The sequence below is a fragment of the Miscanthus floridulus genome, chromosome 4 (genome assembly GCF_019320115.1).
Source record: "Miscanthus floridulus cultivar M001 chromosome 4, ASM1932011v1, whole genome shotgun sequence".
Lineage (NCBI taxonomy): Eukaryota > Viridiplantae > Streptophyta > Magnoliopsida > Poales > Poaceae > Miscanthus > Miscanthus floridulus.
In genome coordinates, this window is record NC_089583.1 from 112,928,444 (window position 1) to 113,071,280 (window position 142,837).

The following is a 142,837-nucleotide window of genomic DNA, read 5'->3' on the forward strand; positions in this document are numbered from 1 at the left end:
AGGTTTTTAACGCCTCCATCCACAGGCTCAACTATAAGGTGGAGTAACTTATCATACTGCCCACCATATCCATCAGGGTACGATTGATTCTTTAGCTACTCTTTTCTGCTGAGGTTCACCCGGTATAGAATACTAGGCTACTATGCTATTCTTTTAGGGTATGCCGACCGTAGTACTCTCCCACGGTCAGACCTGACTATCTTAATCTTTAATATCTTAAATTTATCTAATGCTTCTGTTCTTTCTTTGATTGGATAAATATAGCCATAATGGGAGTAATCATCTGTGAATGTTATGAACGAATCATTACCATCCACACTCTTTACAGGAAACTGACCACAAATGTCTGTGTGAATAATCTGTAGAATTCCTACGCTTTGTTTGTCATCTTTTCTTAATTCTTTTACATACTTTCCTTTTATGCATTCTCTGCATTATTCTAAAACTGAGAGCTCTAATGGAGGAAGAATATCATTCTTGACTTGTCTTTCCATTCTCCCCCTCGAAATATGGCCTGAACGACAGTGCCATAATTTTGACAACGCATCGTGAGCTCTCTTAACCATTTCTAGAGTAACTGAAAGTGCATCTAGCCCTTTAGTGGGTTTTGGATGATTGAATGACAACATGATTAAAGAACTAACCCGTTTGCTAAGTGTGGACAGGTAATAGGTTATCTCACAGGTACTTAATGAAAGCCAAAATGATGTGTTGTTGTATAAACAATCTAGTTCAAGCACAAGACAACAATGCAAATGGAATTTATGCAAATGCTTGTTTATTGTGGGATTTCCATATACTATGTGAAAGCAAGCTCGTGAGTATTAGTTAATGAGACATGAGGGATTGCATATGGAATGGTCTCATATTTGAAGCTTGCTAAATTGAAATGAAAAAGATAATAATATATATGAATGAATGATTCAACACAAGATGTGACTTAATGGCTTGAGATGGTGAAGATAGCAAGGAAAGGCTTCGAGGTACTAAGCAAGGGTGAAGGGCAAGCGACGGCTTGGCGGCCGAAGAACCTAGCTAGGGTGAAGAAGAAAGTACTTGCATTTAGTTGAGGTACTAATCAAGCTAAGATGGTCATATTGATGTGAAGGATCAAATCTATATTGGACAAGTTGATTAAAGTGACTTGATGCATTTGGAGTTATTCATATTTGATGAATGGAATCAAGTCACATGCTCAAGATGGCTATACTCAAGTGAAAAGATCAATATTGACATGTTGGCACCCTCACTTGATGAAGATTGAAAGACACGGCATCAATTTAAAGAAGATCAACTCAAAAGGTTTAATTTCGTTTTTCTTTTGATCTTGAGTTAATAGGTATGCCGTACTATTAAGAGGGATGCAAGTTTAGGTGGTCTGAGGAAGATAGAGTGCTCAAGCATAATAATTAAATCAAAAGAGAGATACTCTAGCACTTCATGAGCACATAGAATAATTTTCTTTGACTGTCGATGTCGGAAGTCCCGACGTAAGCCGGAACTCCCGACAATCGGAAGTCATGACTCTTGCCGGAAGTGCTGACTCCCAGTCATAGCCTGCGTGGCGACTGTGGACATCGGAAGTCCCGACGTGAGTCGGAACTCCCGACAGTCGGAAGTCCCGACCCAAGCCGGAAGTCCCGGCATCAATGGTTCTACTGACCTGCTGACTATGCCCGTCGGAAGTCCCGACGTTTGTCGGAAGTTCTGACCATCGGAAGTCCCGACGTTCGTCGGAAGTTCCAACGTTGGCTGTCTCGAGTGGACTTTGACCTCGCATGAACAGTGTTTTCTTCATATGTCGGAAGTCCCGAGATCTGCGTCGGAACTCCCGACGTAGATCTGAACGGTTAGATTTTACCTTGGAGTATATATACCCGTCTCCTCCATTCTAACCGTTGCCCACTCATTTCATTGCAACAAACACTCGACCAAAACAGCCCCCAAGCATTCTAGGCTCGCCACTCTTCTCTCCTTTGCCTCCAACTTCAATTCCTAAAGGGTTTGAGTGATTGGAGAGTGGATTGAGTGAGAAAAACACTTTGAGCAAGCTTGAGCACTTGATTTCTTCGTCAAGCCAGGTTTGATTTGCATTTGTTACTCTTGGGGATTTTCCCCTAGCCGGCGAGGCGTCGCCCAAGAGCTTCCATCTTGTGGAAGAGCCTTGGGAAGTTTGTATTACCCTTGTTTTCTAGTGAAGAAACTCAAGTGACCTTTGTGGTATCCTTGAGTGAGGCAAGGAGGTGGAAGAGACTCCGACCAAAGTGGTCACCTCAACAACGAGGACGTAGGAGCTCCTTTGTGGGGCTACCGAACCTCGGGATAAATTCTTGTCTCCCGCGTGCTTGTTGTTGTTGTGATTTGCTCGAATTTACATGTATTTGGTTATCTTCCTCTCTCTAGCTATTTCTTAGGGTTTGGGCCTCGATCTACGGAGTGGTGGCTTATCAACGTCAAGAGAGTGACCCAACACCTTACCTTACCACTAGGAAGTGGGTTTGTAAGTCATCGGCATCACAAAGTTCATTTTAGCACTTGTAGTTCATTTCCCGTAGGGGTAGGAAGTGCTGACAGTTTGCGTTGGAAGTTCTGACCTAAACTGTCGGGACTTCTGACACGTCGGAAGTTCTGACCCAAACGTCGGGACTTCTGACACGTCGGAAGTTCTGACCCAAACTGTCGGGACTTCCGACATTAACTGACTAGTGCATTTTGATTCAACTCTTTGGTTGCCGCTGTTTGGCTCCCTAAGTTTATCTAGTATCTTTTATACACTTTGTGGCTAACTTGTGAGGGGTTGTATTACTCTGATTTGGAGTTTCCATTTTGGAAACTCCTATTACTAATCATTTCCGCTTTTAAAGGTGTTGATTTTTCAGAAACGCCTATTCACCCCCCCTCTAGGCGACATCCTAGATCCTTTCAATTGGTATCGGAGCGAGGTTCTCACCCAAAGCTTCACCGCCGTGAGAAAAGGATGTCGACGCCTATCAAGTTGGAGCCGATGCTTCTCCAAAATGATGGTTCAAACTTTCTATCTTGGTCAATTCATGTACTCAATGCTTTTAGAGATATTAGTCCTCTTGTTGAGCATATTGTGTTTGCAAGCATACCTCTTCCTATAGTTGATTGGAGCAACTATAAGAATTTATCAAAAGAGGAAGAGATATGCGTGCAACTAAATGCTCAAGCTATTAATATCATTTTGAGTACATTGAGTGCAGAGGTTTAAGATGAGGCAATATTCAATGGACAACCACCTCCGGAGAGTGCTCATCTCATTTGGACCAAACTCATTGAGTTATATGGAAAATCCAAATGCGATGATGCACTTGAGGTCAAGTCAATGGAAAATATGTCCATTATGTCTTCATGCAGCGAAGAAGCCTCACAAGATCTCAAGAGCGCCGAGCCGGAGCAAGAGGTGCAAGCCGAGGTGACTACGTTGTCTGCAAGCGCATGCCGGACGTGTCCGGTATCCCTATCAGACGCGTTCGGTATGGCTGAGGCAGCCGGACAACAGGCAGTCTATGATGATGAGGCTCAAGCCCGGTGGCGGCCAAGTGATGAGTCAACCTCAGTATCTCATGATACTCATCACTTATGTCTCATGGCCAGGAAAAGCAAGAAGAAGGCTAGCAAGAAAGATCAAGCTAAGGAGATAGCACGAGTAGATGATCAAGAAGAGAGTGATATTGAAATTGAAGATAGCTACACTCTTGATCATCTAAGCAACAAAGACAAGCTCATTCTCATGAAGCTAGTTGAGAAGAATGATGAGCTAGAGGAAGAGAATGAGAAACAAGAGCAATCACTTCAAAATCAAGAAAAGTTTCTCATCTCCAAATTGCAAGAGCTAAAGGCCATAAATGAGAGGTATGAAAAATTATCAATTGAGCATGCTTTAGTTACTAACTCCTCTTCTAGTGTTTCACAACTAGAGAAGGAAAACTTTGAGCTCAAGGCAAAATTAGATGAACTCTCAAGCAAATATAATGTGCTACAAGCAAACTATGTTCATCTCAAGTGCTCTCATGAAGAATTAGTAGAATCAAGCATCATGCTTGAGGTGGCTCATGAGGTTGTGATTACAATGGTAAAATCATCTCAACCTCCTACTCACACACTCACTTGTACACAATCTCAATTGAATATTTCTTGTGCTAATGAGTGTGCTTCTCAAGCAAGCCAATCTTCGATTGAGCAAAAATTTATAGAAAACATAGAGCTCAAAGAAGAGGTGAAAAGATTAAAGAAAGATGTGATTCGATTGAAGGGTAAGGATAAAGCACAACCTTCTCAAGATAACCGTGATAACATGATGAAGAAGCTTGAGAAGGGTTCAAACCTTGCTTCCTTCAAAACCCAACAAAGGAATCACATTTCAAGCAAGGCCAACACAACCAAGAGCAAGAAACATGGAAAAAGTATGTGCTATGGTTGTGGATTGTATGGACATGAGTGGGCTACGTGTCCACATAAGAATTGGGCCGACAAGGTTGAAGCCGCCACTCAAAAGGCTTTAATCAAGGAGGCCAAGCAAGTGAAGAGTGATGGACAAAGCGCTTGTCTCATGAGCAAGAAATTGGGGCATCCTACTAAGAAATGCCCAATATATCAAGAGTCAAGAAAGGTAGCCCAAGTTGCAACAAGAAGATGCTATGGATGCAATGAGATGGGCCACAAGGTTGATAGATGTCCATACAAGCAAAACAAGCATAAAGCAAACAAAGGTCGCATATGCTATGCTTGTAAAAGAAAGGGGCATCTAAGCTATGATTGCCCAAATGGTAACATCCCTAAGCCGAACACATTTGTTTATAATAATATGCTTAGAAGACCACAAAAGGAGTTAGCACTAGCAAGGTGATGTGTTCACCACAAACTAGTACTAAGGCCATTTGGGTGCCTAAGCACTTGTTGACTAACCCAAAAGGACCCAACAAGAGTTGGGTACCAAAATGTGCTTAGGTTGATAATGTAGGTACTTGGTGGTGAGATGAAAGCTTCGGGATGGTTGAGCAAGTAAATTGAAAATATTCACTCAATCTATCAATCAATTCTTATCATAATCTTATATATGGTTGACCCGAAGATAAATCAATGACCATATCGTTTACTTCATCTCTACCATTGGTAACAAGTACCTAAAGACCTTATAGGATAGCCACTTTGTGTTTAGTGCTCAATGGCTCACAAATAAGCATATTTGTGAAATAATTAGAAGTGACTAATTAGTTTTATTTAATCATTATCATATTTGCCATGTGATGCTTTTAATGGCTCTCTAGTAGAGCAATGCATTTGTTCAGATGCAGGCATACAAGAAGTACTAGAGCTAAAACGAAGAATCACAAGCAGCGCTTCAATTGTTTCTGTCCTGCGCCTACCAGACATGTCTGGTATGGCCAGGGTAGAAAGGAAAAGTGTTTATGTTCTTCACATGCTGGACGTGTCCGGTATGTCTACCGGACGTGTCTGGTATGGTAGGAGCCAGAGCACTAATTGGGATGCAATTGAGGTTTGATCCATATGATTTCATATATCCTTAATTTGCTCAGAAGCTTGTGATCTATCAAACCTAAGTGGGTTGTGAGTATGTCTCAACGAAATTTAAATATGGCAAATTACTTTGTGTTGGTCAAAATAGAAAATTGACTCCCAAATTCTTAAAAGAATAAAGTGCTTGTTGAAAGTCAGTCAAATTACTTGTGGTACTTATTTAGGGGGAGCTCAGTTTCTATTTTGTACCATTGTGGACTAACAAATTTATCTAGTATTATTTGTAGTCCTTTGGATGAAAATTGATTTCATATATGGTATGATTATTTGACAAGTGAGGTCAACATGATGTTGTCATGCCATGTATTATCTCAGTGGTGATATTGTGGACTAACAAATTTATCTAGTATTATTTGTAGTCCTTTGGATGAAAATTGATTTCATATATGGTATGATTATTTGACAAGTGAGGTCAACATGATGTTGTCATGCCATGTATTATCTCAGTGGTGATATTGTGGGCTCAAGATAAAGGTATGTATTTACATACATGCATTGTAAGTGCATCTAAGGCCCTTTATATGCTAGTGTGTGCATTTGTGTGATATAGGATAGATGTTTTTCAAAATCCCTAACTAGCATGTGTAGGTGGTGTGGTTTTTGAAAATCATGTGGTTTTTGGGTCTTTGTGACCTAGTCATGTCATATTATGATTATTGCTACCCTTGGTTGATTATTTGCCTAATCACATGTGACATGGTTCTCTCAAGTCCATAAAAATCCCTATGTCCGTCTAAAATCTCTCTCAAGTTTTTGAAAATCATAATTTTGCCAAATATTCGAAAAAGAGAAAATCAATTCTTGGCTAATTCATGTCCCCTAAGTGAGAATCCTAAGCCTATTTCAATTGATGCAAATATTATGCCTAGGAAGGTTTGTTATTGTACCTTATTGGTTAGTATTGCAAAAATTCCGCTATTCATACTAATGCTATGCCTAAGTATGTTGCGTCTAACATGAGAGGACCCAAACTAGTTTGGGTACCATCGAAAAGCGGATGATCGTTTGTAGGTACCATGGCATTGGAGACTTGATTCAATGAAATTATTATTGTTCATCTTATGTTGAGTCAAGTATTGAAACCTAGTGCAATTATATCCCAATGCCAAGTCAAAATTGAGTGAAGTCCATATGCTATCAACATACAAGTGTCATATTCAAGTTGTGGGGATTTATTGATATATTTGAGGGCCTGCAAATAAGTGGAGTTAAAGCTTGCAAAGATGATCATAAGCTATCAAGATATATCTCTTGTTGATCAAAGTTTATTTGGGTGCATATGAGTTAATTGAATTGGATATATATGCATATGTTGCTTGCTATGAGATGCTTGAATGGATTAAATGCTTAAGTAATCAAGTTTGAAGTTGGTTTGATTGGATATGTTCATAAGATTTCTTCTAGTAAGTGGTTTGAATGGACATATGCCTTGTGAGAGTATTCAAACAAGTTGATTTCAAGTTTGGTTCAATTTGAAGAAAAATAGCTCAATTATTAAAATCTGTCCAATATTGAAAATCTAAGGTAGCAGTGATCATAGACATGTTTGAGTAACCAAATCTATTTGTATTGGCTTGAAATTTGGTCTACATGCTCTACACTTATGGTATTAGTTGCTGTGCAAACTTCATGAGATTTGGATAAGTGATACTTCGGATTTGGAGTAGATTTTGTCAGCTATAGTGCAGCAGTTTTCAGCATGTAGCAGTGTGGAAAGATGTGAAATCTGGTAGCAAGATAGAAGTCAAAAGAAGCTCAAATTTTTACAGCTACTAGAAGACTTAGTGTGTCACATCTTCACCAAATTTCGTGGTTTTTGGATATGTACTTTGGGAGATATGATTTATTCTTTGAAGAGTACAGAATCTGTCAGGAAAGTGACAATTATTGGATTGATCAAAAGTCACTTAGATTCAAAGGTCCTCAAATTAGAACCATATCTATAAGTGATTGAAGTACCTATGTTTTGGTTTTGGTTTGAGATAGAAGCATGACAAATGATGAGTACAAGACAATTTGTTTGAAGAGTGTATCTGGTACACATTTGGTACTCAAGCTAGAGATCAAGACCAAGATCAAGATGAAGATGAAGTTTAAGTTCTAGTGATAATTGGAGATCTTTTGATAGAAACAAAAGGACTTAAACAAGTAGAAAGAAAAGGACTTAAAGAAGGATTCAAAGTTATTCATCAAATTAAGTCCAACAATATGGATCAATCAAACAAAATCTTTCAAGTGGATCAAGTGATTTCCTTTCAAGTTATTTCAAGTGAGTATCAAGGATGATTCTTTGGACAGAGGTCACTTCGCTCTAGGCTTGGATGGCTAAAATTGAAGTGGTAATCTAAAGGGACATTTGAGGTACTTGGTTGAAGAAAATCAAGAGATTGGTCTAGAAAGCAAGCAACACTCAAAAGAGAACAAGTCATGAAATTTCAAGTGGTATCATGAAATTTCAAGTGGTATTACAAGTGGTGCATCTTTTAGTTCTCTCAAGCAAGCAATGATCAAAGAAGAAGCAAGCCAACCACAACAAGAAGAGTGCACTTGATCATTAGTGATTCTCAATTCATATGGGTGAAGAATAGGAATTCAAAGAATTGGTATCTATTGGTCTTCACTAAGCTTATAAATGGACTTCATGGTGCTATTGGAGAAATGAATTGAAATCTATATGACTATCTTCCTCTCCAATATAGCAAAGGTATCATTGTATTGTGTATGATCATTTTTCATCCCTTATTAGTATGCGGTTAGTGCATATAGTACATGCTTATAGGATCATGCATTACAAATGAAAATTTTTAGATTCATAGACTACCACTATTGCTTGAATGATTATATAATCTAGTGGTTAGTGTATAAGTTTATTCATGAGCTAGTAAACCCATGTACTTGATCTATTTTGAATTGCAAATAAGTGACAAGTACAACCTCTTTAAGATGACAAAGGGGGAGAGGTTAATACAAAGGGAGAGATTAGTACAAAGTTTGAACCTTAAACACCCTTTGTACTTTGTGTGACAGCTTGTAGCCTCTTTGTCCTTAGTATGTCATTGTTGGACCTTTGTGGTGATAGATGACAAAGGGGGAGAGAGACTGATTAAAGCTTCAAGGTAGTCTCATTTGCTTATCTTTGTACCTGAAGATATGTACTGCAGGCTGTCGTTTCTTGTTTTTGAGCTTCATTGATGTATCTTGGATTTGAGATAGATTGTATCATGTGAGAGATGAGACTCACTTATGCTTTATCTAAATATCTCTTGAGATATGATCTTTTTTTTATATATCGGTGGTTTCTGGACTTGAGAAAATGTGTAATGAGTGCTATGTGTGAATTACATGTGTTATATTTATTTTCATAAGGACTATGCATGCTAGAATGAAAATATTTGATGTGATGCCTTTATATTTATTCTTGTGTGATATATCTTGTCATATGCATCACGGTTTAATTTTGTCACACACACATGCACCCCACGGATGCAATGATTTAGGAGGAGTCTCCTGTATGTTCTAGTATGTGCAATTGACATTTGAGGTCATTTTGTGAATTCTAATCATAAGCACATATTAAGGGGGAGCCTCTCATAAATCATTGAACCCAAAAGTTTAAATGTTTATATTATTTTGTAAGCTTTAATCAAGTTGTCATCAATCACCAAAAAGGGGGAGATTGAAAGTGCATCTAGCCCTTTAGTGGGTTTTGGATGATTGAATGACAACGTGATTAAAGAACTAACCCGTTTGCTAAGTGTGGACAGGTAATAGGTTATCTCATAGGTACTTAATGAAAGCCAAAATGATGTGTTGTTGTATAAACAATCTAGTTCAAGCACAAGACAACAATGCAAATGGAATTCATGCAAATGCTTGTTTATTGTGGGATTTCCATATACTATGTGAAAGCAAGCTCGTGAGTATTAGTTAATGAGACATGAGGGATTGCATATGGAATGGTCTCATATTTGAAGCTTGCTAAATTGAAATGAAAAAGATAATAATATATATGAATGAATGATTCAACACAAGATGTGACTTAATGGCTTGAGATGGTGAAGATAGCAAGAAAAGGCTTCGAGGTACTAAGCAAGGGTGAAGGGCAAGCGACGGCTTGGCGGCCGAAGAACCTAGCTAGGGTGAAGAAGAAAGTACTTGCATTTAGTTGAGGTACTAATCAAGCTAAGATGGTCATATTGATGTGAAGGATCAAATCTATATTGGACAAGTTGATTAAAGTGACTTGATGCATTTGGAGTTATTCATATTTGATGAATGGAATCAAGTCACATGCTCAAGATGGCTATGCTCAAGTGAAAAGATCAATATTGACATGTTGGCACCCTCACTTGATGAAGATTGAAAGACACGGCATCAATTTAAAGAAGATCAACTCAAAAGGTTTAATTTCGTTTTTCTTTTGATCTTGAGTTAATAGGTATGCCGTACTATTAAGAGGGATGCAAGTTTAGGTGGTCTGAGGAAGATAGAGTGCTCAAGCATAATAATTAAATCAAAAGAGATACACTCTAGCACTTCACGAGCACATAGAATAATTTTCTTTGACTGTCGGTGTCGAAAGTCCCGACGTAAGCCGGAACTCCCGACAGTCGGAAGTCATGACTCTTGCCGGAAGTGCTGACTCCCAGTCATAGCCTGTGTGGCGACTGTGGACATCGGAAGTCCCGACGTGAGTCGGAACTCCCGACAGTCGGAAGTCCCGACCCAAGCCGGAAGTCCCAGCATCGATGGTTCTACTGACCTGCTGACTATGCCCGTCGGAAGTCCCGACGTTTGTCGGAAGTTCCGACCGTCGGAAGTCCCGACGTTCGTCGGAAGTTCCAACGTTGGCTGTCTCGAGTGGACTTTGACCTCGCATGAACAGTGTTTTCTTCATACGTCGGAAGTCCCGAGATCTGCGTCGGAACTCCCGACGTAGATCTGAACGGTTAGATTTTACCTTGGAGTATATATACCCGTCTCCTCCATTCTAACCGTTGCCCACTCATTTCATTGCAACAAACACTCGGCCAAAACAGCCCCCAAGCATTCTAGGCTCGCCACTCTTCTCTCCTTTGCCTCCAACTTCAATTCCTAAAGGGTTTGAGTGATTGGAGAGTGGATTGAGTGAGAAAAACACTTTGAGCAAGCTTGAGCACTTGATTTCTTCGTCAAGCCGGTTTGATTTGCATTTGTTACTCTTGGGGATTTTCCCCTAGCCGGCGAGGCGTCGCCCAAGAGCTTCCATCTTGTGGAAGAGCCTTGGGAAGTTTGTATTACCCTTGTTTTCTAGTGAAGAAACTCAAGTGACCTTTGTGGTATCCTTGAGTGAGGCAAGGAGGTGGAAGAGACTCCGACCAAAGTGGTCACCTCAACAACGAGGACGTAGGAGCTCCTTTGTGGGGCTGCCGAACCTCAGGATAAATTCTTGTCTCCCGCGTGCTTGTTGTTGTTGTGATTTGCTTGAATTTACATGTATTTGGTTATCTTCCTCTCTCTAGCTATTTCTTAGGGTTTGGGCCTCGATCTACGGAGTGGTGGCTTATCAACGTCAAGAGAGTGACCCAACACCTTACCTTACCACTAGGAAGTGGGTTTGTAAGTCATCGGCATCACAAAGTTCATTTTAGCACTTGTAGTTCATTTCCCGTAGGGGTAGGAAGTGCTGACAGTTTGCGTTGGAAGTTCTGACCTAAACTGTCGGGACTTCTGACACGTCGGAAGTTCTGACCCAAACGTCGGGACTTCTGACACGTCGGAAGTTCTGACCCAAACTGTCGGGACTTCCGACATTAACTGACTAGTGCATTTTGATTCAACTCTTTGGTTGCCGCTGTTTGGCTCCCTAAGTTTATCTAGTATCTTTTATACACTTTGTGGCTAACTTGTGAGGGGTTGTATTACTCTGATTTGGAGTTTCCATTTTGGAAACTCCTATTACTAATCATTTCCGCTTTTAAAGGTGTTGATTTTTCAGAAACGCCTATTCACCCCCCCTCTAGGCGACATCCTAGATCCTTTCAGTAACACTCTGTTACCAGCTGCTTTATCAGCTGAGTAGCATGTCTTTGAAGTGTCAGTGAACTGACTCTTTGTTCTATCGAGGTACTCGGTGACCATGTCACATTCTGGGATTGAGCCCACAATTGTAGGTTTAATCATGTTCTTTATTACAGCTAAACATTTCTTGTTTGCAGTGACCCACTTTCTATGCTCAAAAGCCATAGGATATCTTTTGGGATTCAAAATCCCTTTCTTTAGTTGCCCAAGTGGCTTTATTCTCTTTTTGTCTCCCTCACCGGTGCCACAATCTCAGTGGAACACGGTGAGGTGACTACCCAGTCCACCTTAGACAAGATGAAAACTAGGTCAAAACTTTTCTTAACATAAAAATAACCGCATTTGCATGCCTTGATTCCAACGTTGGTCAAAATCAAAATATACAATTATTCTTATACACTAATTCTACATCACCGTTGGGCAGAAATAGAATTAATGCATAAATTTTTAACTTTCACAACTGTTCTTACACACTAATTCTACATCACCGTTGGGCAGAAGTAGAATTAATGCATAAATCATTAAAATTAACATCTGTTCTTATACACTAATTCTACATCACCGTTGGGCAGAAGTAGAATCAATACATAAATCATTAACATTACGATATTGTTATTAACAACGTTGGTCAGAAAATAACAACATCGTAATTCATGACAAATCTCTTTTTCTCCAATTAAATATCACGTTGGTACAAATTAACTGGAGAATAAACAATTTCTTTGGCTGTGGAAAAACTCTCTTTTCCTTGAATTTTATCCACAGGGAATAATGCTTTTTCTATTTTCTTTAATCCATTAATCAATTTCCAGGAAATAAACATTTACTGGAAAAACTTTCTTTTTCTCTAGTTAAATACCATGTCGGTTCAAAAAACACTGGAGAATATACTTTTTCTTTAGCAGCGGAAAAACATATACTCAATTTCTTGAATTTTACCCACAGGACAAAACTCTTTTCTATTTTTCTTTGAGCTATTTATCCATTTTCCAGGAAATAAAACCTTTACTGGAAAATGAAAAAATGAAAAATATGACTCAAATGTTTCACTGTTCTTTCGGCCCGGCCGCTAAAACAGCCTGGCCCCTCTGCTTTGACGCGAGCACTGTGCCCGGCCCAACTCCTTTGACGCGAGTACTGTAGCTCCCAGGCCGCAACCTGGGCCTGGGCTGCCAAAGCTGCGCGGCCGCGCGCGCCCCCATGGGCCGATCGCTGCCCCGTGCAATCTCGGCCGTCCGATGGAGATCGACGGCTGCGCGTCGATTTCGCGCGAACAAAAACCGCGGCCGCGTCCCCCGACCAGAAACCCTAGGCCATTCGCACTCTCTGCTTCTCTCTCTTCTTTATCTCTCAGCGCCGCTCTCTTCTCTCTCAGCATAACCAGCAGCGACCGAGAGGACACCGAGCGAGCGAGCGGGCGGTTGAGCGACCTTGGCACCGTCGCCGGCCCCTTCGCCGGCGCGCGTGCTCCCCAACGGGTGAGCACGCCGCCGTCGAGCGGCCTGGCCGCGGTGCCCCCTTTGCCGAGCCCGGCGAGCAGCAGCCCCGGTTCGGCCTTTCTTCTCCCGCGCCGGCCAAGGGCCGGTTCGGGTGGGTTTCTTCTCCCTTCCCTTTCTCATTCCCCTATTTCTTTTCGATTTGGTTCTTCTCTCATCCGAACTGATGTGGGGAATAGGGTTAGGGTTAGGGTTCGTGTGCCGACCCTGTTCTTTTCCCCTTCCCCTTTTGGATTTGAATCTTGTTCCTCTTTTCCGAACTGGTCATAGATCTAGGGTTCGGAATCCGACCTGTCATCTTTTCTGTTTTGTCTTTTCTTTCTTTTCTTTTGCTTTCATCCGAACGGGAAACTAGGGTTAGGGTTAGGGTTCCGACCCTTCTTTTCTTCTTTCTTTGGAATTTTCTTTCTTTTCTTTTATTTCTTTTCTCTTTTGGATTTATGGTTCGGCTCTGTTCGTCTTAAGGCCGAAACCTTTCTTTTCCCCTTCCTTTAACCCAATTAGGGTTAGGGTTAGGGAGTGTTCGGTTCTTTTCTGTTCTTGTCGTGCGCCGGTGTAGAACAGCGGTGCGGCCATCTTTCCCCCCGCGCGGTGGCGGTGGATTTTCTTTCTTCTTTTACCCGGTTAGGGTTAGGGGCTTACACAGAGGCAACCCGCTCTGGTACCATTGTTAGGATCGTAGGATTGGTACCTCTGTGTTTAACCCATAGATCCATAGTTAGGCTCCTCGACCTTGCGGAGCTTCACCGCAGCGGCAGCGTGGACGCCGTAACCTGGCTCTTGCAGAGCTTCACCGCAGCGACAGCGTGGACGCCGATGCCGCCCTGGATGCAGCCTCGCAGACGCTAGTGCTCGGCGTGGTGGTGAGGCAGTGGGGCGTCGGAGAACCTGCACAGGCGACGGCAGTGGTGGTGGCGGGCTCATCCCGTCGCTGGCAGCACGCTTTAGAATCGGATTAGGATTTCTCTGTAGGTGGGTGTGGCGGCTCCGGTCAACCTCGTAGTCCGAGCCCTCACCCCCCACCTTCCTTTTATGTGTGCTGTGCGACAAAGGGCCCTCCAACCGAATTAGGGTTGGGCTCCCCCGATCAGGGAGCAGAGAGGCCAATAGGCCGTGGCCCAATAAGTCGTTGGGCCTATTGGTGGAGATCAACTAACACCGGTATATATATGCACAACACTGCTTAATGGAATAAAGACAATCATTTGCATCGCTGGCTTTCTTTCGCTCTCCACGTTTAACACACCTGTCCTGGTGGAGGTGGACTGGACTACTGTGAGTGACGTGGATGGTTGATGTCCAAGTCCAACCAAGGTTGCCCATGTAATATTGTCGCCAAAGATACTTGAGCAGCTGAGCTCTGATCTGTTTAAGTGTGTAGCAAAGGAAGAAGGGCGCTGCCAAGCAGCCATGGCTTCCAATGATGAACAGCAGCCAATACATATTCTCTTCTTCCCGTTTATTGCGCCTGGCCACCTCATACCGGTCGCGGCCATGGCCGCCCTCTTTGCTTCACGTGGCATCAAGTGCACCATACTCACCACTCCCGTAAACGCCACCGTTATCCGCTCGGCCGTTGACGAGGCCAACAACGCCTTCCGCGGCACCGACGCCCTGGCGATCCACATCTCCACCATCCCCTTCCCTGATGTCGGACTCCCGCCGGGCGTCGAGAGCGTTGTAGGCATCTCAGAGGCCGACCTCCACAAGTTGCTGGAAGGAGTCCAGCGGCTCCGCGAGCCCTTGGATCGGTTCCTGGCCGAGCACCACCCCGTCCCCGACGCCGTCGTGGTCGACAGCTTCTACCTGTGGGCCGCGGACGTCGCCGCCGAGCACGGCATCCCACGGCTGTCTTTCCTTGGGAGCAGCCTGTTCGCCCGGGCCTGTAACGAATCCCTGCTCCGCAACAACCCGTTCGCGCTCGCTCCAGATGACCCCGACGCCGTCGTGTCCCTGCCGGAGCTGCCGCACCGCGTCGCGCTGAGGCGCAGCCAAGTGATGGACCCAAGAAAGGATCAGCTGCAGTGGGACTACAACCAGCTCGTGCACGCCGCGGACCGGAGGAGCTACGGCGAGGTGTTCAACAGCTTCGCCGAGCTGGAGCCGGACTACGTCGAGCACTACCGCACGACGCTCGGCCGCCGTGTGTGGCTGGTCGGCCCGGTCGCCCACGCCAACGCCAGCGAGGACGACATGCCGCCCGGGGCGGAAAGGTGCCTGCGGTGGCTCGACGAGAAGCCACGCGGCTCAGTTGTGTACCTCGCATTCGGCACACTAGCCAATTTCTCGGAGGCGGAGCTGCGGGAGGTGGCGCGCGGCCTACAGCTGTCCGGCAAGAATTTTCTGTGGGTCATGAAGAGTGGAGGAGCGGACACGACGGCGGATGCATCGGAATGGATGCCCGAAGGCTTCGCCGAGCTGATTGATGTCGGAGCACGCGGCCTCCTCTTCCGGGGTTGGGCTCCCCAGAGGCTTATCCTCGAGCACTCCGCTGTCGGTGGGTTCGTGACGCACTGTGGATGGAACTCGGTGCTGGAGGCCGTCAGCGCTGGGGTGACGCTGGTGACGTGGCCTCGGTACGCTGACCAGTTCTACAACGAGAAGCTCGTCGTCGAGGTGCTCAAGATGGGGGTCGGTGTCGGTGCCGGCGACTATGCCTCCCACCTTGAGGTCCGCCGCGAGGTGATCAGCGGTGTGAAGATCGCGGAAGCCATTGACGGAGTGATGGGTGGGGACCAAGAGGCCGAGGCGATAAGGAAAAAGGCTATGGAGCTCCGTGGGAAGGCTAGGAGCGCAACAGACAAGGGCGGCACTTCGTATGACGATGTCGGAAAGCTGATCCACGAGTTGATGGCTCGCCGGAGATCTGTCCATTCATGACAAAGAACTTTTATAGTGTTTTTTTTATTGGTATCATTGTAATTTTGTAAGTTAGCAGGAATACCATTATTATTCGTCCATTCAGAACCTTATCATTATAATTCTTATCTAGCTTCGAGCTGTCCGGCTAATGGTTTCTACGACTGTAAGCTGCTTTATTATGAGAGGAAAACAATATTCCATAGCTGATAAGCCAGGCTGATAAGTTCAAGCGAATTTTCTACGTATTTAACAGCATTGGGCCCACCCACAGGTGACACAAGGCCATTGTATTTTCGTATGGATCAAAATACTCTGCTACCTCTCTTTCACTCCCCCCCTCCCCCCCCCCCCCCCCCCTCGCTGACGCATGGGCCCTATAAGTTCAAGTAATATTGTTTTTTTATTGGTATCGTACCATTATTATTCGTCTATTTAAAACTTTGTCATTATAATTCTTATCCAGCTTCGAGCTCGGGTAATGGTTTCTACAACTGTAAGCTGACTGAAGCTGATTTATTATGAGAGAAAAAATATTGTTCTATAACTGATAAGCCAGGCTGATAAGTTCAAACGAATTTTCTACGAATTTAACAGCATTGGGCCCACGCTCAGGTGAAACAAGTCCATTGTATTTTCGTAGGACCAAAATACCCTGCTACTTCTCTTTCACTCCCCCCCTCGCTGACGGAGACGATCAGAATTTTGCCCTTATGGGAAGTGGGCTTCGCCCAAATGCTATCAATTTTGTGGGCTTCGCTGAAACGTCCTTATGAAACGAGTCCAACACGCTATAATGCCATTTTGAGTTTTAAGTCTACTTTAAAAAATTTTCAGCCAAAATTTTAGCCTTCAGTGACCATTTTGCCCCTGAGCTCGTTGAATCGGTGGGGGAAAGCGAGCAGAGAGAGAAGTGCGGGCGGTGGTGCTGCTCGCCGCCGGGCACAGAGAGAGACGGTGGGAGACGGAGAGGGGCTTGAGCGGTGGAGCTGCTCACCGCTGAGTAGAGCACCTGGGCGAGCGGCCGGTCGCTGGACTGGCGCTGGGAGCACGCGGCTCTTGTTGCTCGGCCTTCCACGACGAACAAGCAGGAAGAAACGAAGAACTGGAAATCTAGAACAGGAAACCGACGGCCACAAAATCGACGAAAAACTGGACCAAATCAAAACAAATCGCGACCAAACTTTTCACAGGCCATCACAAGGGAGTTGGTGAGCATACTCTAAGAGATCATCGCCCAATTTCAACCCAAACTCCGAGAAAATTAGATCACGGCCAAGAACACGAAAAACTCCCCAAAAACAAAATTCGTTCAATATCTTCGTGCTCGACTCGATTCAATCAAATTCACTTAAGGGGTAGCATCAACTCATGTCATAGCACGAATCTGAGCAAAAAAGAACGAACTAAATCGGTCTCAAAATGAAGAATCGAAGCAAGAACGGGGGAGGGAAAAACTGAGAAAAAAAAAGCTAAACCCTAGAGGAGGTACGCGTTTCATGGCTCTGTTGTCCGTTGTCCGCCTCAAAGGAGGATAGCTTCCGATTTGTCCTCCGTGTCCTTAGTCCTGGAGCAAAGCGGTGCTCAACACTGTATGGCTGGAGGTACGCGTTTGGGCCCGCATGTCATCGAGTGGATGGATAGAAGCAGCAGGGGTATTTTGGGACATACGAGAGGACACTGGTCTTTAGTCAGCTGCGCTCGGGCCCAAAGCTGTTAAATACGTAGAAAATGGCACGATTAAGCTAGACAAGAATTATAATGACAACATTCCAAATAGGTAAATAGTAATGATATTTCTCTGAACTTACAAAATTTCAATGGTACCCATAAAAAAAACCTTTTATAACAGGACCAACCAAGCCATTGCGGCCAAAGCCAGGCGCCTCCACTGTCCCGACGCTCATCGTCACCATCCACGACACCAGCCATCTTTTTCTACTCGGGTTTTTGACTAGAAGTTGTGTTGGTGTGGTCATCGGTGACTGCCTGACTTGTCGTGAGCTTGGGGTCGGACGGCGACTCATTATTTAGGCCACGTTCAGTAAGAATCATATGTGTAGAGAAGTTTTCCAGCCTAGTACAAATTTGTGAAGCAAAGCATTTGGCTGGAAATAGATCTCAGATAACCGAACGAGGCCTTAAAGGGATAGCAGCATATGTGTAGAGAAGATGAGCAGTTGGAGCCGTGGAGGGAGACCAGACCAGCGGACTGTAAGAATCATTTTGCGCACCAATACTGGAAACGGAGAGCATCTCCTGAGCTACCGACGTGAATATTCGTTTCGGATCTTTAGCTACGCTTGAAAGTAAGGTGTTTTTTTAGAAAGACGGCAAAAGCTTTACAAAATTTTTATTAGACGAGGAAAAAAAAGGGGAATAACAAAGACAAAATAATTACAACTGAATAGGAAAGCTTAGGAAAACAACTAACACGGCACACAGACCGTCCATCCCACTGAAAGCAACTCCCAACAAAGAAAAAGAACCGGAAAAACTACAGAACTCAACAACTAAAAAGCCGACAAGGCACAGAAACAATCATATGCCAACCATAACCGAGACACTAGAAAGGACCTGACTAAAACTACTCAGCTTGTACATTTGATCTGTTTGCCAACTGGTATTGCTCAATGTCCACCCTACGAAGAAAGGCTACTTGTCTTGGTTGCAAAGGTGTGTTCTGAAATGTCCTTCGATTTCGTTCCTTCCATACGTTCCACCATAAATAGATCATGACTCCGTCGAAAACTCTTCTTTGGTTTCGCTCAATTTTAGTGCGGCATCTACGCTAGTGGCTGTGTAATGATCCGTTTGTTGCGACATAATCTAGCATCGATAGTCCAAGCCATTGTTTCAAGAATGACCAAACTTGTTTCGAGAAAACACAATCCTTGCATAGGTGAGTTGGAGTCTCTGGAGCGCTACCACAGAGCTTGATAGTAAGTGATGATGTGGCTTCATCAAATCACATGAAAATCTGGATATCGCTGTGTTGCACCAGAGCTCACTGTGTTGTGCTACCGGAGGAGAGAGGGAGCGCTGGGGACGTCTTCGGGGGCAAGCGGGGCCGCTCCCGAGCGACAGAGGGAGGCGAGGCAAGGCAGAGCAACGCGCCCGCACGACTGGGGCTGGCAGAGGCGGACGACCGAGGGAGACGGAGGCGGAGCGTCGAGGGAGACAGAGTCGGGTGGAGTTCTGTGCGAGTGCGGGAGAAGCAACGAAGGCAACAATAGGATGGGGCCTAGACATGAGCCTCTATAAATGGGGTCTTCGGGGAGGATTTGGGCGTCCAACTAAATTTGGGGCTTAAGTAGGGGCTTTGCTAGAGCATGATTTTTTTTTGTTTATACACTCATATTTAGCTATGGGGATTCAAGTAGACGTCCTGCTGGAGTTGCTCTTAGGTATGGTAGATGAGCTATTTATTGAGCAACTCTCCTGGACACCTAAATCAGGGCCCTACTTTTAATCTGGATATTCCCCTACTTTTGTTGGCCTATATTTTTGCTTTGACTCCAACACGAGCACCCATATTTGGGCTCTTAAATTCATTCCGGCAGACAATGATAAACGGGACCCGCTCATCATTTTCTCTTTCTTCCTTCTACTATCTACAGGGCACCGTGAGCAGGGGGCGCAGCGGCCATGGCCGAGGCCGCTCTCGCGCGACGGAGGGAGGCGGACGGCCTCTCCCACGCGGCGAAGGGAGGGCGAGCTCCCCGCGGTCCTCCTCGTGGTCGCGTGAGCAGGGCGCGAACGCCGCGAGCAAGGGCTGGAACGGCCATGGCCAGGGCCGCTCCTGCGCGGCGGAGGGAGGCGGGGGGGGGGGGGGGGGGGGGGGGGGGGGGAGCACTCAGGAATGGGGTCCTTGGGGGATCCGGGTGCCTACCCAAACCTCGGGTCTCTGGTAGAGGGTCCTGTTGGAGTTATGTTTTTGCCATATTTAGCTACGAGGGGCTCAACTAGAAGGTTCGCTGGAGTTCTTTCATTTTAGAATCCTCTTCCTTTAGGTCAAGCCCAACGCACCAGCGTGGCAGGTGCTTCTGCAGATCCACGTAGGCTTGGATGCTATTTGGAGGAGAGAAGAAGTTAGACTGTGGTTTCGCATAGGGTCAGCTTGACTTGTAGAAGAACCGTTCGCTCCATCTGATAAAAGAACCGAAGCAATTACCAGAGCATATATAGCGATGGAGAAAAAAAGATGTTGGCTTGAAACAAAAGGCAAAGGCGGAGAGGGACCAACGGCTAAAAGTAAAGGACGAAAGCGAGGCGAATGACATGCGAAAGACAACCAGCGTTGTGGGTTTGTCGTCTTGATGTATCCTAGTCTATGTGGAGAGAATCTTTTTACTCAGACCACTACACCTAACAGCCTGCGTTGATCATGCTCTTAGGGACCTGGAGGGAGTGGGAGCTAAGAGCATCAGCAGTGGTGAGTTGATCATGCTCTTAGGGACCTGGGCTATGCACCCTGTTCGTTTATTGGTTTTAACCAGCCCAAACCAGCCAGTCAATCGTATTTTCCACTCACAATAAACCAGTATCAGCCAATCCAAATTAACTTATAAATCAACCAGTGAATAGGCCGATGGGCTTGTTGCCCGGCTGGCTCGAGGGATGCTTTTGCTTTGGTGCGTGCTTTGCCGCGGCTCCGCTTGTCGCACCGACGCTCGCAACTCGACTAGAGGTCCAACTGTCCAAGGCTGCCCCACGTCTCCACCAGTCACCAGACCACCAGCAGGTCAGCTTTATTAGGCGTGATTCAGCTAGCATGTTTGTCTATGCTATCGGGCTATCCCCCACCCCACCCGCAACTCTGCAAGATATTTGCGCCGCGTAGCGTAGGAGTACTCCTGCTCCTACTTCATTGCTTGCAATTCAAACCAGACCAAACGCCCGCTCCAACCCAACCCAATCCCTTTTTTCGCCGCATTTATTATGCGCGCCTGCGCCAACCGCGCTGCGGAAAGCTTCGGGCCACCTCAAAGATGCACAGGCAGCTCAGCCTCTCCGCCAGCCCCAAGCAGCACCAGCAGCAGCAGCCTCCTGACGGCAGCGGCGGCGACGCGGCGCAGGCGATGGCGGTGGCGGAGGACGAGTCGTCGGCCTCGCACTCCAAGGCCAGCAGGGGGGCGAGGGACGAGAGGGCCATCCACCTCATCCCGCTGCTCACCTTCCTCTGCTTCCTCCTGCTCTTCCTCTGCTCCCACGACCCGTCCGCTGCCGGTACGTACGTTCCTCTCCTCCGGTATGTGATGGTATCAATGTGTGGACCGTTTGTCATTTTGCCTTCTGTTGCTGTTTTCTAGACATGTCGAGCTTCTCTGGAGGTGGTGGCGGTGCAAGATCTGGGAACCGGAGGTTAAGGATGTTTTAGACTGCTTTAGCCATTGGAGTATTATCCGATGCGCATGTTGTACTTCACTCCTTATCCAGCAGTAACCATGTATGGGACCAACACTCTGTTCGCTTGATCGTATCAGTCATGCTTATCAGCCAGCCATGATGTAGTGTTTTTCTCTCGTAACAAAACATCATCAACCGGCTTATAAGCTACAGAAACGATAAGCGAACAAGGTGATACAGTATGCCACCACACAAAAAGAGAATGCTGTTGCTTTGCTTTGGTAGTACTCGTCAGCATTTTCCTGATCATTTGAGTTGGATTCTCAAACAAAATACTCCTACAGAGGAATGGATAAAAACACTTCACCGAACACAACATGAAGAGATGGCAAGGGGCCCTGGGCATAAATATGCTGAGCTGAACCATGTGATGTGATGACGCTCGCGCATGGCATAACTAGCCTGTTCGCTTGCTCGTAAACGATCATAAATTTCCAGCCAGGAACAATGTTTTTCTCTCACACCAAACCAGCCAGCAGTAAATAATCCACAATACGATACGGTCTCCCGAACAGGCTTATGCTGTCTGAGTTTTGGAAGGTCCTGCTTGGACTGTGATGGCCCAATAAACCTGGCCTTACCCACACTCCACACGTCAAGCAGTGCATGTCAATGGCATTCCAAAATTCAAAACCAAACAATTCCAGCTGAGACATGGTCTCAACACAAAATGCCTTTGTAGTAAGAGCCAAATGAGCATAAATAAGGACACCACATTCTGTTCTGGAAAGGGCAGACCCAGTGCCAGAGGCTCCCACATGAGTGGGGAAATGGGAAAGGGAAAAACCGAGGCAAGCCTTACCACCGCAAAATCTGCGGAGAGACTGCTTCGAACCCGTGACCCGGTGATTCAGTGAGACAGCTCTCACCACTGCACACCAGGCCTGCCCTTCACATTCTATTCTTTTTGTGTTTCATAAAAAAGGAAAGGACAGCCTCATAACAAAGGTTGAAATAAACAGCTGCGGGAACAGTTATAGCTCTCAGATACTAAGTCTGAGCAAATCCTCACAATGAGAAGGAATTGCACAAGACAACTCGGGTTGCAGCATCATGGAAATCACGTCTGAAGAACAATAAACATTGTTACTACAATCATACCATGTGACTGTTAATACTGGCAGAATGGTAAGTCACACGAGAATAGAAGTGTCTGACGGGCAGTATCATGGCAACAACAGACAGGATACAGGAGAAAGTGCAAACATGAAAAAAATGTTATATATAGACCATGCACCTGTACAAGTAATGATTTATTTTGCACATGCCAGGAAAACATACTAAACAGCATCGCAATATACAGTATTGGATCTGTTATTCCCTAGAAAAATAGGAAATGTAAGTAACCTTAAAGACAGGATTTAGACCAGGGTTCAAAATTTCGGCGAAATTTCGCGAAATTCGGTAATTTCGGTGGTGGCCGAAAGAAAAATCCGAAATTTTGTAATACACTAATACATGTGTTATATAACTTTAGACTCAATTTTTTATTGTTTATATTGCATATTTTTGTATTCAATAGATGTGTAGTCATAAATCATACTAATATTTGTTTAGATTTAAATGTTTTTTTAGAAAAAGCATACTTCATGTGCTAGTCTCTAAAAAAATTTCGCCGAAATTTCGGCCGAATTTCGCGAAATTCGGTAGTTTCGGTGGTGGCCGAAATTTTTGCAATACCGAAATTGAAAAACCTGATTTAGACTCAGTAGTACGGTCAACTCACCGCAAACTGGAACTGCAGCTCTGAGAAGACACAGTGCAGAGTTCACAACTGTGAGAATGTCTAGATCAAAGCATGAATAGATATTTTATGATATTGATACCATCAATCACTGCAAGAAATGATCAATAAGATCAATTGGAAAAAAAAATACCAGGGTTAGAAGTTTTGACGAAGAAATAACTGGAGGAATGTGAATTTCTTGAGTAGAAGCATGATGTACCCATCTTTTACCAAATACTCAAGCAGATAAGACAGCACTTTCTAGACTAGTCCCTACTATGAAATTATTAAAGATAAAGGCATCTACTGCATTGCATCACATGCAGACATGTTTACATGTTTTGAGCAGAGTCAAAACAGAGCACAGCAGACTGTATCCATCCAATACTGAATAATTGGCAAAACAGCACAAGCGTAAGTTTTAAGTGTTGTGTAAAATTAAGCAGTACATAACACCTGTGAAAACTAGGACACAAAATAAGTACCTCAAGTTCCATTTGCTTCTCCCAAGTTGGTCATTACAAAAAGAAGAAAACACACTACCATAGATGTTCATACTCAACAGACCATATTACCTAAAGCTATTTCATGCCAACTCTTCTTCCATATACCATGATGGAAGACAAGCAATAAAAATTGCATGTCATGAAATGTGTATTTTTTATTCACCATCCTCTGGAACACTTCCGAAATCTGTACTTTCTAATAATTTGTACTGATATGTTATGCAGTACAGACAATAAAAATTGCATGCCATGCACTTCCACTCATAAAGAAGGTGAACCTGTCATCCATGGACCATTCAGCAAGACAGAGAGGCTAAACTCTGACTGTAAACTTAAACCCACCTGGTTCCTTCATTAGTGCAGTGCCAGCAGGTACCCAAGCAGAGACAGGTGAAATATTATCTTGCATATACCTGGGATATTGCACTTGCAGATGGCCAAAATATGACAATAGCATAACATTCACAAAAACTTACCTAAAGGTCCAAAACCAGAGTTGTTAACAATTCAGCACGTGCGCTGTGGCTCATCATTTTTTCCAGCAGGTTCATAAAAGTCAAAATACCATTACAGCAGATCAGTGTTGATTATGAACACATACTACAGCAACCAAAGGAGCTGTAAGATTCAGCTCTGAGCTTTTTCATGAGCAAAATTATGGGGCACATCTCAGAAAGACCGCTAGCGGAAATTGATTCCGTGATGCCATAACTTGTGAGGTGGCATCAGGTATCTAAACTTCGAAACTATTTTGGCAGGTCCCTAGACTTAGAACAATCTGCCACTTGAGACAATTTAGTAGTTTGAGGATGAGTTTGTCTCTGCTCTTGTAAACAGAATATTATAACCCAAACGGCAGTCTGCCCGTACAAATGTAAATGATTAATTCATGATCTTCTGTCAGCTGTGCGTTGCTTTTCCACACAAGTCTTGAAGGTCACACCTGAACTCTACAAAAGGTGAGCAGTCACTAAATTTGTCCACACCATAAAAGCCAATATAGCCATGCAGGTGGCAATACCCAAACATAGGGAAAGGTTCAAGACTTCAAGTCGAATCCATCCGTATAGTTCAAATTTCATCTCAAAGCACTCCCAGATAAGTCCACATAAATAAATGAGTTCATATTAAGCACATAGAGTCATAGCATCATATGAAACCTATCAACATAGTATAGCAAAAACATGGCAGAAGCAGAAAATAGCAACTGCAGTGGTCAAATCTTTTCCAGAAATTGGTCGAATCTGTAGAACAGTTTGAATTTAGAAACATCCCAAAACTAACCATGAAACTAAAACGTTTACCATGTCAAGCTCAGGTCTGCATACAATACATAAAGAGAGGATTTGCCATCTGAAGCAAATTTGTCACCTAGAAACGAACAGGAAAACGTATAGTAAGAGAATTACACGACACCATGTGAAACTACGAGCTAAGCTGCTATAGAATACATGGAATCAGGCACACGCAGGAATACACTAAATTAGCGAGCTCTCAAACATGCAGGCACTGCAGCCCAGTGTACCAAACAGTATGTCAAACCATAATTTGCAACTAAAAAATAAAATCAAGAAAGGGATAGAATGGATTCCGAGCCAGTTATGACCGTCCGCAAAAGGATACTTATCAAATTATGATCCAAACCAGTTATGTTAGCCCAGCACATTTGAAATACAGTCGATGGTAGAAATGGCAAAATCTAAACATTAGTGCAAACATCAATGATGTAATGCACATGCATCAGTCATTCGGGTAACCCAAAAGCATGCTATTAATACTAATTCCTGAATGCCACAATTTGCTGAATCCAGCAGAACACCTTCAAAACCACGCATCCCCTGACTCAAATTTAAGAAGACCAGCAGCAGCTTTTCAATGACTAAAGTTGCAGTTCATTCATACTGAAAACTTCTTTCTTTTAATTAGCAAGTACACAGTATATGAATAATAGCTTACTACAACAGACGATACCAAATCTTACAGATAGATTCCTTGTTCCTGTCTATGGGAGGCGGCCACGGTTGAGCAGTCCAAGCGTGTGTCGCGCAGCCTCGACGAGGTCCCGGATGTTGTGGAGCGACCTCTCCTCGGCGCCGAAGATGAAGATGGCCCGGCACTCAGCCTTCTTGGCCAGCCGCGCCGCGTGCCCAAGCGGCAGCTCCGGCGAGTTGAGCGCCCGCAGGATCTGCCGGTACAGCGACAGCACCACCGGCCTGTTCCGCGCCAGATCCTCCGCCGTCGCCCAGATCAGCCCGCTGCCGCCGCCGCCCTTCGCCATTCTTCCGGCGCCGTGGTCACCTCGTCGCACTGCCAACGGTACCGACAGGGGGGGGGGGGGGGGGGGACCTGGGCCCAGGCCAAGATTTCATCTCAGGCGACTGATCCCGCAGGCCCACTCAAGGCCACGAGCTCTTTGCGCCGTCCGATTGCAACAGACGGCTGCGCTTCATTCTCGGAGCAACAAAATCGAGCAGCTGCAGCTGCAGCCGGCACCCTAAGCCCTAGGCCATTTCTTACCCTTCATCACTCCCCCGCTTTTCTCGCGAGCCACAGCAGCCGCCGCCGCAGTGAACGGCGACGCCATGACGAGGGCGCGAGGTGTGGTACCGTAGACAGCTGCTTCTGTACTCATGAACTCTCTGCTTCCTGAGTGTCTCCTCTTTCTTTTCGTCTATGGCTTTTGATGCAAAGCGCCTCTGCTTGAGGACGCCGCCCGTGGTCCAGCAGAGGCTTCATGAGTACAACAGAGAGCAGTTGTCGCCGCGTGTTGCATCAAAAGCCATAGATGACAAGAAAGAGGAGACACCCAGAAACTGAGGTTTACGAGTAGCTTTCTTATTTGGCGTATTGCTGATACCTTCTGTCAATAAATTGTTATCCATGAAAACTAAGAGGTATGTATAATCTGGCTGTTGCTCAACTGTTCACCATGTTATGCTCTAGCATATGAAAAGTGCAAGTTTCCCATGCATGTAGTCAAGCATGTTATATTGAGAATGTGCCTACAGAATGGACACTATTGGAATTTGGAAGTAGTATGAGCTAGCATTGAAATTAGTTGGTAAGTCATATGCTCAAGAATTCTGTTCAATGCCAACAAGATAACAAATTGTGTTGAAGTCAGTAGGTTTTATTTGGCCTATATTCAGTTCCAGGCTTCTTGGTTGATGCTAGCACCAGTAGTTTTGGATTACATGGAGTCTGGATGAAGGCATAGGTGATAGTGAGCTGCCTTTTAGTAGGTTCATTGGTTCGGTCAGTTGGAAATATTTCACCCGATTCACGGCAACAAATCATATAACTTGCCACTGGTTTTGGTTATACATATGCTGAAAATCTCATTAGACTTAAAATGGAGAAGCTGGAGTTGTTAGGTCAGACACCCCTCTTACTCGCGTTTTTACTCTGAGGAGCCAAAGCTCCATAGACCCACCACCTTCTGTATGTTATAGGTGTTAAAGGCCAAACCCGTCTTCAAGCACTGGAAGCATGCTTACTTTTTTAAGAAAGCGATCTTTCAGCATAATTTGAAGACATTTAGTTATTTAATCATCCACCGAATGCTGACATTTTTTTCTTCCTATCTAATAATTGGTATTTATTAGCACCGGCTTTGCTTTGTATATGTGGACATTGACCAGCAGAACTGATCTTGTTAAGTTAAACTGGATTTTTTTTTTGTCCTCTATTCAAAGCATTGCTTCATAATATTACATTCACTGCTTGTATTTTTTTCCTGGCAGATCAACCAAGCTGATTTCGAGTTGGTGAAAGTTATGCAAGAAAAGAAAAGGCTATCAGCCAAAATTGTCTATTCCCCTAGGCTGTATGTTTGTTTGTTTTAAAGTGCTACAGGCATAAAGTTCATTAGGCATTGAATGTGTTGGAATGCATAAGCTAAAAAAACTGAAAGCCATTCATACAAGCAACGCCACAGGTTCTAGAATTACTTTCCATAGTAGAACAGCAAGCCATAGTTTTCCTAACTGTCTTACTCAATGCAACTAGGACTAGCAAATATGCTGCCATCCTTTCAACTGTCGGAATGACTTTATCTCTTCACGGTTCACCATAACTATGGCTGAATTATTCATTCTAACAACAACAACGACAACAAGCCTTTTAGTCCCAAGCTCTTATGGAGATGAAACCCAAAAGAATTATTCATTCTAACAAATCATTGCAATTGTCACAGGTGCTCTATCTAAGATTGCATTCCTTTTAAAAAGTGTTCATTTTCCCCAGAATCATTAGTCACTTCTTTATGTGCTATGAGTGTATTTTTTTTATGTGCATACATTGTCAAATTGCTTGGATCAGAATTATGAGCTTCAATCAGATAATCAACTTGTGCTAGTTTCTGTAATAACTATGGATTTTATTTTCTATAGCAAAGAGGAACCTTGAGGAGAAGAAAGCAGTCCGTGATGAGTTAAAGAACTTAGAGAAGATGGCAAATCAGAAAGTCCAAGAGAAAACCAATACTCTTGAGACGTATACTAAGGTACTCTTTATGATGCGCTCTTCCTGATGCTGATTGGTGCAACAATTTCACACTTGTTGCTATAAATTTCTTGTAAACAATACAGATCATGTGCTCACAAACAGTTTCTTTCTGGTAATCTCGAGTTCCTATTTAGTTCTTCCCACAGCCTCGGATCATTCTTTTCTTACTGCAGCTGATGGGCAATTGCTCAAATGATCAAATCACAAGAACCATTTGACATTTATTATTGTTTCTTGTGAGGCCTGACCTTTCTTATTCCTGTATACTCCATTGATGTAGTTGCATGATAAGCATCTTTATTTTGCTGGTTTCTGAGAAACTAGCGAAGCATCTCTCTAAAATTTCTGCTGTACATGAAAAAGTATGATTAGCAGCAAACTTTCCTGCATGCAAGATTTTTTTCTCTTTGGCTGATTGCACACTTGAGTCAAATTGGTATAACAATGACTGTACAAATATATTATTCATGCTAGAGTGCTGGTGCTAAAGCTTCTGAGAAGGATGTTAAAGCACACAAAGAGAAGATTAGTGATCAAAATTTGGAGATAAAGGCACTTCGCACTAAAGCTGCTGAATGGCAATTTAAAGGTTAGTATCTTAGCATTGCTCAAGTATTATCAAGTCAGTTCTTAGTTCAAATATTATCACCACATTACTGTGCATGAACATCTTGCAATTAGTACTTGAGAACGAGGCCAATCTGAACGCAAAGGAGAAAGAAAATGATCAAAGAGTTGGAGAGAACAATCGGAAGATGACTGCATTGAAATCTGAAGTTGAATCGGAGCACAAGTGCCTTGAGGAGAACAACGACAACAACAACAAAGCCTTTAAGTCCCAAACAAGTTGGGGTAGGCTAGAGTTGAAACCCAGCAGAAGCAATCAAGGTTCAAGCACAAGTGCCTTGAGGAGAAACAAACAAAAATAAAGGAAAAGATTGAAAAAGGAGAAACAAACAAAAATAAAGGAAAAGATTGAAAAAGGTTGTCCTTATCCATGTTCTGCTGTTGAAATTAGAATCATTTTCGAAATTGCACAGCATGAGACATTGCGTTTATTGCTTTACATGTTACCTTTGAATTTGATCCATACGTTCGAGCCTGATTAGTAGCTGTGGGCTCTATAAATCTAGAAGGGAAAACATAGGCTATGCATCTATTACTTCATTTTCAAAGCCTGTACGCTGTTGTCATCTTTTTTATTTATTGTGCGTACCTCTTTCACAATTTCTGACATACTGTCTGCCAATCTGTGAAGAAAGCAGGGTTCTGAATTATGCTCCCAAGCTGATTGGGTTGCTGAAGCTGGAAGTAAGAAATTAGAGGAAAATCCATGAGAAGTAAATCAAGTTTGTGAGGCAGTACGGTCCTAGTAGAAGGCTATTTGATTTCCTAAAAGGATACTAGTCCATAAAGAACATGCCTATTTGATTTCCTAAAAGGAGACTAGTCCATAAAGAACATTGGTTTCCTTGAGGTTGTTTGCTGATTAACAACCTTTTTCTCCAGGCTAACATGTACTTGGATGGCGTCGATCATTCCTTCAAAGAGACTGATGAAGCTGCAGTGGTGTTGAACACTATAGGCCAGAGTGGCGCTTGATGTGTGGAGTGACCATCGGGTAATGGATCGTGGACAAATCGCATAGTAATAATCGTGCTAATGTCCCGCTTTGTGTATATATACCTCCACTGGATCGTGTGTGGTCACTTTTGCTCGTGTGTGGTCACTTTTGCTTCTCGTTTCATGTTGTTGCTCTGATCGTGTGTGGTCAGTCAAACGCCTCTGTATATGCTTTTTGCACCGCTATTTTAATTTAATCAGTACTAAATTAGCAGTGAAAATGGTTATGTTAACCGGTGATGAGGTCTGGATTTGCTTGGTTGCAATTCCAAGTCGTGGAGGACAAATCTAAAACACCACAAGGACTAGTCTCGACGATGGGCAGGCTCAACTTTAGTCACCTTATCGAGCCAGGAGTGCCTAGTTTGCATCTACTGTATTTGTATAAGAGGGTGTTTGATCCAGCTACTAAAATTTAGGAGGTGTGTCAGGAGGATGTTACATGGGGTGTTCGGATACTAATAAAAAAGTAAATTACATAATCTGTTAGTACTCTACGAGACGAAATTTTTAAGTCTAATTAATCCGTCATTAGTATATGTTTACTGTAGCAAAACATTGTCAAATCATGGACTAATTAGGCTTAAAAGATTCGTCTCGTAAAATAGTCGCAAATTATGTAATTAGTTTCGTAATTAGTCTATATTTAATACTTCATGCATGTGGCAAACATTCGATGGGACAGCTACCGCCCCTAAATGGAGGTTAGATTCTGACTTTATTTTTTTAGCTTCGCAAGAATATTTTTATATAATTCTCTAAATTGCACTGGTATCTCTTGCTAGGAATACGTATTTATTTTGTAGGATCTAATTTAATGAAAAAAAATGTTTGGTCAATAAATTAGAAGTCATCACCTCACACTCACACTCACACCATACAGGGCAAAGAAGCTCGATGAATATATGGCGCCCTGTAAGGGGCTGGACTCACCCAGTATTGAACTAAACAGCAAAAAGGAGGCAAAAATTGAAGGGGAAAAAAATCGTTACCACAGCCCTAGACTATGCTCACGATGAACTGAACGTTAAAAAAGTGGCTGAAACACAAAAGCTCACGAAGTCATAATGGATTGAGCGGTAAAATGATGGTAAAAATACAAAAGCTCACGAAGTCACAATTTATTGATCAGCAGAAAAAAAAAGGCAAAATAAAGAAACAGCTACATGAAATGAGGTGCAAAAAAGGGCTAAACTAAAAAAGGGGAAAACCAAAAATAAATTTGCAAAAATATAAGAAAGCAGCTACATGAACTGAGGGGCAAAGGCAAAAAGAAGGCAAATATAAAAATGAAATGAGGTGCAAAAAAAGGCTAAAATAAAAATGTGGGAAGATGCAAAAAAGTTTTTTGCAAAAGTATAGGATTTTTTAACACTTTTTTAAAACTATTTTCAAACCTGCCACTGTTTAATTTTTTTCCCCAAATCTAACACTTTTGGGCGCGCCTATTCGCATGGCGCGGCGAATTCAAGTTGTCGCGCTATGCATGGGGGCGCGACAGGGGTGCCAACGTGGCTACGTCCCGGCCCGCTGGTCGCTGACGTGGCAGGGCCGACGCGCCGTGCATCATGGCACGGCGGTGCCGTGCCACCCATTATGGCGCGGCACCAGCCATGGCACGGCGGTCAAAGCGGCAACAAATGGAATAATGCACTTCTGTTATGTTCTCATATGAGCCAAGTTATTTCGTCGTGTCGGTTTAATGAATAGGTCAACAGGAAGGTTAAGTGCACGAGACAATCAATACACAAGTTCAGCAATACTAACTTGTACACGTCCCAAGTTCATCGCAAGTTCGACAATACCTCTGTTCGACATAAGCTCAGCAAGTCATAACTACGACACAAGTTCATCAATACATAAGTTCAACATTACTCGACATACTACATGTCCCATCAGTATATGGGTGTCCGAATACAAGTGCATCATGTCATCCTAAAGAACTCCTACGACCCAGGAGTATATGGGTACCGCGGACGTCGCTGCCTCTTCGGACGTAAAGGCAGCATGTTAGGGGTGAACCCAACGTCGGTACGATCTCGCTGGCGGTACACTGGGCGGTAGTGCTGAGTGTAACTAGGACCCTGCAGTTACAATATAGGCATCGTTACTTACAATGTTTAAGTAATTGTGACGTATATGGCGAAGGGTTGTTTCAAGTACCTGTTTCGTCGAACTGTGTAGGAAATGGTGCATCACCAAGCTGAGACATCCCAGTCTCATCGTAGTCCTCCTCCTCCTCATCCTCGTCCTCCTCATCCTTGTCCTCCTCAACGTCGTGCTCCACAGGACCCTTGCCTGCATTACCAGGGAGTACGAACATAAGAGGTCCCAGCAGCCATCATGTTGGAGGAACCTGCTCATGTCGGCATAGTGCTCGAGCGTAAGGAACTAGACAGGTCCGGATCATAGGGCATCTCCCATGGAGTATCCACACAGCTGAGCTTCTATGCCAGCTTCTTGCAGCTCCTCCTCACTTTCTGCAAAAAAAGAAAACACAGATGAATGAGTCATGGGAACCATTTAACCACTGCCATGGCTTTGAGAATATAATGTACATCGACGAAGATGTGTAGAATGCCGTGCGGCTCCCCTCTGGTCTCGTGAAGTCGCACGGCTACTTCGTTGGACAGACTTATCAATTGTGTTGCCTGCATACACGATCGAGGTAAGTTCGTATGACTACAATTCATAAGAACACCGACCTACAATTGTATTGAAATTCAAATTTCTTACCACGTATCTCTGTAGCGGGGCTCTCTGAAGTTGTGTCTCCATCCTTGTCACCTCGTCGTATGCATTAGCGATGTCATCCTCGTCTTCGTCCTCATCAATTGGCTTGTTAGTGTAGGGGGTTGCATATGTGTGCGGGTACTCCTATGCAACCATTGGAGGTAGCGGTCGAAGTTGCGTTGGTCGTGCGGCGGTTTCTCGGCGATCAGGACCCTTTGCCTATTCTTCCAGTTGTGGATGTACCCCGCGTGCGTCACGGCCCAATTCTTCTCCTTGTACCTGTTCATTCGATCGTACCTACAAGTTTAACGTAAGTTAGTGGTTGTATGTATGCACATGACTGCTAAATCATTATGCTATAGTCGTCGCACCCGTGCAACTTTCTATTGATTGTGTACAGCGGTGGTGGGCATGGCTGCAATCTTTCAAACTGCCTATACACCCTTATAGGGTAGTGCATCTCGACCATGTGGAAGAAAATTAGTGGCCCGTTAAAAAGCCACTCGTCCGACTCTTCCTCAGTGCGAGGACTCAGGTACCCTCTCTAGCTCGAATCTGGACCAAGGACACCAATTCACCTGAAAGTTAGGTAACTACAGTTAGGTTTTGGAAATAATAAAAAGCAACAACACTGACTAGCAGTATCAAAGTGGTCGTTACCTAGTGTTGTGTTAGGACGTCTAGCGTGTCGAGTACTGCCTGTACCGCCGCTTCGGGTTCCCTCTAACTACCTTCGCTTCTTGCCAGACGTACAGAGCTATCGGTCCTACGTCCACGTGATTCCATGCCTGCATTGAATAGGATAATCTGTCACAAGTGCGGCATCAAGTTTGAGAAAAATAAAAAATCGATGCACTTACAGGTAAAACCGTGAACAACGGGCCTCCCGACTGGCCATCGCTCCCAACACCAAACCTATAGTAGGTGGGAGCAACATCCTAGGTTGGCACCTCCTATACTACGTCGGCAGACAACGAAGAGCTGATGATAGATCCATGCTAGGACCATGTTGTCCCAGCTGTACGCTCCTATATTCTCCCATGGCTGGCTCAGTATGTTGAGGAAGGCCCAGCTGATGGTGTTACCCGACGCGTCGGAGAACAGGAAGGCGCCTAAGAAGTGCCACAGCCACACCCAAGCATATCTCTCGATCTCCTGCTCTAGAGCGTCTGGGTGCAGCCGCGCCCTGAAGTTTTCTGTTATCCACACCGAACTGACACCGGATGTTTTCCTGAAATTTTTGAAGGACAATTACATGAGAGCTGAGGGAACAAAAATAAACATTAAATTAGACAAAGACAATACGCATCATAAAATTTATGTACTACACCCTCCATTTAAATAGCAAAATAATTTGCAGAATATGTAGATCAACGACAGACTTAGACCATAACATATATTTGTGATATAAGAGACCAACCAAAGACTTGCATGTGCTAGTGTCAAAATGGTAAATGTTTGGAACATAGAAATTCTTACTTTGCTCTCTTAGCATCCTCGTCCTCGGGTGGTCTTCTGCCACAGAACTGCTCCACCAAGTTCATCCAGTGATCGTTATCAAGGATCTCAGTCACTGAAAGACCCCTCAACCGTAGACACAGAATCATCTTCATGTCCTGCATTGTGATAGTCATCTCGTCGCAAGAAAGGTGAAAGGTGTGGGTCTCTGGCCTCCACCTGTGGGTTTTTAATTCAATACAATAAGTTTTTTTAATTCAAACAATGAGACAAATCAATGCTTTGTACTTCACCAAACGTGTATCAAATCATACCTATCGATAGCAGCAGTGAGAAGTGCACGGTCGAGGATTGGTAGCCCAGTGTTGAAGACTCGGACGATCTCAAGGAAGCCGGCATGCTATATGTACGGTCGGTATCGCTTGTCCTAGCAGTGCGGCTGGTGCGTGCGTAGTCTAAGAGGTAGCAAGTCCTCCTAAAGCTCCGACAGGTGCTTGGCTCGATGGTCCTCGTCGTAGTGCACCTCAAGAATGGGGTACTGCAGATGACGATCCTTCATCATGGTTCAAATTTCAAATGGATGTGTTAGAACAGACATTAAGAGTACTATACTAACTACACCTATGCCAACTAACTATACTAACTAATCTAATATTAATACTTATACGAACAATTCTAACTAACTATACTAACTAACTACACTAAACACACTAATATTAATACCTATACTTACTATACTAAGTAACTTTACTAACTATACTGCAAAACTATACATAACTTATATTTACTCACTTCACTAAATATCTTTGCTAACTAATTATATAAATCTCTATCCAGTCAAACTAAATTTGAATCCAAACCCTAGCAAAAAAATTGACAGAGATGCAGAAGAGCGTTACCTCGACAAAGATTATGGGTCACCACAATCCACCAATGGAAAGGAGATGACCGGCGGCGACAATAGCCGGTCGGCAGCGACCTACTTCTGGAAGGCGGCGGCAATGGCCGGTCGGCCGGCGGCAATCCCCCCTTCTGGAGGACGACGATGGGTAGTGCAGCAATGTCCTTCACGGCTCGAGACAGTGCGGAGAGATGGAGGGGCGGCGACGAGGACGGGCGGTGCGCGGCAGTGGGAGATGGAAGGGTGGCGGCGACAGTAAGGGAGGCAACGAGACAGGGAGAGATGGAGATGGAGTGAGGGAGGACGGGCACACGACAGCGGCCGCGGCGGGGGCGCGGCGGCCGGGGTCACGGTGGGTGGGTGCGTCGGGCGGGGCGCGTCGGGCGCGGGCGCGCTGGGCGTGGTGTGGCGGCGGCGCGGTGGGCGGGAGACACTGAGACAGAGACAGACAGGAAGGGAACCATGGCTGCCTGTATAAGGGGTCTGCCGCGTCGCGATGCGTGGCGCGGGAGACCCGCCACGCCGTGACGGATGGCGCGTCAGACCTGCCACGTCAGCGGTCGCCGCGGTCGTTGACCGTCCCATGCCGCGCCGCCATGCATGGTGCGACAGCGTGAATTTGCCGCGCCATGCAAACAGGCGCGTCCAAAAGCGTTACTTTTGAAGAAAAAAAAGCAATGTTAGAATTAAAAATAGTTTTAAAAAGTGTTAAAAATAAAAATAAATTCAAAGTATAAGAAAGCAGCTACATGAACTGAGGGGCAAAGGCAAAAAAGAAAGCAAATATAAAAATTATTTGCTTTATTATTTGAAATAATGAGCTAGAAGGAGTGTTTGCATGTTTGGAATGGAGGAACCAAAAATTTCGGTTAGAACTACCACGTGAACGTGAGAAGTGGGGTATGGTAACGACATATTTTTTTCTATTATAACAAACAGGAAAGTAGGCCTTAGACCAATGATCCTAAGCATCTGAACAACAGCAGTACCGAGGAATGACCTAGAGCTCTTTTGTTTATCTCATCTCTGCTCTTTTCGTCTCGGTCTTAGCCCTTGTTTAGTTTCGGCACTATGCAAAAAGAAGATTCTCCGTTACATCAAACTTGCGGTACATGTATGAAATACTAAAAGTAGACGAAATTAAAAACTAATTACACAGTTTGATTTTACTTTACGAGACGAACATTTTGAGTATAATTAGTCAATGGTTGGACAATTATTACCAAATACAAACGAGATGCTACAGTAAAGAATCTGGCACTATGCAAACTTTACCCATCTAAATTCCGGCCAACTAAACACGCCCTTACACGAAATCAGAGCTCAGACTAGAAGTATTTTTTCCTACGTTTTGCCTAGGGGACCGAACCTTCCTTGGAATTGGAACGAGCGTTCCTCCATTCCAAACACTAGCGTCTGGAGCTCATCTGTCTGGCCGTGGAGCTGCAACCAAACGGCCCATGGCGGCATGCCACATTACCGACGTCAACTCCGCGGCGTCATTGGACTTGGACTTCTCCAGCTTGGCTTGGCATGTCAGAATGGCTAAGAAAATTAGCACCTGGACTAACATCATTTCTTGTCAAGAGGATATAACCACCTTTCTTCTCTCAAGATATGATGTAACGCCAGCTAAGTGAAAAAAACAATATACGTGCCTTGTCTGAAAACAGAATAAAAAGAACAAAGGAATATGTTCTATACCCTAATAAGCTCAAGCAAAGTTTTTATTTGCTCCATTTAGCACGGCCGATCAGATGCAGCTTGGAAAAAGAGATCTGCAGCATCGTGCGAGAGATGCAAGTACGCAGCACCCTCATTTACCCTCTGCCACTTCCTTGTCGAAGAAATCGCCCATCAGGTCGTCTTGGCCATTGTACCGCGGCTTGTTAGCTTCATAGCTTGCCCCGCCGCCATAAAACTCTCCCGTGCTGCTGCTGCCACTGTAGCCACCACCAGTCACATTTCCAGCGAAGTTGTTGCCACCAAAACGTCCACCACTAAAGTCGCTACCAAATTCTCCTGAGGTTCCACCACTGGAACTTCCTGTATTGTAGTTGGCTGCACTGTAGTTGCCTGCACCATATGGGTTGGGAGAAGAATTGTACCCACCAGTGTTTCCATCAGAACTGCCAGTGGTATTATACCTTCCACTGCTGCTGTATCCGCTGCTCAAGTTGTTAGCATAACCACCACTGGCAGCTCCATCGCCGTAACCATCATTGCCGGAATATCCACCACCTGAAGCATTGTTGTAGTTGCCACCATAGCCACTGCCAGATCCAACACCGTAACGACCATTCCCAGCATAACCCCCAGAACTATATCCACCACCACCAACCCCAGAACTATATCCACCGCCACCGCCACCGCCATACCCACCAGTAGGATATCCACTGCCACCACCAGAACCGAAACCACCACCTCCGCGTATCCCACCAGCGCGGTCATTGGCATGGTCCACCCTTATACTTCGTCCTTGAAGCTCCTGTATAAGATCAAATAGTTTCAATGCTTTGCAAACAGGCAGATTATTTATGTTTCAGGAAACAAAATGTTTATTAGAGACCAGTATCTACAACTTCGAAGCAAAAATAACTTTCCAAATCACTTGCGGTATGAAAATGAGAAATAGCATTGTCTTTTGCAAATTCCAGGGCGAGGGTCTGTTTCGGGAGAGTTCAAACTCATGTATTCTTGCAGGATCTTGAACTTGTAAGCTAAAACAAATTGGTATAAGACTTTTTTTAGTCTAAATTGGAAACAACACAGCTCACCGAGAAACCCCTAATCTACCTCCAACTCCAGCTCCAAGAATTCTTGGAAAGCAGCTGCTCTCCCAAACAGGCCCAATCATTTTAAGCCAAACTTAAAATCATAGGCATGAATTAACTCTGTAGAAGCAATTCAAGTATTTGAAAAAAACGATTTATCTAATTCCCTGCTTGGAAGACAGCTATTCACGTGCCTGAACCTTGATTGCTTCTACTGGGAATCAACTCTAGCCTACCCCAACTTGTTTGGGACTTAAAGGCTTTGTTGTTGTTGTTGTTGTTGTTGTATCTAATTCGCTGCTCTGGTTTGCAACTCTTTTAGTGCTTCGGTCCACCAACTGGATTGTTGCATCATACACTAAGGACAAAAAACCTAACATTCATTGCAATAATATATTTCAATCCATACTCAAATCCAGCAAAAAGGGTCTGTGACTTTCCTAAGAATATTTTGGTCGAGACCATTATTTGTATATATGCCACCATATCAATCAGTGCTTTCAACAAGGAAAAATAAATAGCCCAACATTTTTCCTGGCTGCAAAATAATGGTTAATGGTTGCTTATTTCTTTGAGTGTTAGCCTAAAATATTTCTCTTAGAGTTTTAGTTTGCATGAAGTGGAGATAAATTGAACAGAGTTTGGACTTGGGAATTGTTCCTATGTAACAAGCGATGTGAAACTTGGTATTCAGACAATCAGTTTGGAATTACCATTGGAAGTGAGACAATTCAAAGATGATATAGAATAAAACAATAGACACAAATGACATACCTTGCCATCCATGGAAGTCATTGCAGCTGAGGCTTCTTCAGTGGATGTATAAGTTATAAAACCAAAGCCCTTTGATCTCCCTGATTCCCGATCAGTTATGATCCGAGCTGAATGCAAACCAAGAATAGAAAAGTGTTAGACACCGATAAAAATGCCCAAGAAAAGAATACAGGTCAAAATAAAATGGAAAAATAACCTTCAAGTACACTCCCATACGCAGAAAAGGCATTCTTCAGAGTCGTTTCATCTGTGGCATATGAAAGTCCTACAAGCAGGTTCATTAGAAACAGAATTAGATACTGAAACAGCATAGAAGAAAAGAAAGAATATCTTATAATAACCAGAAGGTACCATAGGAGAATAAAATCGATCTGAACATACCTCCGACAAAAAGCTTTGAAGACATGCATCTTACTGGCTGAAGCAGTGGAGAGCTAGTGGACACTGAAGTTCTCCTAAGCGCATTTCTGATTCTACTGACAAAAGCCATCCCTCAAATTGCACAGTAGAAGCCAACCACAGGCACTGAAGGAATAACAGACTGTTCAGTGGTCAGACACAAAACTACTATCAACTCAAGAAAGAGAAAAAAACAGATTATTGTGCCTACTCTATGCATCTGTATCAGGGACAACACCACAATTAGGTCTCATTCCAGGACCTCAAGGACAATACCACCACAATTAGGTCTCATTCCAGGACCTAGACACAACTTTAACCCCTCACACACAGAGAGGCACAAAAAGAAATCCATTGATACTACATCGCAATATCTATAGAATTCGCAAAATCTTGAGAATCGCGGAACCTGAACTCAAACCGATGCTCTTACTCATACAGCTAACACGCTATACGGACAGGCAACCAAAACAATCCATACTCCAAGAGCCCTCAACCAAGCACCGAAAATTGAAGGAACCAGGCCCGGAGCGCACGCCTCGAATCAACGCAACTCCGCGGCAGTTACGAAGTTGTTATTACTCTCGCGGCTACGATCCCAAAGACCGGGGCAAGAAATTTGTTACCTGTGCAGTAGGGCCCCGTGATCAATTGCCGTCGCCACCTCAGGCTGTACAGAGCGGCGGCTTCCCAGTCGCCTCCCTAAACCCTACCGGAATGGCCTCCCGGGTTTAAAGTCGGGTCGGGGAAACGAACACCTATCGGTCCGGGCCACATCAGGCCCATGAGCACGATGGAACCAGCTGGATCGGCCCATTATGCACAGTGACCTGTGGCCCAACTCCACACGCGTCTCTTTTTTTTCAAAAAAAAGGAAAAAAGAAAAGAAAAGAAAAGAGCAGCCCGTTCTTCATTTCAATCAAAGCTCTCAAAGGTTAACCGCGATTAGGCAGGTCTGGTTACGTGAGCCAAAAAAAAAAACATCAGTGATCAGGAGCAGAGAAAGATGAACTCCACTGCACTGCACTGCTGGAGCGGATAAATATGCCTTGGGAACCGGAAAGGCGAGGCTTTTGCACCTCCCTCCGTTGGCGCCTACTCCGTACTCTGCTCGCCACCACTTTGGCGTTTCTCTCGTCTTGTTTATTTCAGAGAGGAAGAGGACACACAGCCACAGCCCGATTCGGCCAAGATTTTCCTCCCAACCGCAGTCCGCAGTGCGTCACGAGCAGCAGCGATCTCTTCCTTTGGCTTGGCGGCGGCCTTATCTTACTCGGCCGTCACCAGCGACAAAAACGCGCGACCTAACTCCAAACCGGCCCACGAATCACGATCCGTCTCGTTACGAATTCCAGAGCAACGAATCATGAAGCGTCACGGAAGAAAGCAGAAAGTAGCGAAGGACCGAAGCTCATAGTGCCATGCCACGGTCGAAGAAAACATTAGTACGCGTTTATAGCGTGCAAGCATGCACGAAATCTGAGACTTTGACTCGTGTCCTCTGCTGCCGCAGCGAAGCGAAGGATCAGCGACTGGTTTGGCAGAGGACGCCGGTCTCCGCGCGCCTGCGGTCCGGCGGGCCGTGATCGAGCGGATGGAAGTGGAACGGAGCGAGCCCACCGTTTTTTTCGTCCACAACGGTAGCATAACACGCAACAACCAAAACCAGCAGCAACCAGCAAACTGTTCGCTTGTTCAGAACTTATCAATCAATCAATAATATTTTTCTCTCACAACAAATTAGCACCACGCTTAAAATCAACCAAAAGAACGTGCTGAGAGACGAGCCGGCGGGCGGCGGGGCGGGGCGCTCGCGCACGCGTACGCGTACGCCACCACCCACTAGTGACACGGCCCAACCCACTAGCGCGGGTGGTGGCATCGCGCATGCAGCCGTCCAGTCGCTTTGACCGCGGCCCGGCGGCACGTTGACGGCTGCGGGTCCCGGGCAGCCGACGGGGCGAGCGTCGGGCCAACCGAACGGGGATCCTTTTCTCACCGTCGCGGACGCGACGCTGACAGCGGTCCCCGTGGTCCCGACCTCGGCGCGGACACGAGTCGCTTTCGGAATAACGAACCCCCGCCGCGGAAAGCAACGGGAGGGAGCGGGCCAGCGCGCGGGGGGTGGGGGCGACCGACCGAACGGCACCGGGCGCGAGGCGTACCCGCGTCCCGCCGAGCGCGGGGAGGCCGCGGGATCGGGCACGGACGGCGGGGATGCTGTGGGTGGGGGAGGAGCCGGGTGGGTTTGGGCCCGCGGTGTGAAAGGCGGCACTGGAAAGCAGAGGCCGCCGAGGGTGCGGGACGGGGGTGGTGGATGGATGGATTGGAGCGGGGCGGGGCTGGGCTGGGCGGGGAAAAAGCGAAGCGTGGGGGGCCTTTTCGCCTTCCACACCGCCTTTTCGCGAAATTGCACGCGGACGCGCCGCGCTGGTGCTCTGCCCCCGAGTGTTTTCCACAGTGGGGTTTTGCGGCCGCCCACGTTGTCTTGCTCCTATTCTCAGGAACGACCCTCACCCATGGACCATGGTTCCCTTCCCTACAGCTAAGTTCAGCTAAGCGTCCTGTTCGTTTGTGTTGGTTTGACTTATAAGCCATGGTTGAAAGTACTCTTGGCTGGTTTGGTGTGAGAAAAAAATATTATTCGTTGGCTGACAAGTCATGGCTTATAAGCCAAATACGACCGAGCGAACTGGCTGAAGAAATGCAGGCGTATTAGAGTGAGTGGTAACATATTATTGTCACATGTATATAGTGCTAGTACCTTGGTAGCTGCTTGCATGTGCTTGCTCGCATTTCCAAATCAAGTAATGTGCTGCTACCTTGTCTATCTCTACTATTTTTTTTCTAGCAAAATAATCATTCTAGCAAAGAAGAAACATAACAACAGTTGCATATGTCGTTGAGGTTAATTTCACGAACGAATTAGGAGAGTTTAGGGGCTATTAGCTCCTTGATACACTTGGTAGTTGAGCAAAGTAGGGTCCAATTTTACGCACATCTCTAGTGATCGTGCGACGAAACTAAGGGTCCGTTTGGCATGATTTTGACTCTGTCGGCAGCTTCTGCAGAGAAGATTGAGGACTCCTATCAAACACTATAGGGGGAGGAGTCGTTTTCTAATGGATAGTATATAAGCCGGACCAGTTTTAGACCATCAATCGGTCCGGAGGAACATTTGAGGAAGAACACTGCCAAATGGGTCCTAAGATACATCTATTTTTGCTTTGCAAGAGAATTAAGTACAAATACGTCATAGTATAATGCACACAACGAATAACCTCTTCCACTGCCCCCAAAATCTCCATCAAATAGATTATTTCTCTTTGATGTTATGGTTGCATAGTCATATACCATCTCTTCCTTATCTTCCAACTGACATTTGCATTTTTTTATGACCACATCCCTTATTGACACCTGGGATAGAATTGACTGTTCCATTTCTTTACACTATATTTAAGTACAATATGATCTTCTTTACTATTTGGTCCTTGCCAAATTTATCAAGCCGCTTATCAATTAACACATACGGAGTACGTGATATACTTGACAACTATCTACAATGGTACTAATTTTCTCATTTTAGAGATTATCTATGCACACATCTTTTTTCCTAGGCAACACGGGAGGTATGACAGACATCAACAAACTGGGTATTAGTTAGTTAACACTAGAGCAACTATCAACCGCAAACATTTTATGTTTTAACTTTAAGACAACCTAATTTTAGTTATTCACCATTATCTCCGAATCTTAAAGTGCCTAGTGCCTATAATTGACATGACATTCACTTTTTCACCTACATGCCTCATGTAGAAATTCTAGGAAAATTTTTTCATATCTAACCAATAAGCCCACTTTGTATTATTAGAGACGAAATATGTTATCGGCAATCAGCCTAATAAGCTCACTTTGTGTTACACGTCCCAATGCTATTATAGTGCGTGTAATTTGAGGGTGGCCGGAGGTGTTCGCCGTAAACCCCACTGTGCGGGATGCATCGCAGCCGCTGGGTCACATGCTCCAGCCTCCAAGCTTCCAAACCAAGCAACCCCCACCCCCACCACCTCCATCCGAGGGCGCAAAGCGCAAAACCCCACCCACCCCGAGGTCCCCTCCGCAAAAGATCCACGCGTGCCCCGTCCCTCTCGCCGCCGGCCGCCGCCGCCACACTCTTACTACACTCCACCGCGGGCCAAGCACTCCGCCAGTCCCCCACTGTCCCGCCTCAATGCGACGGCGGCCCCCGCCGCCGCCGCCGCCACCGACTCCGCCCATGGCCGCTCGAACCCTGCTGCTGCTCGTGCTGCTCTTGCTGCTGCTCGGTGACGCCACCTCGGCTTCCGTCAGCGGCGAGCGCGAGGCGTTGTTGAAGTTCAAGGCGGCCGTGACGGCTGACCCGGGCGGGCTGCTGCGGGACTGGGCTCCGGCGTCCAAAGACCACTGCCGCTGGCCGGGCGTGTCGTGCGGCGCGGCCGGGGAGGTGGTCGCGCTCAACGTCACCTCCTCGCCCGGGCGCGCGCTCGCGGGCGCGCTGTCCCCGGCCGTCGCGGCGCTGCGGGAGCTCCGCGTTCTCGCGCTCCCGTCCCACGCGCTCTCGGGCCTGCTCCCGCCCGCGATCTGGACGCTGCGCCGCCTCCGCGTGCTCGACCTCTCCGGCAACCGCCTCCAGGGCGGGATCCCCGCGGTGCTCGCCTGCGTCGCCCTCCAGACGTTGGACCTTGCCTACAACCAGCTCAACGGCTCCGTGCCCGCCGCCCTTGGCGCGCTCCCTGTGCTGCGGCGCCTGTCACTTGCCTCCAACCGCTTCGGTGGCGCCATCCCTGACGAGCTCGGTGGCGCCGGTTGCCGCAATCTGCAGTTCCTCGACGTCTCTGGGAACATGCTCGTCGGTGGCATCCCCCGGAGCCTGGGGAACTGTACCGAGCTGCAGGCGCTGTTACTGTCCTCCAACAATCTGGATGACATCATCCCGCCGGAGATTGGTCACCTCAAGAACCTGCGTGCTTTGGATGTGTCCAGGAACAGTTTGAGTGGGCCTGTGCCAGCGGAGCTTGGTGGTTGCATTCAGCTGTCAGTGCTTGTGTTGTCCAATCCTTATGCGTCGCCTGGTGGTTCTGATTCTTCTGACTACGGTGAGCCTGATGACTTCAACTACTTCCAAGGAGGGATTCCGGATGCTATCGCTACGCTGCCGAAGCTGAGGATGTTGTGGGCGCCAAGGGCCACATTGGAGGGAGAGCTGCCGGGTAATTGGAGTTCTTGCCAGAGCCTGGAGATGATGAATTTGGGGGAGAATCTGTTCTCCGGCGGGATTCCCAAGGGGCTGGTGGAATGTGAGAACATGAAGTTCCTGAATTTGAGCATGAACAAGTTTACAGGTTCAGTTGATCCTTCACTTCCAGTGCCTTGCATGGACGTGTTTGATGTCACTGGAAACCAGCTGTCGGGCTCGATTCCAGTATTTATCTCAAAAAAGAATTGTCTTTCATCCCAGCCTCCATTGGATGATTTGGTGTCAGAGTATTCTTCTTTCTTCACATATCAAGCGCTTGCTGGCTTTATGTCATCCTCATCACCATTGGGTGTGCGTTTGACAAGCTACCATAGTTTTTCCAGGAACAATTTTACTGGTGCAGTTACATCCTTGCCTCTTGCTACTGAAAAGTTGGGGATGCAGGGGTCCTATGCATTCTTGGCTGATGGGAATCATCTTGGTGGTCAGCTTCAGCCTAGTCTATTTAACAAGTGCAACAGCTCAAGGGGCTTCGTCGTGGAAGTCAGTAACAACTTGATAAGTGAAGCTATTCCTGCAGACATTGGCTCGCTGTGCAGTTCTCTCGTTGTTCTTGGTATTGCTGGTAATCAGCTTTCAGGTATGATACCATCAAGTATTGGGGAGTTAAGTTACCTTATCAGCTTGGATTTGAGTAGGAATCGCCTCGGTGGTGTAATTCCTACTTCTGTGAAGAACTTGTCACATTTACAGCGCCTCTCTTTGGCTCAGAACCGTCTGAATGGCACCATTCCAGCCGATATTAATCAGTTGCACGCTCTCAAGGTTTTGGACCTGTCATCCAACCTCCTCACAGGGGTGATCCCTGGTGCCCTTGCTGACTTGAGAAATCTCACTGCTCTACTCCTTAATAACAATAACCTTACTGGGAAGATTCCTTCAGGATTTGCTAACTCAGCATCTCTTACCACGTTTAATGTGTCATTCAACAATTTGTCTGGTCCAGTGCCAACAAATGGTAATACAGTTAGATGTGACAGCGTTATTGGGAATCCTTTACTGCAATCTTGTCATGTGTACACTTTGGCTGTGCCATCAGCTGCTCAGCAGGGTCGAGGCTTGAATTTGAATGACAACAATGATACAGCACCTTCAGACTCGCAAAATGAAGGAGCGAACAATTCATTTAATGCAATTGAGATTGCTTCAATAACTTCTGCAACAGCCATCGTTTCTGTCCTCCTTGCGCTGATCGTGCTCTTCATATACACAAGGAAGTGTGCTCCCCGGATGTCAGCTCGGTCTTCTGGAAGGAGAGAAGTTACATTCTTCCAAGATATTGGTGTCCCAATCACTTATGAGACTGTTGTTCGAGCCACTGGAAGTTTCAATGCAAGCAATTGCATTGGAAGTGGAGGCTTTGGAGCCACTTACAAGGCTGAAATTGCACCTGGAGTGTTGGTAGCTATTAAGAGGCTCTCTGTCGGGAGATTTCAGGGAGCCCAACAGTTTGATGCTGAGATAAAAACCCTAGGGAGATTAAGACATCCAAATCTTGTTACCTTGGTAGGTTACCATCTTGGCGAGTCTGAAATGTTTCTCATATATAACTACTTGTCTGGAGGAAACCTTGAGAGGTTTATACAGGAGAGATCAAAGAGACCGGTAGACTGGAAAATGCTGCACAAGATTGCATTGGACGTTGCCAAAGCACTTGCTTATTTGCATGATACCTGTGTTCCTCGTATCCTTCACCGGGACGTGAAGCCGAGCAATATTTTGTTGGACACTAACAATACTGCTTATCTCTCGGACTTTGGACTGGCAAGACTCTTGGGAAATTCAGAAACACATGCAACCACTGGTGTAGCTGGAACATTTGGATATGTTGCTCCAGAATATGCTATGACTTGTCGTGTTTCAGATAAAGCTGATGTGTATAGCTATGGTGTTGTCCTGATGGAGCTAATCTCAGACAAGAAGGCCTTGGACCCGTCATTTTCTCCTTATGGTAATGGGTTCAACATAGTTGCTTGGGCTTGCATGCTGCTTCGTCAAGGCCGTGCCAGGGAATTCTTTATTGATGGTCTGTGGGATGTTGGCCCACATGACGACTTGATAGAAACATTGCATTTAGCAGTGATGTGCACTGTTGATTCACTCTCTATACGGCCAACTATGAAGCAGGTCGTTCAGCGATTAAAGCAGCTACAGCCTCCAATTCGTGAACATCGATAGAGATGAATAATTTTACATATTCTACATGTAGGAGAAGGTAAAGATAGCTGTGACCTGCGCCCTTGATGATTTTTTTTTTTCTAATCATCTGTTTGACTAGATTTTATCCTGTAGATGGCAGCTTTGTGTAATATAGTTTTCTTCTGAATCTCTCACTAGTCACTAATGTATCTGCTGATAAGAAGTGCAGGTGTAAATTAACTGTCTTAATGCCAAAGATTTCAGTTAAGATTATCTGACTGTATTCTTCTATCATTTCCTTAGCATTTAGTGTATATATATACACCCATGGGCCCATACCTATGTTGCCAGCATGAACTAGGGTGCTCGACGTTGCCATAAGCTCCTGACCTTCCACATGCTGACATATTGCCACAATGTCCCTTGAGAGGTCTTCTACAGTTTTATGGTTTATGTTTCCGAAATCTGAATTATTTACCTGTTGTCTAGGTTCTATTTTGAATTTTTATGTGAAGATCAAAGTTCTCATGAGTAATGATTCTAGCAAGGAGAGAGCATGAATATAGCCAAACAGGGAATCCTGGAAACCTCATTGTTTTTGGCATTGCCATAATCTTACTGCTGCTACTTATTTGCATGGTCATACAAAAGAGTAATAGTTGTTACCCTTAATCTGCTGAACCATCAAATGAAAAGAAAAAACACAGCATCTACCATCTATATGATTTATTTCTGAAGAAGCCGAAGGGTTCTCAGTCTCACTTCCCTTTTCAACGCTGGTATGCATTGCATCTCTTATAGTGTCTACTTAATACTGCTCATTCAGGCATATACGTTAAGTCAGGCTTTCAGTTTGTACTATGTAAATGTCAAATTGTAGACTGTTTCTGTGCCTGCTCATCTGCAACATTTATATACAGAATGCTGTGCAGTGCTTTGCTATGTGTGTGCAACGTGTACAAATTCATTAGTTTGTTGTGCGTGCCTATATGCATTGACCAATGTATACGTTTATTGTCACACACACACTGCACAGGACAATAGTCAATAGGCCGCTGTGGGTATGCACGCTAATCGTGTGAAGATGGGATCACATACTGACATACTGGTCTGTTAGCACGATGAACGACGGATGAGAGTGTTAATTGATACTGTTCCAATCAAGCAATATATGGCCGCCGCCACCACCACAACAACAGCAAAACTTTTAAGTCTCAAACAAGTTGGGATAGGCTAGAGTTAAAACCCAGCCCAAGCAATAAGGTTCAGACACGTGAATAGCTGTTTTCCAAGCACTTGGGTATATTACATCCTTTCAAGTCTCCTTTTATTGCATCTTCCCAAGTCAACTTCGGTCTTTCTCTACCTCTATTCACGTTACTAATTTCACTACGCACCGGTGCCTCTGGAGGTCTCCGTTGGACATATGTCCAAACTATCTCAACCGGTGTTGGACAAGCTTTTCTTGAATTGATGTTACCTCTAATATATCACGTATATGGCCACCGGGAAAAAAAATAAAAGAATTGTCTCTACTCTGAAAACAACTCCAGAACTACGATCTGAATGACTGAATCAAAGAACCCAGCTACCAAGACAGTAACTTTGCTATACTCCAACCTTGCGAGTTGCGAATCACAATCAGTCTTTCTTCTTGGCGGTCCACTCCTGGAACCGGCGGAGGCTCGTCGGGAAGTCGGTGAAGAGGCCATCGACGCCGACGTCGTTGATCCAGTAGTCGTACTCGGCGTAGGGGTCCTGCCGGAAGTTGAAGTGCAGGAACTCGTTCTCGTTGCGGTACGTGTAGGGGTGCACCTGGAGCCCCCGCGCGTGCGCCATGGCGACGAGGTCCGACGGCGTGGCCAGCAGATTGCCCTTGGTCGGCGGCACCACCGTGTCCTTCCACAGCCCGATGCCCACCACGTACCTCTTCATGTAGTCCAAGTACTCGCCAGACGTGATCTCGTCGTACGGCTGGTTGGTGTCCTCGGTCCGCACGGTCACGTCGTCGATGAGGAAGACGAGCGGCGAGTCCGTCAGGGCGGCGACGCGGACCAGCGACGTCGGCGCGAAGGACTGGAGGAAGACCGGCTTGGCGCGCCACGCCGGCGACATGTACTTGCCGCCGTACCCGTACTTCTTGAGCGTCGCGACGAACTTATCCTCGAACTTCTTCCCGTCCGCCCACCGCACCTGCTTGTTCATGAACACGGGGTTCTTCATCTCCGGGTAGATTCCGACCACCCTCTTGGCGTTCAGCGCGATGTCGATGAACTCGTCGAACGTGATGATCGGCGAGACGCCTGCGGCAACGAAATAATCACGTATGTTGCTGTTTGTACAGGTCAAACGAACTAGCTAATATAATATTGGCGCGCCGCCGTCGGGTCTCGCCGGCCGGGACGCCGGATCGACTTGCTCGCCGTTGTGGGAGTTGTCACGGAAGTCCCATCGCTGCTTCGCCCTCAGCGTCTTGAGCTCCGCCAGGGTGAAATCAGCTGCGCAACAGTTAGCTTCGTTTTATCCACTAGCTAGATGGATCGACAATGAGATGGAACTGAAACTACCGATCGACTGAATGCATGCAACGGGCGGCGTACTGTCCACGTACTGATGAAGTATCCGGTGACGTTGGCCCACAGCACCTCGAGGGTGCGCCGGCGGCCGGCGAACTCCAGGTGGTCGGCGACATCGGTGGACGGTGGTGTCGTCAAGAGTGGTGTCGTGGAAGCAGACGAGGTGTCCGTCCTTGGTGGCCTCGATGTCCGCCTCGATGAAGTCGGCGCCCTCGTCAATGGCGCGCACGTACGCCGCTGCCGTCTCCTCGGAGAGCTCCCCGTTGGAGCCCCGGTGCGCGATGTTGAAGGGGCGTGACGTCTGCAGCGGTGCCCTGTCCTCCCACGCGCCGCCATCCCCGACCAGAGGCCGGGCCGCGACGCCGCCCGCGCTCACCGCCATTGCCACCAACACCATACGGAGGGACGCCATATCCGCCGCTGCGATCGCCGGCTTCGGATTGAGGAGGTGGACTGGACCGCCGCGGCGGCTAGCGCTATATGCCTATATAAGGAGATGGCTCGAGGAATATTCTAGTGGGACGCGGGAATTGAGTGATTTATATATGTGTTTCAGAAAAAAAAATATATGGATTTTTTTTTATCTCTCTCCCTCTCTCTTTCTCACCGGTGATCATCGGCGCCGGCGCTGGCGACCGGCGAGCCACTGGAGACCCAGGTGGAGGCCGTAGTCCACGACGTGCAGCCCGCTGCTCCCCGCCACGGTGCGGCAGATGGTCATGTTAGCGAACGCGAAGCCCACCCTCGGGAAGCAGCACGTGGCGTTGAACTACCGGTACGCCCTCAGGAACTCCGGGCCCTGAAGCAAGGTCGTCGTGTCCAGCGCCGCGAGCCACCTGTGCAGCACGCTCCCGTGCCGGCGAGGCGCGCCTCCAGGGCCTCCACGAAGCAGTGCGCCAGGCGCTGTGTGGCGTCCCCCGTCGGCGACGCATTCTGCTTCGGCGGTGGCGGATCTATGATTTATCCTTTTATAGAAAAAAAAATTGTGATCTGTAACATGTGATTTGTGATCTGTGGAGGCTGTAGGTTGGAGATAGAAGAAGGTTGGAGGCTGTTGGATCTTAATCCTATGGTGTAAAAAAATTCATGTGTTGAAACTGTATAAAACACATGGTTGTGTACAGACTCGATTTTTGTTGGAGATTTGACAGCTTCTTCGAAGAGATATTACCATTGCAGAACGGATATTTTTTACAGCTAGCAAAAAACACGATCGTACCAGAAATGTGTTGGTCCGTTAGGATTTTCTTACCTTTGGCAGGGTCGCAAAGGTAGATTGGGCCTAGAGAGTCGTCGAAATAGTTATGGGCTGTACATGTGACGTGGGCCATTTAAATTTGGAAAAAGCCCTCTTGCATCACTCGGCTATCGCCTTAGTCCTCACTTAACTCTCAAAATCATTTAAATTACTTCCTCCATTTTTATTTACATATCACATATCAAGTTAGTTTTGTCCTAAATTAAATATTTACATATTTAATCATCATTTTCAAAAAAATATAGGTTCGTGACGCGAGATTTATATTTTAGATTTACTATGAGAAATACTTCGATAATATATAACTATTTTTGAAAATGATAGTAAAAAAATGGTAATATTAGACTTACGACAAAACTAACATGACATGTAAAAAAGAATAGAGGGAGTACCTTAATGTCCCTGTTAGAAGTTGTTTTCAATGTGGTTTTCAGTTTTTTTTAAGAATAGAGGGAGTTGTCTTAAGTCAAACTTTTTAAACTTTGACCGAATTTCTACAAAAAATCCATAACGATTTATGATATCAAATTAGTATAATTAGATATGTCATAAGATACATTTCCATAATGTGCTCATTTTATATCATATATGTTGTTACTCTTTCCTATAAAGTTTATCAAATTTGTGATAGTTTGACTTGCACAGATTCTAGGAATTGATTTATTTGAGAACGGAGGGAGTACATGCTTATTAAAATTTCAAGAAAATTCTATAGATATAAAGGGACTCTATAAACTTAAATAAAATGTTTAGATTCATGAAAATATATCTATAAGCTTTAAATATATATATTTAGCACTAGGGAAAACAAGAAAATATCAAGAAAAATCTATGGAATTCCTAAAACGTTATATAAATATCTCAGCATATTTTAAGAACTTTATGTAATAAAAACACAAAATGAAACTGACAAGAATGCATTCAACGTTAACGTATGTAGTATTGATGCTGGCTGCATCTCATACTTCTGCTCTGCAGAGTTTTCCAAAAACATGTTAGACGTCGATTAGAATGTTCTATGAACTTTGTAGATACTTTCCCATTTTGATAGAGCTAAATTTAATCAAGGAGAGTTTTGAAGTATATTTTTGTGATTTCTATTTTTTTTTGTTTCTCATGTCTCAATCTCTCTCTAGGATTTCCCCCTAGTTTTAGAAGCTTAGAGTATTTTTTGGTTTTTTTTTAATTATTAGGTGTTAACCATAAGTTTTTCTCTAAACGACGTTTGCATGAGTGTGAAATGCGCTTGTTGCGCTTGTGGTGGTGTGCATATATGTTCATACTTATCCTTGATTCTATTAGAAGAACATGCCGGTTTCAGATTCCTTTTGAAAAAAAGACCATCTGACTGCAGTTATTACTGGCTTCTTGCCAAGCCAAAACATAGACGAGTTCAAAAGATTTGGCATGAATTGGTTTGGTGCCAAAAAATTAGCAATCCTTCTAAAATTTTGGCAAGGCAACATTTTTTCTTTTACCGGTATCAAACCAAGTATTACCCTTGGTTGCCTTACAAAAATATTGGCTTAAAACATTGGTGTACACATATTTTGGGTTGCCTTACAATTGGCATGACAAAATTTGGTGTTCAGCCAAGCAGGCTCTACATACCCATCTCAATGTGCAAACGCACCACAAGAGTTATATAACTTATTACTCAAAATCAATGCCTAAACTAAAAGGCCATATATCCATTAAACTCGAGGTGCAAACATACCTTGATTATATCCTTGTATATCTTTTTTATATATTGGTTGGGCATACTCTACATGTATCCATATCATGCATAGTCCTTTTTATACACTTGTCGACCTTGTAGGATATATATATATATATATATATATATATATATATATATATATATATATATATATATATATATATATATATATATAGGGAGAGACTATTCAGCAGCCGGCTACAAAATAAGTTATTCTGTAGCCACCTTTATTTACCATAATTTTATATACTAATTTACCATAATATCAATACATATTTACAATAGTTGTGTTACTATAACACATGGGAATATTTACCATAACGTTATAGTAAACCACTTAGTAAGGAGTTACTGTAAATCTCGTAAATTAACATAGTAATTATCGTAACTCAAAGTGGCTACAGAATAAGTTATTCTATGGCCAGCTACAGAATAGTAGTTCTATATATATATATATATATATATATATATATATAGGGAGAGGCTATTCAGCAGCCGGCTACAAAATAAGTTATTCTGTAGCCACCTCTATTTACCATAATTTTATATACTAATTTACCATAATGTCAATACATATTTACGATAGTTGGGTTACTATAACACATGGGAATATTTACCATAACGTTATAGTAAACCACTTAGTAAGGAGTTACTATAATCTCATAAATTAACATAGTAATTATCGTAACTCAAAGTGGCTACAGAATAAGTTATTCTGCAGCCAGCTACAGAATAGTAGTTCTATATATATATATATATATATATATATATATATATATATATATATATATATATATATAGGGAGAGGCTATTCAGCAGCCGGCTACAAAATAAGTTATTCTGTAGCCACCTCTATTTACCATAATTTTATATACTAATTTACCATAATGTCAATACATATTTACGATAGTTGGGTTACTATAACACATGGGAATATTTACCATAACGTTATAGTAAACCACTTAGTAAGGAGTTACTGTAAATCTCGTAAATTAACATAGTAATTATCGTAACTCAAAGTGGCTATAGAATAAGTTATTCTGCAGCCAGCTATAGGATAGTAGTTCTATATATATATATATATATATATATATATATATATAGAACTACTATATATACTCTACATGTATCCATATCATGCATAGTCCTTTTTATACACTTGTCGACCTTGTAGGAGTAGGAGTAGTATATATCTTTATTCACATACTCCCTCCGTTCTATATTAACTGTCGTTTTGGGTTTTAGTGCCGTAAGTTTGACTAAATTTGTAGAAAATACATGCAATATTTATATCTCTAAATAAATTTATTATAAAAATAGATTCAAAAATCTATCTAATGATATCAATTGTGTATTATAAATATTAATATATTTTTATATAAAATTAGTTAAAATTATTTCTCGTGAAGCTAGAACGGTAATTATTTTGGAACGAACGGAGCAAGTTTTAGTCACATCTGATGTTCAGATCTGGTTGGCCGCCGTGCGTTGCGTCAATCGCACAACACCGCTGCGGCGCTGCACCAGCAGACAAGCCTGCCGCTGGGAGGGTACCGGGCATCCATGTCCACACCCGCATGTTGCCCGTATCCGTGCGTCCTAAAATTACCCATACCCAAATTAAGTTGATAATCCCCATGGATTATGAATACCCAATGGATAAAAGAGGGAGGTATGAATACCCAATGCATTAAGCCGGCCGATGGATTATGAATGCCCGTATCCGCAGCTAGCATGAGGAAGGGGAGGAGCAGGACCTCGTGCGGCCGGCCATGGGGCCTCGCGCGGCCGGACCTAGGAGCTCGCGCGGCCGAGCTCTCGCCTGCGGCTGGGAGGGCGAGGGAGGGACGCGGGGGCTGGGGAGGGCCCGTGCCGCCGCTTGGGATGGGCAGAGCCTGTGCGTCGCCTGGGATAGGAGAGGCCAGACGCGCCGTCAGGAAGAGCCCGCGCCGTCGCTGGCCATGGAGGCCGCCATCGTGTGCGACTGCGCCCTTCGCGGAAGAAGACGGAGAGAAACTGAGAGCGGGTAAATGAATACTCCCTCCCATAATAATAAAAGCACATTAAAGATATGAAGGCACGCCGAATCGGCGGCCTTTTAGGATGTCCACGTCAGTTTTTTTTTGTTTGGTGCGTTAGATCGAAATTTCACGGCTTAGATGAGACGCGTCTCAACCGATCAGGTGAAGCAAGTGGCCGCATCAAATGAAGTAGGTGACGATGGATTGTCGGCATGCATGGCCGGTGCCTAACACGAACATGCTGCTGGGGCCGTCCTCGCTTTGCACGCATGCATCACTTATCGATTTGTGTGCACCCTGCCCCATCCCGTCCTCGTTTCCGGTTCTCATCCCATATACCCATCCCCATCTCCATTTCTCAGCCGCCTGCGCGGGTGGCAGAGCTCGGCGCGACACGCGCTCCCAAATCCAAACGAGAAAAGGCTCCGCGTCTACCTGTGCCTCGCTGCGGTTTCCCCGAATCCTCTGGCCTCCCGCCGCCGCCATGGACCACGACCACGACCAGGACCCCGACGCATCGCCATCGCCGGCCGCCGGGGAGCGGTGCCCGTGCTGCTGCTCCTCCTCCTCCTCGGCCGTGCCGTGGCGGCGGTCCGTGAAGCGGAAGCTGGGCGCGGAGAAGGGGAAGGAGAGCGGGGAGGCGGGGGACGACGAGGCAGGCCCCGCGGCGCGGGTCGAGGCGGAGGGCGAGTACGCGGCGCTGCAGGAGGCGGTGGCGTCGGCGCAGTCCGCGGCGTCAGCGCTGCGGGCCGAGGTCGAGGAGGAGCGCCTCGCCGCGGCTAGAGCCGCCAGCGAGGCCATGGCCATGATGCTCCGCCTGCAGCGCGAGAAGGCCGAGGTCCAGATGGAGCTCGGCCAGTTCCGCCGCTTCGCCGACGAGAAGATGGCGCTCGACGCCGCCGACATCGACCAGCTCCGCGCTCTGCTCGCGCAGCGCGCGCGCCGCCTGGTGCGCCTCCGCGTGAGGCTTCGCGAGTACAGGCTGCAGTTCCTCCACCTCGGCATCCCGCTTCCCGAGGGCGAGGGCGAGGACCTCGTCGCGCAGAGCGCCACCGTGGAGGAAGAGGACCTCCTCCTGCTCGAGGGCGAGGATGGCTACGTCGATGGCGATGGCGGGTACTACCCTGAGCTCCGCTGCAACGACGGGGAGTACTACTACGAGGACGGGCAGGAGGAAGAGGATGCTGTTGCCCAGCGTTTTTCAGCCACCGAACGGGGCCACTGTCGACGCTGCCGGTGGTGGTGGCTCGGTCGGAGAACTACGGCGTGGCGTCGGCGGCGAGCATGTCTCGGTACGTCTTCCTGATGGCCCATAGCGCCCTGCAGCAGTCGCTCATGGCGGGCCTGTCCTGTCGGACGGGGGCCATGCACCGGAACGCGAGCTCCAGCACCATCTCCAGCGTGCGTTCCACGGCGAGCGTGCGGGCGAGGTGCGGGTCCAGCACAGCGGCGGAGGCGCCGCCGATGAACCTGCCCATGGCCTAGCGGGCGTGCGGGCGAGGTGTGGGTCCAGCACATCGGCGGAGGCGCCGCCGATGAACCTGCCCATGGCCCAGCGCACGGTGAGGCGCTCCTTCATCTCGCGCTTGGTCTCGATGGGGCGGCGCGCCGAGGTGAGCTTCACGAGGAGCACACCGAAGGAGTAGACGTCGCTGCGGTCCGTGAGCTGGCACATCTTGAGGTACTCCAGGTCCAGGTACCCCGCCGTGCCCTTCACCTGGGTGGTGACGTACGTGGACACCCTGAGAGGCCACAGTGCACAACGCCGCGCTGCTCTACTCGGGCTCCTGGGACCGCACCCTCAAGGTCTGGCACATCGCTGACCTCAAGTGCCTCGAGTACATCCGCGCCCACGACGACCCCATCGATGGCCACCGAAGAGATCCAACCGCCACCGAAGCACACAAGCAGCGTCGCCAGGGAGTGAGGGCACACCACTGAATCTCGGGAGCAGAGGCGATGGCGAGGTTGGACCCGTACGAGAACAACGGCGGCACGCCGTCGCCAGCGCCGACTACTGCGTCGTCGCCGCCGACACCCGCCTCTCCGTCGGTTACAACATCCTCTCCCGTGACCACTCCAAGATCACCCAGCTGTATGTTTCTGAGCCTCTCTCTTGCCGTCCGTCCCATGTATGTATTGTTGATTTCAGAGTCCATACAGACTTGGGTCGAATTCGGTAGCTCTGAATTGAGATCCCACTCCCCGGCTTTGGGTTCGGTTAGTACTGTAGGGCCTCGTGTGTGCTTCCAACTATGATTTGTGCCTCCTCTGCCACTGTTTCATTACGGCTGGAAATCAGTTATTCTATTCTAAAATTTAGTGTTCAGTATTCAGTTCGTTGAGAATTTGCAACACTTTAGGCTAAACTTCACTGCTACTAATCTGGTCACAATTTCGAGTGCCTCTGGATATGTTAATGGTCTTCAAAATATTTAACCACAGCTTTGAATTTAATAAGTTGTCAAAATTACCATTAGTCGAATTGCATGTGTTCTAAAGACGGAGCTTATAGTGGTGCTATCATGACCTATAGTATTTTCTGTATGAATATAAAGAAACTCATATAATGGTGCTATCAGGATCTACCGTGTTTTTGAGCTACATTGTGGGAACAGAACAAAATATGGCGCCTAGTCCTAAATGGGATTTGTATTAATAGATGAAAAAAATGATTAGACCAAAACATCTATCATTATAAACAAATTTTAGAAGTAACCATCATATAATATTTGTTTTGGACTGCAGCTTGGTGATTTTAACATTCTCTCGGCAAATTTTCTTCCAAAGTGAACCTGCCTTATTTTTATAGTCACAGAAACGCCTCTCTAATATTGTCACTGAATCAATGTGATGATTTGCTAATGTTCTCTCTGTTTCCTTGCGAACAGGGCAGACAAATGTGTTTTGGCCTCGTCTGGGTTCCAAGGTGATATCAAAGCTTTGCAGAAGGCTCTGGCTACTAAGGAACAAGTAAGTCACTAAGGCTGTTGATTCCTTGAGCTGTTGAACTGGTTGTGAGACCTCCGTTAAGGTTATTGTGTTTTTGCGGTTGACCACATCAACCTTATTATATTGCAATAACGTGATATTCAGATGAATTATATGTTGAGTGTTGACCATGCCATGTGTGCCATTTTTCTCTTAAATTTTAAAACTGAGAGGTCGTGTATCCTAAGAAAGAAAACTCTGTGCTTGAACTTTCCCTGAGAAAAGGCCCACCAGTTCCTAAGAATGGTGCATACGCGGCATACCCTGCGGCTCCGCCACTGTTGCCACGGCTAAGCTTAGTCAAGTCATCAGGTGTAACGAGCCACACTTCTTGTGGCGGAGAATTTGGACTCCACAAAAGTGAAGTGTAACGCGCCACACTTCTTGTGACGAAAACTTTGGACTCCACAATAGTGAAGTTGTGGCTATAAAATAAATCTACAGCATGTGAGACGGTGCTAAGAAAACATGACAGCTGAAGTGGTCAAACAGTTTAAAGAATCAAAGACTAAAGATTGCTCGGCGAGTTTGCCCATGAGCCCATGAACCAAACAAAGTCCATTTAGGGGCTGCAAAACTCTTATCCAATTATTTTGCTTGTAGAAAACGAAGAGAGAACATCCAACCGTTCAACCCAAATGTTAAATGACTACTAGAATTGCTCAAAAAGAGTTGACCACTGCTCCATCCAATCCAAATTAAAGATATGAAGGCACACCGAATCGGCGGCCTTCTAGGGTGTCCACGTACGCACTTTTTATTTAGTGCGTTAGATAGAGATTCCACGGCTCAGATGAGATAGCTGAAGCAACTGCACCCATTAAATAAAGTACGGCTTCCTGCTGATTGTACGTGACACGCAAATGGATGGTGATGCCTAGCAGAGGACAGGAGATTCTCGACATGCATAGTCGGTGCCTAACTCGTGGTGGTCGGTACGCATCCTCGCATGCCGCTAGGGGCCTTGCTTGCATGCATGCAAAAGCTGCCGACCCACGCATGCGAGTACTCGAGTGCATGCTGTTGTGGGGCCTCGCTTGCATTGATGCATGCATGAGCTATCTGTTGTCCGGCACCGCGCCACGTAGCTCCACGACAAAACCACAGACGACGCATCGCACAGCAGGCTTCTGTTTCGTCGTCGACCATCCGTGTCGCCCGCGCTTCGTCAACCAACCCCTGATAGATGGTCCCTGCCGAACGTCCCACCACCCTGCCAGTTGTCCGGCACCGCGGCTTCCTCGCCCCGTTCACACACCCTCCCTCCTCAGAAAACGGTGCACGGCCGTGACGCCTCCCGCTTACACGCGGGGTCAGCCTCCCGTTGCGTCAGTGGTAGCCCACCAGTCGCTGACACTGATCTACCTCCTATATCGGTCGAGCCCGCCGCGCCTGCATCGAACGCGCAAAAGCCTGGCCCTGCCTGGAGCGCTCCCACTAACCCCGCGACGCCTATAGCAGAGAGACACCCCTTCCCATCCCCACCCAAAACCCCAGTTCCCCCAAACCCCGCCGCCCCGAATCCCGTTCCGATCCCGAATGGCTGCAGCCGCATCCGGCAGCGCACCGCCGCCGGACGCCGCCGGCGCACGGAGGGGCCACGGCCGCCCCCGCGGGAGCAAGAGCGGGCGCGGGCGCTCGTGGAGCACGGCCTCGAAGAGGCCTCGGCCGTCGTCACGGTCCCCATCCGGGTCGCCCGACGGGCACCATTCCCCGCGCCCCGCGGTGGCCCTTTCCGCGCCGCTGCCTCCCGACACCGACATCGAGGTCCGCGTCGACGACGACGGGTTCCACGGGTCCTGGTTCGAGGCCAACGTCCTTGACTTCACACCGGCCCGCGGGTATCGCCACCCGGCGCGGTACACCGTCAAGTACGCACACCTCCTCGCCGGCGACGACGAAGGCGTGCTGGCCGAGCCCTTCGCGCCGTCCCACATCCGCCCGCACCCGCCGCCCCCGCCGCCCCCGCCGCGCTTCCAGACCCACTACATCGTCGAGGCGTTCCAGTTCCACAACGAGGGGTGGTGGTCGGGCATCGTCGTGTCCGCCCCCGACCCCGACCCCCCAGCCGGCTCTGGCTCCGGCTCCGGCGCCGCCGGGGTCACCATCGCGCTCCCCATCACCCGCGAGGTCATCGAGTTCGCGCCCGACCCCGACGCAGTATGGTACAGTTGTTGACATCGACCTGAAGGTCCCCCCAAGGCCACCTGGTTATGTTTTTGTTGAGGTAAGATTCATCTGGATGTGTTGAATAACATGGTCATCTTTTCCCCTCAAAAGATTATCGTGTTTTGGTTGATGACTTTGGTCACGAACAGCAAATTTAAGGTGCTTTGCTAATCTTGTAGTTTGAAGATCCTCGTGATGCTGAGGATGCAATTGCTGGGCGGGATGGATACAACTTTGATGGACACCGTCTAAGAGTAAGCTAATCAGTGCTCCGATAAGCTACATGATTGCTCTCTTTCTCTTCAATTTGTTGATCCAATGCCTACTTCTGTGCTCTGGTGGAGGCTGCTCATGGGGGTAGAGGTAATACTTCCTCGTATGATCGTTCAAGTGGCTTTGGTGGTGGTGGTGGAGCGCGTCGTGGTTTGTCGAGACACTCAGAGTATCATGGTATGGTTTCTATTCATGTTGAACACCAGTGATTGCTCTTCTCTTGTCTGTCTGCAGCCTTTAGCTTGAATCATGGCAACAGTTCTTGTCACCGGACTGCCTTCTTCCGCATCATGGCAGGATTTAAAGGTCTGAGGCAAAACTTTTTCCCTCGTGTTCTTCCATAAGACTGTATCGCTGCTTCATGATTTTGTGTTTTTTATAAATTCATAAATAGATGGGATTACCGAGAACAGAAAATTTCACTTACTTTATTGTTTTTATGGCTTCATTCCCAGGATCATATGCGGAAGTCTGGTGATGTTTGTTTCTCTGAAGTCTATCGCGAAGGCGGTGGTAAGTAGCATTTTGGTTAAAGCCGCTGCCTTTATTACAGTTTGGAAATGGTCAACAGAAATATTTAGAAGCAGAGGTGCTCAAATATTTTTGGGGTGCATTTCTTTTTCAAAAGCAATAAGGTTTGATCTTTCTGCCCCTTTGGTGTCATCGTCGTGACAAAACTAGTGGCACGTATCCTGTTACATACTAGGGATCCATATATGGCTATACCAGTTGCCCTGTGTTCCATTTTATTTTTCTCTTTGTATTTTCATTTCTCAGAACGGGAAACTATTAGCTCTTGATATTTTGAAATACTAATTGATAAAATACTAACTGTTTAGTTGAAGGTAATTTAGGGACGGTTGAAAAATGTTTGGGGTTGCAAGGATGCTACTGCCACAAGAAAGTTCAAGCTTGCTTGGGTACACAATAACCCAATGTACTACAACAACAATTTTAGCATGCTAGCACTGCTTGAATGGATCAAATGTATTGGGACAATAACTAGAGCTCATAGCCATTATTTAAGTAATGTGCTTGCCATACTTAATCCCTATGATTCAAGCAGCTTGAGAACTGAATGGTTGAGGATATTGCGTTCAAAATTTGCAAATGGGCTCATTTTGTTGGTGAAACTGTAGGCTGGCCACAATTTATGGGGACATTCATCACACATCCTATATTCTCAGTCCCCATAAAAGACATCGTTTCATCAATAATCTCTCTCCCCTTGATCTGGAATACGGACACGTCCATTTTGATGACATCTTATAAAGTTTTAGAAAGGTCCAAAAAAAGTACTCATCGTTGCTGTTTATTCTAGGATTTGGGCGCATATAAATGCCCCATAACATGATTACTAGCATCTCTTATTATTTATTGTGGAGGTTTATTTCATTCGGTTGCTTGGTTTCCAACCTTATCTTCTTCAAGGAATATGATGTAAAGCTATCTATGTTCTTAACACTTCTTTTCTTTTTCAGGTTCTTATCATATATTTCTATTTTGTTACAGGCACCATAGGAATTGTGGACTACACAGATTCTGATGATATGCAATCTGCTGTAAGTCCATGATACATTCCCTTCTGTCTTAGGGTGAATCATTTCATTCTATACCTTTTTTCATGTATCTACTTTTGCCCTTCTACAATCCCTGATCTTTGATATGTATATCATGTCGAGGGATATATGTCATGGGTAACCTTGTTGATAGCTAATACTAACACGGAATATACTTTGCAGCAAACCACCCAGGACTCGCCGTCCAGCATCTAGATCCCGGTCGAGGTCTGTTTGTTCCCCGTTCAAGGTCTGCATCAAAAGGACATTCTCCGTCTAGGTAACAAGCACTGTTCCAGCCTTTGTGCTTTGAATCCTTATGTGTCGTGTTCTTTTCTACTGTTTTGCCAAAAGCGCAATATATATGCATTAGTGGAGTATCTGGCCAAATTACAAATATGCCTACCTCTGTATCGTAATTACCTATTGCCGACTTTGGGCCCTTTTTCCCCCAAAGATTGCTGCTATCTTAGCCTAGAACAGTGGTTAACAGTCTTTACTGAAGTATCATCTTTGTTCTGTATCCTTCATTGGTCTGAATATTTGGTATCTAATCATTCTCTAATAAGCAAGCCAGTTAAGCTCAGGTTAACATAGCTACACTCCCAGGCATGCATCAATGATGATGGCTTGCTGTACAGTCTGGTTTCTTTGGGGTTCCTTCTCAGCTGCTCAGACTCTCAGTGAACGATATGAACTGATTGGTCTGTTCTGTTTTGTTTTTGAAGACTCAATTATCTCGCCCTTTTATCTGGGATTGTGCGGTCATCTGGGGATTGCGCATTAGGATATTGAGGATGGGATTTCCACGATTTGCTATAGCTCAGTTGGTTTTGTAAGGTGTGGTTATTAATTGAGAGCTTCTATGGAAAGCTAAAATCGTCCCATTATTTTACCTAGTGTCCTATAACTGGGATTGTGCCTTTTGAAACCAAGTTGTTAAAGATGCGTTTTGGATATTGAATCAGTTGTTTCTGGAACGTTTTGCAGATCACCAGCAAAATCCAAATCTCCTAATGCTTCTGTAGGTTCCCTTCATCATTTTGGTAATATTTTTGTGATTTTTGTTGCTTAATTTTATATCTGCTAAAATGTCTATATAGCCCGCAAATGGTGAAGCAGCGAGCCCCAAGAAGCAGAGTCCAAGCAGGAGCCCATCTGGCTCGCGCTCTCCTGATGTAAAATGATTCTATTCTTATTTTCTCTACTTGTTAATAGCGAACACAGCTGAACTCACAACAATTCGATCAAACTTTGCAGGCGAAACCTGAATAAAATTGATATGCTGTTGAGGATTACAGATCGAGTCTAGAGATCGTCTTTTCTAGAAGCTTGTCCTCCATATTGGTCTGCTTCCATCTTTGTCTTACCAACAGTACCAGAGTGGCTGGTATTAACTATCAGTATCAACTTGTATCGATCGACCCCTGTGTTGGCACTGTTGTATTGGGTAGTTCGCTGACGGGCCCATCTACTTTTGCTTAGTTTTATATTAGCGATTGTTGACTGCATGCTGTGGGTTTGTGCTATTGTTGACAGAATCATGTTGTTCTGGACCTCATGCATGTTTTCTTCATTTCCGTAATTTACTTGGCGGTTGCTGCAGATTTTGGTTTTTCTAAAAATGTTGAAATAGGTTGGCATTTGGATAGGGGGCTTATGCGGGTGGTTGGTGTTGAGTGTGGAGTGTATTGTTGTGAAGGGGGAGCCGGGGGGGGGCTTTTCATAGGCGGTTGACGGCGGGTTTAGAGGGTGGGTGCACTCCATTATCGTCGGCACTAAGCAACATCGGGGTCTGAGGGAATCGGGTTTGTAGGGGACAGCAGCGGCAGCGGCGGCCCAATGGACGTGCCATCATGAGCGGTGTCGTGGTGCGGCGTGCGGTGGGTGGCGATGCATAAGAGACAGTGGGTTTGGAGTAAATGTAGCTAACTCGGACGCACCCAAGCAACCGGGAAGTGCAGGCGGCGTGGAAGGGAAACACTGGCGGGTCACGAGGTAGGGAGAGCGTCAGCCATGGTGCGTTCCCTACATGAGCTTGGGTGGAGGGAGGAAAAAGGAGGGGAGAGGGGTTCGCTCGACGAGGAGGTGTGCTAGCGGCCATGGCCAAAAAGCAGAAAAGGGATGGGTCTGGTACGGGGGCGAGGGCGAGAGTCGAGAGCCGACAAAGTGTGGAATAGGGAGAGGAAACGAACTGTGTGAGTGAACAAGGCGAGCGCGCATAGCTAAACGAGAGCTGAACGCAAGTGGGCCCCGGTCTCGACAACGTCCGCACGTGTCGATGCGTGCGTAGCGTGGTCAAATCGGACATTGGGATTGGGGCATGGCGACAGTTTAAGCATTTCGATCACTCCGGACTACTCGAATACTAACTTTTCCTTGTTGCTCTTCTCTCTCTTCAGAAACTGTATTAGCTCAGTTACTTCGAAAAAGCACTACTTCATCAACCAGTTGTGGATTTCCCGTTAGAACACAAGGATACTTTTTCAAAGGAGAATATTCTGTTGCGAGAGCGATACCGTGGTGTAGATTGGCAAAGGTGCCTGGTTAACCACCTCAGCCTCGCCATGTGGTAGCTGTTCCACAGGGGCCCTCTGTTTCGTCGCGGCGCCATAAGCATTTAACCAGGCAACTTTACCAAATTACGCACGTCGGGTCGCTGTCACCGCGTACCCCGCGCACACCGTCGGTGTCGGGCGCATTAGCACCCTGTCCTCGCATGGCCGCGATATCGTGCTGCACTCGCCGTCCTCGCGCATTGTGCGCCTCTACTTTTCTCGGCCTCTCGTCCGCTCTTGATACTCGCCCTCGTCCCCGTACCGGACCCTCTCCCTTCTTTCTTCTTTTGGGGACAAGGCCGCCCGCATGCCTCCCTTGTCGAGCGAACCCTCTCTCCTCTCCTTTATTCCCCCCTCCGCTCGCTTGCGCAGGAAGCACGCCATGGCCGGCTGTATCCCCACAGCGTTAACCAGCAGTGTATCCCATCCATGCCGTCTCCACTTCCGGTGAGCTGCGCCACATCTCCGTTCGCCACTATAAGATGCCCTTGGTCCTTGCTCTTCTCCTCCATCCTCATCCTTCTCAAATCCGCAGCAGAGCTACGAGATCCAGACGTCATTGTGGAACTGGGTTCGTCTGACAAAGGTGATGGTGTAATCTGAGAAGAAGGGATCTGATTTTCAAAGAAGTTCAGGTCTACCGTTGGTTAGTTTGGTCTTAGGGTTCACGATGTTTGACTTCTCAGTATCCTGTTTCTGGATCTGTTGGTCATACGTCATGTTTTGGATAATCATTATCTTGTTGTTTCTCCATTGCCCTCGTCTATCCCGACTTCTGGAGTAAGCCTTGGTTGTACTAGGTTGCTCCTGACCATGTAACTTTAAATCCCAGTGTAATTTAGTGTTCGACGCCGTGTAATCTTTCGTGTGGTTCCAGATTTACGAAATGTGTTGTAGTTTCGCCTAAGGGGAGTGAATCGTAATTCACTCTTTTGTAAACCCTCGCGTTATGAGACATACTTGTATTGTAGTTTTTGCTCTTTCCACCTATAATGTAATGCTAGCCAATGTTGTACTTCAAATCTAAGTGTGTTAGTTGCTTGAGTCCAACTCCATCAAATACTTCTTTTCACTAACATGTTATTTATTTGCTGGCCTAGAATAGGCACCATATAATGACAACCAACCTCTATGTTCGTTTACAGTATTGATACCAACCTTCAGTACTAACACGATGAGAAAACATATTAGACATATGAGGTTTCCTATACCAAGCACATCACCCGCAGCGAAGCGCGGGCAGTAGTGGCTAGTCTAACATTCAAACGAGCTGAATACCGTAGCCGAGAAATTACACTTCTACCCCTATGATAATGCGGGTATTACCCTATCCACATCCAGTATTAAAGCTGACTGATAAACCGGTTAAAACTGTTTTATTGTGAGAAAAAAAATATTATAGATTAGCCAATAAATTAAAACGAACGAGCTTTAAATGGATAATTTATAAAACCTATACCCTACCAATTATCATGGATGTGGATTTGAATTCGGGGATCGAATATCCAGCGGCCGGCTTTTTACCCATACCCTACCCAGTCGTAACGCAACGCAACTGGGCGAGGCCGCGAGGACGAACCACGCGTCCGACCTTCGCGTCAGTTCGGTTCGGCCCCAAAATATCATCGCTGGAGACCTGGACCTGGAGCCGTGATGCCGGATGTGCCTTGTCTGTGTGTCCAAGAATCAACGGCTGGAGCTGGACTGGGTGATGCCCACCTTCACCTGTCCGCACTTGTGATGTCCTGATCAACCTTTCCATGATCGCGTCGTCCTACGGCAACCACGGAGGGCTGCCACGCACCGTTCGCACACAATTCACAGGGACAGATCGAGTGGTCTTTTGATTTCTGTCACCTCTTCAGTCCTCGTCATGCAACTCTTCAACAACGATGACGATGAGTCGATGACTCCATGAGCGAAACCGCAGCGGCTGCAATGGCAAGAGGAAGGCCAGGTGTGTCGTGTCGTGTGTGCGCCTCAACTGAACCAACATCCATTTCCCTTCGGATATTTGCTTGCTCATTAACTTACAGCAGTATCCAGCTCCGGCCCTGCGTCCTTCACTCGATCGGGAAGAACGCAGGAATAGCTAGCATAGTTAACCACTACTACTAATCATATGAGTACCAATAAACAGAAAAGAAACAAAAAAAAAGGCTTAAGCTTCTTCGTCGTCTGAGGCTTAAGCTTCTTCGTCGTCTGCTCATCTGCTATCTCAACACTGTCCGCTCCTCGAAAGGTTTTTAAGCTTCAACATGTTCCTGCCAAAAAAGTTTAAGCTTCAACCAGTTTCTGTCAAAAAGTCTGTTTGGTTACCAACCGTTGTCAGCCACGCATGTTGTGGCGTCGCCACAGAAGTCTGGCGGACAAATCGGCCGCCACAGTTGTGACGAGATTCTCCAGTTAAACCGACAGCTATTTTTCTCTGGCACCAAAGCAGCTTCAACCCACTTACCTCCACCACACAGCTTCCGCTTCTCAAACGTTTCCAGATTATGCCTGAGCCCGCTCGGCGGGCACAGCAGCTACAAGAACACCGACTGCTGCGGGTTGACGACGATGTGGCGCAGCGGGTTGGTGACCTCGCCGCCGCCGGCGTGCTTGACGAACTCGGTGGGCGTGAGGAAGCTGCCGTGGCACACGCACACGATCCTCACTTCCTCCCCCTTCCTGTACTTGTACAGGAACCCGTCGGTCTTCCGGCCACCGACGCCACTGGAGCCCTCCGCCGCCTTGTACGACACCATCGGCATGTCCTCCGCCATGGTGTTCCTGAGGTCGCCCGTGCTCGCCGTCCGCATCGTCAGCGACCGCAGCGTGCGCAGCGGCGCCGGCGGCTGCTGCGGCTCGTGGCAGGCCGCGTTGCTGTCCGACGACGGCCTTCCTCCGGAGGTTGTTGTCTCCTTCGGGACAAGGGAGCTGCTGCTCTGCCCGACGCTCACGCCGTCCGACGACGTGGGAGCGCCCGCCGGGCTGCTCGCCTCCGCTCGGCGTTCCGCCAGTTCTGCGTCAACAACAGAGGCACCGCGTTTCAGATTCCAGTGACTGCATTAAGCACTGATGAGGAAAACTCTGACATGCATGTGTTAATGTTTCATCAATATTAACAAATGTGAAGTTCCATCGTACTGAACTGAACCTTTTGCCGATGGACAATGCATGCTACCTAATGACTCTGCTGCTTATCATTGTACTATATGCACAGCCCTGGTGTAAGCAACATGCACTGTAAGCTACGATGGTGCTGTGCGTGCACATCAAAGAATCCTGAAACTGACAGCAATCGAAGCAAACACTAGTACTACAACTACACAAGCAAGCAGGACCTCATGTCTCCACTCATCACGCACGCATCTCTGTCAAAGATAGTTCTGCATTGCGACTGCACAAGCCGACGTTTGCAACAATTTTCCCAGACTGATAGAACAAGACGACTAGGACATGGCAAGGAAAATTCCACCGATGACAAGATCAGGCCTATGCGTGTCGGTGTCGCAAATCCAAAATCAGTAACAAAATGGCTACTTCTAAACAGAGGAAATTCATCATGAACATGAGTGAACATGTCGTCGTCAGAATATGCAGCAACCGAAACTACAAACCCAGTAACCCACAGCTAAAGATCCTTGTGTTGATGAAACCTGATGCACCTAGATGGCTAGATCGCTCTGCCCCTGAATCTCCTAACTAACAGAACCCAACCCAACCCAGCAAAATCTGTTCATGCACCGTCAAGAACAAGCTACTAGCAACCAACACAAGGAGATGAATGGAATGGATAAGCACAATAAAACAGTGAAGATTATCACCTTGCTGCGGCCGGCTTGGCGTTGGCGAACCCGCGGTCGTCAAGGCGGCGACCGTACGGCGGAGCTGGAAGCCGCTGGGCACGGTGTGCTCAAGGCCTTCGTCGCGGGCGGCGGCGCCACCACCAGCCGCCGGAACTGGCCTGCCCCAGTTCATCGAGTTCCGGCGCTCGAGGCGCTTGCGCTTGGCCTCGAGGCGTCGCTGGCTCTGCATCGCCCGGCGGCGGAGCCGGTCCTCCATGTACTCGGCGGGGAGAGAGGAGGTGCGGAGCAGCTGGTCCGGCGGAGGCACGGTAGCGGCGGCGGCGTCCTGCGCCTGCGCCCCGCAGCTGGTGGCAGCTGGCAAGGAGCAGATCGAGGAGATGGAGGACGAGCGATGGAGCCACGGCTTCTTCCCCTCCTGCGACGGGTCGGCGCCGAAGCAGCCTCCGAGGGACAGGCCGAGGCTGAGCTCGATCTCGTCCGACTCCCCGCCGGCCCCTGCGGCGGCGCTACCCGCAGGCGCTGGCCCTCCATCCCGTCCAAACCTTCCCAGGAAATCCCTAGAAGCCATGGGTCTGCGCCGGACAACGCTTCTTCCCACGGATTCCCCGAGGAAGAATGCTTCTCGATGACCAAAAATTCAGCTACAGAGAACACACCAACGAACGATTACACGTTCTTCGGCTCGGCGAGCACCGAACAGCACCAGATTTCTCATCAGCTCAGAAAAAGGGAAAGAAAGATCCCCCGTCATCACAGAATTCAGGCTCTACATGCCCCAAGCGCCATAGCATTGCAGCGACCAAGAATTCGGTGTCCTCTGCTCCAAATCTCACGTCTGAAACCGAGACCAAGAGCAGAACACCACAGCAGAGGAAGCCGAATTCGAGGACTAGGAGAAGGAGAGAGCAGAACAGGACCAGGAGATCTTCTTGCAGCTTGCTCTTGCGCCCCCCGCTAAAAAAAAGGAGGACTTTCGCAGATTTTTTTTCCGGCATAAATGGGAGCTGAAAATCGGTTTTTGTAGCGGGGAACTAGTCGGATGGGACTACGAGCGCACGGCGGCCGGCCACGTGTAGGACAACGGGGACACGTGTTGGTTCCGCGACGAGACGAGCCGAGGACAGGGGCTGCGCGGCTCGGCTTCGGCCTGGCTGCGCTGAGTGCTGAATGAGGCAAAAACATAAAAGAAAATTTTCAATACTACTGGATGTGGAAAAAAATTGCGAGCCAAATGAAGGAGAGCATGTGTTGGTTTATAAACTCGGGTCCCTCGTAGATAAGCTTTTTTCGTAAAGGCTCGGACCCAAACAGACAACAGCGTAACTCATGGGTCAGCCCAAGAGTCTAAAACAACAGGCCAAAAGGGCGGTCCAGTCACTGACCGAGAGGTCTGGCCGGGGAGGAACAACACCCTGTTTATCGATTTCGGCCCACCTCTCCGACCGTAGCGCTCACTTCGGTCTCTATCCACCTTCAGACGGTCTCTCCGACCAGAAAGCCTGGCAAAGCACTACCTCCGACTCCGACCCCACGTCTCCGACTAAGGTATGCAAAGACCCTGCTCACTGCCCTTCTTCGACTGGCGCAAACAGAGCCGACTGAGACCAACCGACCGGGGACACCCGTCCGGAAAGGACCAGGGAACGAACGGAGAAAGCAAGACAAGGCACTCAAGTCAAATCATGATAACAGGGACCGTACCCTGTCACCTGTCAGGAACAGTACTGTGCAACCGCCATGACACAAACAGTATTATAGGCGGCGATATTTTTCTCTACAGTATTGTGGGCGTTGTTAACTCCCATACAGTAAGGCCCCCCACATGCCTCTAGGCATCGACAGTGTTGTGGACGTCGAAATTTACCGTACCGAGTGAACATGGTGAAACTCCTCACATGCCTCTCGGCAACCACAGTATATGTAGATGCCAACATCTGCCATACCCAAAACAAAACGACGTAACCTCCCACATATGACTGACATTCGACAATGTTGTGGGCGCCTACCATCCTCCTGTACCGCTGGCGTGGGCAACAAGACTTAGAAGCATACGAACTCTTTCCCTCTCACTTGTAAGACCAACCGCTTCATCTATAAAAGGGGATGTGCTCTCTCCCAACATTCAGTGGATTCAAGTTCATACAAGTTAATCCAGATCGATCAAGTTCACTAGCTCACAACCACAGAACCGCCATGTTCGGACCTCAAGCACACACTTGAACACTTAGCTCATAGAGGAACTCCCGTCGCTCTCGGCCCTTCCGACCGGACCTCTCGTGCACCCCATCTTTCTCCTTCATGTTTGTAACCCCACTGTAAACTTCGAGCACCTAGGGCTCAGGAATAAAGTCACCGACCGACTCAAACTAGACGTAGGGCACGTTGCCTCAACCAGTATAAACCCTGTGTCATTGAGTACTAGGCCACCTCCAATCACAACATACGGTAAAACTACAAATATTTACTTGTTGGTCACTTTCTGCACCGACAGTTGGCGTCGTCCGTGGAGAAGACGTTGTACGTTCAATACTTTTTTGTCATCGGATGGCCCGCTTTTCCGCCACCCTTGCCATGGGGTCTCTGGCGATTCGATTTGCTTTGGCTCACTGGAGTTTCCCGCGCCCACCTGTTTGGATGTGGGTTCCACCCGTCTTCGAGCCATCTCGGGCCTTCCTCCTTGAAAGCCTGGACTTCGTGGCTGACCGGCTCGGCATACTACACCTCCACGAGGAGGCACTCGTTCTCGCACCCGTCGGAGGGGTGCCCTCCATCGACTTCAGGATGGACGACTTCGAGGACACAGCATCCGCGCTTTATTCCAAGCAAACTCTCTGCTCAAACCCCGCTGTGAGTAATGTACATATTGTTATTTACTTACTATTCTCTATCTTCCGTCGATTACCCGGAGAGACCCCGTTGTCCCTGACACCACCGCCATACGGCTGGTTCCCCTATGGCCTCGCGTCTCCCGTGGATGCTTACGCCCGGGGGCTCCGAAGGATGCCGATGTCGCCCCCTCTCACATCCAAAGTCATGGGTATGGTGAGCTACGCTCCCACTTATTTCCTTGACCTCATGGATGACGATGTTGAGAGTGACGGCTCCAGCATCGGTGACGTGGCGCCTAGCCACCGTCCGTCTCGGGAGTATGCTATGGTGGACGCTCCGTAACAGCCATCGGTGGTAACGCAGTCCTTGTAGACTCACGTCCCTCCGGATCCTGATGCGGAGACCCCCGAGCTCACACACGAGCACGGCGAGGAACCACGACAACAGTGGCTGCACCAGCCACCGACTACACAAGCGCGCTCGGCGCACCACACTATGCCCCGTGCGCATAGACTAGCGAGCTACGTCTGGGGTCACGCCCGTCGGGTCCAGCGCAACACCATGAATAGGGGAAACGATCCCCCACAGTTCCCTCGGGCAAATCAGAACAACACTGCTGATGCAATGCTTCTGCGTGGCCTGTTCGAGCCGAACGACCTTTATAAACAGGCGATCCACTGGAACCTCCGAGCACTAGTGGAAACCATCGCCGTCCAACAAGCGGAGAGCTCTGTATCGTGACGCCAACTCGTGGCCTCACTCCCCACCAGGGGAATGGGGACACAGCAGATGGGTCGCTCCAACGGCTCACCGCTACAACCACCGAGTACGGCACAAGAGGTCGCACCCATGCCATGTCTTGACTTGGTGATCGCTCTGCACCAACCGCCTATATACGCGCGGCTTGGGCCGAACTGAGACACACGTAGCAGCGACTGGAGTCCTAGCCCTGATGGTCCGGGACCATAGAACTTTGTCCAACGCCTCCAGCGAGCGCCGCTCCCATTGTGCTCCAACGGAGGCTGGGGCAAAGGTAAGGCCAAGCGTGAGGATCGGGATGAGGGCCCTCCATGCAGAGGGAAATAAAGAGTAGAAAGGATCGCCGTCGACCGGCCAACTCCACGTTGGTCGCCACGACTGATCACTTGGGCACGTAGCCCTAGCAAGACCCTCCGAGCCACTCCCATGAGCTCATGGAGAGCCTGTGCACCAATCACGACTACCACATCAAACACCTCTATAAGGACTGCCAGCTCCTCTCAAGTGCCTTCTACGGTAGGCCGGCAGGCCAAAGGAAGAAAAAGACGAAGAAGCAGCGACCGAGAAAGGAGGCGTAGCAGGTAAGGATTCAGACGACTGAAGGTTGAAGTGATCCAACCGAACACCTACCGACTGAAGGACAACAACGATGACATTCTCTCTGAATGCTTGGAACAACTATGCCATTTTCTTCCCCTAAGTTTCAGTCTTACCATTGTTTACTTAGCGTATGCTCCTATAAAAGCACCCCGACCCGAACACTTTTTGGCCTAGGGCGCTCGGGGGCTCCATTAGGGGACACTACTACCTCTCTATTTTGTTTACTATCATATGGTGAAATTCCTTCCTACCCGATTAAAAGGGTAGTTCGTTCCTTTAATTTGCCTTACGTAGCTTTGCTTTAAAACATTCCGACCGATCGCACCCCGCCTTTTCCTACGATTACGAGCAGGTGAGCCTCACGGGCCATGCCCCAGGCTCCCAAGGTTGCAGCCTACGAGATAAACAGACAGGTATGAGAAAGAAAGAATAAAAAAATCAGCTAAGGAAAAACTAAGGAACAAAAGGGAACAAGCTTCCCCGAACGGAGTGACTCCATTACAAAAAACGAAACCAATTATAGTTATTAAGCACACAGGAACGTTTACACGAGGGCTCCCCTATGAACTTAATCTTTTTATGTTCACTAAACTATATATATTTTACAAGCTATTGGGCCGGCTTGGAGGCATCTGTTGTCGGTGCGACCGGTGAAGGCAGCGGGCTGCTCACTCCCTAGCGGCACGACATTTGGCTCGGTCGAAGCCGGGGTGATGTCCACCTCCGACCTAGGCTCCATACTATCCGTAGGCTAGGGCAACATCCTCCCCACGCATGCTTCTGGCCATGTCTACACGGTGGACGTCCATCACCCACTGTAAATAATAGCGAAGTCCAGGTTCGGATGATGCGTCACCATGAAGTCAACACCCCCGACGCTTTGTAGAACAGCCCACTCATGATAAGGTCCCAGACCGCATCTGGGACCTCCGCCAGCTGGACGGTGGGCGCGCTAGTACTTGGCGCTGACCCGAGACCTCCAAGACGACGAGCTAGGCAACATTGTGGATCTGATCAAGTTCCCCCTCGAGAGCACGTCGCTCTTCACAGGACTTGCCCAGCTCCTCTGCATTCTGGCTGAAAGTCACCTTGATCATCTCCAGGTCCCACTCTAGCATCTTCACCCTTTCACCTAGCTCTGAAAGAAGGGTGACAAGCTCAGAAGCAGGCTGAAGGAAAAACCAACACGACGAAAAATAGAAAAGGTACGTATCGATGCGGAAGTTCTCAAGGGTGGAGAATTCCTCTGCCTGTCGGGCCACTTGCTCACGCAGTCGGGTGTTCACCTCCTCCATCCCCATCACCCAACCCCGAAGCGTGAGCACTTCTCGGTCTGCCTCCGACTGGGCCTTCCGCTCTAACTCCAGGGCTTTCCGCTCTAACTCTAGGGCTTTCTACGCCAACTCTAGGGCATTTCGCTCCGATGCCAAGGCGCTCCACTCCAACTCAAGGGCCTCTAGGCATTTCTGGAGCACCACCTCAGTGTCTGCTAGGGATGTCTGCAACTCTGCCTCTATCTCCGCTAGGCGGACCTTCGCCGCCTTAAGCCCCCACTCGGCGGCAGTGGCCCGCTCTGCTGCATGCTGCCCCTCCACCCATGCCATGGTTGCCTCGGTCCGCCTAGTCCTGGGACTCATGGCAAGCAGACTCTAGCTAATGCTTAAGCTCAGCCATCCGGGCGTGCTCCATTTGAAGGAAGCAGGACTTGCGGGACGACATCCCCTTCAGACTCTACGAAAAACAAGCACGCTAAGGCAACCAACAAAACATTCAGAGGTCAAGGACAAGTACGGGAAACTCACCTCCACGGCAAGCTACAGGTCGACCTCAACTAACTGTTGAGCGGACTTAACTAGCTCCTAGACGTCTCCGAGCTTCACGGACAGGTTGGTGAGTTTGGACACCGCGTCATGTCCTTGCTCCCCAAGGATGTCCCAGAGTTGACCCTCCTGCAAATCTCAAAGATGAACCACACCTTTGTCGGGTCCTCGGGGCAGGGCCACTCTAGGTCACCCTCTGACAGCCCACTAGAGGGCCCCACCTCCGATCGAACCCTCGTCAGCTCCCACGACGACACCAGTGGCTCTGCCACAACTTCTGCCTTGTCGTCAGATAGGATATCCACCACCTCGGGTCATTGGCCATCGCTGTGTGTTTCGACTCTGTCCTGACCACGTCTCCCTCCGACGCTTTTGGCTCCAACCATAAGGGTGAGCCGTGTAGCTCCCCGACCGGTGAGGCAGGAAGCTCGGTCTCCCTCTCCTCTTCCGTCGTAGCTGGTGGAGGAGGGGCCACGAGAGTTACCTCCAACATGACCTCTAGTGTCAGCACTAGGATCACCACCAATGCCGCCGCCGCTGCCACCGTACCAGCAACCGACCTGGGGGCACCACCCTCGGATCGGAAGGACTCGCCACCGCCGCCCGGTTCCCCCCACCGCTCACCGTGACACGCTGTAGGGTGGGCCTCCATGCCTCTTGCGTGGGAGTTGGGGCGATGCTCAATCCTATCATCGTCCAGACACTGGCAAAAAGGGTAGGTAAGTCAAACTCCAAAAAAACTCAAGAGCAAAAGATCGAAAAGAAACAAAGGAAAACGTACCCGGAGGTGAGCGGTACGACTCTAAAGGAAAGATCCGACGTCGGTGGGCCTATAGGTCAAGGATCGCTCTAAGGCTATGACCTGCACCCCCTCACTTTAGCCAGGGGTGGAGTTGTCCCAACCGGCTCCTGTCCGACCTACGGGTCGCCGTGACCCTCGGCTCGGGACTTCCCGACCGGAGCAGCAGGTGGGGCATCCTCTAGTTGCGAGTCGCGCGACGCATGGGGGCCAGTCCGCTCCTCGGACCGCCCGGCTTGCCCGATCGTGTCTACGGTAGGCGGGGCTTCCTCTAGCTATGAGTCGCATGTTGGCACCGGTCCCGACGATGCACAAGTGCCAGTCCGCTCCTTAGACTGCCTAGCTTGCTCGGCCACATCTACGGCAGGCGGCGATGGGCCCGACGCCATCACCAAGGAGCACGGTGATCACATCCGCTTTGCCTCCTGTTCACCGACAGCGTCTGCGCTCGTCGCACAATTCCTTGGCACGGGATCCACCGTGTGCCGCTCCACCTCCTGCTCATCCCCAGCGAACATCGCCGTAGGGTCACGATGCTCCGCTGAGGTCACAACGACCTCTCGACTTTCCTCCTCAGAGAAAACCATGTCATCCACATCTGTGGGATCCTCTAAAGCGAGCTTTGACTCGACGTCGCTCCTACGTTCCCCAGGCCTTCACGCGCCGGACGATCTCCTTCTCCTTCTGTTTCTTCCATTGAACCTCCCTGGTTCTCTTCTTCTTCTGGGTGTCTGCCGCCTCCTTCTAGACGGCCTACCGGGCCACTGCCCTTCGGTCCCTTGGGAAGGTGCAGCCGGGACTTGTAAACTCCAAGCCCCGATGGAACGGGTGGCTCAAAATCAAAAAATAGGAAAAGCAGAGGAAGAAACACAGGACTAAATAGAAGGAAGCATACCAGTTTGGACACGATCACGGAATTGAAAGGTGCGGGCTTCCCATTGACCCTCTCTTGGGGCTTCAGCTGCAGCACCCGACCAAGACGACTCCAGACCTCATCATCCAGCAGCTCCTCCGGCCACGCATGGTCTAGGTCCGATGGGCCGCTGTACATCCACATCGGCCGCATCCACTCCACCAATGGCGCAACCCGGTAGCGGTAGAGGGTGTGGAACACCCGCACCCCATCAAGACCGCGTCGTATGATCTTCCGAAGCTCCTCCTCGATGACCTCTACCTTCTTCTTCTGTTTATAGGCACAACCCCACGACCAATTGTCCTGCTTCTTCAGCCTCCCATCGGTGAACGTCGGGAACGGCGCCTCCACCGGATTCCTAATGTAAAACCACTCCCCATGCCACCCTCAGGTTGGAGTCACCGGGGATGTACACGGGATACGAGCCTCCCACGCTCGGTTTCCTCTATATGGCGAAACCTCCCACCGGCGCGATCTCGGCTAGGTTCCTCACCGTCAAGGTTCTCCCAGAGAACAGCTGCCGGATGAAGTCCACATGCGGCTCCTTCCCAAGGAAAGCCTCGTAGACGGTGATGAAGCCGGCGATGTGCAGCACCCCCGTCGGATTAAGGTGCTGTAGCTCCAGACCCTACTCGTTGAGGAGCCCACGTAGGAACTAGTGCGTGGGGTATCCTAACCCGCGCTTATGGAAGGTGAGAAAGGACACCGCCTCATTTGGCTAAGGTGGCGGGAACTCCTCTCTCTTGGGAGTCCTCTAGTGCACCACCTCCTTCGGCGGTAGGAACCTCTTCACGACGAAGGCCTTTAACACCGACTCCTTCATGGTGGATGACCTCCAGTTCAACATTTCGCTTCGAGATCACAAAAGGATTTGTGAGTTTTTTTTCTCTTCTCCCTCGCTCTCTCCCCTTTCTTTCCTAGAAACCGTCGCGGCTCTCAAGAACACTCTCGGCGAGATGGAAGAGAAAAGGAGGCGGCAGATGAGGAATAGGCGAAAGAACGGAGCAAAAACCTTCTCCTTCCTCCTACTTAAGGAAAAAGGGTGCAACAGTTAGGGGAGGGCCCGCCGATCGGGAAAGGCAAAACGGCGGAGTGAAAAAACCCTATCTCTTTCCCATTTAATGCAGATGAGATACGCCCTGACCGATGAGACGTGTCGTGCCCGACTGGAACGGCTCCTGAATCAGACAGGACATGGCCTGTGTATGGCGGACCACTACTGCATGCCAGCCACTACCGTATGCCGGGCAAAAGAACCAAAGCGCCACTGCACGCAGGTGGCCCTCCGCTTCCCCAGGCGAGACTTGGAAAAACCCAAAACAGGATCTCCATCGGGAGAGACCATCGGGCTTCCTAAAGTCGATCGAACAGCTCAGGAAAACACACCAAGAGATAGGTAGGGAGCAAAGGGACGCCTCATGTAGGCCATGCCAACTCTATCACGAACGACTGAGCACGGGCCCTGGTCAGGACATTTCCGACTGGAGCTCCTCAAACCCCGTCACTCGAGTCATCAAGGTAACACTACCAACCCCCTGCTATTTCTTTATTTAAATTATTTCATACATCCATACACGCATTCATTCCATACACCCGTGCCTCCTGGACAATTCGGGCCCTGAACCGCCCGGGGGCTCAAGAACTAAGCATCGCACGTGCAGCGAAATGCATCACAACGCTCCGTGTTACGTCATGAAGCGGCAGTTGCCTCATTAGACATGAGCCAACAACAGAGCCAGGGAAGAAAAACGCATATGAGCCCCTGTGCAGACCTCGCCCAGTCTGGTAGACAGGGTCATCTTAACCTTCTCATTCGATCTTGAACCTCTTGCCAAGCCCATAGAATCTCCATCGAGGGGAGGCCGTTAGGCCACCCGGGTCGGTCTCCGAAACGACCCAGACATCTACCGGGTTGCAGGTAAAGGAGCAGTGGAATGTCACAAGAGGGCTATGCCTGACCCCATCATGAACGATGGACCTGGATTCCACTCGATCATACCCGTTAGTGAACTCACCGAGCACGTCACTCGAGCCCGAGCGAATCAAGACAAGCGACAAAGCTCAGCCCCTCCGATTATAAGGAACCAAGGACGGGGTAACGCACACAACTCACACTGACCCCCTACTAAGGCCCAACAGGGCTAGGGGGCTCAAGACATAAAATGCCTGGGTCTACGACCCCAAACTCGCCCCTTCCGACTGCGCTCCAAACACCTAGGTCTATGACCCCGAACTTGCCCCACCCGGCTACGCTCCGACTACGCTCCAAAACACCTAGGTCTACGACTCTGAGCTCGCCCCATCAGGATCTACGAGCTTCGGCTCGCCCGATCCCAAACTAACTAAACTAACTACCTCGGTTGCGCAGGCCGCACCGAAGCCATGCTCTTGTGACCCCAAACTCACCCCATCAAGATCTATGAGCTTCCGGCTCACCCGATCCCAAACTAACTAAACTAAACTGCCTCAGTTACGGAGGCCACACTGAGGCTAGGATCTACGACTCTGACTCACCCGATCCCATGGCGCGCACCGACGCCAGGATCCACAAGCTCTGTCTCATTCGATCCCTAAAAAACTAATCTGCCTCGCTCGATCCCACGATGCGCATCGACGCCAGGATCCATGAGCTCCGTCTCACCAGATCCCTAAACACAACTAACCACCTCGGCTGCACAACGATGCCTTGGTTAAACAACTCCATCTCGACTGAAAAACATGCGCACACGCTCACTAAGAAACACCCCTAGATGGTTCTGCCCGAACCGCCCGGGGGCTCGGGGGCTACACCCACGGGTGCGCTCGCTGCTTGCACCCGCCGACGAAACAAAAACCTCCCCCGCTGATAATACAAACCCCCCCAGACGGTTCTACCCAAACCGCCTGGGGGCTCAGGGGCTACACCCGCGGGTGCTCTCGCGCGCACCCGCCGTCAAGACAAAAATCCCTCGGACGATTCTGTCTGAATCGCCTGGAGGCTCGAGGGCTCCTGTTGGGTTCATAAACCCGAGGTCCCTCGTAGACCGGTTTCTCCGTAAAGGTTCGGTCCAAGCAGACAGCGCGCAACTCATGGGCCAGCCCAAGAGTCTAAAACAACAGGTCAAAAGGGTGGTCCAGTCACCGACTAAAAGGTCTGGCCGGGGAGGAACAACGCTCGCTTGTCGACTCTGGCTCACCTCTCCGACTAGAGCGCTCACTTCAATTTCCAGCTGCCTCTGGACGATCTCTCCGACAGAAAGGCCTGGCAAAGCACTACCTCCGACTCCGACCCCACATCTCCGATCGGGGTATGCAAGGACCCTGCTCACTGCCCTTCTCCGACTGGCGTAACCAGAGCCGACTAGGATGAATCGACCGGGGACGTCGGCCCAGAAAGGACCAAGGAACGAATGGAGAAAGCAAGGCAAGGCGCTCAAGTCAAACCATGATACCAGGGATAGTACCCTGTCACCTGTAGGAACAATACTCTGCAACTGCCCTGACACAAACAGTATTGTAGGCGCCGATATTTTTCTCTATAGTATTGTGGGCGCCGTTAACTCCCATACGGTAAGGCCTCCCACATGTCTCTGGGACATCGATAGTGTTGTCGACGCCGGGATTTACCATACCGAGTGAATATGGTGAAACTCCTCATATGCCTCTGGACATCAACAGTATATGCAGGTGCCGACATCTGCCATACGTGAAACAAGACGACGTAACCTCCCACAAACGACCGACATCCAATAGTGTTGTGGGCTCCTACCATCCTTCCTATACCTGACGGCGTGGACAACAAGACTTAGAAGCATACGAACTCTCTCTCTCACTTGTAAGGCCATCCCTTTTATCTATAAAAGGGGATGTGCTCTCTTCCAACATTCAGTGGATTTGAGTTCCTACAAGTTAATCCAGATCGATCAAGTTCACTAGCTCACAACCACAGAACCGTCAGGTTCGGACCTCAAGCATATGCTTGAACACTTAGCTCATAGAGGAGCTCCCGTTGCTCTTGGCCCTTTCGACCAGACCTCTCGTGCACCCCATCTTTCTACTTCTCGTTTGTAACCTCACTGCAAACTTCGAGCACCTGGGCTTAGGAATAAAGTCACCGACCGACTCAAACTGGACGTAGGGCATGTTGCCTGAACCTATATAAACCCTGTGTCATTGAGTGCTAGGCCACCTCTGATCACAACGTACGACAAAACTACAAATATTTACTTGTTGGCGACTTTCTGCACTGACACCATATTCACTTGAACTTATCAGCCATGGAAGAATGTTTTTCTCTGTTCACTTGAACTTAGTCAGCCATGGAAGAGTGTTTTTCTCTCATAATAAAATAGCATAACCGGCTTATCAGCCGTAAAAACTATCAGCCGAACATGTTTGAAAATTAAGGCAGATTAAACCTGACTTGTGAGGAAATTTGTTTCTCTGTTTTTTTTTGGCCAAAATCAGGTATTGCTCGAGCTTTTTAGACCAAACAACGGTAAAATTGTTGTTGTTTCTTTGTCGTTGATTTTTTGGTGATTGAGAACTATTCTTGCTCTAAGAATTGACACTCCCCAGTCCTAACCATTAAGGATAAGACCGAGGGACAACTGTAGGTGCCAACAATCGTCGAATAAGAACTTCAATTGTTATTACCGTAATCTTAGTTCTACTTTCTCACATTTTTATATCCATACAACATTAACATACTAATACACAAGAATTACGAGCATCATGGCTCATAGTATACATTTTTTTTTTACTCTGGAGCTTTCATTACTTGTTAGCCGAGGAATCAGCAAACACAATTACATTAACAGTCATGGGAGCAGAGTTGCCTAATTATCTCTTCCCCTTCGACACACACAGTACCCCAGATCCGTCAACGCATGGGTGGCTGCATTACAAGCACGACTCTAGAAAATACACTTACACCATTATTGTCTTTATCTATAACATTTATATGCAAATATTCGTTGTGGATTCGTATAGTGCCAAGCGCTAAACGCATTGTTGCAAATACTAATAATAAGAATCCGTCATTATGACCATTATTCCGCTTGTTAAAAAACACCGCCCAACAAATACTCCTATATTTGTAGAAGAAAATGAGGTAAATGAAAATCGGCCAGAGCCGTTTACTGCATCGACCCCCTCGGCTTGGCTTTGGTCAGCTCGCTCAGCTCGGGCCACCCCAGAGACGGCTCTCCGGGACCACGTAGGGGCAGGCAGCTACAAGGCCTAGCCGGCAAGGCTGCAACTGGCACCAACGAAACAGCTGCAACTTGCCGCACCTCCGGGGTCCACAGGTGTCGCGCGGGGGCCTACGCAACAGCGACACGTCTCTGGCATCCGCTTTTAAAGCCGCAGCAGGCCCCTTGCGGGGACCGGGGGGGTACGTGTGTGCGCAGGCCGCCGCATCGCTCGCCACGTGCCGCGCCGCGGCACGCCTCGTGTGTGAGCCCCACGACAGCTCACTGCCCCCGAGGCCAGCTTGCCGGGTCGCCAGGCAGGCCCTCGCGCGCGACGCCGCAGCCACTCCCGGGCTTGTATGACGCGTGGAGGCGCGGACGGCACGGGACCAGCGGGTCATCGGGCACGGGTTGGGCAGCCCCGTGGTGCGGCTGGTTGGTGTGGCGTGCGGGGCATGCTGGCTCGTTCGCAGTTGCATGACAAGCGGGTCCGCGGGATCCCCGGCCCCGCAAATCGGTGGGTGGGAATGTGGGACGGTGCGGCTTGGGAGTTGGCGCGCAGAGCTGCTGGAGATGGAGGCCACGTCTAGGCGCCTCGTTCGCAGTTGCATGACACGCGGGCCCACGGCGTGCTGGCCCCCGCAAGTCGGTGGGCGGTGCTTTCCCGACCCCTGCGGCTGGAGGGAGACACGTCACTCCGGGTGGGGGTGACAGCGACGTACTGGCGCGCCGTGTCCAGGTGTCGGGGTGCGGCGGCGCGGGTCAGAACGGACGGCAGCTATGGAGCCCGGCTGTCCCCCGAGTGTGGGACCCGCGGAACAAGTGGACGGCGCGTAGTGTATGCTTGTGGGCCCAGTGCCGTGGAGTCGCGGATCGCCTGCAGGCGTGACAAATGCTTTGTTTGAGCGGCTGATTGCAGCATTGGCCGTGTGAGTGTGACGGGTTGTGAAGGTCCTCGTCCATTATCATCACCCAGAGACGACGGAGCTACAGGCCCCGTTCACTCGTCTCGTGAGGCGTATTGTTTAAGCCAAGAATAATATTTTTTTCTCACAATAAATTAGTGAATAATATTTTCAATCATGACTTTTCAGTGAAACGAAAAGAGCCATAATCTCATATTTCTTTTTGTTATGTGATGGGAGCTAAACAGTAGTAAGTTTCCCAAATTTCGCACAGAAATATCAATTCTACCTAGTATTGTATTATCTTCGTCCATACTAAGGTCTTGTTTAGTTTCATGTGTATTCACTTCAATCTACGTATTTTGGAATGAATTAGAATGAAACTTAGTTTAATTCTACTCCAATCCACTTCTACACATGTGGATTGAGATGACTACATGCAAATCCAAACAAGGTCTACAAGATTGCAATTCTAAATTTAGTCTTCGTCAAACTATATAAAATTTGAGCTAAATTTAAAGGTCATAATACAAATATCTATAACTTCAAATAAAAGATGATATGCAAATATGTTCTACAAAGAATCTATTGATAATTACTTGGTATGATAAATATTGCTAATATTTTTATATAAATTTGGTCGAACTAAATATTGTTTGATCCAGCACCATGCTATAGAATTGCATTATTACTAGACGAAGTGGGTACTTGTGTGGAAATATTGTTTCTTATGTCCGAGACAAGATTTTAGCATCTAACGCAATGCTCTTTTTCAAACACTAGTGATTTTATGGTGATGTTAGAGACCGAGGAATTCTTGTTTCAAGGGCTATGTTACTCGAATTCAATGAGGTTAGGGGATAATTCAGCAGTAAAAAAACTTGTCTTGCAAATTGTGCCTACATCAACAATATAAAGTTTTTAGTAGATACCCTTCGCTACAAATTTTATGTTTTGTTCTAAAATCAAGTTTTCTTGAAAAATATTGATCAGGTTTTTTTTGAAATATATAACATCTACAAAAACAAAAACAAATTGATGCATTTTTTCTCTATACTTGATAAAAAACCGAGAAGTTTAAATTTAGCATTAAGATAAAATGATATAAATATTTTAAAAAAGGGGTACTAGATTTTGAAGGTGTCCCCCATACGGTCGATAGTTAAGATGGCAAATATTGAATACTCCTCTTTTTAGTTATAAGACGTTTTGACTTTTTTAGCTACATAGCTTTTGCTATGAACTATGTCTAGTTATATAATGAAAGCAATGTATCTGGAACAAGTTGAAAAATCTTATAATTTAGAATGGAGGAAGTAAAATGCACTTGGATACCTATCCCAGCAAAGGATTAGCGAACCGAGCTCGTACCTCGTATAGGTGACGGTGCACATTGACAGAGATTAGTGAAACGATAAGCTTCATCGAAATTTCTGATGTCATCATCCAAATCCCAATCACATAATGGCACATCGGTGTTGTTGTCGACATACTTAGATACCCGCATCAAAAGGTCTTGATAAGAACCACGCATGTGATGGGAACACCCAAGGAAGTCCCCATCTCATGAACCCCGGATAAGCTTAAGCGCACCAGAGGCTCATAGCCATCTTGAGTTCTTGACGCTATGCAGCCACCATTTGCTGACTGCCCACTCTAGTAGTACGTGTGCAGTTGCTGCACGGTGCGTGCTCAGAGAGATCACAGGCATACGCCACGGGGCAGCACAGCGCAAGGGGGCTATAGGCTCGGCGTCCGCAGGTGATCCAGCAAATCCGCGAGGCGGGGAGCAGAATCTTGGGGATATCGATCTCGTACGATGTTGGCCACAGAGAGAGAATGGAAGGGGGAGAGAGAGAGGGGTAAAAAAATCTGGGGTCGGCGATTTGACGCTGTCAGTGTCAGATTCAAACCGCCAATAATTTAAGAACGTCACATCCAATATGGCATGGGTGTTTGATACCGATAACAAAATAAATTACAGAATTCTTCGATAAATCACGGACGAATTTATTAAACCTAATTAAATTCGTCGGTAACATATGTTACTGTAGTATTTTATTGTTAAAATATAAACTAATTAAGTTTAAAAGATTCTTTTTATAAATTAGTCATAAACTGTATAATTAGTTATTTTTAGTTTATATTTAATACTCTAAGGGTGACTGGCGTAAAATTTGAGGGTGGAATCTAAACTAGCGGCGCTTCGGCGTGGCTCGGCGGTTGGTTTGGGCTGCGTTTAGTTGTCTGTGGAATCGGCGCCGCCCGATTCTCTGCAGTACTGTAGGTGATTGTCTAATCGTTTGATTAGTTAGGCTCAAAATGTTTGTCTCGCAAAGTACAATAAAATTGTGCAATTAATTTTTAATTTTATCAACATTTAATACTCCATGCATGTACTATAAGTTTAATGTGACGAAAAATCTTCTTTTTGCAAAAGTTTAGATTTTGGTGGAACTAAACATATCCTTCGGTCGCGGCAAGTTGCGCCCATTTGAACGCCACCACTGGTGTGTGGGCAGCGGTACCCTGACCTGACCTAAACAAAAAGGCACCGGCTTATTTTAGCAATGGCATACTCTAGGTTGCTTTCCGACGCTACCGTGCTAGCGGGGAATTTCGATAAAAATACGTGATCTTCGGTCCTATCGGCTGATAAAAGTATAGTTTCATTTTTCATTCGGATGAGATTTTATTTAGATTTTAAAACTTTAGTCAGAATATTAAGAAGCTCCGGTTCTATGGTATCTCACTATAAATGAAAATGACACGGGCAATAAGTGCTTTTACATTATGAATTCTATATGACATCTACTACCTCTATTCCAAATAACATGTAATTATCGGATTGGATTAAGTTAAACTTTCTTAAGTTCGACTAAGCCTATATAAAATATTTTATTATTATTTGTGACTCTTGTTATATATGAATATATATTTTATGGTTAATCCAATGTAAGTTATTCGGTATCATAAATGTTGATATTTTTTTTACAGATTTAGTCAGACCAAAAACTTTTTGACTTCTTGAAAAATGAGGATTATCATCTTTTTGAGGCGAAGAGAGTGTATCGGACCATGATTGTGCGTAAGGAGTTTCAAGTGCAAGGATCATTGGGGCGGATAGAGGGTGTGGTACACTGTTTACCAGAGAGACTTGATAGTGAGTACTATGTAGTTTGGAAACAAAGTGAGTACTCTGTAGTTAATAAAGTTAGAGAAGTTTGATTTAAGACAATAATAAAGTGAGCTATAGTTTGGAAACAAAGTGAGTACTCCATAGTTAATAAAGTTAGAGAAGTTTGATTTAAGACAATAATAAAGTGAGCTATAGTTTGGAAGCAAAGCTAGTACTCCTTATCACTCAAGTTGATGACGATCCCACAAATCCAACTAAAGATGCTACTACAGGACGATAAGTTTATCCATGCATTTATTTGTCGACAATGATAGTGATGTTTACAGTGTCTAACTAGCTGCTTTATACCAAAATAAATTGATTAATAAAGAAAGTCTGATCCCAACACGCAACTAGCAGTATAACCGGCCACGATTGTTGTACAGCCTGCGGTTTGAAAATAAAGCGCAAGTTGCCATGCGATCCTTGCTGCATCTCGGCGTAGCGTAGGGACTAACTAATTGTTGTTAATGCCCAACTTGCAGCCCCTCATGATGAAATCTGTTATTAATTACTAGTGCTAAGTACTGCACTAACCACACCAGAAAGGTGCAAGTTGATCAAGTTCGTGATGATGCGTGTGCCAACGGGGAACTGTACCTTCTAGTCGATCTAGGGGGTGATTGGTTGCTCTGCTCGCGCCGTCCGGAGCCCCATCCGGCACCAAGTGGTGCACTATGGTTATGTTTGGTTCCCTTCCTCGCACGTTTTGCCTGTTTCGTTCCATTCATCTGCCCTCCTCCATCCCGCACGCCTCCGTGTTCTCAATAATTCACCTTCCCTCGCGAACCGGGATAGCTTTATACACGTATGGTGCAGGGGCCTATGTGTTAGACACTCAAAACTTTGATGCATACGTACAATCAAACACGATCTCGTTTCATACCGGACCAACAACAAAGACAATCAAACACAGTAAAGTGTATAGTCTTATCATAGCTAGAAAGAGCCTGAACAGCCACTCTATCCTGGCTCGCCGATCCTTAGCAACCAATCACCCTCCTAATGTAGCTAAAAGGTCAACCGCTAGCAAGAAAACGCACTTACGCGTACTATGGAGCGACTGGAACGTACGCGTGAACACAGGAGTATGTTTGCTACCTGCAGGGCTGCAGCTAGCTACTACTGTGGGTTAGGCATGAGCCTTTTGGTTTGGCATGCCACTACTGGCTCCTAGCCTAGCCCTGTTTGGATGATCTACGCCATAAAGTTTTTAGATGGACTAAAATTTATGTCTTGGTTGATAATAAGTCATGGCTGAAAGTACTGTTGGCTGATTTATTGTGAGAGAAAAATATTATTCGTTGGCTAAAAAAAAATACGGCTTATAAGCCAAGCGACCAGGACTTTAGTTGAGCTAGAGTTTGAATAAATAACTTTTAGTCAGGTAGCTAATGTTGGAGTACATGAACTGAAAGTGAACTAAAAGCAAACAAACAAAAAAAACCTAGGCATAGACTTATGGGCATCTTTTAGTCCACTTTAATCCACTATATTATCAACTAATGAACTAATGACTGGTTGATGTATAGGAACTAGGTGCTGTTTGTTTTCGTGGCGGTAACGGAATGGAAAGGAAACAAGGCATCGGCTTCCGTCTTGGGGCATGCGCCTTAAAAAATGCGGAGCGGAGGATGCCTCCTGTGCAGCAGAATATGCAAAGCGGCGAAGAGAGCACACAGGTAACGGTTCACGCTCTTTTGAGAGGGGTAACAAATTTCTATAGGCGGGAATCAAATTGTGGCGTGATAGAATCACCCATGGACTGAAACAAACAGGATCACACATTATCTGTTACCGGCGTAGTGGCCGAATTACAGTTGGACTGACACAAACACGTTATCTGTTACCGGCGTTACAACTACGGGAACCAAACAACACGTAAAGTTTAGTTCACTTTTAGTTCGCATGTTTGTATATATTTATATGGCTAAAGTTTAGTTAGGGTATCATTATTATTTTTTTGTTACCGGAACTTTACAGTCTACACTGATCATAACAAGTTTGTAGAGATCTGTCATTGGTAAACGACCTGGCGATCATTAGTTAGAAAAGTTGCTGATGCTACGACAGGATATTTATATTTAGAGCAAGGCTAATAATATAGCCGGCTTGCTGGCTGTAAGGTTCTTTACAGCCTTTTCTTAGCCCACTCATATAGTAGTTGGCTCTTTACAGTTAATACATGGCCCATTTATCTCTCTCACAGACTTTCTTGGTTCTTGTGCCTAAGCCGGCTGTAAGTTTACAGCCCGCTTCTCTTCTCTCTCCTCCCCTTTCTCCTCCACCTCAGCATTTAGTCGGCTTACAGCCTGCTATTATACTTGCTCTTATAATATGTAGTTTCTACGTGTTCAGGCGGAATCTGTGACAATTCCGTCCATCAGGTACGGGTTAAGTAGGTCCGACCACGTATGTGTGCTCTGCAGAGTTATTACACGTAAAACGGTGGAAGGTTTTCAAGGCCACGTCTGTAATAAGACTTACGTTTCTGTCCGTACACACATGCTCCGATCCACGTGCGTGCATTTTGCTCGGCGGCTTGGTTTCATTCGACGGGCCAGTAAAATGCTACAGGTCGATCGAGATACGTATCTCGTTGCAGGCTGATGAACTAGCTAGAGACGATTCCTTGATCTATGCTAGTGATATCTGTTTTCAAACCCCTAAATGACACATGGGCCGGGCCCATTGTGTCTCTGACGTGTGGGCCCCATGGGACATTACGGGTACCATATTTCACCCCAGCCATTGACGACGTAGGTGCAATTGCCTCCCAGATCTAAGACACGATCGGCATAAAGAATACATCTTGTACCTGGAGCCCTCCAAAAACACAGAACTTGGACGCCCCTCGAAGTTAAATTAAATTGGAACCACGCACAAAGGTGGAAAAGAGAAACTGCAAAAAGAAAAAAAAAAGAAAAAAGGTAGCACCTCCTATTCTAAATTATAGATCGTTTTACAGCCTGTTCGCTTGCTCGTAAACGATCGTAAATTTTCAACCGGAAACAGTGTTTTTCTCTCACACCAAACCAGGCAGCAGTAAATAATCCACGATACGATACGGCCTCCCGAACAGGCTGTTAGCTTTTTCAATCACATAGTTTTTCTATATATTTAGAAAAAACAAAATAACATATAAATTGGAAAGGAGAGAGTACTAGATACTTCAAAGTTCATTCAAAGTGGGCCAACACTTGATTTTGTGACAAAGTGATACACCAAACCAAGTGTGGTGTTAACAACGGTGGTAGGCTGTAGCACCAGTCCACCACACGTAAGTTCCTCGGTCGATCGCGTCCATCGACCTCATGCACATCATTAACCCCTCAACCAAGGCCATGTTTAGCTGCACCCTAAAATGTCATCCCAAAATGTCAAAATTTTCAAGATTTTCCGTCACATCGAATATTTAGACGCATACATGAAGCATTAAATATAAATAAAAAATAAAACTAATTACACAGTTTAGACGAAATCCACGAGACAAATATTTAAAGCCTAATTAGACTATGATTAAATACTAATTGTCAAATAGCAACAAAATGCTACAGTAGCGTTTTGCCAAAACTTTTGGCATCCAAACTGGCCCCAACTAGTAGAAAGAAGGAGGGGGGGCCGGGGGCCGATACGTGTAAGGGAAAAGAAGGTGCACACACGGCACATTGCTTGACCACAAACGCAGAAGCCAAATTGCACAAGTTGGGAGCAGAATATATTGCCGTGCCGCCTTTTAACCTTTCTACAGCCATCTCCTGCTGCTACTCGATCGCTCGCTGCTGCTGTTCGTTTCCTTCTCTCCTAGTCACATTGCTCTGCAAGATCTAGATAGAGATATAGAGAGAGAGAGGGAAGTGCATGCACGGAGCCCGGCCCGGCCCAGCGCGTGTGATAGTTTACGTTATCCACCGATCACTATTCAGTGTCGCCACGACGCCAATTTGGCAGTCACTTGGGCACGGCAGCGTGCGTGCATGCACCTGAGCCGATACAATATATACGTGCAACTTGCCGCGCGGTGCGCTCGCGCTCATGCCGTAATTCATGTGGGTGCACTTTATTAGTTTGCAGACTTTCTGAGATCGGAGAGGGGGAAATGTACATACTATATACTACTCCGTACTACTACTTTTGTGTTCACGCACTCTTGATAGTTTGTTGGTCGCGGCGTTTCGATCCGGCTAATAAAATTTAGGACGTGTGTTGGGAGGATATTGTATGGGATATTTGAATATTAATAAAAAAAATAAATTACATAATCCGTCAGTACACCACGAGACGAATTTTTTAAGCAGAATTAACCCGTTATCAGCACATGTTTACTGTAGCAAACATTGTCAAATCATGGACTAATTAGGCTCAAAAGATTCTGTCTCGCAAATTAGTCACAAACTATGTAATTAGTTTTGTAATTAGTATATATTTAATACTCCATACATGTGTCCAAAACATCCGATAGGACAACGACTAAAATTTAGGAGGGACAACCAAACACCCGTTTATTCCTTCATGCCATTGTATTGACAAGTACGTGCTCATGCACTCCATTTGGGAATTAGATCATATCGATCGGTTTTAGGACTGTCATCCGGTTAGCCTTTTAACTTTGTTCATGTAAAGAAGAAGTACTACTATATAAGGTAGATGACATATATAGTGAAATAGATGTTTATTAAATATCCATACATCATGGGAAAAATCCGGAAATGATAAAATAAAAACGTGTAGGATATCCGCCCGCTGCCCGCACACCCCACCTGCCCGGCTCTCTCTCTCTCTCTCTCTCCAGCGAGCACCTCACTGCCGACTTCCTCCCCGCGCCCGCGCTCACGCCCCACCGCCTCCCCGCGCCAGGTAGGCCTTCTCCTCTCTCCTCCTGGATCTGCTTTCTAGGGTTCCAACGACTTCCTCCCCGAGCCCGCACCCCACCGCGTCCCCGCGCGCGGCCATGGTGGATGTGGCGATAGCGGATCCATGCCAGGTAGGCCTCCTTCTCTCTCCTCTCTCCTCTCTCCTCCTCCTAGATCTGCTTTCTACGGTTCCGGACAAACTCTCCTAAGTGTCTTCTCCAACTCCAGTGGGTATAGAAGAAGGGGCCGGCCGGGGGGAGGAAGGTCGGCCAAACGGTGGGGATGGCCCGTGGGCGGTTTAGGGGAACTGGCGGCGGTAGCGGTGGCCAGGCCAGGTCGGGGGCGGGGGAGCTATGGTCGTGGCGGCGGTGGCGGCGAGGGGGGGGGGAGGAAGGTGGCATCGCGAACGAGCTAGGGAGCTCCGGCGAAACCCTAGCTCGCCGTGGTGGGGGTGAGGACCAGAGTCGGAGAGAAATAGCTGCTGAGTTTTTTTTTGTTTTGTTTTTGCAACTAAAAAATGCTGATTGAGGAGGTGTGCGCTCTGGAAGTTCAAATTCTGGGCGCGCCCGAAAAAAAAAACATTTGCATAATATTTGGTCGTCTAAAATGTCTTGTTCTCATACAAATTATCAGTCAAAGTGTCACCTCGTAGCCGTGACTATCGGCCGATATATCCTATCCTAGGCATGCTAGATGTGTCCTTCTCAGTCCGATTGCAACCTCTACACGCCGCGGTTAACTAATATATGGTATTTACTGTGCATGCACCACAAGTTTGGCATCTGGTTCTCTCGCTCGGTCACGCCTTTTTTCCTTTCTTTGTGTGATGAAGCGGACAGGCATAGGTAGTATTTACTTGTGCAGGCACCGCTCGTCGCCCCCCGGGGAACGAAGCGGATCGCGGCCGGATTTGATGCCCATGCCCGCGCCGCGCGGACGGAAAGGGAAAGGGAGAGAGGGGGGAACGAGCGCGTGAATGCTAAGCGATCCCTGTGGGTTGTGGCGTTTGGCCAAGCTTGCACGGGACAAGCTCCCCTGCAAAAGCTGTGGCCAGCAGCGGCCCGTCCCAAAAAAAGGAGAAGAGCTTGTCTCCTCGCCAACAACACATCAGTCCAGTTGCCAGTTCAGGGACCCGGCCCACAAAATTAGACATTTGAAAGCCTTTGCCAAGCAGATAAATCGCTGTGCACACAGCGATTTTGCACGGGTACATAGATGAATTTTTGCAAAACCTGCTCCCCACTACTCATAGCAGTTCCAGACAAAAGACGCACAATTGCTGTTATCAATTGCGCCAAAAATGCAGCCCATGACAATGTATTAGACAAGCCGGACTCTGGTGTTCCTAGTTCCTAGGACATGAAAATATCCTCACTGCTTTCGTTTCATGGATGGACTGCAAAATGACAGTCTACGCAGCAGCAGGGCCTTGTTGCCTGGGGCCATTGTTGCGCTCGACCCTCCCTCCGTTCCAGTTGTTGTTGTTGGGGCGTCGCTGTTGGTAGCCACTGCCAGAGTAGCCGTTGCTGTTCTGCTGGTAGCTATTCCTGTTCTGGTGATAGCCGTTGCCGTTCTGAGGGTAGCCGTTCCCTTGCGGTCCTCGGACACGGCCTGAATAGTCAGTTCCTTGTGTTATCTCCATCGTGGTAGTAGCCGTTGTTCTGACCGCCCCACTGCCGCTTGTAGCTGTCCCCGTAGTAACCACCTCTGCCAGACTGGAAGCCGTTGCCATTGCCATCCCCACGGGTGATAACACCATCGACAACTGAAATAAAAAAGGAAAAGAAGCACGTCAGTTGAATTCAAACAAAAAAGAATGAACAGACAGGCACAAACCTAGCTCAAGCACAAGACCAATAGAATTATATCGTCAAAGGTTAGGCAACTGAAAAGGCCCAACAATGGTAAGCAGCTACTAGTTGCTAGAATTTAAATTAATTGGCTATAGAGAAAATGTACGTAGTTGCACATGAGCTAGTTCGCAGTGTATGGAAATATTTAGCCAGCCAAGGATGGAATGGAACCAAACCAAACTGCAGACACCATCGAGTAAAAAATTCTTGCTAACCAACACAGCCATGACTTCTCTGGGAATATAATTCAGAATTTATGACGGTAACAGGTCAGGGTGCCATTACTTTTACAAAACCACCTATCTTTACAGGTGAACATGTCGAGGTAGTATGTCAACAATTATGAACCAAAACATGCTCACTTGACTAGACTTATGTAGATCAGAATGCTTGCTCACCTCGTGTTTTGGTTCTTTTCTCCTCAACATATGATTCTCTTGTGCCGAAATAAACCGTAGAAGCCTAAAAAAAGGAAATATTATTATTTGTAAATACTTTGAGTCATCATTCAGTTATTCAAACTTTATAAACCCACAGCACATGCACATCGTTCAGCGTAAGTCAAAATACATAGATAAATGTTCTCCAGCTAACTGAAACTACTTCAATCATGTAGCTTACAGACTGCAGATGCCTAGAAAAGTAACCAAATACATGAATGCAACAGAAGAATTTAACTGCAAAGCATGCTCTAAAACAAGTCAACTAGACAAGGCAAACATACCTCAATTGCTGCTACCATGGATTGCTGAGACTCAAATTCGACAAAGCCAAAGCAAAACTGATCAGGCTGCAACAACATGAAGAAAATGTCAACAAGTGTAGAAACTAAAGCACATCCCACTCCTCGAATTCTTGTTTGTTTTGAGAAATGCTTATGAGTTGATCCATCACCACTTCATTCCCCTTTTGCATATAAGAGCATCTCCAAGAGGCTTTCTAAATCTCACTCTCTAAATCATCATTTAAGAGAGTCATCTGCATAAAAATCGCTTTCTATATCTTTTCACCCCTCCAATAGTTTTTCTATATCTCGTGGGCAATATAAAGAGCTATTCTCGTCTTCTATTTTTTGCTAGCGAAAAATCCGGAATAGAAGATGGCTATATTTTGATAACCATTTAGAAAAGCTGTCGGAGGGTATTTTTTTCACCAAAATCTCTATTCCTAGCATTTAGAAAGGATATAGAGAGTATCTTGGAGTTGCTCTAATTAGTATAAACACGTGATGAATGGGGCCATCCCACCAATATTCATAGAATCGCCTAATGATGGATCAACCCCTCAAAACCAAACACCCATAAACCTACAACTTAAACTAACCTGGCATTTGACTTGGATACCACCAGATTTTATAGCACCAAACTTGCTGAACTCTTGTTCAACCATTTCAACAGTTGCGTCGAAAGGTAGATTCTTAACAAAAATTGAGTACCCTGGCTCTGCAAAGCAAGGTAGCGTTACAATTCAGAATAAGCCCCATTATTTTCTTGTTTCTTTAAACAAGAAACTGAAGTAGAAAAGAGAAACTAACCATCAGGTGATTTATTTTTAGGAACACTTTTATCGCCTGGGAGGGCATTATCAGTAGCATGAGCAGGTTTTGAAGGTGAGGACACATTTTTCTCCACATTTTGAGACGCCTTTGGCCTTGGATTGGGTTTGGCGGGTTTGGCAACTGGGTCAGGCTGTGTGCTCTCCCTCATGGTTTTAACCTACAAGTCACCAACAGACAATACAAATAAATATGCCAACACGCAATTCGCCAGAATGATTGAAAAAAGGCCAATATAATAACTCGGACACATTAGATACTTGCAGCGGTAAAAGGTACATGAAAGTAAAATAAAAATAAAAACTCACAATTGATGCATAAGTCTTCCTAGTTACTTCCTTCTCATCTAATGAGGGAGGAGCTGGATGCAGACTTCACAACTGGTGCGGAAGGAGCTGGAGCAGCCTTCACAACTGGTGCGCGAGGAGCTGGAGCAGCCTTCTCAACTGGTGCAGGAGGTGCTGGAGCAGCCTTCTCAACTGGTGAGCGAGGAGCAGGAGCAGCCTTCTCAACTGGTGCGCGAGGTGCTGGAGCAGCCTCAGGAATCTTCTCCAAATCCTTGTTAACTGCTTTCTCAGCAGTAAGAGGAGTTGAAGCCTCAGGTATCTTCTCAACATCCTTGTTAACCACTTTCACACATGTCTCAACAACAGGATCATTTTTAACTGGAGAAACAACATTTGCAGAGGTGCTGACAACTTCATCATTGGGCAGGGTAGTAATCTGTGTGCTTTTATTATCATGGTTAACTACAACTTCCTTCACCTCAGTTGAAATCTGGGTAAGTCTGAACATATCATTCAAAACATAATAGCCTCTATTTTCCTGTGGAGCAAGAAAGAATGACTGTGTGAACTTCTGTTTCACAGCATCCGTTGTAAAATATCCAGCAACCAAAATGAGCACACCATCCACATGGGATGGCTGTGCATCAACAGTCTCTATCTCTATCAAACAGTCAGCTAAGTCTGTAGACACAAGTTGCTCCTTGATATCCTGTTCAAGCACATAAAACAAATTGATCATCCCATCAGAATCAACATAGAAATAAAAAAGCTATTACTGATTTATACAAGATAAACAATAAGTCAGAGCTAAAAATCATAATTTCAAGTAATAGTCCATACTCCACCCCATTCACTTGTTACTCCTACGTTTGAAGTGACTAAATTCACATGTTACTTCTATACATATAGAGATAAGGCATTGCCAAGTTTGTTCAATTTGAATTTGAAACCATGATTTAATCGAGACAGGAGCCTATGGGAGTGTTTGGTTTGATCTATGGAGTGGCCCACCACTTCTCTTTTTTCTAGTTTAGGAAATGGAATGGGTTGATCCATCACCACCTCATCCATTAAAAAAATTAGGAATCATCGTAAAAGAACAGTTTGTTGGCCATGATATACTAGCGTAGTTAGGCCTATCAACCATATATTTGATTAGCTTCTAAATTAATAAGGCAGATATGAAACATGTCATCAAAATTTATATACTGACATTGAAACCAGACAAAACTTCCATATTCCAAAGTTCCTAGAATCCATTGATAGCACTACCATCATGGCATTGTAGAGAACTTACATCAATTGTGGTTACATACATCATTTTCCCATTAGAATCTGTCCGACCAAGAATACTTGAGTCATTATAGAACTTATAGGCATCCTCTCGTGCGTAACGAAGAGTTTGGTAGTATTGTTTAACGAATGCATTAGCAACCTGTAAGCAGAAATATCATTACTTTCAGTCCAACTCTGCGATTATTGACAAACGTAAAGGTTAATTAAGGGTTGAAAAACAATACCACTTGAGGAGTAAAAGAAGTAGCTGGGCTCCCAGTTTCCAAGGCCATCGCTGCACAAGGTATAGCAAAATTAGTACTTATAAGCCCCTTGAAGTAGACTGTTAGGAGATGCATGATTATCCAGTGTAATGAAAAGATTAACCAAGAAACAAGAAAAGATTCTATCTAGTTTGCCAAGCAACCAAGTAGGAAGGTTACTGAAACCTTGAAAAAAAAAGCAGTAAGCAACCCCATGGTAAACAATCCACCAACCTATGTAAGGATATAGTTACCATCTCTTTCTTCAGAAAGGTAAAGGAAGACAACTGAACAACATCCATATCCATAGCCATAGCCATTGAGGAAAAAAGATCGAACTTCTGAACCAAGGAAATAATTTAAGTATAAAAAATAAGTAATTATTAAGTCTTACTACATCCCTTGTACAAATTTAGGTTGTACAAAAGATGTTTAATTTGACAGAAGCTTGGTGCTACCAAGTGACAACTGACATCCAGAAGTACAAACAGCAGGAGACAGCATGATGGCAGTTCACGAATTCATGTTTCCTTCTTAATACACTGATAACCAATACTGGGAATTGCACTAGATTTGCAACGTTGTGCATTTTCATACAGTAGTGGGAGCCTGCCACTAGCTTAGCAGCAAATCAAACCCAGACAAATAAAGTTTACAATTTTACACTAAATCTGCGCTGCATACCCCAAGAAACAATTTCAACCCAGAGAAATAAAGTTTACAATTTTACACCAAATCTCCGCTGCATACCCCAATAAACAATTCAAGCTAGCTCACTGTTATGTGAGCTAAATGTCCACTTAGTCACTTTAGCATAACAGCCCTTTTCACCACAAGAAACATAAATTCCATCTAATCCTACACAGGTGTTGGATCATTTTTCACCACAAGAAACATAAATTCCATATAATCCTACACAGGTATAGGAAGCAAGAGGATCTGATCGTCATGACGTCATCAGAACAAAAACAAAGACTCCGGCCAGAACCAAATCACGAATTCCAATCTACTAAACCCCTCGATTGCAAAATAATATCGCTACGAAAGAAACTACCCCCTCCCCAATTCGCAGTCTACAGCCCCTGAATTCCGAAGTAATCTCGCTACTAAAACAACGCACCACCACAGTCGAGACAACCCGATCGCCAGTAATACACACATTCAAGCCTATGCGAAAGAGGAAAGAGGAAAGAGGAAGGGATGTGAACCTTGGGAGCGGGAAGGCCCACGGAGACGGCGCCGCCACGAGACGACGCCGCCTTCGCCTGCGACGGGAACGGCAAACCCTAGCGAGTCGACCCGAGGCGAGTCGGCGGCGCGAACAGAAGCGAGCCGCGGACGCCGGGGCGTGAAAACGGGGGGCGTGAAGGGTTTATAGCGAAACAGGGCAAGAGGGTTTCGAAAAGGGTTTAGTGAGGCGCGGGCTCCCGAAGCTACCATGTTTCTCTGACGTGTGGGGCCACGTCTAACTTACCATGGGCTACACGCGTGATCGGAGGATGCGGTTGGGTGGGTTTCGACGTTTCATCTCCTTCCCAGTCACGCGTGCAAAGCACTCCTCGGGCCAAACATGATAATTTAGGGCCCATGTGACTTTCGTCCCTGTGTGTTAGGCTTGGCTGATCTTGGCCCGCCGAACAGTTTCCCAGCCCATTAAGTTGTAGCGGGGACGGACGGTCGATTTTTTTTTATTTTTTAGCCCTTTTTTGAAAAAAATTTCACAAATATGTTCTGGAGGAATGATTTCAAAATTTGGACCCTTACCTCGGCGTCATTATTGCATGGCGTCAAGCTTACATGTCTCGCGCCGAGCTCTTGGGCTCGAAGCAGACGTGGAGCTGACCTGGCAGGAAGCTCGCCTCTAGTCACCCTAACGCCGATCTCGGCGCTGTAGATCTTGGCGCCGAGCCGGTCTTACGTATGGGTCCCAATCTTTCTCTCTTCCTCTCCCTCTCTCTCTCGTTTTTCCCTCACCCGAGCAGAGAACCGTCGCCGCCGCCCTGCGCGCCCTCTCCCTCGCTGCGCCCCCTCGTCGGACCGCCGCGCCTAGCGCCCGTGCCAGTCCCCTCATCGTTCCCCGCGCCCGGCCGCCCGCGTCGCGCCGCCCACCGCGCCCCCGTCGGACCGCCGTGCTGTGGTTAGGCTCACCTGCATGCTCTGACCTGCCTGTCGCCTATAGTAATCAGCCTTCGCTTCCTCTACGGCTGTCGATGCGGGACCCACGAGATACACCGCAAGAAAGAGAAGAGATCTAGTTTGATTAGAATTCCTCTCATTTAATCTTAGTAGTAATACTACCCTGTAATCCTACTAGGGCTCTACATTGTAAACCGATTAGGACTTTGGCCTCCTAACTATATAAAGGAGGGCAGGGCTCCTTAGATGACAGATAACAGAAGAGACTCAGATAACACAACACTTTACAATCAATCCAACACAAAGGCTAACGCCGACTGGACGTAGGGCTATTACTCGATCACGGTCGAGGGTCCGAACCAGGATAAATCGACTGTCTCTTGCGTTTACCGTCGAGTTCTGCATACGCTGAAGCCCAAACAAACTGCCCCGGGTACCTCCGTGGCAGGCTATCGGTGGTGAAACATCAGCAGCTGGCGCGCCAGGTAGGGGCTTTCGGCGAAACTGCATCCGAGAGCTCGACGGACCTCGACTACATGATCTTCTCGACGAGATCAACCTTCATCTTCGGTTTATGGATCTGCGATGCAGGCGACGATGGCAAGCTCCAAAATCGTCTTCTCGAAGATTCGGATCACCATGAAGACCTTTCTATTTCGGCGACTACGACAGATCATCTCATCGAAAGATTCACGCAGCTCATGATGTCTGATCTAACTCAGATTTCGTGGCTTTGCGCATCCAACTCAAACTCAGACTCCGCATCCAAGATGAAATCTTACCCGAGTTCTTTTGAGAAACCAAGTTCTTTTCCGGTAGGGTTCCAGAACGTGGCTTCGGCCTATCAAGAATACAACTCAGAGTACACTCAGAATCCGTTCAAGAAGTCGGGTCCTTTTCTGTTCGGACTCCACAACATGACAAAATCTTATCAGGCACGGCCCGAAAGATCCCTCGATCCGGTGCTTAGAATGCCACAGAAAGAAGCTCAGGAATGTCTCGTACTAACTATAACATCTCAAGACTACATCGTCCACTGACCAGGTTCTGTTCCTAAGGATAGCGGTACCCAACAAGTCGGCACAACGACAATAGCAATTCTACTCTACCAAGAAGGAGACTCGATCTACGACCTTGAAGCCTCTATTAAAATCATCAACAACTCCGATAGTGTGGAAACCAACACCGATAACAGAACAATTCACGCACGAGAAGTATTCATAGTTCGACATCCTCGGTCATCATTGGTACCCCCCAGAAGTACCCGACATCAGGTCATCGGATGAATCTGAGTCCAACATATCACCCTTTTATCCAGGGACACGATGGTGAGACTGAGAATCAGAAGCAAGCCAGAGAAAGAAGAAATAAATTGAAACAAGGACGCCAACGCCATGCTAGGCAACACAAGGAAGCTTGGATCAAATATGAGTCAGATCTAGCTGAGTACGATAGAAGAAAATCAGAACAAGAAGTCAAAGAAAGACTCGTGGCGAATACACCATACAATAGGATCCGAGAAACACTAGAAGAACTCAGAGCGACATCACTTCCCAGTGAAAAAACAGGAACATCTCCAGGGCCTCCTCCAGTCAGTAGCCCTAAGGACACACGACGGAAGGGCCCGCTCAAGACTACCTGTCAAGTCAACATCTCATAGGAAGGAAGATCAAAATCAAAGGAAGTTCGCTTTCGAGAGACTTAGACCAAGTGGAAGTCACAATAGAGAAAATAGACGGGACCATAGTCAAAACTATCGAATCAAACAACCAAGGAAGATCAGAAGCGAAGCACCCATTTAGACATCCCCGCAGAACTACTCTCACCAAAACGATAGTTGGTAGGAAGGAGGTGCCAAATCAGAATACAAAAAAGTTGGAACGCATGATAGATTCCCTTATTTTGCGAATAGACTTGCTTCAATACGACTACCTCACAAGTTCAAGCCATCCAACCACTCTAAATATGATGGCAAGACCGAACCAAGGCAGTGGCTCAGGATTTACTCACAGTCGATTGAACTAGCCGGAGGAGACGACAACATCAAGACCTTGTTCTTTCCCATGGCCCTAGAAACCATGCCCCTCCAATGGTTTGACAAATTAAATCTAGGGTCAATCAAAAATTGGGAGGACTTACAAAGAGTTTTCTATGAAAATTTCACGGGTATCATTACACACCCCATCACCCACGTAAAATTAAAAGGACTCAAGCAGAAAGGGGACGAAAGTCTCAGAGATTACTATCTACGATTTGGCGAACTACGTGCTCAAGTACATGACATCACCGAACAAGAAGTAATCGAAGCTTTCTCTCACAGAATCATGGCTAGGTGGCAATTTCAGGACTTCTGCAAAAAAAATCCGAGAAATAATAAAGAATTCAGACGCACAATAGAAAAGATGATTACTGCAGAGGAGAAGACACAAGAGGGGTTCCCGGATAGAAACAACTGAGATAACCCGGACAAGCAAAATCATCGAAACATCGACAGCTGGCGCGTACAAGTTGATAACTAAAGATAGAAAAGAAGTCAATAATACATGGCACATCAGCCAACTAAGAAGATTCTACGTATGAAAACAACCCAAGGAAGAATATATATACAAGCCACAAGAGATCAACGTTCATGATCAATAAAGATGGTGTTCCTCGACAACATATGTCTTATTATAGCTTTCCCCCAGTTGTTTTCACTGAGCATACCGGCCGAGAGCAAAAAAAACTGAAAAAGATGCTTGAGCCCGTTGATGAGGGTAGCTAATAAGCTAACACCCGAACCAAAAGCAAAATGGCTGAAATTATGCCTGAGCATACCGGCCGAGAGCAAAAGAGCTGAAAAGATGCTTGAGCCTGCCGATGAGGGTAGCTAATAAGCTAACACCCGAACCAAAAAAACTAACTGACTGAAATTATGCCTGAGCATACCGGCCTGAGAGCAAAAGAGCTGAAAAGATTCTTGAGCCCGCCGATAAGGGTAGCTAATAAGCTAACACCCAACCAAAAAGCAAAATGGCAGAAATTATGTCTGAGCATACCGGCCGAGAGCAAAAGAGCTAAAAAGATGCTTGAGCCCGCCGATGAGGGATAGCTAATAAGCTAACACCTGAACCAAAAAGCAAAATGACTGAAACAAGCCAGTTGTCTGACTACTCGTCACAATTTCTGACTACTTTGGCTACAGTGACCAACTACTCGACAGCTCATGTCCAAGTACTCGCAAGCTGATGCTCGGGGGCTACAACCACTGGGGTCTCCTGAGCTGCAAAATGTTAGGATCGTGCGCTAATTCTACCACGCGACTGTCAATCAAGCTAAGTCATGGTTTAATATTTTTTCAAATATTATTTAATCATCATATATCTCTAGGATATTATCCATATGCCTCTGCGGCTCTACTACAGTTAATTTACCTGGGTCGCTGAGGCCTTAATCCTGTGAAGCCTACTCATCGGAAAGGGAACCATTTTCTAGGACCACGTCATCAAATATGGAGCTCGCCCACCGCTGGCTGCCTTACTTGGCCACTACTTCGTTGGGTGAGACACACGCCCCACGCTGTCTTACTCGGTTGCTGCTCTAGAAGTCGCCTAGGAATGTCCGACTACTCGGCCGTAGTGATCGACTACTCAGGTTGGGGTGATCAACTACTCTACAGCTAAGGTCGACCTTGTTGCGGTGATTTGGAAATTCTAAGGCTGAGGGTGATACGGGGTCTCCGGTGAGGGGACTACCCACCCGAAGCCTTTTGACGGATTATCTAGGTTGCCTTACTTGGATCGAATCTTGGTCGAACGAGAAGATTTTGCGTCAGCAAGATGAGCACGAATATGAGGATGCACGTGCATATCTATATGTACTTTCATTACTCAAGTGAAACAAAGGAAGAGGCATGACATACAACAGCATGCAAGAAGACATCAAGCACGCAAGATAATTATGGGAAGTACTCGGTGGTGCAACTATGTTGACTTGCAATGGTATATGAATAGCCTACTGCAGTTCGCGGGTTACTTGGATACACCCTTGAGAATGTCTATAAGATCCTACATATCCTCAGAAGAGGTTTTTAGTTCTTTGAACAACTCATATTCAAAACCCTCCTCCAACTTTTTATTCCAAATAGCAAGAGGCTCGGGGGCTATACTCAGTGAGTGCACTTTTTCTTTCGAAAAGCGCACATCACTTAGAAGACTTCTTCAAGACAGGAGTTTTCAAACAACATAAGATTCAAGACCCTCCAACTTTTTATTCCAAATAGCAAGAGGCTCAGGGGCTACACTCAGTGAGTGCACTTTTTTCTTCAAAAAAACGCACGTCACCAAGAAGACTTCTTCAAGACAGACCACTTTAAGGCCTCACGACAAAAAGAACCATGGACCAAGCTATATCCTGAGTTCTTTTTAGTAAAGAACCCGGATATATGCTCGGGAGCCCTTCGACGAAGAATCAGAGTAATTTCAAGACAAGACCCTCCAGCTCCTTGTTCCAAATAGCAAGAGGCTCAGGGGCTACACCAAGATGGGAGTATTTTTTTCTTTAAAAAGCACACACCACTCGAAGATCCCAAGAAGCGCTATATGGTTTTACTCAAGAAAGCACTCGGACGACTGCTTGTTCCTACTCGGTAAGACCTGAAGGAACAAGACAAAGCTTCTAGAGCTCAACCATGAAGTACTCAGGGGCTTGTCGACTGCGGGACCCTACGGGATACACCTGTAAGGAAGAGAGGAGATCTAGTTTGATTAGGATTCCTCCCATGTAATTCTAGTAGTAATACTACTCTGTAATTCTACTAGGACTCTACATTATAAATCGACTAGGACTCTAGTCTCCTGACTATATAAAGGAGGGCAGGGCTTCTTAGATGACAGATAACAGAAGAGACTCAAATAACACAACACTTTATAATCAATCCAACGCAAAGGTTAACACCGACTGGACGTAGGGCTATTACTCGATCACGGTTGAGGGTCCGAACTAGGATAAATCGACTATCTCTTGAGTTTACCGTCGAATTCTGCATACGCTGAAGCCCAAACAAACTGCCCCGGGTACCTCCGTGGCAGGCTATCGGTGATGAAACATTGACAGCGGCCTGAGTGAAGAACGCGTAGTCATCCTCCTCCATCTGTAAGTCCACCTTTGCTAGAGCCATGAGATCGCTCAGTCTGCCAGTGTCGTTCTTAGCCTCCTCCGCCTGCAAGCCCGCCTCTGCTAGAGCGATGAGCTTGCTCAGTCTGCCAGTGTCGTCATCAGCCTTCTCCACCTGTAAGCCTGCCTCTGCTAGAGCGATGAGCTTGCTTAGTCTGCCAGTGTCATCATCAGCCTTCTCCACCTATAAGTCCGTCTCTGCTAGAGACAACACAATCGATGATTGAATGGTACGATTATCTCGCAATCTGTGCTCATCTAACTTCTTTTCCTCAAACTTACACAAGCCACCTCTACGGTATTTTTCTTGTTGCATCCGATCCCTTCATGTATAAAATACAATCAGTTAGCAACGTGATTATATTATATTTAAAATCAGGTAACGAAAAAAAACTTTCAAGCACTCACTGGTACACAATGCAACAACATGCTCGTTTAAGACCTGCATCTATACTCTTGTCTCCTCTATTGCCTCCTTTCTTGCCCTCTCTTCCTCTAACGTCATCCATTTCTCCAATCCTCATTTGTCAAGCCCAAAATCGATCGGATTATAAATACCGCGCTGTTTAGCAAACTCACACATCTTTTTTTTGTGATGTTTAACGAATAGGTTGACGTAGTCAGGTCTATATCCCCTCTTCCATGCAATTACTTACCTCCTCTTCAGTTCATCCAAAAACTTAGCTTGACCATCATAACATTTCCACATGTATTTCCTAGTGCTCTGTTCAAACAAAAATTATATCATATATGTCTTAGCAAAAAAATATGATTTTATATTTACCATAAAAATAACTAACCTCATCATAGTCAACCATGTGCCCGCAATAATAGTCTATTCCAAGCTCCGAAGGGACTAGGCCATAGTTAGATTTAACACCACGTTCGCAAATGACAGGTGATTTGTAAATTATCCTTTCTTTCTTTTTTTCTTAACCTTTCGTGGTTCTTTCGGTCATTTGTTTTTCGGACCATACAATCATTTTTTAAAATGACACTTTGTCATTGAAAACACCTAAATAAGGTGATATTAGTACATGAACACATATAGCTCAATATTTCAACACATATACTTTGCACTTACTTCATGCTGGTTTGGATACACAAACTCCAACGTATTCTGAGGGTTTATCACAGCTCGATCTCCGCAATTGTATAGAGGAGGTTCCTCAAGTCGTCTAACTATGACTAGGTGCTTCTCCTTAGCCGTCATTGGCGGATGGTTAGGGGGGTGAAACCCACCGCTTGAAGTGCTTACGTGGATGTCTCCCTCCAAACCAATCGTCGAAAAGGAGATACCTAGGATCAAACTTGTCTGCACCGTCGATTCACTGAAAGAAAAAAGCATCTCTCATGGTCCTACACAACGAGATTCCAACAAAATATTAGTATCATACTTACACGAATAATGAAAAAAGATAGTGGAAACAATTTCTTATATTTAAACGGCTCTGTGTGTAGAAGCACCGCGCCGCTGTGGCCGGATGTTTTGATTGAAAAACGTGGGCCGGAAAATCACAGTCACAGTTAAGGACAGGGAGGTCAGAAGAGATGGAGGCATCTTTGATAGACGCGTCAGGGGTATAATTCTCGAGAATGGTCCCGTTTTCGCCAAAACTCCTCCCGATACATTTGTTGCATCTAACAAAACAGATATAATTTAACAAACAAAAATCAAAACATCACAAATAAATATCAATGAGAACCATAACTACAATACAACCAATTTTGTTTTAAGAACCAAAAGCAATTAACATTAAACTCTAAACTTAGGGTTTTCCATTTGATGCACAACAACGAACCCATAACATAGCTATATGCACTGCGGTTACCTTGGTTTGCTAGTTTTTTCATGCATTGGCATCATCCTACGGTTGTATAATACAAATATTGAGGGATATAATGAAACCCTAAGTAATAACGATTCTTAGGTTGAAAAATTCGACTAATATATACCGAATCGATGCGAAAAAAACTAGGAGAGAAGCGATGATACCTTGCTCTCGAAGATCTACGAATTAAATCAAAGTTTTCAAGATTCAATATGCCGATTCGTGAGGTAGGGACGAAGTGGGGAGAGAAAAAAACCCGAGAGAGAGAGAGGAGAAAGAAGAGGAAGAAGGCTCGACCAGGAAGGTTGGGGCCAGAGTTAAAACACAAGCTCAGCGCCAGGATCTACGGCGCTGAGCTCGGCGTCAGGATCTACGGCGCCAGGGTGACTGGCGCCGAGCTTCCTGCCAGGTCACCTCCACGTCTGCTTCGAGTGTAAAAGCTCGGCGCCAGCGAGACGTGTAAGCTCGGCGCTAGTAATGATGACGCCGAGCTTAGGATTCAGATTTTAAAACATATTTGTGATTTAAAAAAAAGAGCTAAAAAATAAAAAAAATAAAAAAAATCCGGACGGACGGTCGCCGGTGACCTCGCCATTCCAATTTCCACTCCCATTGGCCTAACACTACCACCACCACTAACAACTGCTCCAATGCCGCTGCGGGGCCGCCGTCGGTCGTTCCTCCTCTTGCAGTGGTGGCGTCAGATGATGAATTTGACGAGGAGGGTGGAGGCGGCTATGCGTTCTCCGAGATCGCGATCGTCAGCTCACCGTTCCTAGCCAGCTGGCAGTGGCGCGCCGACCGCGTGCTCGACGAAACGCTTGTGAGGCTTGCGCGCGCACTGGGCGTGGCGCCGGAGGGCGCTTGCTCCTATGCGCCATTGCCTGGCTGGGAGAGCAGCGTCTCGCATCTGGGCCGCGCGTGTTAGCTGGCGGCGTCGCCCACCATGGGTGCCAGGTCCTGTTTCAGATGACTCGCTGATGGGGACGATGCTAAACCTATTGCTTCCGCTGACATGGCGGCGCCGGCATTCCATGTGCGGTGCCGAAAGGCTTCCTCCCAAGCTCAGGACTGTTCGTCCTTGGCGATGACGCGAGCTAACCGCACGGGGGGCCGTGGCAGTACACATGTCCGAGCCGATGAATCTCTGACTGGTAAAGTTAACAGTGCCATTGAAACCTTAGCCGTGCTGAAAGTCTGAACTCTGAAGGGGCATCGAATGCCGGAGTTCTGTGAAAGTCGTTGTCAGATAACTCCGGGAGGTGGATCATTGCAATCTTGGGCTATTCACTGCGCGGGCACAGTTTGTAAAATGGCATGCATGCATGCCGGTCTGGGATTGGAGTTGGAGGTACGCCTTGCTCTGTCACTTTCAGCAAATGCCTGTCCCGTCCTGTCCTTGTCTGTTCAATTCATCTCTCTGCTCCCAATTTGCATCCGGTGTCATATCCCGTGTCCTACATGATCTGGCACTGCAGTGTTAGATGTCTTCACACCACTTATTGATTCCGTTTACTTTGGGGAGGGTAGTGGCTCGTTTTGTTGATCATGTGTGAATGCAAGGTTGGAACTGTTGCATTCTTTTGGCTATATAGTAAGACAGTTTGGACTACGGTTTTATTAGAACCCCAGTTTGGTGTCATTAGCACTCAAGCCAGAGTGGCAGAATCGCAGAAGACATCTTGTTATCTATAATAGTATGAGATGTTCCTAAACTATAAAAGCCAAATGGTCCCTGCTTCATGAAAGAAACAACGGCTTGTGTAATTGTGCGGCATGATTCAATCAAAACAACATCACACCATTAGACAGAAGTTTACTAAGAATATTATATTTATATTTCTTGCTTCTTCTGGCAGCAAGACTAGTGTTGAGGATCATTTATACTCCTACAGTTTAGTCTTCAGAAAAATAGAAAATGTCACATTTGCTAGTTGCTACTTGCTATAAGCTTCTTAATGGAAATGACTACTACAGCGCATATTCAGTTTATACTACTGAAAGAAAGCTGCCTCTGCAGCTTCCTTTGTACAAATTGCATCTTCTCTGTAGTCTCACCGCCGATGATCTCATCGATAAGGCCCTTGAAGATGGATCGTTCAATTTCCCAAACCATGCCATGTAGCACAGTGTCGAAGCTCATCCAGTCTTTCGTTCCACTGACTGTATCCTCGTCTAATATCATGTTTTCATTCTCCTCCTCCTCGGAGCATTTTATTAGCCTGTCAACCTCAGTGCACAAATCCTTGAATAGTTGCCACCCACTTAACTTCCTTGATTGAAGAAACTTTACTGGCTGGCTTCCAGATCTGCAGATGCTCATCTTCTGAGCTATTGTTTCGTTTACCAGGTCAAACACAAGTCTTCGGTGAAGCTTCCCTGTGTAAGGTTTACATCTTTTCTTAGCTCTGTTGACAGTTTGGAAGGTGGAAACTAAGTCTGGTTTTGTTTGCTCAAGAATGAGGAAGAGCTCCGGATTGATTGGATAATTTGATGGTTGGAGTTGACCAGGTAATGCTGCAATACTATGTTCTTTGTGCAAAAGACCAGATGCCAACAGTATCTCATAGATATACTGGTGATCTTTATTTGTAGTGACTGATGCCATGACTTCTTTGATGCTTGCAGCTTCTTCGTCCATTGATTGCAGTTGATCAAGCTTCTGGATCAGAACTTCCAAGTTTTCTGGTTTAATCTGGTTGACTTCACTGCTCGCTTTTGACTGTGGCGTGTCAGGCAGGCTGTTTGGGTTCCAGCATTCCTCTGAAGAATGTGTCTCACCATCTGAACAGGTAAAAGGGTATATTCAGAAAACAATTCCTAGTACAGTGCAGAACAATTTAATGTACCAAACGAAAATACAGAGTTGGCTGCCAGACAATTCAACTGAAGAAAACATGTATCAGACAGAAGAGACGAAAACACTGTCCACCTACAGATCCAAACGGATCATACACACTAGATGTATTTGTATAGGGGACATTGGTGGGCACATCTATAAGCATGTATGCACACCAAAAGACACATATCATGCTCCTGCATAAGCAGTGCTGCATGTGGGGATGCAGCCATGCACTGTTCCTCCTAATTGTAGGACCACGAGCTACCTGGTAGCTTTTATTGCAGATTATCTGTCACTAGCGTTATCTGCCCTGTTCGCTTGGCTGAAAGTACTGTTGACTGATTTGTTGTGAGAGAAAAATATTGTTCGTTGGCAGAAAAAGTACGGCTTATAAGATGCTGACAGCTAGCTGTGCTTGTCCTTTTAGAAACACTATGGGTTTCTGAATTGAATAAGACCAAACCAAAGGATCTATATCATGCTAATGTTCTTGCATGAAACAGGCGGATATCTAACGTAAATTAATACTGGTAACTAAGAAAATAACTTCTCACCTTTGAATGAATCTGAGATCCTTTTATGATAGAAGGATGTATCAAGGACAGAGACAGGGCTTGGAATGTTGTCCAATGAATGAATGTTTTGGTCTGAGCCCAAAATTGAAGGAGCCTGAAAGGGGATAGAGAGGAATCGCTCATTAGTAAAGTAGTGGTAAATGATGAAAACAGGATGCATGAAAATTGTAGAATTAGATGGATTATTGGTATGAACTTTCTTTCCGTTTTATCTGTACCTTGTGACTTGCTGTTGCAGCAGCATTGCTTGGTGGAACGAAGGTTGAGTTGCCACCTGGAGGCTTTGGACAATCCATAACGCTGACATCAACCTGCTTTGCTAAGCTTATTCTGTTCCCTTTACTCTGCAAGACCTCATCACGGTGGCATTTCACCTGAGAAGGCTTTGATCTTATTCTTCCTTTTGGGGACACAGCTTCATTGGACTTCTTGCTTGGAGATTTTGGTGAAACAGGTGGACGAGACCTCCTTTCAGGCTCTGCCTTCTTTAGCACATTTCTGGGGCTTGATGAGCTTGTAGACCTTGGCGAGCTGGCACTGCTGACAGTTTTTTCAGACTTCAATTGAGCTCTTGACATCCGAAGATGCATCTTCTCATTTGTGCCGGTCTCATTTGTGCCAGTGAAAGATGAATATCTAGCCGGCAACTTTCTGAGGCCTCTGAGGCCTGCCATGGTAGCAACAGAAGCAAGTGAAACCCCATGCTTCTCAGTGGTTCTTGCAGGCTTCATGACCACAATAGGAGCTTGGAAGCTTCCAGAGTTAGTGGTTAGATCATATCCTGTCCTGTGAGTAGCCACTGATCCGCCACTGCTGTCATTCTTGCTCTTAGCATCTTTCGCGTTCAATGCACCCAATATCCTGAGAGCCCTGAAGTCCTTGTTATTACACTCTAAGAAGTCAAAGCCCCCGACCCTTCTCTCTATATCAGCATAGACAGATGCAGTTCTTGACCTCCCTTCAGCTTCTCGACATTGTTGTGCCTTGATATTGGTGGCACTTCTGTCCTGCTGCCTCCAAGGAGCTGCTTCTGTGACAATTCGTGGGGAAGGCTTGGTTTTCAGTACTGAGGACTCGTTCTTCAGCTGCATGCTGCAGGAATCCTGGCAACTGCTTCTGGAGGAGCGTGATGGATGCTCATGTTGAGTGGCTTGAGCTGGTCTCGGTGATCTTGTGGGTTCACTGTTATCAGCAGTTAGCACCCCTGTAGCATTTGTTGCTTCTTCCAACCCCATCAGCTTGGCAATGACACTGTTAGCTCTCCTATGGCTGGGGGAATCTTGAGGCCTCAAAGTATCCAGAAGAATATCATCAGTTCTCTTGTAACTGAGGTTCTTCTGACGTGAGCCTGGACTCAGAGACTCCTTCCTACTGTCCAAGGACAACCTAGGAAGCTCTTTTAGCCTCGAGGAAGGCCTCTTGCTTTCCTGGGTTTCAATTGGCCGCAGGAGTCTTCGGTCATCACATGAGAAGCGTGACTGCTCCTGCAAACACCTTCTAGATTCAGTGACATTTGCAGGAACCTTTGTGGTCCTATCGATCCCAATGATACAGGTTCCATCCATTGATTTGGACAGCAGCAGTGGCCTCGGTGAGTCCTTGTACTGCCCGTTTCTCCTTGCCTCCTGCACCGAGGTTTTTACAGTCAGGCCTCCAGGGTCCCGGTTGATGGAGTCCACTATGTCTCTGAAACCGACATTAGGATGCCCAGACTTGGTGTTCATGTCAGATTCCTTCAAACTTGGCGAGCTCTTCAGTGACCTCTGCACAAAGAGCTCCTCATTGATGTAAGGAAGCTCCTGTTGGACTGATTTGTTGCCATCAAGGGAGGAGAAGGATGAGCACGAAGAGGAGGAAGAAGAAGCTCTTGATGATTCGATTGAAAGGCTGCTGTTCTCAGTCATACATTTGCTGAATGTTTTCTCCTGCATAAGCGGAACGAGAGGTTAGTGCCAACTTCTTTATGCATTCATAACATACTTCTAAAATTCTGATGCATGAGTAAAATGGTTTCCTGGCCAAAAAGAAAAAAAGAAGTTGAGTCCAATCTAGTAGGAATATTACCAGAACGATCTTTGAGGTACTTGAACTTTGAACTGGAACATTGCTGCTGCTCTTTGGATGAGTATTGCCTGGAAAACATAAGGAGGCATTAGAATAAAATATCTAAACAGAGAAAACTGAGCAATTTGTTATGCAATGATGGTAATGCAAATGGATAAGGGCATAAGGTGATGAATTATCTGGGGAAATTCATTAATAAATGATGTAACTATTACAATCAAATTGTTGTGCTGTCCTCTTCAGTTAATCTGTCATTGGTAGAAGGACTTTTTTTTATTAAAAAAAAACTAAATGTTAAGCTGTCCTCTTCAGTTAATCTGTCATTACTAGAAGGATTTGTTTTTAAAAAGTAGTAAATGTTAAGCTGTCCTCTTCAGTTAATATGGCATTGCTAGAAGGGTTTATTCTAAAAAAATACAAAATGTTGAGACGTCCTCTTCAGTTCGATTACATAAATGAATTTTTAATATACTGTTCAGCTGTCCTGCTCAGTCAGCGAAAATAGTTTTCCTCATTCTATTTCCGGTTCTAGGTACCCGGAATCCTCATCATTGGATGTCATTACGCCGATGCCGTGCTCATCTAGTGCTAAAAGGTAGTAGTATCATGTGCTGTCATTTAGTGCATTCTTAAGTAAATGCTTTTACGATCATAATTACTGTAGTCAACCACTGCTATAGCACTGTACAGATGTTTTTTTCCTTACAGGTGTACTGCTACCTTGCACAACAAACCTCCTACTCTCTTGTCAGTAAAAAAGGTAAGGCCTTGTTTAGATTCGGGTTAGAAATCAGTATTCGGCGTTGTAGCATTTTCGTTTGTATTTGACAATTATTGTCCAATCATGGCCTAACTAGGCTTAAAAGATTCGTCTCGTAATTTACAATCAAACTGTGTAATTAGTTATTTTTTTATCTACATTTAATACTCCATGCATGTGTCCAAAGATTTGATGTGATGGAGAGAGAGTGAAAAAACTTGCAATCTAAACAAAGGCCTAAGTGGAAATAAAACTAGTATTCTGGTACCAACATGGCAATTTCTTTTGCAAGTTCCACTTTACAGGACGTGCCTCCGCTCATGGCAATTTTCTTTTGGTTGTTCGCTTGTTGGTTTTAGCCAGCCCAAATCAGCCAGCCAACAGTGTTTTTCTCTCACAATAAACCAGCACCAGCCAGCCCAGAAACCAACCAGCGAACAGGAAAACCAACCAGCGAACAGCCCAAACCAGCCCAGAAGCAGTTTTACCAACCAAGTGTTGTTTATTCCTTAATTTGATAGGTTGTTCTTTGCTGAACCTTCCAACTGTCAATCTTACCAAACTTTGAATAACAGTATGAAAGGGCTTCTTTTCACATTTCGAAGCAAATTTTTATATGTATAAGTAAAAAGAAATGACACCTAGCTTTCTCATCTCTAGTCAACCATACCAGGATGAGTAGCTGCGCTACCTAGTAACCCGACTTGGAGAAGGGCGTGATTAGGGGCTGCTTGTATGGCTTCCAAAATAAGCCAAAGATTTGGCAAGCTATGATTTTGGTTGTCATTTGATTTGCTAGCGAAGCTTGCCAACCTCTTAAATTTGGTTTGCCAAATCGATGACAATTTTTTTTATCCAACTTTGCTTGCCAAATCGATGATATTTTTGTTGTCCAACTTTTGATTGTAAACCAAAACCAGATCAGTAAAGAAGTGAATGCGAAGATAACGCAGCAGAGAGATGCAGGGAGCAGCGCAAGCACGGCGAGGAGCGGAGCCATTACCTGGTGGAGTGGAAGGCGGAGGCAGCCTCTTTTGCGCCTGCCGGGCGGCGCGGCGACCGGCCCCAGTGATGAGCCGCTGGCGGTCGAAGATCTGGAATATGCCGGCCATGCACCCCATTTGGCGCTGGAGGTCCCGCGTGTCGTCAGCCAAGCCGGCGGCGGCAGCGCCGCGCATCCTCGCGGGCATCTTCACAAGCTCTCGTTGCTGTCAGCCCGATCAGGCGGCGCGGAACGACGTGCGCGCTGCAGGGCGATCGCCGGCTCGCATTCAGGTGCGACGACCGATGTGACCAGGCCGGCGGGCGGCGGCGCCACCGACCGCAGTCCTCTGGAGGCAGAGAAGGTTCTGAGGCAAAGGCTGCGAGGAGAAGGAGAAGCAGTTCTGCACGCGGACACAGGTACTACGGATGTAGTAGAAGAAGAGCAGAGTTCTCTTGTGTGTTGGTTTTGGGATGGGGGCGAGTTCAGAGGAATGTTATCATTGCGGCGCCATGGCCATGCAGGCTCTCGTCGTGGGGATGGGGAAGGATGCCTGTGGATTTAAGAGGAAGGCCGGCTGGCGGGCTGGCTGGACGGGACGGACGGGATGCCTGTGGGTGCGTGGGTTTGGGTGTGCGTGGCGTGATGGCCGGCCGATGGGGTTGAAATAACAAGGGAGGGGCCGACTGCCGAGGCCCGAGGGGGGAGCACCGGCATGGGGGTGGGTCAAGCCGTGTCCCTGGTCCTGCTTGCTGCTCCCGCTGCATCACAAGGCCCCCCTCGGCCTCGGCCGTCGGCCCTCCCCCCATGTGAGGGGCTGATCATTGCGAGCCTGTGGGTGTGCGCGGGCATGTGATGCCTGTCAGACCGCGCGAGCGCGCACAGGAGTTTTTGATCGCATGGCGGGGAGGAGTCGAGGAGAGCAGAGAGGCCACGGCCAGCCGGCCAGCCGGGCCGCCCCCTTCAATTCGCCTTCGCGCGCCCATGTACCGTGTCTGTCTGTCCACGGGTCCCCGTGTCGCTGTGCCGCGTACTACGACCGAGAGGCGCATGCCAATGCAATGCAATGCCATGCCATGCCATCCATCCAGCACGTCCAGTCCTGCTGGGACGGAGTGGCAGCGATGACCGATGAGGCGATGAGCGAGCGGCGTAGGTCGCGGCCCGGCCGCTCGTCGGCATCGCCGCCAGGATGATGAGAGGGACAGTGCTACAGTCGTCCACGCCGGGGCCTTTCCGGCCCCCGGGTCCACACGCGTATAAGCAACAGTAGTACGCGTGTATACGTATTACAATCCGTCTAGATCTACGCATCATACCTAGCTTGTACCTGAGATCCTGAGAATACGATAGGTTGTCATGTACTCCTATTGTTCTGCTCTTCCGGCCTCCTGGATCGCACATGTATGGATATGTACGACGCATACGTACCGGTACCAAACTACCAATCCTACGTACACATAGCACGGGTAGCTGCTCATCATTGCACTCGCCTGTCTCGTCATACACTGTTTGGTTGTGCGTACGCGACGCGGCCTCCGATCGAATGCCTGCATGGGAGACAGACAGCGCGAGCCAGTGGCAGTGGCTGTTGCATGCCGTTTACCACATCGTACCGTACCAGCAGGCCCCCCGCCCGGGCGTGTGAGCCTGCTTGTACATGTGACGCTGATCGATCTGATCTGACGGGTGGTATACTGGTATACGTACGACTGAGATACAGATTCCAGTTTGCAGCGTTGTGGGCCTGGTAAAATTCGTCACGGCCGGGAGCGGGCGGGGACGGAGTGACTGCATGCATGCTCGCATCCGGATACGCGCGCCATGGAGTCACGCCTGCGTCGTGCACGACGAAGTGCTGCTTGCCTGCTTGCCTGCACGGTGTCGCCGTGCACTCTCGACACATGACATCTGTTACCGCAGGCGTCCGGTGTCTCAACCTGTGACAGCTTTTACTGCTGCTGGCATGTACAGCCACCAGCGATCCAGGTGAAATATATCCAATGCCTGCCTCCTCCTCTCCTGCTCTTGACCTGCCCGCCGTCTCGGGGACTAATAATAAGGACTTCCAAACCATTTGAAGTTAAAAAAAAACTATTTAATAGTGTTATTAAATTTGTGATGAGATATATTTTCATGGCATGCTGATTTTATGTTATATAAATATTGGTATTCTATTCTAAAATTACATCCATTTCCAGACGGAGCAGTACAAACGGAGGAGAGTAGCGCTGCCTGCTACGGCCGCCAACGGACGGGCAACGGAGATGTTGGAATGTTGCCAATCGAGAACGGATCTGGCAAGATGATGGTTTTGCGAGACAGCGTTGTGTTGTTAGTTTGGACAGGACAATTATGACGCACAGCTACGTGTAACATGCACGGCCATTGGACTTTAGTGCGCTTTAAGGAAAAAGCTCGCTGGGTCCCTCGCACACAAGCACACCGTGTGGCATCAACACACACCTACTACTACTGCTACTAATAATAATCTCAAGCCACCTAACAAAAAGGTTTCTTGATAGCCTGTTCGCTTGCTCGTAAACGATCGTAAATTTCCAGCTAGGAACAGTATTTTTTTCTCACACTAAATCAGCCAGCAGTAAATAATCCATGATACGATACGGCCTCAGCAGTACAGTACGTACTACACTAGGTTAGGTTTATATAGCATTGTGAAGGTTGTGTGCTTAATTAATGCTGTAGGGATGGTCGGTTAACTAACAAGCAGAAGCACTCAGTAATGTCTGCCTCTGCCATATCTTCTGGTTAGCCGGCCTTTGGTGTTGCCTGTTGGCAATTGCAAACAAATACTATATCTCCTGCTGAGGCACCTGTTCCTAGGTTTATTTCCGGTGGCTAACCCGTCCTCGTGCATGCACCGGCTGTCGTCTCACATCTTGGTTAGCATTAGCAATCCCTGGAACATGGCGAGTGCATGAGTGCATGGCTGGCAGTAAACAAGTCGGCCGGAGCCAGAACCCCTCTCGTGACATCACGTTACCGGAGGCGCTGGCTGCTCCTGCCGCTGCGGGTAAAACTAAAACCGTTTGCGCCAATCAAGGAGCGCGGGATGGCTGCGACTGCGAGCACTCCCATGGGCCATGGCGGGGTTGACGTGGTCCACGTCCACGCACGTCGCCGTTCGTCACAAGTCCCGATCGACGCCGCCCGCCGGGAGTGGAGAGTGGAGGGAGGCACAGCACAGGCAGGGGCGCGAGGCCGCTGAGGACTCGGTCCGGGGAAACCGGCCTAGCCAGATGCAGGTTTACCCACGCTGGCTGTGGTTGCAACTCTGCAAAGTCAGCAGCAAGAGTTGGTTTCTGGCACCGTAACTTTCTGCGGCAAGGGCGCGCCAAGCTCTGTTCGGCAGGATTTGTCGTTGCTACGTTTGATTTGTAGAACTGATTTGTTGTGAGAGAGAAATATTATTTTATGACTAAAAAAATAAAACTGTTTTTGGCTTATAAGCTCAAGCGAACAGAGCATAAAACTCTGCTACTGTAGGCCAGCGGCGGGTTCAAGCTTTTTTTTTATAGCCTCTCATCTGGATATAGCTGTAGAATCTATTTATGCACAGAAACACACACTCACGTTACACACGCACACCACTTGTACATTACTAGATCTACACCTACACACAGATAACAACCGCGTTTTTCTTGGGATCATTGAAACCATCCATGGCTTCGTAGATGATGGACACGTCGTAATCCCATTGTAGCTCCATGCGAGAGAGACTACTGATATTTATTTTGGTAAAAAACAGATAACAACCGCGTTTTCTTGGATCATCTAGACCATGACTTCGTAGACCGTAATCCCGCGAGAGAGGCTCGGTCCCGGCGGGTTCGGGTTGGCCCGGCACTGGGCGGCCGGATCGGAGATCGGCGTTAACTGGAAGCGAACAAGAAGGCAAGCCGGAGAGAGAGGCGCATGGAGGCGAGCGCGGGTGGGGGGAGGGGCCCCGGGACCAGTGCTGGCGACCTGCTGCGTGGGCTGGAGAGGAACTGGACCCCCAAGCCTGTTTCTCTTTCTTTGCCTCCCGCCATCATCATGCTGCGTTGCCTGCTTTCACTATTCACTCATCACATCGTTCGTTGTTTCTTCTCCTCCTCCATGGTATCTACGGAGCATCCAGCGGAAACATTAGGCCTCGTTTGAATGCAGTGCTACGGTACTCATCATATCGAATCTTGCGATACGTGCATGAAACATTAAATGTAGACGGAAAAAAACTAATTGCACAGTTTGGTGGAAAATTACGAGATGAATGTTTTGAGCCTAATTAGTCCATGATTAAACACTAATTACTAAATAAAAACGAAAGTGCTACAGTAGCCAAATTTTCAACTTTCCACCGACTAAACACGGGCTCAATCCACATGTGTTGAGGTGGATTGGAGTAGAACTTAAACTAATTTTCACTCCAATCCACTGCAACACATGTGGATTTATGTGTATCAAACAAGGCCTAGTACGTACACCAACGTTAAGTGACGGCCGAATGTTCAGAATTTTCACTCTCCTTCCTGCTCCATGTAACCTTATCTTCAGATGCATGGTTAGAGGCAGGACTTTCTCATGTACTAGTACTGCTCCTTCGCTACCGAAGTTGGAAGGTAAAACTTGCCACGAGGCATGAACAAGGCATGGCTGAGCCCTTGTTTAGTTCCATGAATTTGGATTTTGGGGCTACTGTAGCACGTTCGTTTTTATTTGGCAAATAGTGTTCAAACATGGGCTAATTAGACTCAAAACGTTCATCTCGCAATTTTCCACCAAACTGTACAATTAGTTTTTCTTTTCGTCTACATTTAATGCTCCATGCACGAGCCACAAACATTCGATGTGACAGGTACTGTAGCAACTTTTTAGAAGTTGGGGTGAAACTAAACAAGGGCTGAGATTTTGTATACCATACAGATACAACCATACTTGCCACGAGGCATGAACAAGGCCAAGAAGATCTTAACGGCTGGATTATCCTGGCGCCCAAATGGGAGAGGCTTCTGAATTTCTGATCAGATTCCCGCCAGCCATCGCGTGACGTGTCTCGAATTATTATTTTTTGAATGCTGCTGCTGCAGCGATGGCTAGGTTAGGTGCAAGGATCGGTCGCTGCGAATTGAAGGGAGTCCGTTAGGTTTCCCGCCAGTTACACTACACTCGCCGCTGGTTAATTCGTAGTACTACGTGCGATGTCAGGTGGGGCAACGCGCAAGCATTTTTGCCCTGTTCGCTGGCGTTGAAATTTAACTTATGCAGATATTTATACTAAAATGTTGTGAGAGAAAAAGTCTCCGCTGGCTACCTGCGACAACGGTGAAACTCGACAGGGCATTGACACACATGCATTGCAGTTGCAGCAGCCAGCAGGGTTGTTTCACTCTTCACTGCTCATGAACATTTAGGGGGTGTTTGGATCCAGCTACTAAAATTTAGGAGGTGTGTCAGGAGGATGTTGCATATGGTGTTTGGATAATAATAAAAAAACAAATTACATAATCCGTCAGTACTCCACGAGACTAATTTTTTTAAGCCTAATTAATTTATCATTAGCACATGTTTATTGCAGCAAAACATTATCAAATCATAAACTAATTAGGCTCAAAAGATTCGTCTTGTAAATTAGTCACAAACTATATAATTAATTTCGTAATTAGTCTATATTTAATACTCTATACATAAGTCCAACCTTCAATAGGACAGCGACTATAATTTAGAAGGCCAAACACCCCCTACTCCGTCGTATCCTGCCGCTGAAGGCGTGCTCACCCTGCTCGTAAATAGTTGGTTGCTAGCTATGGAGTAGATGACTAGATGCTGTTGGGTTTATGGCCGAGTTAGTTTGGCCAGTTTTTTCTTATTGGCATGTACGACCACCTAACGAGTACGGTATTAAGAAAATACTCTTCAAGATATATCTGCATGTTTTCAAACTATAAATGTTTAGAAAAATCATCCATAGAACGGTATAAAATTTGACTGAACTTGGCCAAATCTCAAGTATGTCTGACAGACGGGAGTACAATTTAACATGACTTATATGCTCCCCTCATGTTCCGATAACGTGTTTGCTAATTTCTTCCCTGTAGCTATATGCTAGTCAAATCTTTTTAAGTTAGATCAAGTTTATAGAAAAAAATTGTAGGCATATATTTATGGCACAAAAATAGTTTTGACTAAATCTACAGGTGTTTAACATAGGTATTGACAATGTTGCTAGCTCCCTTTTTTGTATAGTAGTTTTGGTCAAATTTGAAGACATTTGACTTGGCATAAATAAATGTAAAAAACGCCTGTCATTTTTGGAACATACAGGTGGTATTATTATTGGAGCATCCCTTCACACGGAGTATATAACTACTGTTTTTCTCATGGAAATGCACTATATACTATTGGTGTGATGTTGTAGTCATGCATGGATGCATGCTTCCACCCACTTTGGCTCAAACCTTGCATCTCTCTATGTAGAGGCTAATAAAAATCTATACTTCCTTCGTCTGAATAAAATGAGTAGTACTACTACATATTTTGTTCTTTTTGTTCCCCCTTGTAGGTGAGCTACAAAGAAGAAGAAAATTGAGAAGTAATGATTAAAAAACGTGTGTGCGTGCAGCCACTCCCAGTCATGAGTACAGTACGTGTAATGTAATGCAAGATCCTAAGACCATGATGTATGTGTATCCGTGGAATGGAATAAAATCTAGTTGAATTTCACTCCAATCCACTTCAACACATATGGATTGAGACGAATATATACGTGTGCATAAAAAAAAGACCTAAAAGAGAGTCATAATAAGTGGTGATGGAACCGCGGATGGAATGGAACAACACCACAGCAGGGACATCGGACCAAGATACTACGTAGTACATGATGGTATGACAAGAGCACCGTACCACACTAGATACACACGTACTCCTACACTGCAGTCCACAGCACGGGCAGTCATCGTGCCAATCCAGTATCCATGCATGCATCTGGCCTTTTCGTAGCCCGGACGGCCTCGTCAACGGCGGCAGGTACACGAGCCGCATCACAGGCTGAGACCCACAGAGTGCTTTCTCCCTCGTCGTCGCGTGCTTCTCGATCCGTGGATACAGATACAGTGAACTGGACGCCACCAAAAGCGACGAACCAGCGAGCTCGCTCGGCGTGGACTCGGCCTGCGCCACCAGCAGTAGTACCCTGCCACTCATCATCCGATCCGTTGGCATGCATGCACTCTCACTCTCAGTGTCCATCCAGAGCGCTAAGCTACTCGTCCTGTGATGAGTCAACCTTTGCCTGCGCTCGATTCAGAAAATGATTATTAGGTTATTATATGTAGGCTTAAGTGAGAGTGAGACGCCCACTTACCCTAATTAATTAATCGCTTTCGCTACAAATATATCATTAAACATATATTTGTAAGAGGATGAGGGAGAGAGAGAAAAGCCCAAAATAAGTCAGATATACTGATACCAGTATTAGTATAGCTGGCATTAGATTGTTCATCAGCAACCGGACACGAGTTATTAGAGACATGCATTCAGCATTTCTCAGCTAGCTCCCCCGCATGCAGGTGCAGGTGCAGCCCTTTGTTGCCAAGCGTTAGGCTGCATTCGCAAGCAGCCAAGCACGCACCGAACAGTGCGCCCGAGACCGAGAGCGACGTGGTGGAACGAACGCAGTGCGCTGCATCTCCACGCCACCGGAGAAGGAGACGCGATGAATGGAAGCCTCCCGCACGTACAACCCCCGCGGTGTCTGTGTCTTTGGCGCGGGGTTGCTGTCCATGCCCGCGGATTGGGCAGGCAGGGTCGCTGCCGTCGCAGCTGTGGGCTGATGAGCAGACGGCGCCTGCCGCGTCGACGTCCCCTGCTCCAACCTCGCAACGCATTCATGCACGCACGGACACGGCTGCACGCCGCTGTCTGCGCTGCACTGCACTGCGCTGCACTCCCACGTCTATGTAGTCACCGTCAGGTTTTAGTACACGCCGCTACTGGCCAGTCAGTGTTTTCTGGTGTGGCAACGTGCAGTGCACGTGATGAGCCAGTGACCAGAGTGAAGCGGTGGTGGCTGGTGCAGTGCAGTGCAGTGTGCAGAGCCAGAGGAAAGAAGCAGCAGTCAAGCAGAGCATGGCAAGTTGGCAACGGCATGGTGGCTTCTTGATCGAAGGTGTAGGCAATGGAAGGCTGCCCTAGCCACCAGAAGCAGCTGGTAGTGGCGTGTGTAGCTTCTACGTAATGGCTTTGGAGTGTGGAAAAAGGAATGCCTGGTTTTATTTAGGGCTTTGGAAGGACGTGCAAAGTGAGAGCATCAAATTATTATGGGTTTTGTTTAACATGCCAGAGTAGAAGTCGATCGTAGTAAAAGAATATGCACGACAAAAGATGGAAGCGAAAAGAGTGTCACGCCACACCTGATAGGCTCCTAGGCTGCTACCGTCCTACCAGCTTGGCCTACGCTCTAGATGCCAACTAATCCTTCAGACTTCCAGAGTGTAAAAACAAGTGCCACCAGCCGGTACTAGAAAAAGAAAAGCACAGCAACGATCGTTCAAATCCTTTGGCACGAGATTCTCTCTGATTCTGACAGTGTCATCACGCATTTAGATTAACAGGGGATATGGTTATCTTGGCCCTGTCAGTAGTAGGTGTGCCGACACTTACCAACGCGACCTGCTGAAGTAAGCAGCACCTGCCCGGCCTGCGATTGTTGCAAACCACGCACAATGCAACGAACAAACCTGCCACAAATATATATACTCGGTCTCTTTTCAGGTACAAGTTGCAAGATCTTGCTGACGACACTTCTTTTTATTTCATTTCATTTCTCTTCATCTGGAAAAAAAGGAGAGAATCTTGCAGGTGACAAGGATAACAGAGGAGCTAGCCATAGATCACTCAACACCTGGAAAAATGCATTAGAAAAAGGAAAATAAAATACTTTATTAGCCTATCCTGCTGGCATTATTGTTGTCATGGAATATTCGGTTAAACCAAGGTATGTCCATCACACATGCATTGCTGCTGGGCCGTAGTGCGTTCTGGTGGACCGGTCCATCCATACGACGATGCTATCCTATCCATCACGCAGCATGCGTGTTCACCCTCCCTGTGCATTTCATTTCATCAGCATTCCAGTGATAAACTGGCAGGGAACTTGTGGATTAGCGTGCAGTTTGCATCTCGGTCACATGATAGCTCATTTGGTGCTAGCTTGGTACAGCCATATATATATATATATATATATATATATATATATATATATATATATATATATATATATATATATATATATATAGGGAAAGGCTATTCAGTAGCCGGCTACAAAATAAGTTATTCTGTAGCCACCTCCATTTACTATAATTTTATATACTAATTTACGATAATGTCAATACATATTTACGATAGTTGGGTTACTATAACACATGGGGATATTTACCATAACGTTATATTAAACAACTTAGTAAGAAGTTACTATAATCTCGTAAATTAACATAGTAATTATCGTAACTCAAAGTGGCTACAGAATAAGTTATTCTGTAGCCAGCTACAGGATAGTAGTTCCATATATATATATATATATATATATAACTTATTCTGTAGCCACTTTGAGTTACGATAATTACTATGTTAATTTACGAGATTATAGTAACTTCTTACTAAGTTGTTTAATATAACGTTATGGTAAATATCCCCATGTGTTATAGTAACCCAACTATCGTAAATATGTATTGACATTATCGTAAATTAGTATATAAAATTATAGTAAATGGAGGTGGCTACAGAATAACTTATTTTGTAGCCAGCTACTGAATAGCCTCTCCCTATATATATATATATATATATATATATATATATATATATATATATATATATATATATATATATATATATATATATATATATATATATATATATATATATATATATATATAAGCTACAGAACAGTACGTCTACGCTCTCCATCTGGCCACAGAATAACTTATTCTATAACCACCTTATTTTACGATAATGTTTGTATCAATTTACGATAATGACAATACACCTTTACGATACATGGGTTATTATAATTCAAGATGATACTTATCATAATGTTATAGTAAATCACTTATAAGAGAGTTGCCATAATCTCGTAAATTAGTATAGTAATTATCGTGTGTGTGTATATATATATATATATATATATATATATATATATATATATATATATATATATATATACATATATATATATATATACATATATATATATATATACATATAATTACTATGTTAATTTACGAGATTATAGTAACTCCTTACTAAGTGGTTTACTATAACGTTATGGTAAATATCCCCACGTGTTATAGTAACCTAACTATCGTAAATATGTATTGACATTATCATAAATTAGTATATAAAATTATCGTAAATAGAAGTGGCTGCAGAATAACTTATTTTGTATCTGACTACTGAATATACTCTCTCTCTCTCTCTCTCTCTCTCTCTCTCTCTCTCTCTCTATATATATATATATATATATATATATATATATATATATATATATATATATATATATATATATATATATATATATATATATATGCGCATTCTGTTTCTTTCTTCCGTCAAAAAGATGTTTTTTTTCTCTCTGAAGGCTGGACATGGGGAATATTAATAATTGACAACACATCCATGCGTGCTGTGCTGCACGTATGTACCAGGAAAGCACCCTGAATTCTGAATGATGAAAGAATATTCAGTTAGTTTATGCATTTTTTTTTTCTTTTGTTCAGTTAGGTAATGGCTGTTTGCATGTACAATTGTACTCTGATTGTACGTATTATTGGCCATAAGGTCCCAAACCGTAGCAGGCTGTGCGCCAGCCGTACATGCGTGAAAGCATGCCATTAAACATGATTCGGTTCAGGAGTTGTTAAATCGGACGATAAAGTACACCGTGCACCTCGATGCGAGGATTGGAGCATAGCGATAGATTGAGCAAGTTGCATGGCACATCCTTTGTACTACTGAATCACAGAAGATATGTTCGTTGTGGTTAAAACACCGAAGAGGTAAGCGCTCCACTAAAGTCTTGTTTGGTATAGTTCCAAAACTCAAGTGCTCTTTAGAGGAGCCATCGAGTAGGAGGCATAAATTGTGGCTCCTACTTCTTAGTATTCATTAGAAAACAACTCTTCCTCCTAAAATATTTGGTATGGCTCCTCTGACTCTTCCGCGGAAGCAGCTGCCGGAGTTGAAGCTGAAGTCGTGCCAAATAGGCCCTAAATATTTTACCATAGATCCTAGCAAGCTGGGGTGCTATGCACCTTACAAGGCTTTTCTTAGGGGTAGGTTCCAACAAGAAGAACAAGGAGGCAAGGAGGGAGTATAGATGGACAAATAAATGGGCCAGGCCACTTGGGTGGCCTTAGGCGCGGCCTGATGTCCATAGGGCTAGTGTCGACATGGGTACTGCTACAAGGTTATACTACCTGGGCCGCTAAGCTGGCCTGCAGTGCCGGCCCATACATGACACATCTAATTGGTCGACACAATGCAGGCACGACCGCTCCCGGTAGTTGTTGATCTTTGACCCCACGTCTCGACCGTTGATTGGGGGTGGGCGGCGTATATAAGCGTCCATCCTCCCAACCGCACATGCAACCCTGAACCCTAGATCATTTCACCGCCTCCTTTCTCTCTCTACTTTGGCTTGGTTGTTTGTCTCTCTCAACTCCTCTCCTCTTCTCCCCCCTATGGTGGCATATCTCCACCACCATAGGCCAGCACGGGCATACGATACGACGGTTAGCCATCTATACCCCTCTTCATATAGACTTGACCATCGATCTAGCCTCGTCCTCTACTCCTCTGTCTCTGGGTACGGGAATCCTCTGACGCGTCCCCAAATCCTTGTCTTCTATCTCGTCTAATAGAAGATTATTCAACGTTATGAAGTTATTAACATGCTACTTCTGTAATGAAGTGCGCGAGTCCATTGGCAAGGTTTATAAAATCTTAGTGGCCATCTTGGTGCACATGCAAATGCAGGTTGCACGATTTAGGCAGAGGACTCGGGGACTCTGCGAGGTCGAACAACAGGTATAGAATACTTTCATCCGTCACAAGATATATGTTGCTTTTATTTGTTCTACAATAAGTGAAATGTCTCAAAATTTCCAAAGAAAAACATGGTCGCTTTATTAATAAAAGAAAACCTAAGGGTCAATCAATTTGGAAGCGAGCGATTTGCACTTGAGAGAGATAGAGAGATTTCAAGCTGGTGGCCGGCACATGTACGTGGCAGTTAGCCACGGCAGCATGGCCTATAGGCACGTAGGTACGGGCGGGTCCCTTCTCCAAGCTGGGACGGTGAGCCGACGGCAAAGTGGCAAGTCCGCAAGTGGGTGGTGGATAAGGAGGAGCCGAGGAGGCGACAGCAGCCAGCACGCCAGCAATAAGGAGCAAGGTGGAGCACGGCACGAGGAGCAGGCACCCCACGTGCGCGGGGCGGAGGCCGGCGTGGCGTGCCGGCCGGCGTGCGTGCGTGTGCGCCACCATTTCCTGCCCCTGCAGCCTGCATGCAGCAGAGAATCTCCCCATCTATCTATCCGCTCCGCTTGGCCTTGGAGGCTGCCTGCATGTTTCGTCAGAGAGAAGTCGCCCCCGCCTGCAACTGCAACTGCACACAGCATCTTTTTTATCAGGGCTAACAGTGCGGTGGCTGTGGGTTCACCAGACTTGAGTTTTTCAGAGAATGTGTGAACATGCCAACATGGCATGCATGAGCAGTATACGTGCGTGAAATTTTCACAGAAACCGTGTGTGTTCCTTCCAAATGGATCCATGATTCCATATTTCCATGCATGCATGATTGCGCTTGATGCTAGGCGCAACTGCTGCGACTGCAAGCGAGCGAGGAGCATCATATCATTCAGAGAGGCGCCAACCTGTGATGGATATACAAAAAAAAAAGAGAGGGTAAAGTACACTTTTCAACCTTCGACTTGCACTGAAGTTCGATTTTCAACCTTCAACTATGAAACCGGGTAACAAACACCCTCCAACTATCAAAACTGGACAAATTTGGTCCTCTGTTGGTTTCAAAAGCGGTTTTCTATTTTCGGGAGGCGCCGAAATTTTATATTATTTTTTGAGCCTCTTAACGTCCTCAAATGAAAAAACTCAAAACTACAAAGTTATAGATCTCATTGAGAGCTACAACTTTGGTATAAAAAGTATCTTCATTTGACTCCGTACAAAAAATATATTATTTTTCTAATGCAGCAAGCGCTATTATGATGCTGAAATTTTATATTATTTTTTGAGCAAATTAACGTCCTCAAATTAAAAAACTTAAAACTATAAAGTTGTAGATATCATCGAGATTTACAATTTTTATATAAAAATCATCTTCATCCGACGTCGTATTATTTCATTTTTATATAAAACAAGCTTTTTCATTTTCGAAAGTTGTTTTGTCACGTGAGAAGATGATTTTTATATAAAAATGAACTAATACGACGTCGGATGAAGATGTTTTTTATATAAAAATTGTAGATCTCGATGATATCTACAACTTTCTAGTTTTAAGTTTTTTAATTTGAGGAAGTTAAGTTGCTCAAAAAATAATATAAAATTTCAGCATCATAATAGCGCTTGCCGCATTAGAAAAATAATATATTTTTTGTATGGAGTCAAATGAAGATACTTTTTATACCAAAGTTGTAGCTCTCAATGAGATCTACAACTTTGTAGTTTTGAGTTTTTTTATTTGAGGACGTTAAGAGGCTCAAAAAATAATATAAAATTTCGGCGCCTCCCGAAAATAGAAAACCGTTTTTGAAACCAGCCGAGGACCAAATTTGTCCAGTTTTGATAGTTGGAGGGTGTTTGTTACCCGGTTTCATAGTTGAAGGTTGAAAATCGAACTTCAGTGCAAGTTGGAGGTTGAAAGGTGTACTTTACCCCAAAAAAAAAACCCTTATACACGATGATTTACTTTGGTCACAGATAAGCAAAAATGCGTCACAGATAGCTCACCATGACGATCGAAAAAAAAACGTCATGTATCACACGTTGTACATTTGTTCGCTCAAATTGAGCCGTCATATATTGACATTTGAGTTCGTCATAGATTAGTTATCCGTTTATTATACCCAGCCCATATTCAAGTCCAGATCCAAACCATAGCGACAAAAAAAACATCACGTATTAGTGTGAAATCATCACTGCATTAACATGCAGCACATCTCATAATACACCAATTATACAAACATTGATTTTTTCATTTCTTGGCATATTCACTGTTGTCATATATAGTTTGAAGACAATCAATTCACAGCTAAACTAACAAGTACGTCTGAACTAAGATTTCATCTATAGGGAGTCTAAAATAAACAAACATATGAACTAAGATTTCGGTCCCGTTCGCTTCGCTGAAAAAATAAGCCGAAACACTGTTTCGGCTGATTTGTTGTGAGAGAAAAACACTGTTCTGGCTGAAAAAATAAGCTGAAAAGTACGGATTATAAGAGAAGCGAACATGACCTTCATCTCTAAAAATTCAATTGGCTTGATGTCCATATGATGTGCTACCAAGCACCTCTTGGAGCTACCTGAAAATCAATGTGAATATGAAATAAGTTAGTTCTAAGCAAATATTCAAAAAACAAATACCATCTATTTATCAGGAAACAATCAAAGTCGATTGTTCTAGATTGCACTAGTCAAGCTTTGTACTAACAAATAAAACTGATGGTTGCAGTACGCTACGTGTGGTAGAAAAACCAACAAGTGACCAACCTGAACAATAAATCTTTGATTATTCTATAGAGTTGACAATGCTGTGGCAAACCATTTTTCTGCATTTAACATAAAAACCATTTTTTATAGCACTAGAATGTAAAAGAATGCAACTTTGTCAATACCAAATTTCCCATGCAAACCAGCGCACAAGTAGTAACTAGTATAATGCTCGTGTTATCGCTACGTCAGCATATAACCGTACAAATTAAATAACCAAAAGGCATATATGTCCAAGTTATTGAACACAAACAGAGGAGCATTTAAAAAAAACTTCATTACAGAGGAGCATCTAACTGATGGTATTTCATAGCATGGTTGAATTATCTTGGGGAAAAATACACAATAGACCAGCTGCTAGTTGATGGTTTATTTACCAACATATTAACATGGCTTAGTAATCCGAATAAAAAACTACGATACAAAGGAGCATACCTGGTGTTATTTGGGAAAAAACATGACAGGAGTTGTCCGTTCATAGTTCACTATAGAATTGCTTTAGTTAACTAAAAAGAACTACATGTAGTGCTTGTCAAGCTGAATCTAACAAAGACTAAAAGAGTCTGTCAACAACTAAAACAGAACATTGAAGACTAAAATTATGAAACAAATTTACATGGCCAAAAATTTAGATACTGAATGGTAGCCAATGTTTCATGGCTGACACATTTATATACTGAATGAATGTTTGTGATAGAACAACTGAATGACAGTTATAGATCATTGCATATACTTTTTCACCTAACAAACCACCAAACCGATCCCAAATTACCACAGGAAATTGCAATCCCCACATCCAAAATATCTACAACTCAAAAGGGGTCAAAGGCATCACCTCAGCCAATTTAATTAACTTCTCGATGGTTTCATAAGCCGTCGTTGCCTTGCAGCGGTCGACCAAAAGTCCCGCAGTTGCGCCTTCTAAAAACATGTAGCATTAGATGCTATCAGTATTCTTAACAGTTTACAAGAGCCTGAACCAAGTTAATTGATTTAACATAAACTAATTTACCTGACCAAAAAGATTTATGGGTCTTTAAATAAGCCTAAGGGCAGTAGTACCATCAAAAACAAACCAAGCTACCAGGATTATAGTTGACGCTACAACTTTTTACAAAAGATCAAAGATTAACAAGCAATGAAATAACCAGAGGAAATTCCTTACTGAATCTACTATCTTGTACTGACATTTCCACCGGCACCTGCAACATCTATCAGAAAGTTCCTTGCATTGCATTATAGAGACATTTCCACCGGCACCTGCAACATCTATCAGAAAATTACTTGCATTGCATTATAGAACAGGAGGTAGGTGACGAGCAAACTAATTTCAATCCTGCTCACAGGAATTATATGCCCAAACCATCATTCATAGAAATCCAAACAAAAACCATAAATAGATCCAATTGCACAGTGCACAAAAAGGCATCGACAATCGAAAAAAATTCTAAAAATCACAGTCGGATGGGATTTCACATACCAACAACCGTGGAGACAGATTTCGGCAGGGCCTAGCGCACACCAGACTCCTCCAAACCTAGAAATTTTAAAAACCTACATGCACACGCATACACCAGATCAAACCCCTACCAGCGAAACCCTAATAAAAATCACAAACAGCAGCAGGGGCACACCGCCGCTAGTGCTATGCGGTCCGGCCGCGCAGGGGAGGCGCGCGAACCCGCCGTCGCACTGCGCGCCCGCGCCGGGGAAGGGCACGTCTCCGCCCCTGCTATGCCTACCCGCGCCCGGGAAGGGCGCGCCGCCGCGGCCGCTATGCCCTTCCCCGTTGGGGAGTGGCGCGTTGCCGCCGTCGCCACGTGGCCCGCCAGCGCAGGGGAGGCATGGGACCTGAAGTATGGGGGACGGGGGCGTGCGGTGGCTATGGGTGGCGGCGGATAGGGGAGGGCGTGTACAGTGGATGCGGGTGGTGGCGGATGGGAAGGGGTGACGCGGTAGATGGATGTGTGTATACCGTGGGAGGGAGGCTGGTGGATTAGGTTTAGAAATTTTCTTTTCTTTTTAATTTTTTATTACAAATATACAAACCGTCTCAGATAAGGACTTTCTACGATAATTTCTTATAACGTCATCTCGAAATCATCGTGTATAAGGGTATTTCTTGTAGTGTAATAATTGACCACCAGAAAACCTAGTATGCATCATGCACGCATATGCATATATATGCATACGATACCCCAGCGCCCGCCGAGACAGGAACAAGACGTACGGCAGCCAATGCAAAGCTAGCCAGTGCATGCAAGGTCCCTTTTAGACAGTGCGTACAGGCCGCCGGTCGCACATGCCGTGCCGTGGGCGGGTGCCCCCCTAGCTCGCCTCGCCATGCATGCACGCATCGCCGGCCGGTCGGTCGGCGGCCTAGCTACTTCCTGCGTGGCTTCACCCATCCACCGGCCCACCGATGATGGTAGATTCTCCGGTCCTGCCCGAGCTATTGCGACCGAGAGCGCTAGCTCGGCCGGCCATGCATAGCATAGCATGCCATGCCTGCCATATATGCAGCAGATGCCATGGTTGCTAGATGGGGCGAGCATGAAAGCATGTGCCCGGCCGGCCACTAACGTTTTCGTCCGATCGTTTGGTACGCTGGCGATCCGCATCTCGACGGGTGCCATCAATCGGTCGGTCTGCTGCTGGCTCGTACGTCCCGATCCGCCGATCGAGCAACGCAACGCGCGCAAGGCAACGTCGCGAGGTGAGGAGTGCAAGAGGCCATCCCGCCCCCCCCCCCCCCCCCCCCCCCCCCCCCCCCCACCCCACACCCACACACCCACACACACACACGGGAAGCTGTGCGTGCACTGGGCTGAGATGTGTGCGTTAGTAGACTGATGGATCCATGCAAGTGAGTAGGCAAAGCATACACGCCACACACCAATGCATATATATATCACCATGTGCTTGGTCGTTTGCAGTTCCTTCTGCAACGACGGCGGAGTAATCCGATCGGCGCTTGCTTCGGTTCAAATACTGTGCTGCATGGCAGCTGCCAGCTGGTGGTGCCTGTTGTTGTCACGTCACTTCTGGCCATACGTACACTTGTTCAGTTGGGCCATGTTTAGGTGGGCCGATTCGGCGGTGGCAGATTCACTGTAGTTACACTGTAGGTACAGTGATGTTTTGTTTTTATTTGGTAATAATTGTCTAATCGTTGATTAATTAGGCCCAAAACGTTCGTCTCACAAGGTACAACTAAACTGTGCAATTAGTTTTTGATTTCGTCAACATTTAATACTCCATGCATGTACCGTAAGTTTGATATGACGGAAAATCTTCTTTTTGTATAGTGTCAAAGTTGGGAATTTGGTGGAACTAAACGTGCCCTTTTCTAAAACGAAGGTGCATGCATGGGTCGCTTCAAGTTACTAGCCCTCTGTCCGGTAAAGGAAGCAACTATGATATGCGTGTCAGTTAAAGTACTTCATATTTTACCATGTTTCTAGTAAATAGTATTCACATTTATAACTCCAAATTAATTTATTATAAAAATACATCTCGTAATTAATCTAATGATGTTTATTTAATATTATAAATATTTATGTTTTTTAATTATAATTGGTCAAACTTGAAGTACTAAACCATGACACTGTTCTAGAATTGCATTCTTTTACGGACGGAGAGAGTATTGATGCTTCATTAGTTAATTTGCATGGGTCTTTTTCTCTGAGTTTGTCTATGCCACGCAGCCCACGCTGAGTGTCTAAACACTACTCGATTTTTTTTTACCATCTTGTTCCTCCTCCCAGCGCAGCACGATAGGGTCTCGTCGAAGCCCTGCGGCTGTAGAGCGAACGCACTTGTCTCCAATTTGCTCCAGCTTTCAGCCTGGGAGCAGTTGTATTGGCATTTCAACCATCGACTGGTACGCCCTGCCTTTCCTAACATGCTGTTGGTGGGCTGCTTTAATTTGGTGTTCATGTAATCATGTGCCCTGCGACAGTGGAGATCGAGCAGTACATGATCATAGGTTCATCATGGTGTTCTTGCGTGTGACTGCTTCTGTGTTACTCCTACACTTCAACGAACTACGCTTTATTTGTAAAACCTGGCGTAGTACGTGTGCGTTTTTTCTTCAGTGTCAACACGACGTTTCAATGGCCTGTTTGTTTAGCTTCTGATCTACTGGTATGTCAATTCTGCAAGATTGAGGCTTTTTGGATTAGTTGTTAGTTAAAGGGTTAAGTCCAATTTACACCCTCCAACTTGCAGCAAAGTTCGGATTTCAATCTCGAACTTCAAAACCGGACAACTTTGACCCTCCAACTCTCGAAAAAGTTCAACTTCCAACCTTTTGGGCGGTTTTGTGGGTGAACAGTAACTTTTGATATTTTTGAGAGCGCCGAAATTTTATATTATTTTTTCGAGCATCTTAACGTCCTCAAATGAAAAAACTCAAAACTACAAAGTTGTAGATCTCATCGAGGTCTACAATTTACATATAAAAATTATCTTCATCCGACATCGTATCGAAGGTTTTTCTATTTTTTGAAATTTGAGTCTCATTACGCGATAAAATATGGTGCTGAAATTTTATATTATTTTTTCGAGCATCTTACTGTCCTCAAATGAAAAAACTCAAAACTACAAAGTTGTAGATCTCATCGAGGTCTACAATTTACATATAAAAATTATCTTCATGCGACATCGTATTGAAGGATTTTCTATTTTTTAAAATTTGAGTCTCATCACGCTGAAACAATTTTGTCGCGTGATGAGACTCAAATTTCAAAAAATAAAAAACCCTTCAATACGATGTCGGATGAAGATAATTTTTATATGTAAATTGTAGATGAGATCTACAACTTTGTAGTTTTGAGTTTTTTCATTTGAGGACAGTAAGATGCTCGAAAAAATAATATAAAATTTCAGCATCATATTTTATCGTGTTATGAGACTCAAATTTTAAAAAATAGAAAACCCTTCAATACGATGTGGGATGAAGATAATTTTTATATGTAAATTGTAGACCTCGATGAGATCTACAACTTTTTAGTTTTGAGTTTTTTCATCTGAGGACGTTAAGATACTCGAAAAAATAATATAAAATTTTGGCGCTCCTAAAAATATCAAAAGTTACTGTTCACCCGCAAAACCACGGTTGAAAGTTGAACTTTTTCGAGAGTTGGAGGGCCAAAGTTGTCCGGTTTTGAAGTTCGAGGTTGAAATCCGAACTTTGCTGCAAGTTGAAGGGTGTAAATTGGATTTAACCCTTAGTTAAAACGGTGGGCAGTAGTGAAAGCTAGCTGGTTGCACATTTCCAGCATGTTCGCTTGTTGGTTTCAGCCAGGGCTTATCAGCCATGATACAGTGTTTTACTCTCACAATAAATTAGCACCAGCCAGACTTATCAGCCCAGAAATCAACCAGTGAACATGCTGTTGGTCATGTGTGTGACGCTTTCAGTTCAGAGTATATATTAAGCTACCGACCACGACGACTTCAAAGTTAAGATCAACATGATTCTTTCAAGCTGTTGTACTTAAAGCAGGGTCCCAAAAGTTTTTAATACCGAGTACTATGTATATGAGGTAAATAACGCGGGCAAGCTGAGATACTCCTAACGTGCCGCTCACATGCAACTGCAGTTGTAGTTAGCCACACCCGAGACCTGACTAACCTTGTCATGCTGATTTTTTTTTAGAATGCAGCTGACGAACCTTGCCAAAGCCTTCGATCTCTAGCTGCCATAGTTGGCAAGAATTGAGCCAACCACGTGTTGATGCAGAGATGCGCCTAACATGGAACATACACAACCTGTACCATCTATGGTGGGTGCGATACGCAAGATATCAATTGAGTCTTTCAATCGGACTACAACTCTCAATTTATTGGGGCAACATAGATTTCTTCGTCAATTGGACTTTGTCTCATCCTTAGACTGATCGAGGGCCTATATGGCACAACTTCTTGTGGCTCGGACTCCTCCTACACTAAATAAGAGTGCACCAAACAAGGGTGGTGAAGCCAACAATTAGGGAGGACCTACTGGATCACAACTGAAACACATGAACTCCAGAAGTGGCCTAAGGATTTGGAATCCCCAGAGCAATTTTTAATGAAGCATGCCCCCCCCCCCCCCCACCCCCCCCCCCCCCCCCCCCAAATTTAGAAAATGTTTTATTATGTATCTTTCAAGAGAACTGTTGGCTAATTATGCTGCCTAAAAAGATATAGAACTTTACTATAAAGAAATTAAAGAAGATGAGGTGACCTTCATTAGCAAGAAGAAGAGTCCACCTCATGGACAAGGTAGGTTCTCAAGCCAAGGTAAGGTGGACAAAGCGCCAAGTACCGGTGGCAGACACAGGACCCGGGCTAGCCGTGCTGCAGCCCGAGGCCTGGCTAAGCAAATCAATGGTAAATCACCTAAACAATGAAAGAATAGACTCTAGTAATCTAGTTGTAGCACTTTCATGTATATTTCAGCCGGGTGTTTAGCTTGATCTTGGATCCACCCCTGCCAAGTACCATCCAAAGGAGAGAAACAAACTCATTAGGGGGAGTCCATGGATGGAAATATAAGAAATAAAAGAAAAAACGGTAGATGCTTCAATTATGATAAGAAGGTTTCGTTCAAAAATGATAATTATCGAGGAGGTGCTTTCAAGAGAATGTATCCCAACCGCCACCAACGAGGAGGAAAAGTGAATTCATGCATCAATGGAAGAGGATGAATTGGAGCACATGGAAGGTTTTTGCATCAACAACCAATCCAATAGTTAATTACATGGAGGACTGGATCATCCACTCTGGGCACTCCAACCACATGGCTTGTGATGATAAGTATTGACGGACCTTGATGACTACAAGGAACGAAGAGTGGTGTTGTTGGAGGATAGCTCAAGGTTGACAATCTCATGTTGGGAAGGCGACCATTCCAAGGTATGATCCTCAACAACTCCAGCTTATTGAGAGTGTATATCATGTCTTTAGCTTGAAGAGCAATTTGCTATCATTAACTTGATTGGAAGAAAAAAATATGTGCATTTATAGATGTCCAACGGGCCGGGCCGTGCCAGACACGGTCCAATGGGGGTCGGGCCGGCACGGCACGTCATGCCACCCGGGCCATGCCGAGGCGGGCATCGTGCTTGACTTACAGCCCAAGCACGGTCTGGTGGGCCGTTTTTTTGGACCGGGCCGGGCTGAGAAGCACGGCCACTCCAGCCTGTCAGGCCAACCCAGGGCCCACCTGCCGCAGTAGCGTCGATCCTCGAAGGAGACCGTAGCCGTAGACAGAGTCGGAGAGGGAGCTGTCGTGGAGTGGCCGCACCAAGGCGTGACCTCCACGCGCTCGCCGAGGCAGGAGGGAACCGTTCCACGCTCTGCTCCCACGTGCTCGCCGACGCTCAGGCCTCAGGGTCGTCGGATCTGGTGGAGGGGCCTCAGGGTCGTCGGATCTAGTGGAGAGGGAGGCGCGGCACCTGCCAACTGTCGAGTCTCATGAAGGCGGAGGCAGGGATCGAAGGAGGAGGAGGCGCGACACTTGGTCAAGCTATGAGTGGGAAGCGCCGGAGCGGGTGGGGACTGGGGAGCGAGACCACGAGGGGCGCCGCCGAGCGCAGGAAGCGGCGTCAGAGCGAGGGAGGTAATGGACGTACGCGTCGGTCTCGTCTCTCGGCCTTCTCCTTTGATGGCCGAGTAAATCTATGGCCTATTAATTAAGGAGCATGTTGGGCAATAAAGATGCGACCTATTAAGCTGCTAGCGGGCCTAACACCCGGCCGAATCTTTTTTGCGGGCCGAGCCACCCGACGTGCCTAGCTAGTGGCCCAAGCACGTCCCTAAGCATCGGGCTGGGCCAGCCCGAGCCTGCTCACCACCGGACCGGGTCGTGCTTGGGCTAAGCCAAAAAACCGTGCTTCAAGGTCGTGCCGTGAGTCTGCGGGCTGCATGGACATCTATATGTGCATTTTGGCCATATTGTGTGGCCTTGTCTAGGAGAGTGAAGGTGATCAAGTTCATTGATTGGAAAGACCGGAAGTTTGCTTAGTTGGAGGAATGATATTGGTGGTACTCCCTTGGTTTCTAACTATAGTTTACTTTAACTTTGTTGTAAGTCAAATTACTGTTACTTTGACCAGATTTTTGGAGAAGAAAAACTCCCCCTTACACAAAGAGCTTTGTTCGGATAAACCCCTAAACTAATTTTGTATTAAATTAGTCCAATTTACCCATTAACAAGATTTGTCATTTATTTTGTCCACTTATAAGTTGTCTTTGAAGTTCAAACGGTAGGCTGATAGAAAACAAAATTACTTTAGAGGGTCATCTAGACAACTTTCCTATATGGGGTAAGTAATTTAAACCTAAAAATGAATATCTACAAGTCCAAATAAATACAGTAAAAACCTATTTCATGAATAATTTAATAAAATTAAATTGATGTTTTATATGTTGGTCATTTTTTCTATAAATTCGATCAGAAATAGATAAGTCTAAACTAGGAGTTATGACAAACTCAAAAACTTGGAACAAAGGGATCGGTGTAGTAATTAGAAGGCAACGTGACAAGAACCATACGAATTGGAGGCATGTGGATTAGTTAAAACGATGGGCAATAGTGAAAGCCATGTTGGACCGTTGAAGATTTGCTGTACGACTCTTTCGGGTTGACCGGTTTCAAAGAGATCACCCGGATCCTTCTTGCGATCTACTATTGTACTTCTTGAGAAAGGTTTCAACTTTTTTTTTAATGCAAATTGAGGTAAAACACGCGCACAAGCTGAGACGATGATAACGTGCCAGTCACATGCAACTACACGGTTAGCTAGCCTGAGACTCCAGCATACATGCATGGTCCAAGCTTTCTTGTTCACCGCGTATGTACGTGGTTGACAAGCACCTCTAGATCTCTACATTTTTTTCTCTTCAATTCAAAGGCGTCTATATATACACCATAATTATTATTTGTTTGAGGAAAACACCATAATTATTTTCACAAAGCTATTAATAATTAAATAAATATTTTGTATATGCATAACCGCTAAGGGACCCTTAAAACACGAGAATTTCACATGAATCATATAGGAAGTTCATAGAAAAACATAAAAAAAATCCTTTGTTTCAAATGGGGCCTAAAAGAGGTTGAATATAAGAGCATCTCTAAGAGCATTTCTAGATCTCATTCTCTAAATCATCATTTAGAGAACCATTTACATAAAAATCGCTTTCTATATCTTTTCACTCTCCAACAGTTTTTCTATATCTCATGCGCATTCTAGAGAGTCATTCTCGTCTTTTATTTTTTGCTAGCGAAAAATCTGAAAAAAGATGATTATATTTGGATAACCACTTAGAGAAGCTGTTGGAGGGTAGTTTTTCACAAAAATCTCTATTTCTAGCATTTAGGAAGAATATGAAGAGTCTCTTCGGAGATGCTCTATGTACGGTAGTCTATATAGGTAGACCAATCTCGCTAGTAAGATAGATTCAGATCGCAGTTGAGATCTGGCATAAACTAACGAACCACGAACCAATATATAACTAGCTGCAATAGTCTGCTTTCTTGACACTGTTTGCATTGACCGTACTCGGCAGTTGGCAGCAAGGGAGCACATGCCTAGCATGTAGCTACGGCAGCCGTGCATGTGTGCCTTGCTGCCTTGTACCTTGGATTGACAAATCATGTCGTTGGTTAAGCTTACTAGCTAAGCATGTGCATTATTGTACAGCAGTATGCAGATTGGGAATTCACTGAGCAATGACTTCTCAGGACAGGGGCAATGCATGTGTGCTAGTAAGGTACAGTGAAGCACGCAGAGGCTCTGAATGTTCCTGTTCTCTGCAACTGCAATCTATCTATTCTTTTTTGAGTCTGCAATCTATCTATTCTCAGAAGACTGGATCTGAGATTGAGAGACGACCTGAGCTGATGGAGAGTGAAGAACAAGTTGGAGACTGATGGTAACTTATCTGGGCCAAGGGATTAATGGACTGAGGCCTCGAAAAGCTTGTTTGAGTTGAAAGAATTGCCATACGGGCCGGATCAAAGACCAAACAAACGGGCCTGGAGATGGTTTAGAATCTCGGCCCATCCACAGGGATATGCGAGATTTACGATTGTGTTGTACTAACATGATGGATCTTATCACTAGTTCTCAATTTTTACATTTTTATTGCGGTCTTAATTAAACAGAATTTCTAAAAGAACCTGATGTTACCCCGGGGTTCTGAAGCAAGCAAGCTTTCTGAATGTTCTTAACCTGGAATTGGAATGGAACGACGAAAACGAGGAAGATGGGGAAGACTAGTGGGGGCCAAAGCGAACTCGCACTCATCTTAATACTGGGCCGAGATTTATCTGAATGCAGAGTTCTGAATCCGCAGGCACAGCCCACATGATCAATCAGCTGCCACCTGAACGAGAAGCAATGCAGAAACATTTTGTATGAGCTTTTTGAAACGAATAGCTGGAGTGCACATACTGACATACATCGATTTGTTTTCAGAAAGTTTTTTTCGCTGATAGTCGTAATGCTACGAAGCGGACGTTCATCCGTCCCGACGGTCGCTCCACGCTCGCTCCTTCAGCCTAGGCCAAATGGCTAGCGGTCCAACCGACCATCCCACTTATTCTCTCCCTCTCTTACATGCGGGTCCGAACGTTAGCTCCTTTTCTCCTTCCTCCAGACGGAAACACAGACGCTGCCTCCTCACATGAGATCATGTGTGCTGCTTCCTGCACCCGCTCCTCAACCCGGACCACACTGACTCCCCGTCGCCCACCTCGACGGGCCACCGACGCACGCGCCGCTCCCCGTCCCCGCTGCCGCGCCGACGTCTCCATCGCTCCTCGCGGGCATCCTCTCTGACCTCGCCGAGATCGGCGGCTCCTTCCATATGTGGCCAAGCTGTCAGGAGAGGGGCCTCAGTTGGCCGAGCCCAAGCCATGCACAGGCACAGCTAGCTGCTACCAGGCCGTGCCACCATCCTCGACTGTCGTCTGGCCGGAACCGGCCTTTCCTCACTCTATGGGGATGGGGGATCCCGATCTTCTGTCAGATTCAAGATAACTATCGATTTGGTGGAGAGCGACACATCGATTCGACTTCCGATCACAAAGACCCAAACCTTACAACCTTATCACCACGTCTCCTCTGGTTATCAACCATGTCACAATCCGGTTGACCTCGTCAAGAAGGCTAATCCCTGCTGCGAATCAAAGAATACAAGCAAGAACAAGATAAAACGCAACTCAATTAAAATGACAATTGCAGATGAATGATTAAGCACTCGATGTCTTGATGTTTTGGTGGCCTTGCTGACATGATATTGATATGGAACTAGATCTATTTGAAAGCTTATCAAACAAGCTTTCCATCAAGTGCTCATTGACCGCAATCGCACTCCGGATGGAGGAGTTATGACCTTCCCAATGAAGCATTGTCGGTCCACCTATGAACTGAAAGCTCAACTTTGACGAACTTACACTTTGAGACACCTACAAGCAAATAATGACATGTACATATGGAACCAAGTGAATTGTACCAAAAATCACTATGCAAATATAGAAATGAGATCACCTTATAATCAATGGTCATATCCGAAGGTGTCATGTCCTCATCATCCTCCTCTTCTTGTTAGCAAACCGTCCTCGGTTTGAATTTAGTTGGATGACAGGTTATTGGTAGTAGCCAATATTGCTCTCCTTCTTAAAATTTAACATGTTTCTTTATAACAAAACTAGAGGAACTCGACATGATAAGATTATAGCAATTGCAATCCTTCGGTTGATCATACTTTTGCACAATATAAGGAGATTTTATATTTGAACAAATTTAGACACGATGCACCATATACTCTCTTTTGCAATTATATTTGTCAATAAAGTGATATGTACATCTAGATAACCATGTCAATTTAGCACATTTAATTTTCTCTTCCAAACTACTCAAAGCACACGGAGTATCAAACTCAATGTAATCCAAAGTATTTAAAGATGACAATAATTTTAACTCATCTTTTTCAGCGGCAATTGGAAGCAAATGTTTATTTTCAACACAAGTATTTGGTTTCAGAACAAAAGCATTAGGCTCATCACTAGTTGTGGCATAGGTATAATAAAAGCATTGTCACACAACTCTTCTTTATCACTAGCATTATTAGAACAATTGTTTTGTGACAAAGGCAATCGGATTGAGTGTCCACTAAATGTTGCTCTATTATAGCATGAGTGGTGGGACAAATTCAGCACATCATCACTAATTTCAACAATATCAGATTTTGTAGCAAGCATAAAAGAACCTTTCAATTCGGATACTTGCTTATTTTAGATTTAACATCGAATTCTTTCTTTCCATTGGCAGCTCTATCTCCATTAGTTTGTATAATTTCATCATGGTTTAAAGTTTTATCGGACTCCAAAGTGTGTGTGGGAGGTGGTGGTGGTGGTGAAGATGCTGTTGGAGGGGCGGAAGCAACCACTCGCTTTCTTATCGCTGTCTTGACCTTCGCAAATGCTTGCTCCACCCTTGCTAAAATCTGGTTGAGGTTGTCGCCAATGTTGGTCTGGTTCGTTTGCTGACATCCCTATAATTCTTTTTCTGCAAGCATAGCAAGCTGAAACAACCGGTTGGTAGTATTAAAATCTTTATAATAAACAATATCCTAAATTTCACGTCTCAAACCACCATATAAACGACACACTTTATCTTCTAGATCCTCCTCTATCCCACAACGAATCATGACCCTTTGAAGCTCTGCAAAATATTCTCGAACAGACATATCTCCCTGCTCTAAGCGCTGTAATTTCTTACGTAAATCTTGTTTATATGAAACAGGAATAAAACGATCACGCATTGCTTCTTTAAGTCTATCCCATGATTGAGGTTGTTGTTGCAAATTGTCTAGTTCTCGCCACCAGAATTGAGCAAGATCTTTGAATTTACTAGTGGCGTGTTTAACTCTATGTATCTCAGGAACTATGTGTGAATTAAACTCTCGTTCTAAGCCATCTCCCAATCAAAATATTTTTCTCCATCATAAAGTCCAGAATAGGATGGTATGGTCAATTTACCTCTCATAACTTGATGATTATAGTCTGTATGTGATGGTTGATTGTTCTTCATTTGGTTCATCCTTGTAAACTTCTGGTCCATGATGCCCTGCAATTCACTTTTAAACAGAAACTCGTTGTTCGATATTGTTAGAAATCAAAATAAAAGCCCTATCAACTATTTATGGGTCAATGAAATCACACTCTCACACGTCTTACCAAGCTTTTACAAGTGTTCTTACCAAAGCAAGACAGTAAACGGTACAACCGGTGGCTGGTTTGTGATACCTATGAGGGCGTGTCACCAAGATTGCAAGGTCTTTTTCGATACTGATCTAAAGTATATGCGAAGCTTGGGAGGCACAAAAAGAGAAATAATTTATATATGGCACACAAATCAGTAACTAGATAGCAATACTGAATAAATGTCTAGAGCACTTGTCCTAATTTCTAGCCTATACGTGTTCCTGAAAGTAGTTGTGACAAACAAGGGAGTGAAATAAGTATGAAAGATAACAACGTAAATATGGACAAGGCAAAAGGCAGCGCAAACAATAGAGCTATTGGGTGTTCCTTATGTGCTCCTTTTCTCTTTTCTCTTCTCTTTTCTTTTACTTTTTTTCTTTTCTTTCTTGGTCCAAACTTTTTTTTATTTTGCACTTTTGATATTTTTTAATCAGCAAGGAGCACACAAGAATAAACCAAAAAAAATTGAGCTCAATTGGATAAAAGATGTGGCCTATAGAAAATCAGGATTGTGCTCTGAAAAGCATGCCAAAATTTGTGGGCCCAGAAACTCAATTTTCCTGATCGAATTTCAAAAATCTAATTTTTACGAACCCAACGATGCTGGGATGAAACTGATCTAAAATTTTCTGGCATTCTCCGTAGATATACAATTCACCCTGTTTCGAGTTCGGATGCGAAAATTGTGATTGTTTTCTGAAAGGCAGTCCGAATTAAGGTTTTATTGAACACAAGATGCAAATAATTGGTGATACGGCATAGCGGTGGGTGGAGGGATCAACACAAACTAGAAAACAACGTAATCTAAATCAACAACAAGACCATGATCTAGGACACAAACTCAACACGGTAGACTCTGAAACTGAATCATGCAATGGCTACGGCATGGATGGTTTTAGGACAAGAAACAAATATAGTGGTGGACTATGAGACGAAGGTGAAAACACTCGAACGAAGGGTAAGATGCGAACTTGACGGTATACCTGAAGTTCTAATTACCACTTTATGGGGACAGAGGATCTCGATCTTCTGTCAGGTTCAAGATAACTATCGGTTTGGTGGAGAGCGATACACCGATCCGGCTTTAAATCACAAAGACCCGAACCCTGCAACCTTAGCACCACGTCTCCTCTAATTATCAACCGTGTCACGTTAAATCTTTTATACCAATTAGGAGTATTAAATATAGGTTAATTACAAAACTAATTACGTAGATTAAGGCTAATCTGCGAGATGAATCTATTAAGTCTAATTAGTCCATGATTCGAAAATTTAATGCTACAGTAACATTTGCTACTTATGGATTATTTAGGCTTAATAGATTCATCTCGCTAATTTAGTCTACTCACATGCAATTAGTTTTATAATTAACTCATGTTTAGTTCTCCAACTAAACTTTAGCCTCTGAATCCATACACAGCAAGGACGAAATGACGTGTCCATGTCTCCGTCGCCAGGGCATTGTGCTAGGATTTTTTTTTTTTTTGACAAGGAGTACTTACTTTAGGTCGAATTACAATGCAAACTTTTTTCCCCGTTTCAGCTGTTTTGGTTCTTTACTCAACAGGTAGGAGAAAGACCGCCTCTGCAGTATTGTATTAAGAAGAAACTTCTCGCATGCAAGCCAAGAAATACGCTGAAAGTTGGTTGTCGTGGATGTGCCAACGAATGCCCAAGACACAGACTTACGCATGTGTATCACACTGAAAGGAGCTCAGGTGGTTACACCTATATTTCATAAACACAGTTGATAAGAGGATGTTTTTTTTAACGTAGGCTTGTTTAAATTTGTTTTCACTAGGAGTCTAACCTAGGACTTGAGATAGTACTAAGGCTCATATGATCAACTAGGCTACAAACCCGTTTGTCCAAAATGCTCGTAGAAGTAGAATTTGCGTGTGTGATTATGAGCGTCTATGTGGCTGTATCGTGTAGTTTTTTTTTTAAAAAAAAGATAAACCTTTACTGTGGACTGACTCTGTATACCAACTTTTCGAATTATAGTGAGTTTGGACTTTGGAGTTACTGCTCACCGTTCTTCAGTAGCTTAAACTTTTAATTTTTTTTAGCAGAGCTTAAACTTTTAAATGAGGTGGTGTTTGAATCCGGAGAGTAAAGTTTAGGTATGTCACGTTGGGTGTCACATAGGAGTGTTCGAATAGTAATAATAAAATAAATTACAAAAGTCCTCAATAATCTGCGAGACGAATTTATTAAGCCTAATGTTTACTGTAGCACCACATTGTCAAATAATATAATAATTAGGCTTAAAAAATTCATCTCGCAAATTAGTCACAATCTGTGCAATTAGTTATTTTTAGTCTATATTTAATACTCTATGTATGTGTCCAGACATCCGATGTGATAGGAAGTAAACTTTAGGGAAAGGAACTAAACCAACCTGAATGAGCCTGTTGGTAGATGGGACTCAACTCAGCTGCTGCCCCCCAACGACCCACTTGTCACATGTGTGCGATTTCTGCCCTAAAAGAACTTGATGCGAATCGTCGGCAACCAGAAGCATTTTACAGTGCAAAAGTCTCCTGATCGATTGATCTATCGATGCCTTTCTGCGCACATGATTGTATGGATGCTGCACGCACGCTTGCAGATGCAGTTCATCCAAGCGTTGCACACACGCATTCCTGGACCACAACTGCTCGTTCAGGTGGCTGGGGACCTTGAGGTCGTACTTGTTTTATTTGTTGGGGATCATGTGAAGTAGATGCACGTCTGTAGGTTTTTTAGCCTGATCGACTCAGCTGCTCGTCTCTATCTTCACTCTTTGCTCTGAAGAATGCAAGGACAGCTAGAAGCTTCAGCAGGTATAGGTATTTCTGTATTTGCATGCATGCATGCACAGGTCTATACCGCTGGTTAGCAGTTCAACCACCACATGATCTTCAGTCTGTTGCTTTCAGTTTGATGAAGAACCAGATGCCTGTGTGCACAGAAACGTACACCAACTCACGTCGCTCGCAGTTGCAGGTGTGGATCCGTCTGCTGCAGACTTCACTTCAGTCGGTGATGAACTAACCCCTGCTGGTCCCAACGCCTGTCCTGGAATGCTTATGTGCTTTAAGTATAACTAGCATATCTTAAGCCCTTAAGGTTCTTCTTTATGGCAAGAATCGATCAACCATTGCTTTCAGTCAGTTTCAGACAGGCTAGGTGACTCACGCTCCTGCTTCAACTTTGAACATGTAATGGCATATGCATGTGCTATATGATCACACATCTTTCTGACGAGCCACTGGAAACAATGCTCCCTAGCTAGGACAGCAAAGACAAGGAATTCTTCAGACAGTTGAGCTTATACCTTATAGTCAAGTTCCAGTAATCTTACTTGACTTTTATCTGTGCTACTACTATCTCACAGGCCTAATCCTACTACCTTATAGTCAAGTTCCAGTAAGCTTATACCTCAGAGAATGGGGAGCAGCAGATTATGTCTAATAATTCTTCTCCTAATCCTGCTGCTAGCCCGATGCCTTGACCTCATCCATGCCAATCATCTTCCTCAGCTCCATGAACCGCAAGCGTCCAAGTGACTTGGTGAGGATGTCAGCGAGCTGTCTGCCGGTCTCGACAAACTCGATGACGATCTGCCCTCCATCGATGCAGTCCCGGTGGAAGTGGAACTTGATGTCGATGTGCTTGCTCCGGTCGTGGAGGACAGGGTTCTTGGCGAGGGCGATGATGGGCTGGTTGTCCACCATCAGAGCTGGCGGGTGAGCTTCCTCGCCGGTCAGCTCACCCAGCAGCCGGCGTAGCCAGACAGCCTGGCACACCGCCGTGGCCGCTGCGACGTACTCCGCCTCACACGTCGATAGTGCCACGATCTTTTGCTTCAGCGACTGTCAAGCAATGGGGGCCGCTCCAAAGAAGACGAGCACGCCGGAGGTGCTCCGTCGTCCATCAATGTCGCCCGTCATGTCCGCATCGCTGAAAACAGTGAGCTCCAGCTCACCTTCCTTTGCCTTGGGGGTGCCTCTCTGAACACCGTGAGCCGCAACCCTCCCTTGCCACCACTCTTGGGGAAGATGATCGCTTGATCGAGCGTCCCCTTGACGTAGCGCAACAACCTTTTCACTACCGACCAGTGATCTTTGCGTGGGTCCTCCATGAAATGGCTAATGTACCCAACCGCGAACGCAATGTCCGGTCAGGTATGAGTAAGGTAGCGCAGCCTGTCGACGATACTCCGGTAGCGCGTCACGTCCACCTTTGCAGCAGTGCTGTGC

At 46.0% G+C, this 142,837-nt stretch overlaps 9 protein-coding genes and 3 pseudogenes across 22 annotated transcripts; 6 read left to right on the forward strand and 6 right to left on the reverse strand.

Annotated features, from left to right (window-relative positions):
* Positions 1 to 14,458: 14,458 nt before the first annotated feature.
* On the forward strand, positions 14,459 to 16,211 carry LOC136552669 (scopoletin glucosyltransferase-like). Its single transcript, XM_066544230.1, has one exon. The coding sequence runs from the start codon at positions 14,529 to 14,531 to the stop codon at positions 15,996 to 15,998; it is 1,470 nt and encodes a 489-aa protein (XP_066400327.1). The 5' UTR covers positions 14,459 to 14,528; the 3' UTR covers positions 15,999 to 16,211.
* Positions 16,212 to 20,855: 4,644 nt separating this feature from the next.
* LOC136552671 (uncharacterized) lies at positions 20,856 to 21,613 on the forward strand. Its single transcript, XM_066544231.1, has 2 exons — positions 20,856 to 21,206; positions 21,290 to 21,613. The coding sequence occupies exons 1-2, from the start codon at positions 20,969 to 20,971 to the stop codon at positions 21,355 to 21,357; spliced, it is 306 nt and encodes a 101-aa protein (XP_066400328.1). The 5' UTR covers positions 20,856 to 20,968; the 3' UTR covers positions 21,358 to 21,613.
* Positions 21,614 to 24,150: 2,537 nt separating this feature from the next.
* LOC136550364 (uncharacterized) lies at positions 24,151 to 26,016 on the reverse strand. The gene is made up of 2 exons (XM_066541910.1): positions 25,600 to 26,016; positions 24,151 to 24,568 (listed from the first exon to the last, which is right to left on the reverse strand). Exon 1 carries the CDS (start codon positions 25,894 to 25,896, stop codon positions 25,621 to 25,623), a length of 276 nt encoding a protein of 91 aa, XP_066398007.1. The 5' UTR covers positions 25,897 to 26,016; the 3' UTR covers positions 24,151 to 24,568; positions 25,600 to 25,620.
* Positions 26,017 to 26,202: 186 nt separating this feature from the next.
* Positions 26,203 to 29,945, forward strand: LOC136552672 (kinetochore protein NUF2 homolog). Of its 11 annotated transcripts, XR_010782861.1 has the most exons (7): positions 26,203 to 27,444; positions 28,010 to 28,121; positions 28,432 to 28,486; positions 28,599 to 28,713; positions 28,806 to 29,108; positions 29,383 to 29,485; positions 29,634 to 29,945. XR_010782861.1 is itself a non-coding variant. In XM_066544232.1 (6 exons), the coding sequence occupies exons 3-6, from the start codon at positions 28,069 to 28,071 to the stop codon at positions 29,051 to 29,053; spliced, it is 471 nt and encodes a 156-aa protein (XP_066400329.1). In that variant the 5' UTR covers positions 26,203 to 26,512; positions 27,362 to 27,444; positions 28,010 to 28,068; the 3' UTR covers positions 29,054 to 29,945. The 11 variants fall into 11 exon arrangements, 6 of the variants coding, with proteins under 6 accessions (XP_066400329.1, XP_066400334.1, XP_066400330.1 ...); XR_010782858.1 differs by having other exon boundaries at positions 28,806 to 29,485; XR_010782860.1 differs by having other exon boundaries at positions 28,806 to 29,435.
* A 6,469-nt stretch (positions 29,946 to 36,414) lies between these two features.
* Positions 36,415 to 39,533, reverse strand: LOC136552673 (glycine-rich RNA-binding protein 10-like). 3 transcript variants are annotated; one of them, XM_066544239.1, is made up of 5 exons: positions 39,413 to 39,533; positions 38,769 to 38,912; positions 38,584 to 38,652; positions 38,388 to 38,494; positions 36,415 to 37,327 (listed from the first exon to the last, which is right to left on the reverse strand). In XM_066544239.1, exons 2-5 carry the CDS (start codon positions 38,875 to 38,877, stop codon positions 36,656 to 36,658), a joined length of 957 nt encoding a protein of 318 aa, XP_066400336.1. In that variant the 5' UTR covers positions 38,878 to 38,912; positions 39,413 to 39,533; the 3' UTR covers positions 36,415 to 36,655. The 3 variants fall into 3 exon arrangements, with proteins under 3 accessions (XP_066400336.1, XP_066400337.1, XP_066400338.1); XM_066544240.1 differs by having other exon boundaries at positions 38,769 to 38,928; positions 39,413 to 39,530; XM_066544241.1 differs by lacking the exon at positions 39,413 to 39,533 and adding an exon at positions 38,998 to 39,399.
* A 3,364-nt stretch (positions 39,534 to 42,897) lies between these two features.
* Positions 42,898 to 46,509, forward strand: LOC136552674 (LRR receptor-like serine/threonine-protein kinase RPK2). Its single transcript, XM_066544243.1, has one exon. It carries the CDS (start codon positions 43,018 to 43,020, stop codon positions 46,258 to 46,260), a length of 3,243 nt encoding a protein of 1,080 aa, XP_066400340.1. The 5' UTR covers positions 42,898 to 43,017; the 3' UTR covers positions 46,261 to 46,509.
* A 1,353-nt stretch (positions 46,510 to 47,862) lies between these two features.
* On the reverse strand, positions 47,863 to 49,218 carry LOC136552675 (glycerophosphodiester phosphodiesterase GDPD6-like; annotated as a pseudogene).
* A 5,062-nt stretch (positions 49,219 to 54,280) lies between these two features.
* LOC136549105 (myosin-binding protein 7-like) lies at positions 54,281 to 55,102 on the forward strand. Its single transcript, XM_066540401.1, has one exon. It carries the CDS (start codon positions 54,281 to 54,283, stop codon positions 55,100 to 55,102), a length of 822 nt encoding a protein of 273 aa, XP_066396498.1.
* A 3,224-nt stretch (positions 55,103 to 58,326) lies between these two features.
* Positions 58,327 to 61,975, forward strand: LOC136549106 (serine/arginine-rich splicing factor SR34B-like; annotated as a pseudogene).
* Positions 61,976 to 65,331: 3,356 nt separating this feature from the next.
* On the reverse strand, positions 65,332 to 68,172 carry LOC136550365 (ninja-family protein 5-like). Of its 2 annotated transcripts, XR_010782262.1 has the most exons (3): positions 67,159 to 68,172; positions 65,805 to 66,353; positions 65,332 to 65,610 (listed from the first exon to the last, which is right to left on the reverse strand). XR_010782262.1 is itself a non-coding variant. In XM_066541911.1 (2 exons), exons 1-2 carry the CDS (start codon positions 67,706 to 67,708, stop codon positions 65,875 to 65,877), a joined length of 1,029 nt encoding a protein of 342 aa, XP_066398008.1. In that variant the 5' UTR covers positions 67,709 to 68,172; the 3' UTR covers positions 65,332 to 65,874. The 2 variants fall into 2 exon arrangements, 1 of the variants encoding a protein (XP_066398008.1); XM_066541911.1 differs by having other exon boundaries at positions 65,332 to 66,353.
* Positions 68,173 to 90,187: 22,015 nt separating this feature from the next.
* LOC136550367 (nuclear transport factor 2-like) lies at positions 90,188 to 95,553 on the reverse strand (annotated as a pseudogene).
* Positions 95,554 to 105,137: 9,584 nt separating this feature from the next.
* Positions 105,138 to 111,240, reverse strand: LOC136550366 (protein LONGIFOLIA 1-like). The gene is made up of 5 exons (XM_066541913.1): positions 110,567 to 111,240; positions 108,804 to 108,871; positions 106,958 to 108,664; positions 106,719 to 106,833; positions 105,138 to 106,106 (listed from the first exon to the last, which is right to left on the reverse strand). The coding sequence occupies exons 1-5, from the start codon at positions 110,751 to 110,753 to the stop codon at positions 105,307 to 105,309; spliced, it is 2,877 nt and encodes a 958-aa protein (XP_066398010.1). The 5' UTR covers positions 110,754 to 111,240; the 3' UTR covers positions 105,138 to 105,306.
* Positions 111,241 to 142,837: the final 31,597 nt, after the last annotated feature.

Bases quoted from the DNA above. Each gene is read 5' to 3' on its own strand.
- LOC136552669 (XM_066544230.1), top strand. From the start codon at position 14,529: ATGGCTTCCAATGATGAACAGCAGCCAATACATATTCTCTTCTTCCCG.
- LOC136552671 (XM_066544231.1), top strand. From the start codon at position 20,969: ATGCACAGGCAGCTCAGCCTCTCCGCCAGCCCCAAGCAGCACCAGCAG. The intron at 21,207-21,289 runs GTACGTACGTTC...GCTGTTTTCTAG, and splicing joins CCACGACCCGTCCGCTGCCG to ACATGTCGAGCTTCTCTGGA.
- LOC136550364 (XM_066541910.1), bottom strand. From the start codon at position 25,896: ATGGCGAAGGGCGGCGGCGGCAGCGGGCTGATCTGGGCGACGGCGGAG.
- LOC136552672 (XM_066544237.1), top strand. From the start codon at position 28,069: ATGGCAAATCAGAAAGTCCAAGAGAAAACCAATACTCTTGAGACGTAT. The intron at 28,487-28,598 runs GTATGATTAGCA...TATTCATGCTAG, and splicing joins TTTCTGCTGTACATGAAAAA to AGTGCTGGTGCTAAAGCTTC. The intron at 28,714-28,805 runs GTTAGTATCTTA...TCTTGCAATTAG, and splicing joins TGCTGAATGGCAATTTAAAG to TACTTGAGAACGAGGCCAAT.
- LOC136552673 (XM_066544239.1), bottom strand. From the start codon at position 38,877: ATGGCTTTTGTCAGTAGAATCAGAAATGCGCTTAGGAGAACTTCAGTG. The intron at 38,495-38,583 runs GTTATTTTTCCA...GTTTGCATTCAG, and splicing joins GTATGGGAGTGTACTTGAAG to CTCGGATCATAACTGATCGG. The intron at 37,328-38,387 runs GTATGTCATTTG...GATCTTATACAG, and splicing joins TGACTTCCATGGATGGCAAG to GAGCTTCAAGGACGAAGTAT.
- LOC136552674 (XM_066544243.1), top strand. From the start codon at position 43,018: ATGCGACGGCGGCCCCCGCCGCCGCCGCCGCCACCGACTCCGCCCATG.
- LOC136549105 (XM_066540401.1), top strand. From the start codon at position 54,281: ATGGACCACGACCACGACCAGGACCCCGACGCATCGCCATCGCCGGCC.
- LOC136550365 (XM_066541911.1), bottom strand. From the start codon at position 67,708: ATGGCTTCTAGGGATTTCCTGGGAAGGTTTGGACGGGATGGAGGGCCA. The intron at 66,354-67,158 runs GTGATAATCTTC...TTGTTGACGCAG, and splicing joins GCCAAGCCGGCCGCAGCAAG to AACTGGCGGAACGCCGAGCG.
- LOC136550366 (XM_066541913.1), bottom strand. From the start codon at position 110,753: ATGCCCGCGAGGATGCGCGGCGCTGCCGCCGCCGGCTTGGCTGACGAC. The intron at 106,834-106,957 runs GTACAGATAAAA...ATCCCCTTTCAG, and splicing joins CTGCAACAGCAAGTCACAAG to GCTCCTTCAATTTTGGGCTC. The intron at 106,107-106,718 runs GTGAGAAGTTAT...TTACCTGTTCAG, and splicing joins GATCTCAGATTCATTCAAAG to ATGGTGAGACACATTCTTCA.